The sequence below is a fragment of the Elephas maximus genome, chromosome 1 (assembly GCF_024166365.1).
Source record: "Elephas maximus indicus isolate mEleMax1 chromosome 1, mEleMax1 primary haplotype, whole genome shotgun sequence".
In the NCBI taxonomy this organism is placed as follows: Eukaryota; Metazoa; Chordata; class Mammalia; order Proboscidea; family Elephantidae; genus Elephas; species Elephas maximus.
The window spans coordinates 150,729,843-150,874,021 of NC_064819.1; the positions used below are offsets into that span (position 1 = coordinate 150,729,843).

The following is a 144,179-nucleotide window of genomic DNA, read 5'->3' on the forward strand; positions in this document are numbered from 1 at the left end:
TGGTACCTGTGAATGTGACCTTGTTTGTAAACAGGGTCTTTAAAGATGTTATTAGTTAAATTAACATGAAATCATACTGGAGTAGGGTGACCCCTAACCCAAGACAACTGATGTTGCGAAAAGAGAAGAGACCCAGACAGACAAAGAGGGAAGATGGCCACGTGAAGACAGAGACTGCAGAGGTGCATCTACAAGCCAAAGAACCTTAAAGATTTCCAGGAACCACCAGAACCTAGAAAACATCAAGGAAGTATCTTCCCTGGGAGCCTCCAGAGAGAGCAATTCGCTGCTGACACCATGATTTCTAGCCACCAGAAAGTCGCTTATGAATGTAGAGTAGCTAAAACAAAAGGAAGAAATAATGAAATAAAAGAGCTGAACAGAAAATTTCAAAGTGTGGCTCGAGAACACAAAATAAAGTATTATAATGAAATGTGCAAAGACCTATAGATAGAAAACCAAAAGGGAAGAACACGCTTGGGATTTCTCAAACTGAAAGGACTGAAGAAAAAAATCAAGTCTCGAATTGCAATATGGAAGGATTCTACGGGAAAATATTAAACAACGCAAGAAGCATCAAAAGAAGATGGAAAGAATACACAGTCACTGTACCAAAAAGAATTGGCCTGTGTTCAACCATTTTAGGGGGTAGCATATGATCAAGAACCTAGGGTAATGAAGGAAGAGGCCCAAGCTGCACTGAAGGCATTGTTGAAAAGCAAGTCTCCAGGAACTGATAGAATACCAATTGAGATGGTTCAACAAATGGATGCAGTGCTGAAAGTGCTCAATTGTCTATGCCAGGAAATTTGGAAGACAGCTACCTGGCCAACCAACTAGAAAAGATCCATATTTGTACCCATTCCAAAAAAAAGGTGATCCAACAGAATGCAGAAACTATTGAACAGTATCATTAATATCATACAAATAAAATTTTGCTGAAGATCATTCAAAAGCAGTTGCTGCAGTACATAGACAGGGAACTAACAGAAATTCAAGCCAGATTCAGAAGAGGATGTGGAACAAGGGATTGATGTCAGATGGATCCTGGCTGAAAGCAGAGAATACCAGGAAGGTGTTTACCTATGTTTTGTTGACTATACAAAGGCTTTCAACCGTGTGGATCATAACAAATTATGGATAACATTGCGAAGAATGGGAGTTCCAGAACACTTACCTGTGCTCATGAAGAACCTGTGAATAGATCAAGAGGCAGTTGTTCGAACAGAACAAAGGGATACTGTATGATTTAAAGTCAAGAAAGGTGTGTGTCAGGGTTGTATCTTTTTACCATACTTATTCAATCTGTACGCTGAACAAATAATCAGAGAAGCTGGGCTATATGAAGAAGAACATGCATCAGGATTGGAGGAAGACTCATTTAACAACTTTTTATATGCAGATGACACAATCTTGCTTGCTGAATGTGAAGAGAACTTGAAGCACTTAAACTGATGAAGATCAAAGACCGTAGCCTTCGGTATGGATTACACCTCAACATGAAGAAAACAAAAATCCTCACAACTAGACCAATAAGCAACATCATGATAAACAGAGAAAAGATTGAAGTTGTCAAGGATTTTGTTTTACTTGGATCCACAATTAACACTCATGGAAACAGCAGTCAAGAAATCAAAAGACGAATTGCGTTGAGCAAATCTACTGCAAAAGACCACTTTAAAGTGTTAAAAAGCAAATATGTCACTTTAAGGCCTAAGGTGCACCTAACCAAAGCCATGGTGTTTTCAATTGCCTCATATGCATGTGAAAGCTGGACAATGCCTAAGGAAGACCAAAGAAGAGTAGATGCCTTTGAATTATGGTGTTGGTGAAGAATACTGAATATACTATTGACTGCCAGAAGAATGAACCAATCTGTTTCAGAAGAAATACAGCCAGAATGCTCCTTGGAAACAAGGATGGTAAGACTTTGTCTCACATACTTTGGACATGTTATCAGGAGGGACCATTCCCTGGAGAAGGGCCTCATGCTTTTTACAGTAGAGGATCACTAAAAAGAGGAAGACCCTTGACGAGATGGATTGACACAGTGGCTGCAACAATTGGCTCAAGCATAACAAGGATGGTGAGACTGGAGCAGGACCAGGCAGTGTTTCGTTCTGTCGTACATAGAGTCTCTACGAGTAGAAACTGACTTGATGGTACCTAAGAACAACAACAACCACTGAAACTGTTAGGTAATAAATTTCTGTTGTTTTAAGCCACCCAGTTTGTAGTACTTTGTTACGGCAGCCCTAGGAAACTAACACAATTTGTTATAGTATAACAAGTGAGGATATGCCCTTTCTTCTTTTGATTCTGTTATAACTTTTGATTAAAGATGATTTCATTGATAAAATATAAGCAGTATCATTCTCCACCAAGTTGCTTCTGACTCATGGCGGCCCTATGAACTGTGTTCCATAGGATTTTCAATGGCTGATTTTTCTGAATTAAATCAGTAGGCTTTTCTTCCAAGGCACCTCTGGGTAGGCTCGAACATCCAGTCTTTCAGTTAGCAGCTGAACGTATTAACTGTTTGCAACACCCAGAGAGTCCATTGATAAAATATCGATCTAAAATATTTTAAAGACTGCTATAAATAAGCTTCTAAAGTTTGGAGAGCATCTGATTTCTCTGTAGAGACTAAGATACTTTAAATGATAATGAGGATAAGTATAATCAGCATCTATGACTGCCAAATATAAACTGATTTGAATTTAATTCAATGTGCATTTATTGATCACCTGTCTATTATTACCTTGCAATATACCGAAGAGTATTAGAGAAGGGAGGCTGGATATAAGACACAGCCTCTACCCACAAAGGGTTTACAAGCTCAGGAGTGAGGCACATCTATAGAATAAGTATAAGGTAAAATGACAGAGTCCAAATCAAAATTTAGGAAGTAGTGCATCAAAGCTATAGCAGCTTTGGAAAGTGGTATTTCTGTATGGAGAAGAGGTTAAGGGAAAAGAGAACAGATAAGCCAAATCTACTCTGGGGACAGATGTTGCACCCAAATTTCACTCCATTCAAGCAGACCAGGAAAGTCTTCACAAAGGACCCCCTCCTGGAAGGAACTCAAGAGGATGAGGACTGGGAAGAGGAACAGCAAGAGCACGCTTCTGTGAAGGTGTGATAGAGGTTAAATACTAAAAGAGAAATTTTGCCCACTGTACGAAATGCTCAAATTGATATTGATTGAATTATTATTTTGATTGTTGCTGCTATGTTGAAGAATATATCCTTCAGATAAGGATATTACAACTTTAAAAAAGTTGATGCTCTAAAACAGGAAGAGGGATCTGTTCATTTCCAAGCTTATCACACCCTAACAGTCCTATTTTTAAAAATTCAAATTCTACTAAAAGTGATGCTGCCTGATTTTTAACTAACATTGGATTTCCAATAAGAGAGAAGGTAGGGGTGGTTAAAACATTAAATATATATATATATATATATATATAAAGAAGAAGAAGAAGAAAAAGAAAGGAAAGCTATTTTCTATGTTTCTGTCTTTGCTTCTTTGGAAAGATGTTATAAACCAGCTCATGGATTCTTGATAGAGACAGTGTATACCACATTATTCTTAAAAGTTTTTATTTTGCTTTTACTTCACAATTATTTTCACCTTGGCTGATTTAGAACTGTGGATAATTAAAGTTCTATTAAAGCATTTTTCTTAAAATGTTATTACTTTCTTATTTGCATTTGGTTTTTCCTCTTTAAAGAAAAAACATTTTCTATGATCTAAATTGGCAATAAAAATGTTCCTCTTCCTTTAATTATCTGTTCGTTTAAATGTATTTATATTATCTTCTTTCTCGGAAGAACTCAAGGACTAAAATTAATCCTCTTAGAATGTGAATACAATGTTTCCAATCCTCTTGGCATCATTTCAGTATGTGGTACAGCACCTGACTTATCTTTTAAACATTTTATTTGACTCCCTTTGCTGCTCTTCTCGAGGAAAATGTCTTCCTTGGAAAAATGTGGTGTGTTTTTAACCGATTCCAACAGCTGCATCCCATGCTCTCTTCGCATCTATGGGCAGCGCACTGGTTTTGAGATTCGGGGTACGTTTTACTGACCCATTGCCCAGACGGATTTGGCTTCCACCTCTGAGAGCCAGGAGACTGTCTGGGGCCGGGTCGCTCAGCCCTTCGAAGTGGAGCGGGGCGAGCCTGCCCGAGACCTGGCAGCAGTGCCGGCGTAGCGGCCTCCGCAGCACAGGCTCAAGCAACCCCGCACGATCGGTTTCCGGGGCCCCGCGCCCCACCGCATCCGGGAGAGACTCCAGCATCTCTTGAGCTGGAGGCCCCGGGCGGCCTCCGCTCCGGGCCAGCAGCCATAGCCCCTGGGTCGGCTTGATCCGCAGCGTTGGGTGGGAAAGCGGCTGCAGCAAATGCCCGGGCTGCGGCCGCTGGACGCCGGCAAGGCTGGCGCGCGAGCGGCGGCCGCAGCCCTGGGCCCGACGCGAACACTGGTGCGGCTACCGAGCTAGAGAGCGCCAAGGCGCGGCCGGGAGAGCTGAGCCCGGCCTCGGCAGGGTGGGGACGCGCAGAGAGGGTTGGCGGAGGAGAGCCGCGCGAGCTGGTGCCCGCCCCGGCCTCAGCCCAGCCGACCTCCTCGGTCCGCAAGTCGCCTGGGGCGGGGGGTGGGGGGGGAGGCAGGGAAGGAGCAAACAGCGCCCCAAGGGCGAGGCGCGCTATCCACCACCCCCGGCCTGGCGCTTCCTCCCCGCGTGCTGGGGCTAGGGCCCGGTTGCAGCATTTCTCTGGGTCTGGGGTCGAAGGACCTGCCCGGCCTCAGCTCTCTTTAGTTTTCAAAAGCCTCGCTCGCTGGATCCCTGGCGCGGCCTTGGCTCTGCGCCGCCTGCTTTTTCGCATGTACAAAACAGCTCCCTTCCAGTCCCGAGGCCCTGCTCTTTCAAGATCCTGGAAAAAGAGTGCACCAGCGTGGTGCCGGCCGGGGCAGAAGGCGCACCCCGGGTGCGGACGCATCTGTCCCCTCCCCCAAATGTCTCCCCAGCTTTGTAGATCGCGCGGATGGGAGTGGTCCTAGTTTCCTCGCCGAGATTTACTCTGAAGCCAAGTCTCTTGGGAGTGAGGGTCCATATTATTATACCCAGGCCATAGCGACTGCACAGTGTCCAAAAAGGGGACGGGTAATCGCAGTGCAGGTACTGAGTTCCCCAGGGAAGCGGAGTCTTTTCGCCCAAGGGCTTATTCTTGGTTTCTCGATGCACCAGGCTTCCGAATTCCCCCAAGAACGTCTCAGTAAGTAGGAGTGTGTGTGTGTGTGTGTGTGTGTGCGCGCGCGTGTGTGTGCGTGTGTGTAATGGTTCTATGAGCTGCAGTTTGGTATTCAAAGAATAGATTTAAGTGCATTAATCATGTGTACTCGTTGATACACGCTTTCTATATAGAAGAACGAGATTATCAAATGCAAAATTAGATATCTCCAAGACAAGGTCGACCTGTCATGGAATAGTATTTCCATCCTTTGTCATGAAATTAAAAAATAAAAACCTGCACTTCTGTTGATTCTGCAGACGTTCTAGTTAGCATACTCATTTTCACAATACAACATTGTCATATTTATTGAATATATTGCAATTGCATGTAACTCTTCCACAAGACTTTAAGCTTTCCCAAGGCAGGGATAGTTTTTATTCACCTCTGTTATCTCCAAATCAAGCACAGTACCTGCTGCATATTAAGTGCACAGTAAATGATTACTAAATAATTTCACCACCACCCCCCTTTCCAGTCCTTAGGAGGCCTGATCCAGCCTCTTTCCCAGAGAAAGATGTGACAGCCTACTTCCGTGTAGATTTACAGACTTAGAAACCCTGTTGGGCAGTTCTACTCTGTTCTATAGGGTCGCTCTGAGTTGGAATGGACTTGGTGCCAAAGAGCTTCGTTTTTGGGTTCCAGTCCTTACATTTCCAGTCAGCTCTAAAAATTACTTTATGTATGTAAGAGGGAAGTTATGGAGAAATGGGGAGATAGGGCTCAAAGATACCAAATAAAAGTGAAGGGCGTGGGCGTCCATCCTAATGGATTTTTGCAAAGCAGTAATAGTGCACAGAATCAGTTCATTAATCAAGTCTCCTGAGTGTAAGCCATCAGACCTGAAGTGAAATTGGCTTTGTTAATCTTTGGTACCTTCTCTGGCTCTGAATTTACTGATACATTTGCTAATCTCACATTTATGTTTTATATTTTTCACTGGTATCTTAAGATAAAATAATTTGCAGGTATCTAAAACACTTGAGAAAGTGAGTTGCAAGTATCAAATTTTATTTGCTGCATTAATTCCTGATCTTTCAGCTCTCAGTAATACTATTATATTCTCTTTCCCTAGCCTTTGAATGTATTCTCCAGCTTCTTCTGTGAGTAAACATTTGAAAACCCTGCATTGTTAATCTGTAACATTAGTACCTGTATGTTGTACTAATATTTTAGCTGATACTGTTTTTCATAAGGGGTTCAATTGCACTTTAAAAACATTACCATCACTGATATATTACAAAGCATTCATTCTGCACAATGTATCTAGAACATTTTCTACTAAGACTGGAAAATTCTAAAAGAGGGTGCTGTACACAATGAAATTTCTTTTCATTTTAGATGTTTGTATTAGAAAAACATACATCATTTGAAATATGGTAGTGAAAACACTAGGTGCTGTATCAATACAGTTGTTTCTCAATTTCTGCAGACCATTCAGTTATAAGAAAGATAAACCTTCTTGTTCCCTTATACTCTACTACTAGCAAAATAATACTTTTATTCTGAGCTTTAGGGTTAAGCTCCTGGATTTCTGCAGTACCTATTCTACTCTTTTGTACAAGTACAAAGTATTCATTCCTTCCAGGTTGTAAATAAAATGCAGTTCAGAATGTCATCTCCATTGGAAGCACCAGGAAAAATGCTGTTGATATTTGTAGTAATACTCGACAACCTCCATTTATTTCAGCATCAGTTTCCTCTCCTCCGTCGTGATTTTTCAGGGAGTACTTATTGCTCCCCCCCCCCCGCCCTTGACCTACTTTTTTTCCCCAAGAGCTTTCATGTATATCCTGTTTTCAGTGATGGTAACTTCTGCACTGTGTAGAAGTTTTAAATCACAGAGAAACTGATTAGTTGGCTCGCACTTATTCTAGAAATGTTTTTGTGGTTTAAAAACCATTTGGTTACAACGCCCTCAATTTTATAGTGTGTTTGAATTCTCTTAATCTATGCGTTTCCTAAACAGTCTCTCCGTTTTCCAGAATAAGGATTTGAACCTCATTCTGCTCTGACCCAACTGCTATTTTTCTTTGTTGCCTCCATTGCCCCCAAATTGTGTTTCCAAGGGAGAGGCGTTCTCGGGGCTGAAGAGGAGGAGAGTCTAGCGGGAGGAGATCTGGTACCTCACGCACTAGATCCCTCCTCCCCCGCCTGGTGAGAAGTCAGAGACAATTTTGACAGTTCATAGTCTCGCTTTGGCTCTCATAGTTGCGGTCCATGGGTGGGTTTTACTTTCTCCCTCTTCCCCTGCCTCTGGCCTGCCTAGAGGCCAACGGCAAATGCATCGTTCTCCCAGCCCACCCGGAACTGTCCCTCTCCCCTCCTCTTGGGGGACTGGGGCCTACGTCCGTAGACTTCGGGGACTGAGGAAAGCCAGACCAGGCTGGGGACGCTGGAGAGGGCAGCCCTGCCCTAGGACTGTCCCCGTCGGGGCGCCCACGTGACCAAGAGCAGGCCACCACCGGCCCACCCCTTTCGGCCGCGGCTGCCCACTTCCCGCTCCGGGTAAGTAAACGGGATTCTCTGCACCGCCCCAACCCCGCCCTCCTCCTTTCCCATTCCCTTCACCTCCCTCCGGCTCTGGCGCGCCACTCTCCTGGCCTCCCCACCGAACCCTTTGTACGTGCTCGGCGGCGTGCGAGCGCACTCAGCACGTGACCCCTCCGAACGTGGCATTGTGTTATCACGTGACCCAGGTGCGTACGCGACGGAGCGGGGTGTGAAGATGGCGGACGAAGAGGCCGAGCAGGAGAGGTTGAGCCGCGGCGGAGGCGGCTGCGTAGCGGAGCTGCAGCGCCTGGGAGAGCGGCTCCAGGAGCTGGAGCGACAGCTGCGGGAGAGCCGGGTACCGGCCGTGGAGGCGGCCACGGAGTACTGTCAGCAGCTGTGCCAGGTGAGGGCGCCTGGGGTCCCCTCCCCCTTCCCCCGGTTAGAGAGGGAAGAGGGCGAGCGAGCGCCAGGCGGAGGAGCGGTGGTGGTCGCTGCCTTGGCATCGTCTGCGCCGTTGCCGGGGCGGAGCGGGGAGTGCCAGGAAGGCGCCTTTGTGTGTCTGCCGTTGTAGCGGTTGTTGTCGCCGGCTCCTGGCTGGGGGAAGGGAGTTGTGGTCAGGGCGGAAAATACTCCCTCCCCTTTCCTTCCCCGAACTCGGAACTGTGCGGTGCCCGCGGCCGAGGAGATGTAAGCGGCGAGGACTGGAGCTCTCTCCGTTGCAGGGAGAGGGTAAGGTGGGGAATGGAGGCCAGGTCTTCTTTCTCCTCCTCCTCTTATTGTGCCCTGGGGCGTACCGCGCCCCCGCCTCTGCACCTCTATTTCCCACTCCAACGGACCTCCTCCCCCAGGGGTTTGATTCCTTTGCCTTCCCGTTGCTTTCATCCGTCCCGCCCCGGGCCCGTCCTCGCAGTCTCTGGGCCTTTGTTGTTCGAGTTTCGCCTTAGGACTGAAGGGGCCTTTGTTGATGTTCGGAGGAGCAGTCCCAGCCGACCTCTTTTAGCTGGGAGAGACGTTGTGGCGAGGCGGCGAGGTTGTCTCGGTTTGCCTTTGCATGCTTGGCATACCGTTACCTGGGTATAGGTTGCTCTCCTCGGGGGAGACGAGCTGCCCCTTTGCATGCATTCTAGGGTCGAATGTCCCTTTGGAGTGGTTTAGCCAAAGTCTGCTTCTTAACCTGATTTACCCTTCGAAGAGTACGATTTCCTCGTTCCGCTCATCGCTCTGATTTCTCTGGCCTCCTTGTGAAGCGGGAGAGAGGACTAAGGTTTATGTTGACCAGGGATCTGGTCAGTCTCAGACCTTTCTTTCCTTTTTACGCCCAAGGACACTGCCTTGCAGTAACTGCTTTCTAAAGCAGGAATGGGAACGTTAATACACTGTCTGCCTATGATAGAAATCTGGAGAGTTTGGGTCTACGTTTGGACTAAATTTCAAACCCTCCAGTTGTATTTGAAATTTCGAGGTGCTGCTGCTGAAGATTGTGAAGATTTTGGTTAGATTGTCTTAATGCGAGAAGAAAGGAAAAAAGAAAATCACATTTAATACGAGTCACATTTAGAGTGAACTCGTGAATGGACCATTATAGAAAATTTGTTTGGGAGAAATTTTGAACTTGAGGCTGAACAATGATAGGCCGTTTTAGCATTTCAGGGTAGATTTCATTTTCACTTATTTATTTTTTCCCTCCAAGGTCTGAAATATTTCCTTTATGAGACTAGGGATGCTGGATCACATACAAAAAAAAATCTCCATTGCTTTTCTGAACTTTATTGTCACAAATTATTTTGTGATCAGTCATTATCTTTTTTTAAAAAAACTGAGATCAACTTGTGACTTGTATAGGACTATATGCAATGTGAAACTTCCTCACTTAAGGTAACTGATAATTACTTGTGACAAAATTACAGATTCTGTCATTCCTTTAAATCCTAGTTTTAAAGAATTGTTGAAATTTATTAAGTTCACTACACTGCCAGTGCCCGCTTGTTCTTAGTTGGTCTTTTAGATATAAAGATTTATTCTATAAAGTAGTATTTCAGTAAGATATCCATGATAGGCAGTCTTTTGTTAGTTTTTTAATCAGTAAAAAGTATTAAAATCTAGCTTTAGTGAAAGGTATTTTTCACCTAATAGTGTCCACTGATGTGTTTAAAACTAATTACTGTAAATACTTTTGGTCAGCAGTATTTATAAGCAGGATTAATGATTCTGGGAAAAAGGAGTCTCATGCTGGACTTTTTTGAAGGTGTTATTTGTAGTTATCACTTGGAAAATATTTTTTTAATGGATGAAACAGCATTTTTTTAAATCAGTATGAAAGTAATTTCCTGTATTAGTTTTACCTGATTAGTTTTTTACCACATGTAAATTGTATTTATTGAGTGCTGCCGCTGACAGAAACCATCAAACAGTAGTGAACCAAATACTGAGTTTGTGAATTCAAAATAGTAAATATTTCTTTTACTACAACCCCGCAATTATTTAAATGATTTTAAAATGGTCTCCATTATTTAATAGATACAGAGTATATGTGATGCTTAATTCCCTCTAGAACATTTCTAGATTGTTTCAAAAAATAAGTATCCTATTTAATGATTCTGTCAAATGGAGGGTAACTTGAAACAATTGTTTCCTCAAAATTGTATCCTAGCCATTATTACCTAGCATTTTGGTATGAGGTTGAGCAAAGCAGTGGTTAACATTTACAGAGTTTATTGGAGCAATATAAATACAATGTTAGAAATACTAGGAGCTAGAAATTATGTCTTGGCTTCCAGCCTTAAGATTATTACTTAGCTTTTTATGTAAGTTTTTCCTGTAAAAGTAGGCTATTCACATGCTTTAAGAAGGTGCTGATGAATAAATGTCAGGGTTAGTGGGCTTCAGACTTAATATTTGTTCATCATCAGTGTTGATGATAAAGCATTAAGGTGCTTGTGTAATCTTCCTTGTTGCATGTATGAAAATATGCATTAGTTTATATGCTGAAAATTTAGTACAGCAAAAGGTGAAGCTGAGAGAATGTAGTGAAACCCACAAAAGTAGAAATTGCTTACAATCCTTAGTTTACAGATTTTCTTTCTTTTTGCACGAGATAGGAAAGTAACAAATATTTGGAGTTCTTAGAAAAAGAATGGAAATGAAAGTCATTAAACAAGTTTTCCTTATTATTAACAGTATTGTTTTATCTTTTATATTAGGTTGCTCCCTGGAAGCATGCCCTATATTTGCTTATTTAAATGAGTTTTTGCTTAAAGGTTAAGTGGGAGGAGTGAAGGGGAAGGAAGTAGAGGATGGACATACAGAAGTGCCTGTCATAAATCTTAAATATTCTTGTATCTTTTAAAAGTTAACTTCAATTGAATTTTTTTTAAATCAACTTAAAGTAGGAATAGAGGATAACTGGAAATAATTCTTGCATCTGTTTGTTTCAGGATCATTACTGTATGTAAGCATTGGTCACGGTTGGAACCTCCTGGCCTAGTTATTGTATTAGACTAGACTAGTATTCAGTCACTGAGCATTTTTATTGAAAACTACTATGGGCCAGGCAACCATGATATGGTCCCTGGCTTCAAGGAGCTTGCAGACTCTGGAGGAAGGTAGCAAATAATTGTTGTGAACTATGATTTATATCTTTTTATCTCTGATACGAGCGAAGCACAATGGGATACTATTTACTGTTTGTTTGGGAGTTTAAACCCAGAGGCATCCCAACAGAGGAGTTGCTCTAAAAGGATTTAAAAATAATCTCCATTTAAAAAAATCCATTGTAGTAGTTGAAGAATGATTTCTTGGGGCAGAACGTGTGCTGACAGCATCTATACTAGGCCAGATGAGACTGGCTGATAATACATGAGTTGTGACTGTTAGGCGCAGTGGTTAAGTGCTCAGCTGATAACCAAAAGGTTGGCGGTTCAAATCCACCAGCCACTCCACAGGAGAAAGATGTGACAGTCTGTTCCCACAAAGATTACAGCCTTGCAAACCCTATGGGGCAATTTACTCTTCCTATACGGTCGCTGTGAGTCAGAATGACTGGACTCAACAGCAGTGGTTTTTTGTTGTTGTTGTTGTTTATTTATCTTCTGGTGGCTGAAAACTGTTTTAAAGGGTTGAATTGCAGTTGTGGGGGAAATTTTTGTTTCGTTCCATAGTTCCTGTGAGCAATGCTTCTTGACTAGGCATAGTTACTTTTTCTTCCTGCAGTTTTCTCTTCAGTGGCATTTGAAAATATGTGGGATCAGTTTTTTGATTGTCTCAGTGACTGGGGATGTGATACTGGCATTTAGTGCCCATGGGCCAAGAATGCTGAATTCTCTGAAGTGATCAGGATAGACCTAACCAACCAAACCAACCCATTGTCGTTGAGTGTATCACCTCACAGCAACCATATACTGTATTGTGGAAATTTATCTCCCCTGCCCAGATACTTATTGAATAGAAAAAGAATATATTAAGATTATTTTTTTAAGTCATTATGCTCTTTTCATATTAAGATATCCAAGTTTTGAAACATAGTTTATCTGGAAAAGGTCAGGGTAAATGATCTTCAACCACATTTAAATATAATTCACACTGAACATGAGAGATCAAGAAAATTTTTCCTTCACAGAAATTATAAGCAATTAATTATTAAAACAATTCAGTTTTACTAGGTTAAAGAAGATAGCAAATTCAGCATACATAATCGTCCTGATTAAAGCAGAGATTTGACCTTTCGATATAATTGGAATTCTTTACTTTTAAAGAAAGTATATGTAAGGACAAGATTTAGATGGTATAAAACCAAACCAGAACAAACCCACTGCCGTGGAGTTAAGTGACCCCATAGAGTTGCCAAGGCCGTAAATCTCTGCGGAAGCAGACGGCCACATCTTTCTCCCATGGACTTGTTGGTGGGTTTGCGTTGCTGACCTTTCAGTTAGCAGTCGATTGCTTTAACCACTGCCCCACTAGGGCTCTTTAGATGCTATAAGGGATACAATAAGATACCTGAGAGTCTAGTAGGATAACAACTTAAGATAAGATTTAAATATCACTTCAAGATGACAATCGAAGAAATGTCAAGAGAGTATATCATTAAAAAATAAGTTTTGTTTTATTTTTTAATTTTTATTGTGCTTTAAGTGAAAGTTTACAAATCAAGTCAGTCTCTCGTACAAAAATTTATATACACCTTGATCTTTTTTTTTTTTATATATACTCCTAGTTGTTCTCTCTTTAATGAGACAGCACACTCCTTCCCTCCATACTCTATTTTCGTGTCCATTTGACCAGCTTCTGACCCCCTTTGCCCTCTCATCTCCTTTCCAGGCAGGAGCTGCCCACATAGTCTCATGTGTCTACTTGATCGAAGAAGCTCACTCCTCACCAGTATCATTTTCTATCCCATAGTCCACTCCAATGCCTGTCTGAAGAGTTGGCTTTGGGAATGGTTCCTCTCTTAGGCTAACAGAAGGTCTGGAGACCGTGACCTCCAAGGTCCTTCCAGTCTTAGTTAGACCATTAAGTCCGGTCTTTTTATGAGGATTTGAGGTGTGCATCCCACTGCTCTCCTGCTTCCTCAGGGATTCTCTCTTTTGTTCCCTGTCAGGGCAGTCATCAGTTCTAGCCCAGCACCATCTTGTTCTTCTCGTCTCAGGGTGATGGAGTCTCTGGTTTATGTGGGCTTTTCTATCTCTTGGGCTCAAAATTACGTTGTGTCTTTGATGTTCTTCATTCATCTTTGTTCCAGGTGGGTTGAGACCCATTGATGCATCTTAGATGGCTGCCTGCTAGTATTTAAGACATCAGAAGCCACTCTCCAAAGTGGGATGCAGAATGTTTTCTTAATAGATTTTATTATGCCAATTGACTTAGATGTGCCCTGAAACCATGGTCCCCAAACCCCCGCCCCTGCTACACGGCCTTTGAAGCGTTCAGTTTATCAGGAAGGTTCTTTGCTTTTGGTTTAGTCCAGTTGTGCTGACCTCTCTTGTATCGTGTGTTGTCTTTCCCTTCACCTAAAATAGTTCTTACCTAGTATCTAATTAGTGAAAAACCCCTCCCTCCCTCCCTCCCTCCCTCCCTCCCTCCCTCCCTCCCTCCCTCCCTCCCTCCCTCCCTCCCTCCACTCTTAACCATCAAAGAATATTTTCTTCTCTGTTTAAACTATTTTTCAAGTTCTTGTAATGGTGGTCTCATACAATATTTGTCCTTTTGCAACTGACGAGTTTCACTCAGCATAATGCTTTTCCAGATTCCTCTGCGTTATGAAATGTTTCACAGATCCTTCATTGTTCTTTATTGATGTATAATATTCTGTTGTGTGAATATACCATAATTTATCCATTCAACCCTTGATAGACACGTTGGTTGCTTCCATCTTTTTGCTATTGTAAACAGTGCTGTAATGAACAGTGTGCATATATCTGTTCATATAAAGGCTCTTATTTCTCTATGATATATTCTAAGGAGTGGGATTGCTGGATCATATGGTACTTCTATTTCTAGTTTTTTAAGGAAGTGCCAAATTGATTTCCAAGGTGGTGGTACCGTTTTAGATTCCCACCAGCAGTGTATAAATGTTCCAGTCTCTCCACAGCTTCTCCAGCATTTATTGTTTTGTGTTTTTTGGATTAATGCCAGCCTTGTTGGAGTGAAATGGAATCTCATTGTAGTTTTGATTGCATTTCCTTAATGGCTAATCATTGTGAGCATTTTCTCATGTATCTGTTAGCTACCTGAATGTCTTGTTTAGTGAAGTGCCTGTTCATATCCTTTGCCCATTTTTTAATTGGATTGTCTTTTTGTAGTTGAGTTTTTGCAGTATCATGTAGATTTTAGAGATCAGACGCTGATTGGAAATGTCATAGCTAAAAACTTTTTCTAGTTTTGTTTTATTTTGAGTTCTCTAAATTTTTATTAAAATTTAGATTTTAAGCATTTTATTAAATTTAAGATTTTAAACATTAAAGTGATTAAAAAATCCAAACACTGAGAAAGGGCATATAACAAAGAGTTAGTTGATCACCTTCCCACCACAGACGTCCAGTCACCTTCCACAGAAGCAATCACCTAATAGGTTTTTATGCATCTCTCCTGAAATAGTTTTGGCTTTTTTTAAAAAAAAGTTACAGATGAAAACATACTATATACATCTTGCTTTTTTTTTTTAATGTACAAGAGTATGTTCAAAATCATACCACAGCTCTATATGTAGATGTATGGCTGTTTTACAACTGTATAATCATTCCAGACTATGGCTGTATGTAATTAATCAGTTAATTATTGGTAGGTGTTTACGGGGTGACTTAATTTTATGGATATAATTTCAGTAAAGAGTTCAGAATAGGCAGTAATAAGATCATCAGGCTTGGGTTTCAGGAAAGGCCGTACTGAAGTGGTAGGGTTTGAGCTAGACCTTAGTACCTTAATTGACCATTGTCAATGCCTTACTGGTATAAGAAATAAAAATCAAGTGAAAACTGTTAGGAGAGCTACTCAGTATTCGAATTGTGTATTTAAAATGATTGATTGTGCATTTCTGTTCGATCAGTTTGTTACAAGTTGATTGTTCTTTAAGTACTTGTTTTGCTTAGCTTTAACTATAGTGACTAAAAGCTCTGAGAATGCTTAATCATTTTCCTTAAAAAACTAGAATTTTTTTTTACTATTATGAGCTATTGTAAATTAATTTGTAGGACATGTCTTCAGATCAGAAGGAAGGATGGTTTGCTTGTTAAATAGTGATAATTACTTTAGGTATTGAGGGAGTAATAAGTCATTTAAATTTTAAAAGTTAAGATAATGCTCATGGGAAATAATTTTTTAAATGTTCGTAATTAGTATTATTACATGCTGGAGATAATAAATTCCACTTTCCAGCATATCCTTAAACCAGTTTTAGCAAAGGGGAAAACTGTATTAAGCTCTGCTTACCTCCTTCTTGACGCTTCTTGGCCCTAAATTAACATGGGGGAAGAAAAGATACATTCTACAGTTGCTTTTCATAAGATTTTATATCACTAACCTGTAAAACCAAAGATTTTAACTATGAAACTGCTGCTGTGCTTATTTTATACCTTGAAATTTCTGTCAAAGATGAAAGGTTTCTTTATTTTCCCAACTCACACAGATAAATCCAGTTTATGAAATTAACCATTCTTGAATTGAAGTATGTTAGTAGCCTCTTCTATTTATAAAAGGAAAGGTTTACTTTTCATCGATGTGTTTGTCACATACCCCATGCAGCTTGTAACTTTGCGCTGCTTTCTAGGAGAGCCATTTGAGTCACTGTTTTTTATATGGCATTGAGAGTTGCAAATCTGTTACATTTCCACCTTAACTTTACGTTAGAAACAAGCAAACAAAAACTAATGGTTAGTCTCTAAGTACACATGTTTAACCAAGTTTACTTGTTAAAATTCAGAAACCCTGGTGTCGTAGAGGTGAAGAGTTCGGCTGCTAACCAAAAGGTTTGCAGTTCAAATCCACCAGGCCCTCCTTGGAATCCCTGTGGGGCAGTTCTGCTCTGTCTTACAGGTATGCTATAAGCCAGAATTGACTTGATGGCAACAGGTTTGATTTTTGTTTTTTTCCTAGTGGTACAGTTGTTAAGAGTTCGGCTGCTAATCAAAAGGTCAAATTTTAAATTCTCTTCAGTAGAGTGCTGCCAAGGAGCCCTGATGGTGCACTGGTTAAGCTCTTGGCTGCTAACCGAAAGGTCTGCGGTTCACAACAGTGGGTCCACAGAAGAAAAGATCTGGCAACCTGCTCCAGTAAAGATGACAGCTTAGGAAGCCCTATGGGGCAGTTCTACTCTGTCCTATAGAGTCACTATGAGCCGGAATCAACTCAACAGCAATGGGTTTGGTTTTTTCATTTTTAATAAGTCATAAACAACAATTTGAAAAACAGTGCTTTGAGAGATAACTGGAATCCAATTCAATAGTAAACACATAGGCAGACAGGATAGACCTGGAGTTAAAAGGTGGCCTTCTAGTGTAGTTGATCCAGAACATTCTTACATTTTATTTAAAAGAATCAAAATTAAAATACAGTTTTAAATTTTATATAGGGAATGTAAGGAACCCAGCATATGCCCACAGAACCCAATTTGATAAATACTGGTTATAAAAATGGTGTGGCAGGGGCGTCCGACCCCCTCTAACTTCACAAGCGGGGAGGAGAATCAAGATGAACGGTCCAAGGCTGATTCCTATGAGGTAGAGGTCAGATGTATCTCATCCCTCCAACTTTTTTTTTTTTTTTTAAGCCAATTTTGGCACCAGCCATCCCTCCCACAGTACTCTACTTCTCTACTGGGTTCAATAATTTGATAATTCATTGCACTGGCCATACAGAACTCATAGTCCCTACTCAAAGTTAACGGGGTTTATTAAAATTTTTTTTTTTATTGGGGAAGTAACAGGCTACAATTCAGGATCAGGGATGACTCAGGATATAGTTCTACAGTCAGGACAGGTTCTCTGCCATGCCCACAGGCAGGCCTCTTTCTGGCTCTCAGCCCTAAGCGCCTCGGGCCTCTTGGGCCAGCCTGGCCTCTGTTCTGCTTGGACAAGTGTTACAGAGTTCTTTAGTTCCAGCAATATGTGCCCATGGGGACCCCACTCTGCCGGTAAGCCTTAGCCAGAAAGTGCTCAGGTCTTTTAGCTCCATGGGTCTGCAAGCCATGCCAGGAGGCACCCCACCCCACCAGAAAGCCTGGTGCCCAAAGACATGCAGCTGTCTCACTCTGTGGGTCAGCACGACCACTGTAACCACCTTACTCTGTGGGCCAGGAAACCCACTGCGCCAGTTTCCTGGTCCTGCTGCCACCGCTTCTCTCTGTTTTGTGCCATCTCCGGTGTTACAGCTTTCTCTCTCTCTCTGTCTCGTGGGACTAGGATGTTCTCAGTGCAGGGACCCACGTCCAAAGGACACGCTCTGTGCCTGTCTTTTCTTGGTGGTAATGAGGTCCCACCCCCCTCCCCTTTCTGCCTCCAGGATGGCTCATTTTAAGCCTAGTGGGATAGCAAAACTGACGAGTTCCCTTGCCAGGGTTCCATGTACCTTATTTGCATGGTCCCACCCCCACAAGGGTGCCACGCAACTTATTTGTGTTATTAACAAGCTGTCCAGTCCCCCTGGTGGGCCACAAACACATTATTTGCAGAGCACTGCTCAATCTTTTGGTGGGAATTACAAGACTGTGGTTAGAAAGACCATATAAAAGCGATCCATTGCACCACTCTGGTACATAGGATAAAGTCTAAATGTAAGCGTGATCCCAGTGCTCTCCCTCTATTTTTTGTTTACTTTTTTCAACCTTACTTTTGATTGCTCTCTTACAGTAACTTTCTGCTCCATCTAAGTTGTTTTGTTTATTCTTCACATATATAGCTGTTCATTTTACTACCTTTGTGACTGCATAGAGGAGCTACGTTACATAGTGGAAAGTCAGACAGCTTTGAGTTCAAACACGAGCTCCCCTACAATCTTCCTATATAATATTTAGCTCTGTAAGTCATGCTTGCCTTGTCTGAAAAAGTAAGGCTAGAGGGGAGGGGAATGATAATACTTAAATCATACAGAGTGGTTGTGGAGATAGTGATGAAAACACCTAGCACAATATCTGGCACAAGGAAGATACTATAAACAAGTGAAATGGTTCTTGAGTTATTTTTAGTTCTGCTTGTACCTTACAGCCCTACATTTCATATTTTCTGGTCTGCACGTGCCCATTGAGGTAGTCCTGACTTCTTTCAGTGATCCTTTAAGTGACCTGTGTTATATTGCTTGTGTATCATGGATTTTTCAGTACAACTTAATTTAATTTGAGTTAGTTTCAATCTATTTAAAAATCGATTTGCCAGTGTTGTCAATTTTTGATGAGGAAAATGTGTAAATATGGGTTACCATCTGCATCTGTTGCCTTACTTCTGTATTGCCTCGTACTCATATAGTTTAACTTGACATCTCTTTATGCTCTGTGTCCCCAAGTAGTTTGGGTTCTCTCATTGCAGCTATATTGCCTTGAATGTAGTACATTCTCCATATTTGTTTTGAGTTTTTCCTTCAAAACTTTATTAGCCCTTAACTAGTTTGAACAATGTGAATTTTGATTTGTCCAAGATCTCGGAGATATTACATGGTTTGAATCCAGGTCCAGATTCAGTATACTTTGCTGTCTGCTCTCCAACATTCTATGGTTGTTAAAGAGTTACTTGACTCTTTTCCTGAAATATAGATTATGCTACTCTATGTCTTTTTTTTTTTTTTTTTTCAAACTAGGAAGTGAACTGAGGAGGCAGGAAAAATCAACTTTTGTTATTTATTCCATTAACACTTACTGGGTGCTTAATTTGTGTCAGACACTGTACTGTTTACATAGGAAAAAATAATTGGTAATTCAGTGAAGGATTTGTAAAAGTTAAATTTCTGAAGGCAATCCTGAATCTTTAATTTTTCTTTTCTAAGTACAAGTTCTTCGCTTAAAGTAAAACTGACTCTTAAATCTTCTTTGTTTTAATGGCATCCTTGCTAGAACGTTAGTACATTCAGTTTTTCTGTAGCAGTCGTGAGGTTAGGTAGAACCATGTTTGTCAAATATGTTTTGCCACTTTTTATGCAGTGAAGGAGGTAATGTGCACTGAGATTGGGTAGGAATTCTTTGCTGATCCAGATAGGGTGTATTTGATTAGTAAAATGGAAATCACTTAGTAGACTTTTATTTCATATAAAAAAAACCTAAACCTAGTGCCGTCGTGTCGTTTATTTCATATAGGGAAAAAAAAAATTTGGTTGAAATCTTCAGTATAGAAATACTCCACTAACTGGCATTTAGAATTAAAGCAGACGTGAATATTCATAGTGCAAACCCTCTCTTTACCCATAAAAGCAGAACAAAAAGAGCACTCCTTAAAGCTCTTCTACATTGTCTCTGGCTGAAGGCTCTCTTGCCCATACTCAGACTATTGCTAAAATCAGTAATGTTATTTTACATGTAATCATAAGAAATTTAGCTAGTTGCCACAATCTGCAAATGGGGTGAAGCGGGTAGTTAGAGGTAGGACTTAGCAGATCAAAGAAGAGAATTAATGTTCAAAACAGGTACTGTTAGATGTTTTACTCAAAATAAATAGTTTAATTTGAAGAACTATGAAATCATAGGCATGAAGAGCCATTTAGTCTGTTTAAACATCTCATTTTACCCAAATTGCCTCCTGAGATTTCATCATTAGTATATAATAACTTAAATAATACGACCTTGATTCACTATAAAATGTTAAACATTTATTACCCATTGTTTAAGAAGACTGAGGTATATCGTTAAATGACTAAAACTAAGCAATGCTTTAAAAACATGAATCTCAGGTATCAGGTACTCATGTGGAACATCTGGCACCCTTATTGGTGCCTGAGATGGTAGGTGAATATTACATATGAGCTTCATACCTCCTAGATAGGGGTTTTATATTTAAAAAGAAGTAATCTAAATTTGGAAGCAGTATTCTTGGTTGATTTCATCCCCATCCTAGTCAGTTTTACAGGGATATCAGAAAGTTCTCATATATAAAATACTTAAATTAGGTGCAGTTGTTATTTTGGATTACCAAAGTTAATTGAAGCAGATATTTTTGTGACAGAGCAAATTATTTACAGTAAATAGAAATGATTTTTGTACTTCTTTTAGATAAGCCATTATCATCAAAACTAGGCATTTAGAATTTTTACTTACTCAAAATTAATAGTATCTTCTGTATTTTTCTATATAAAAATGTACAGTCATTTTTGGCAAAACAAGCACATGTTCTTGAAGTTTCTCTAATTTCTGCAAACAGGGTAAATCTCTGTCAACATGAAAAACTTTAGAAACTTCATTATGCATTTAACTCAGAAGCTTTAACATCTTGTCAATTTATGTTCTGAAATATTTAAATTATGATTTTTAATTTTCTAAACGAAACTTTTATAAGAGCTTATTCAAAAGAATGAAACAGATTAATAAAATACTTATTAAAAGATTGATACTTCAATAATTTGAATCTGGTAACTTCCTTTACTTAACAAATCCATATTTGGATAACTTTATTGCAAACCTGTTACGGGGGAAAAATTTTGAACATTTTACCTGTCTAAAATAGGATATTGTGTATCATATGACATAACATTGTGCATAAAATTGATACCTTCAAACAAATTGACCATGAAGTTCATCATCAGTGTGAAGGTATTTTACAGGAAACATTTCCGAATACTTGTATCATAACTACTGCTTCTTTAGTAATTAAGAATTAGCCCTGGTATGTAGAATTGATTATGTTGGCAAGAAGTGAGTCAGACTTAGTATATTCAGTAATGTGACCTACTTATAAAATATTTCTGAAAAGGTGACCTGATGTTGCAAATGCTGCCTAAATTATTTTTAATACCAAAAGATCTTTGGTCATTTATCTATCTTGAAAGAATACATTTGTGATGTGGAATTTATTTTCCCCTCCAAAAGCATCATGTCTAAGTCTTTTACCTGAGAAAAAATTACATTATCACTCTAGATTCTGTCTTGCATATACACTTTGCTTGACAACACGTTGTTGTTGTCTGTCGTTAGGTGCTGTCCAGTCAGTTTCAACTCATAGTGACCCTATGCACAACAGGACGAAACACTGCCTGGTCCTGCGCCATCCTTACAGTCGTTACGCTTGAGCTCATTGTTGCAGCCACTGTGTCAGTCCACCTTGTTGAGGGTCTTCCTCTTTTCCGCTGACCCCGTACTCTGCCAAGCATGATGTCCTTCTCCAGGGACTGATCCCTTCTGACAACATGTCCAAAGTATGCAAGGTGCAGTCTCACCATCCTTGCCTCTAAGAAGCATTCTGGCCACACTACTTCCAAGATAGATTTGTTCGTTCTTTTGGCAGTCCATGGTATATTCAATATTCTTCACCAGCACCACAATTCAAAGGCGTCAACTCTTCTTTGGTCTTCCTTATTCATTGTCCAGCTTTCACATGCATACGATGTGATTGAAAATACCATAGCTTGATCAGGTATACCTTAGTCTTCAGGGTGACATCCTTGCTCTTCAAAACTTTGAAGAGGTCCTTTGCAGCCGATTTGCCCAATGCAATGCATCTTTTGATTTCTTGACTGCTGCTTCCATGGCTGTTGTGGATCCAAGTAAAATGAAATCCTTGACAAGTTCAATCTTTTCTCTGTTTATCATGATGCTGCTCATTGGTCCAGTCGTGAGGATTTTTGTTTTCTTTATGTTGAGGTGTAATCCATACTGAAGGCTGTGGTCTTTGATCTTCGTTAGTGCTTCAAGTCCTCTTCACTTTCAGCAAGCAAGATTGTGTCATCTGCATAACACAGTTTGTTAATGAGTCTTCCTCCAATCCTGATGCCCCGTTGTTCTTCATATAGTCCAGCTTCTTGTATTATTTGTTCAGCATACAGATTAAATAGGTATGGTGAAAGAATACAACCCTGATGCACACCTTTCCTGCCTTTAAACCAATCAGTATTCCCTTGTTCTGTCTGAACAACTGCATCTTGGTCCATGTAAAGGTTCTTCATGAGCACAGTTAAGTGTTCTGGAATTCCCATTCTTCGCAGTGTTATCCATAGTGTGTTATGATCCACACAGTCGAATGCCTTTGCATAGTCAATAAAACACAGGTAAACATCCTTCTGGTATTCTCTGCTTTCAGCCAGGATCCATCTGACATCAGCAATGATATCCCTGTTTCCACGTCCTCTTCTGAAACCAGCCTGAATTTCTGGCAGTTCCCTGTCGATATACTGCTGCAGCTGTTTTTGAATGATCTTCAGCAAAACTTTACTTGCGTGTGATATTAATGATATTGTTCTATAATTTCCACATTTGGTTGGATCACCTTTCTTGGGAATAGGCATAAATATGGATCTCTTCCAGTCAGTTGGCCAGGAAGCTGTCTTTCATATTTCTTGGCATAGACAAGTGAGCACCTCCACCACTGCATCTGTTTGTTGAAACATCTGGATTGATACTCCATCAATTCCTGGAGCCTTGTTTTTCACCAATGCCTTCAGAGGAGCTTGGACTTCTTCCTTCAGTACCATCGGTTCTTGATCATATGCCACCTCTTGAAATGGTTGAATATCGACTAATTCTCTTTGTTATAATGACTCTGTGTATTCCTTCCATCTTCTTTTGATGCTTCCTGTGTCGTTTAATATTTTCCCCATGGAATCCTTCACTATTGCATCTCAAGGCTTGAATTTTTTCTTCAGTTCTTTCAGCTTGAGAAACGCCGAGCTGCAGTCTGAAATTGATCGAACATGCAGTCAAAAAGCATTGGTAATTACTGGTGATTGGAATGCGAAAGTTGGAAACAGAGAAGGAGGATCAGTAGCTGGAAAATATGGCCTTGGTCATAGAAACGGTGCCGGAGATCGAATGATAGAATTTTGCAAGACCAATGACTTCGTCATTGCAAATACCTTTTTTCACCATCATAAACGGCGGCTGTACACATGGACCTCTCCAGATGGAACGCACAGAAATCAAATTGACTACATCTGTGGAAAGACGATGGAAAGGCTCAGTATCATCAGTCAGAACAAGGCCAGGGGCCAACTTGCTCATTTGCAAGTTCAAGCTGAAACTGAAGAAAATCACAGCAAGTCCACGAGACCCAAAATATGACCTTGAGTATATCCCACCTGAATTTAGAGACCATCTGAAGAATAGATTTGACTCATTGAACACTAGTGACCGCAGACCAGACGAGTTGTGGAATGACATCAAGGACATCATCCATGAAGAAAGCAAGAGGTCACTGAAAAGACAGGAAAGAAAGATGGATGTCAGAGGAGACTTTGAAACTTGCTCTTGAGCATCAAGCAGCTAAAGCAAAAGGAGGAATTGATGAAGTAAAAGAACTGAACAGAAGATTTCAAAGGGCCTCTCGAGAAGACAAAGTAAAGCATTATAATGACCTGTGCAAAGAGCTGGAAATGGACAACACGTTAGATGTTGTGAATTAAAATCTTAGAATTCTGAGGGCATTGGTTCTAATTTTCACATGATTGTTTATTGTGACCCTTGGCATCCTACTTACAATTCTTTGTTTCTTTATTTTTAAAATGGAGAAAATAAAGACCTATTTTTTTGTTAAGGTGAGAATTCATCAAAGGCATAAATATTTGTTTAAAATGATGGTAGAATAAAGTAATATTTTCATTTTCACTTAAACCATTTGAAAACAGCTTTGATATTTTATGTATGATGCTAGCCTAGCATAGTTTTTAAAACATTAATAGTTGTATTATTTTCAAGTCATTTATTATCACTTTGAAAAATAACATTAAATTACTGATTTATCAACTTGTTTGAAGCCTACATTTTAGAGGAGACAGGATTAGATTTCATAGTAATTTATGAAAGATGCTTTTGTCTTTGGAATGGGGGGGATGAGTTGATGTGTGTGCCCTGTGTGCCAGGAGAATATTGGCTTTACAGTTGAAACCTTTTCTTTATCTAGAATTTTAAATTGAGGATTTCAAAGGCTAGGGATGAAAGAGAATCTAGAATTACATAGTAACTGAAAGTACAGATTTTAGACTACGATTTGAATTTCAACTTTGTTACTTCCTGTGGGACTTAAGGCTTGTTTCTTTGTGTCTTCATGTATAGACTGTATATATACAGTTTATAATAGTATCTGTCTTAAAGGTATTGTGATTGTTAAGATACAATGTTGAGTGGTTTCATTATTATGATGTTGGAAATATACAGTAAATTTTAGCTTATATTGATTTAAGAGGACTAATCAGAAACTTTATAAAAGTACATTAATCTTAGTGTTAATAAATACTGTTTAGTTTGTCATCTATGTAGAGGTTTTACTTTGTAAAAAGTAAATAGTGGAAATCACATTCTCCTCCAGAGTCTTACCTAATAAGCTGCCGTAAGTGAAGTGGCACCTCTGCAGAACAGCTAGGTAAGTAATAGTCTACAATATAATAGCACCATTGCCAAAGATTGTGAAGGGAGTTCAAGTATAATTATCTTTTGACATTATTTTCTTCTAAAAGAAGTGTCTTTGCTAATTGTTCATCATTCCATTGGTTTCTTCTCTTTATCTCCCAAACACAGTGTTTTTGTCCTATTGTAGTTATTAGGTGCCAGTGAGTTGGTTCCAAATCATACTGCCCATTTCTCTGCCACCCTCACAATCCTTGCTACGTTTGAGTCCACTGTAGCACCACTATGTCAGTCTGCATTGTCGAGGGCCCTCCTCTTTTTCACTGACCCTCTACCCTTACCAACCATGATGTCCTTCTTCAGGGACTGTTCTCTTCTGATAACATGTCCAAAGGACATGAGACGAAGTTTTGCTGTCCTTGCTTCCAAGGAGCACTCTGGCTGTATTTCTTCCAAGACAGACTTGTTCGTTCTTTTGTCAGTCCACAGTATATTCACTATTCTTCACCAACACCGTAATTCAAAGACATCAGTTCTTCAGTCTTTGCATCTATGTGAGGCAATTGAAAATACCATGGCTTGCGTCAGGTGCACCTTAGTCCTCAAAGTGACATCTTTGCTTTTGAAAACCTTCAAGAGGTCTTTTGCAACAGATTTGCCCAGTGCAGTACTTCATTTGATTTCTTCACTGCTTTTTCTGTGGGCGTTAATTGTGGATCCAAGTAAAATGCAATCCTTGACAACTTCAGTCTTTTCTCTGTTTATTATGATGTTGCTTATTGGTCCAGTTGTGAGGATTTTTGTTTTCCTTATATTGGGGTATAATCCATACTGAAGGCTGTAGTCTTTGATCTTCTTCAGTAAGTGGTTCAAGTCATTTTCCCTTTCAGCAAGCAAGATTGTGCCATGTGCGTATTATAGGTTGGTAACAAACCTTCCACCAATCCTCATGCCCTGTTCTTCATATAGTCCAGCTTCTTGGATTATCTGCTTAGCATACAGATTGACTACGTCTGATGAAAGGATATAATCCTGATGCACACCTTTCCTGACTTTAAACCATGCAGTATCCCTTTGTTCTGTTGGAATGACTGCCTCGATCTTTGTACAGGTACCTCATGAGCACAATTAAGTGTTCTAGATTCCCATTCTTTGCAGTGTTATCCATAATTTGTTATGATCCACATAGTCAAATGCCTTTGCATAGTCAATACAACACAGGTAAACACCTACCTGGTGGTCTCTGCTTTCATCCAAGATCCATCTGATGTTAGCATGTCCTCTTCTGAATCTGACTTGAATTTCTCGAAATTTCCTGTTGAGGAAGTGCAACTGCAACTGCTTTTTACTTATATTCAGCAAAATTTTACTTGTGTGTAATATTAATGATATTGTTTGATAATTTTCGCATTCTGTTGGATCACCTTTCTTTGGAATGGGTACAAATATGGATCTCTTCCAGTTGATTGGACAGGTAGCTGTCTTCCAAATTTCTTAGCATAGACGAGTGAGTACTTCCAGGGCTGCATCCATTTGTTGCAACATCTCAATTGGTATTCCCTCAGTTTCTCAAGCCTTGTTTTTCACCAGTGCTTTCACTGCAGCTTGGACTTCTTCCTTCAGTACACATGGGCTCTTGATCATATGCTACCTCCTGAAATGGTTGAACATTGACCAGTTCTTTTTGGTACAGTGACTGCGTATATTCCTTCCATCTTCTTTTGATGCTTTTGATGCTTTCTGCATTGTTCAATATTTTGTCCATAAATCCTTCAGAATTGCAGCTCGAGGCTTGAATTTTTTCTTCAGATCTTTCAGCTTGAGAAATGCTGTGTCCTTCCCCTTTGATGTTCTTTCTTTTTTTAAGTTGTGCTTTAGGTGAAAGTTCACAGCTCAAGTTAATTTCTCATACAAAAATTTACACATCTTGTTATGTGAGCCTAGTTACAGACAGTCCCTATAATGTGACAGCACATTTCCCCTTTCCACCTCGGGTTTCCCATGTCCATTCAACCAGCTCCTATCCCTTTGTGCCTTCTCATGCCGCCTCTGGTCAGGAACTGCCCATTTAGTCTCATGTATCTACTTGAACTAAGAAGTACACTCTTCACGAGTATTATTTTATGTTTTATAGTTCAGACTAATCTTTGTCTGAAGAGTTGGCTTTGGGAATGGTTCTGGGTTAACAGAGCCTGGGGGTCATGTCTTTGGGGGTTCCTCTAGTCTCAGTCAGACCATTAAGTCTGGTCTTTGTATGTTAATTTGAGCTCTGCTTCATACTTTTCTCTTGCTCTGTCAGGGACAGTCTGTTGTATTCCCTGTCAGGGCAGTCTTTGGTGGTAGCCAGGAACTACCTACTTCTGGTCTCAGGCGGGTGGAGTCTCTGTTTTATGTGGGCCTTTTGTTCTTGGGTAATGTTTTCCTTGTTTCTTTGGTGTTCTTAATTCACCTTTGCTCCAGGTGGGTTGGGACCAATTGATGCACCCTAGATGGCCACTCTCAAGCTTTTAAGACCCCAAATGGCCCTCACCAAAGTGAGATGAAGAACATTTTCTTAATAAGTGTTGTTACGCCAGTTGACTCAGATGTTCCCTGAATCCATGGTCCCCAGACCCCCCTTTCGATTTTCTAACTCCAGGTCTTTGCACATTTTGTTATGATACTTGTCTTCTCAAACTGCCCTTTGAAACCTTCTGTTTAGCTCTTTTACTTCATGATTTCGTCCATTCATTTTAGCTACTCTGCATTCAAGAGCATGTTTCAGAGTCTCTTTTGAAATCCATTTTGGTCTCTTCTTTCTTCGCTATCTTTTTAATGACCTTTTTCTTTCTTCATGTATGATGTCCTTGATATTCCACAACTCCTCTGATCTTTGGTCATAGTGGTTTTTCTGGACTTGTTTTAATTTTCTTCAGTTTCAGCTGAAACTTGCATATGAGCAATGGATGGTCTGTTCCACAGTCAGCCCCTTGTCTTGTTCTGACTGATGATCTTGAGCTTTTCTATCTTCTCTTTCCACAGAATTGATTCCTATGTTTTCCATCCGGTGAGGTCCATGCGTATAGTCACCGTTCATAGTGTTAAGAAAAAGGTATTTATTTGCAAGGAGTAAGTTGTTGGTCTTGCAGAATTCTATCATGGACTCTCTGGCATTGTTTCTTTCACCAAGGCAGTATTTTCTAGCTACATATCCTTCTTTGTTTCCAACTTTTGGATTGCAATCACCGATAATTATCAGTGCATCTTGATTGCATGTTTGATCAATTTCATACTGCAGAAGTTGATAAAAATCTTCAATTTCCTCATTTTTGGCATTAGTGTTTGGTGTGTAAATTTGAATAATTTGAAAGTTGTATTAACTGGCCTTCCTTGTAGGTATATGCGTATTATCCTATCATGACAATGTTGTACGTCAGGATAGATCTTGAAATATTATTTTTGATGATGAATGCGACACCATTCCTCTTAAATATGTCATTCCTGGCATAGTAGATCATGTGATTGTCTGATTCACAATGGCCAGTAAAAGTCCATTTCAGCTCACTAATGCCTAAAGTATTGATGTTTATGTGCTCCATTTCATTTTTGACGACTTCCAGTTTTCCTAGATTCATACTTCATACATTCTGCTTTCCAATTATTAATGGATGTTTGCAGCTGTTTCTTCTCATTTCGAGCCGTGCCATATTAGCAAATGATGGTCCTGAAAGCTTTGCTCCATCCACGTCATTGATTGACTGCTTTGATGAGGCAGTTCTTCTTCAGTTGTATTCTGAGTGTCTTCCAACCTGAGAGGCTCATCTTCCAGCACTATATCAGTCAGTGTTCTGCTGCTATTCATAAGGTTTTCACTGGCCACTTTTTTCAGAAGTAGACTGCCAGGTTCTTCTTTGTAGTCTGTCTCTCGGCCTGGAAGCTCAGCTGAAACCTGTCCACCATAGGTGGCTGTGCCAGTATTTGAAATACCATTGGCATGGCTTCCAGCATCACAGCAACACAAGTCACGACAGTACTACAAACTGACGGGCATGGGGTGGGTTTTTAGAGACGTAATGAAGCTAAAAGTCTTTTTAAAAGTAGATAAATAATGTGGAAGTTTTCAGTGATGGCTTTATGATGTTTTTGTCTTAGTGACATTAGTCCTGTGATCTGGTTCTTTCTCTGATTTTTGGGTTTCCTTCTCTTTTTTTTTGTTCCAGATGAATAGAGACCAATAGTTGTATCTTAGATGCCCACTCATAAGCTTTTAGGACCCCAGACACTACTCAGTATACTGAGAGGTAGAACTTAAACTTTAAGAATGTAGTTTGTTATTATACTGTGGTTTATGTATCCTCCCTCACCTGTTTAAACTTTCTTCCTTAGTGTTTCTTTTATCAATCCCATTTCTGTACATCTCCTCCCCATAATCTGTGATAAAATTGTTAGCTGCCTTTGAGTCAGTGCCTGACTCATGGCAGCCCTATGTACAATGGGATGAGACCTTTGTGATCCATAGAGATTTCATTGGCTGATTTTTTGGGGGGGGTGGCAGCAGTAGATCACCAGGCCATTCTTCCTAGTTTGTTAGTCTGGAAGCTCTACTGAAACCTGTTCAGCATCACACAAGCCTTCACTAACAGACGGGTGGTGGCGGTGCTTGAGGTGCATTGGCCAGGAATAGAGCCTGGGTCTCCCACAAGGAAGGCGAAAATTCTACTACTTAACCAGTAATAAGAGTAGGCATTTTCAAATCCTGTGTATTTTTCATGAGACGTTCGTATACTTTTAAATGGATTCAATAACTTACTCTTTTTATTGAACTTTGTATGTTTTTTTGGTTTTTATCACAGTCTCTCTGTACTAAGATTGTGTTTGTCTCTCTCCCCAGCTGCCATATTGAAGCTCTTTAAAAGCAGGGACCATGCCCTTATTTTGTTCCTTAGTCAGTAATTGAATCTTGTTAAATGATTATCTCTTCTGCACTCCTTGAAAAGGTGGTCTTAATTTGGGGGAAGGGAGTGGATTTTGTGCCTTTGAGAAACCATTCCTTACTGAAATTAGATTTTTCTGACCGTTCTTATTCCACCTCAGTTCTGACGTTGGATATCTATGTTCAGGACAAAGATTCACTTTGATAAAGGGCTTATAGCTTTTATAAAGCAAACTCGACTGTATGATTGTTATTGTTAGTTGCCGTCAAATGTGACTCATGGGGACTGTATGATTAATAGTCCACTTAATAGCTTACATTTACTACATGCTTACTATGTACCAGGAATTACTTAAGTTTGTGTGTGTGTGTGTGAGAGAGAGAGAGAAATTAACTCATGTAATCCTCAACAACCTCTAGAATTTTTACTATCCCTGTTTATATAGAGACTACTATTGATTTGTCCAACTCAAGTAACTAGAATTTAATTAAAAAAAAAAAAGACAGAAAAAGCAAAACCCAAACTAAGTAAAACTGTTTCTTTTTTTTTTTTTTGGAGGGAGTGGTATAGATGTTGATTGTTGAAATTTGTTTTAGGGTACAAAGGGAATTCACAATAGTAACGCTTGATCATTTTAAAAGTAAACTTCAGAAAAGCAGAAACATGAATGTAGCATTTTGTTTAGTGCTATTTGAGGTTAATATACGAAACCCCAATATAGGTATGTGTAATAATAAATCATACGCATATATACATACATATATACACATGTACTATTTCAGAGTATATAATTAAGTCCTGTGTTGGTTAGTGTTATGTGTCAACTTGGCTAGGCCATGATTCTCAATATTATGTAATTATCCCCCATTTTGGGATCTGTTGTAAGGGGAGTTTCCCTTGGGATGTGCCTTTCATCCAGTATATATGAATGTTCTGGCAAAACTCGCTTGCTCTGAATCCTGCATCCAACTCGTCATCCTCTGACCTCCAGTTCCTGGGATATGAGCCAGCAGCTGCCACCTCACTTGGAATTTTGGGTTCGTCAGTTCCTGCAACCAAATGAGCCAGGAGAAGCCTCCAGCCTGATGCCTGACCAACGGATTTGGGAATTCCCAGCCATTGCGTGAGCCATTTCCTTGAAATAAATCTTGCTATCTGTATATATTCTGCAGAACAGTTGGTCCCAGTTATGTAGTTTATAACTTCTGGAAGGAGTTTTCCCTTTTCCATGTCTCTTAACCTCTCTTACATTTTCCATCTCTTGGGGTAGCATTCTAGGTAATTTTCTTGTATCTGTGGAGCTCTGGTGGCATAGTGGTTAAAGAGCTTGGCTGCTAACTAAAAGATCGGCAGCTCAAATCTACCAGCCACTCCTTGGAAACCCTGTGGGGCAGTTTTACACTGTCTTACAGGGTCACTGTGAGTTGGAACGGCTGAACCGCAACGGAGTTTTTTTTTTGTTTTTGGTTATACTAATTTATACACACACACACTCTCTCTACTAGTTTTGTTCCTTTAGAGAACTCAGGCTAAGACAAGTCTCTTTATTAAATAATAAAGGTTTTTTTAACATAAATTTAATAGAAATAGAAGTTTTATTTATTTTTACCATTCTTCAGTTTTACACTCCTGTTTGGAGACCACTGGTTTATAGTGCTACAAGTAGCTGAAGTTTCTGAGATATATTATTTACTAGTATCCTTTTACTTACCTACCCTATTTTCAGAGCGTATTGGAGAAATGACAGTAACGGCAATCAATCAGATGTTTTTCATACTCTTAGTGAAATTTAATTTAATGTGTTTCCAGTTCATTGTTTCATCATGCTTTATTCTTTATGAGACCCCTGAGTATTGGGTGTGCCAGTTATCAGATACTTATTCCCTCTCAGCTGTAAATCATCCTTTTGTTGTTTGCTCTTCGATATTGGAGCTTGACCTTTTATTTCTCCTTTGCAATAAACACGATGTTAAGCTTTGTCCGTAGAGAATGTTGAAGGGACTTCACACAAGGAACCAAACTCATTGCCATCGAATCTATTCCAACTCATAGCGACCCTACAGGACAGAGTAGAACTGCCCCATAGGGTTTTCTAGGCTGTAATGGAAGCAGACTGCCACACCTTTCTTCCGTGGAGCAACTTGTGTGTTTGAACCACCAACTTTCACTTGGCAGCTGAACGCTTGACCGTTGCTTTAACAGGGCTCTTTGGCACAAGGTAGTGGCTTCTGTTTTTCTTTGTTTTTGCTCCTAGCAGCACAGGTATGGGAACAGATCCCAGAGTGCAAAGACCTTGATGGGCTCACAGCTCCAGCCTTGACCCAGTGACTACCTCAGTGCAGTTTTCCTGATGCAGACACTGTACACCCCAGACCTTTTGCTGGAGAAGTCCCAAAACCGTGACTTCCCCTGCATACCCCAGAGAGTTATTTCCCATGGCCCTCCTGATGCAGGCAGTGTTGGCAGTCAGGCTCCCCATTCCTCACTCAGTTCCCTTTGCTGTTCATCTGCCAGCCTCTTAGGTCTTGAAATCCAGCAGACTTCTTTGTTATCTAATGGGCTGTAACCAGGGACAGACAGGTTACCCAATAAGCAAGGTAAACTCATGCTTAGGGCATTGATACAACAGTGGTACCAGTTGTCAAAAGCAAAGACCCATAAATGCCAAGCAGACAGGGCACAAGGAAAAGCCAGCATCGTAGTGGAAGGGAACTGGCAGGCAATTAAATGAAATGGATACCAGCTCCAGTACATGAGAATATGCTGGCCAGAAATAAGTTTACGCAGGGTCATGTGGGCGCCCACATGCAAGGTTGTTTAAGCTATGAGGCCCCTATCACTTCAACACCTTCATTGACATCTGTGTCCTAAGGTCCCGACCTGTACAGTTGAAACTCCTTATCTTGATGGGCCTCTTGGGAGTATACTACTTACAATAAATAAGAGGTGGGGTGGGCTGTCGAGTCTAAGTCTTGCCGTATTCACTCACCAAAAATTTAAAATCCAATTAATCTCATTCTGTTAAAATCATATGCCACTTCAGCTTTCAATCACTAATATTAAAGTCCCATTTAAAAAGTTATATCATGAATAGCTAAGACGCACACATTCACATATAAAAATCACACATCACGTTTAAATGTGTGAGTAATCAGAGATGGGGGCACCAGAGATTATCAATGCTTAGGGCCCTCACATGCCTTAATCCAGCCGTGGCTGCACCCAGCCTTCTCAATAAGATCTGAGTCCTAGCCTTAAGGAAGGCCCCCTCTTCCAAGTTTGTTCCTTCCTTGGGTATTCTCACTAAGCCGTAGGGTATTCTTTAGAGTTCATTTTACATACTTATAGTTACTTCTCTGTTATAGTTAATAATTCTTTATATGAAACTCTCCCTCTTTCAGTGTCTGTGTGGTATCTGTTTGTTAATTGGACCCTGTGTTAGGGTTCTCCAGGGGAACAGAACCAATAAGATAGTGTGCGTGCACACACACACACAGAGATTGATCAATCAATTGACTTTAAGGAATTGGCTGATATGATTGTGGGGGCTCGTAAGTCCAAAATCCATAGGTTAGGTAATAGGCTGGACACTCTGGCAGTTTTTGTGTCTGAAATTGGTAGACCAGGCAGTGGGCTAGGAACTCTGGCAGAATATCTATGTTATCGTTTTGGGCATAACTCCTTCTCCCTTGGGAAACCTTTGTTTTTGCTCTTCAGGCTTTTAACTGATTGGATTAGGCCTACCCACATTATGGAGGGTAATCTGCTTTATTTAGAGTCAGCTGATTGTAAATGTTAATTAAATGTAAATACATTCATAACAACATCTAGACTAGTGTTTGACCAAATGATTGGGCAACATAGCCTAGCCTAGTTGACACAAAATGAACCATCACAGACCTTATCTGGTACATTGGGTTAAAACGAGTTAAACTATATATTATCTTCTTAAATGAAAAGTGTAGGTTTGTACCAGTGCATCCTCCCCCACCCCATGGCATGTTTCTTTTATTTGCTACCATGGAAACTAGTTTTGGTATTAAAAAATTAAAATACTGTGGTTGCAAATGCAGTTATACATTCTAGTGGGATAACTGTGCAGGAGTAGCACTTAGAAGTCATTGATCCCTTTTCCTGTATGGAGCAAAACAGAATGAAGGAAACCAAAGACTTGAAGAAGAAACTAGTCCACGGGACTAATAGCCCACATGAACCATAGCCTCTTCTAGCCTGTGACCAGAAGAACTAGATGGTGCCTTGCCACCACTACTGAGTGTTCTGACCGGGGATACAATAGAAGATCCTGGATTGAATGGGAGAAAAATGTAGAACAAAACTCAAATTCCTGAAAAAGACCAGACTTACTGGACTGGTAGAGACTAGAGGAACCCCTGAGACTATTGGCCTAAGATACTCTTTTAACTTGTAACTGAAACCATTCTTGGAGGTCTCCTTTAAGCCAAATAATAGATTGGCTTATAAAATAAACTATATCACCAGTGAGGATTGTGCTTCTTTAAACAATCTACTGTACGAGACCAAATAGTCAACATTTACCCAAAAGCAAAGATGAGAAGGCAAGAAGGGTCAGGGAAGCTAGGTAAAAGGAAACAGAACAAACAATGGAAATAATGAGAGCGCTGACACATTGTGAAAATTGTAACCAGTGTTACAGAACAATTTGTGCAAAAATTCTTAAATGGGAATGTAATTTGCTTTGTAAACTTTCGTCTGAAACACAATAAAATACTCAAAAAATTAAAAATGCTGCTTTTATGGGGAGGGGGGGAGTCATCGTTAGTCCCCAGAATGGTTGCGATGAGGAAATGGAAGAATTGTGTTTTTATAGGTAAATATCTGTTATACTTTAATATAAACAATTGGGAAACATGAAATGAGAACTTTTCAATACCATTAAGTTATTAGTTTATTTAGAGGCTCAGAAACTTTCCATCTGGTCATTTCTTTTTTAATAAATTGGAAAATGACAGTTATGTGAATTATCTTTTTAAAATTTCCCCAAGTAGGAGGTTGGGTTAAAAGAAAAGAACACCCACAATCCCAGAGGATATAGGATTTGTAAAGCAGGGGAAGACAAAAGAAATGTTGAAAATTTAAAATATTATTTAAATTGTGTTGTCGTTAGTTGCTGTCCAGCTGGTTCTAGCTCACAGCGACCCTACGTATAACAGAATTAAGTACTTTCTGGTCCTACGCCATCCTCATAATGGTTGCTTTGTTTGAGCACATTGTTGTAGCCACTGTGTCAATCCATTTTTTGAGGGTCTGCCTCTCTTTCAATGACCTGCTTTACCAAGCATTATGTTCTTTGAGGACTGGTCCCTCTTGATAACATGTCCAAAGTACATGAGACAGAATCTCACCATCCTTGCTTCTAATGAGCGTTCTGGCTGTACTTCTTCCAAGACAGATTTGTTTGCTAATCTGGAGTCCATGGTATGTTCAGTATCCTTTGCTAACACCATAATTCAGAGGGATCTGTTCTTCTTTGGTCTTCGTTATTCATTGTCTAGCTTTTGCATATGAGGCGATTGAAAATACTATGGCTTGGGTCAGGTGCACCTTAGTTCTCAAAGTGACATCTTTGCTTTTTAATACTTTAGAGAGCACTTTTGCAGCAGATTTGCCCAGTGCAATATGTCATTTGATCTCTTGACTGCCGCTTCCATGGGTGTTGATTGTGGATCCAAGTAAAATGAAATTCTTGGCAACTTCAGTATTTTCTCTGTTTATCATGATGTTGCTTTTTGATCCAGTTGTGAGGATTCTTGTTTTCTTTATGTTGAGGTGTAATCCATACTGAAGTCTGTAGTCTTTGATCTTTATCAGTAAGTACTTCAAGTCCTCCTTTGTGTTCAGCAAGCAAGCTTGTGTCATGTGCATATCATAGGTAGTTTGTTAATGAATCTTAAATTCTGAAGCCGTGTTCTTCATATAATCAGTCCAGTTTCTTGGATTATTTGCTCAACATATAGACTGAATAAGTATGGTGAAATGGTACAGCCCTGATGCACACCTCTCCTGATTTTAAACCATATAGTATCCCGTTGCTCTGTTGGAACAACTGCCTCCTGGTCTATGTACAGGTTCTGCATAAGCACAATTAAGTGTTCTGGAATTCCCATTCTTTGCAATGTTACCCATAATTTGTTGTGATTCACATAGTCAAATGCCTTTGCATAGTCAATAAAACACACTCAAACTTATTTAAATTAAAAATATAAAGTGTCAGAAATGTTTCCAGAAGTTGAAGGAAGAAAAAAGTATAAGTAAATTAACCAACAGATTATTGTTTAACAAGATTTGTTAAATTTGCTATATCTAATACCCAGAATACTCCTTAGAAGCAGGGATGGTGAGACTTTGTCCCACATACTTTGGACTTGTTATCAGGAGGGACAGGCCCCTGGAGAAGGACATCATGCTTGACAAAATAGAGGATCAAGAGGAAGACCCTCAATGAGATGGATTGACACAGTGGCTGCAACAATGGGCTTAAGCATAACAATGATCATGAGGATGCCACAGGACCAGGCTGTGTTTTCGTCTGCTGTACATACAGTCACTATGAGTCGGAACTGACACAACAGCACCTAACAACAATAGCCTTTACTTTAGTACAGAAGTGATGAATCTGCATATTGTAGTGAATAAATAATATTATTTTTAAGCAATCGGTGAAACAACAAGACACTAGCATCTTGTTTGAGCTGTTTACTACCTCCTTCTCCTACTGCTTTAGCTTTCCTATTTGTGATGATTTGGGGTAGTTATATTACTGAAGATAGTATTTATGGCCTTGGCCTTGTAGATAATGATCTTTCCAATGGAACATTCATCCATTTAGTATTTTAAGTAAATTTTCAAATGTAAATGCTGTTTTCTGTGGAGCAACCAATTGTTTTTTAAGTTTAGATTATAGTTACTATGTATGCAGTGAAGAAAAAAAGTGCTCTTCAGTAAATTTACAAATAGGGATATTTTCCCCCCCCTGCAGTTGAAAGAATGGTGCTTTATTCAAGTCTTTAATTGACATGGGAGGCTCACTTAAGATTTGATACGCTAGAGAAAGTGTATAATTACATGGAAATGAACCTAATCTTCTTAAGCTAAAGTTCTTAGCAAAGGTAAAATAATGAAGGAAAGTATTTTATGATCTATATTACTATCAAATACATTTTTTTAAGTTTCATGAATTGACTAAGACTGTCTTCTGCAAGAAAGTATAACATGTAATTCAAACATATTGTATCTTACTAAAAAAAAATTTTTTTTAAAGCCCCTTCATTTGACACAGTGTGGCTCTAATAATTTTATTTTTGTTGGTGTACTATTTGTATTCTTTTAGGACTGAAAGTATGCTTACCAAACCAAAACCCACTACTCTCAAGTCAATTGGAGGTAAAATTTCCAGGCTATTTACAAAAGTTTTTTTTTTTTTTTTTTTAATTCACACTGTATTATACTTTAGTATTTGAATTCTGAGCACAGGATACAATTCAGGACAGAAGTATTTCCTACCATTTTTCTGAGTGTTAGGCCAGCTCAGTATCCAGTGTAGAAATAATAGCTTTTATTGAGGGGGGCCATGTCTTAATCACAAGGAGCCCTCGTGGCATAGTGGTTAAGCACTTAACTGGTAACCAAAATACTGATGATTTGAGCCCCTCAGATGCTCCACAGGAGAAAGATGTGACAGTCTGTTGCCATAAAAAAAAAAATTTTTTTTTTCCATAAACGTTACTGTATTTTTACACAAATAACGTGCAGCTTTTGCATTTGTTTGCTGGTTGCACCTTCTCCCCTCAAGGTACCCTCACAAGCGCTGCCATGCCAGTCCTCTTCCACATGTTGCTATAAAAAAAATAAGTATAGCGTGTTTACAAAAATAACTTACAGAGGGAGAGCATGGCTGGCAAACAAACACAGAAGACATTATTTGCTTAAAAATAAGGTACAACTTTGGAAACCCTACGGAGCAACACTACTACTCTGTCTTATACAGTTGCTATGCCTTGGAATAGACTTAATGGCGATTTTTTTTTTTTCTTAATCACCTCATTTTTCATTCCCTCTCCCTTTCCCTGCCGTCTTTCCCAAATACCCAGTGTTCTCATATTTCCTTGTGACTCCCCCACTTTGCATCCTCATTCAAATATTCTGTTCCATTGGTATAGGGGAATTCAACTAGCTCTTTAAGGAAAATAACTAAACCAATGTATGTTAATATGTAAACATGTCTTAAGTAGATATAATTTCAAGCAGATAATAATAGTGGGAAAATACGGGTAATTTGGGGAAAGATAATTTGGAATAGAAGGGTCTCCAAAGAGACAAGCTGCCCTGCTGCTACTAAGTCTAGTCTTTTGTTTATAGTTATTCCTTTACTCCTGAAGTTACATTCTCTGAAAACTTGAACTCAGATTTTTTTCTGACTACACCCATTGCATTGGGAGGAAGAATTTATGGGGTGAATGAATAGTGTAAGACTGGAGCCTTTGGTATGTATGGTTTTGTAAATTCGACATTCCAGTTATGCCATTACTTTAGTCTTTTCCAGTCATTATGTGAACTGATAACTTATTTTGCTTAAGCTAATTGCGCTGAATTTCTAATTGTAATACTGGTAATACAAATTTTTAGGGAAAACATTTACTAAATATAGCAAGTTGTCAGTTCTCTCTTACATGTCTAAGAAATACTATTAATTATGGGCTCAGATCGATCATGTTAAATATTGGAGAACTTTTTTTTTTAATCCTGTTATCCCAGAACTCACATGACAGAATCTCTGTATTCCACAGCCTGGCTACTTAATGCTTGAAAATATGCATATCCGTAGCCAGGTCTTAAGCCGGAGAGCTGTTAGATGAACCTATTCTGTGTCAAATGGTTGGCATTTATTGATGATTTAATGTAGTTCGATGCTTCTGGGTTAAGAGCTGTTTTCACTACTTAGCCGGTTGCCTATACTAGCAGTTGCAACATTAAATGCCTACAGAAGCCAGGACCTAGAGTAAATGAATGACTTGGGTAGGGAAGTATCAGGAAGAATCCAGACAGCGCCCACCCTGATTCTCCCTGATTCCTGCCTACCTGCTTATTTCTGCCATGTAGAACTGTTGGGCCACTGTTGCTAGATCTTCTGTTTTTTGTTTTGTTTTATTGTACTTTAGATGAAGGTTTACAGAGCAAATTAGTTTCTCGTTAAACAATTAATACACATTGTTTTGTGACATTGGGTGCCAAGCCTACAACATGTCAACACTGTCCCCTTTTTGACCTTGGGTTTCCCATTACCAGCTTTCCTGTCACCTCCTGCCTTCTTGTCCTTGCCCCTGAGCTGGTGGGTCCATTTAGTCTTGTTTTGTTTTATGGGCCTGTCTAATCTTTGGCTGAAGGGTGAACCTCAGGAGTGACTTCATTACTGAGCTAAAAGGGTGTCCGGGAGCCATACTCTCGGGGTTTCTTCAGCATATGTCAGACCAGTAAGTCTGGTCCTTTTTTATGAGTTAGAATTTTGTTCTACATTTTTCACCATATCTGTCTGGTACCTTGTATTGTGACCCTGTCAGGGCAGTCAGTGGTGGTAGCCAGGTGCTGGACTCAGTCTGGTGAAGACAGTGGTAGTTGTGGTCCATTAGTCCTTTGGACTAACCTTTTTTTTCTTCTTTCCCTTGTGTCTTTGGTTTTCTTCATTCTCCCTTGCTCCAGATGGGGTGGGACCTGTGCAGTATCTTAGATGGCCACTCACAAGCTTTTAAGACCCCAGACGCCACTCACCAAAGTAGGATGTAGAACAGTTTCTTTACAAACTGTGTTATGCCAGTTGAGCTAGATGTCCCCCGAGACCATGGTCCCCAGCCCTCAGCCCAGTAATTTGGTCAGACATTCGGGTTTTTCAAGAAAAGCTAGAAATCAGATTTTTATGTGTGATATCCCAATTTTGAAATATTGGCACCTAATTCAAACTGTCTAAGGGAGACAACCCAAAACATTGTGTGAGTCAAACAAAACATGTCTGGGGAATTTATTCCTGGGTATTTTGAGCATTGTGTAGTTTGCCAGGAATAGTATGTGAAAAACAACTTTTCCCCTAGAGTGAGTTTTGGTTCTTTATGTTTTCACCACTGTGTGTGTCCTTCCATTTGCATGCCCAGAAATTGTAGTTTCCTTAATGCAAATGGAAAGAAGGATGCACATGCAGCCAGTGTGGTGGGCGTACAAATGGCCAGTATGGTTAAGAGGAGAGGGAAACAATTCAGGCTTTTTTGGCACTTCTGTAGAATAGAGGTTGAAGGTATCTAACTGACAGGTGGAAATTTCTTACCACCTTCCTAGCCCTTTCTTTCAGGTTGCTTTGTTTAATTTATAATGAGGCCTGACAAATTTGAACTAGTTCTCAATTTCCGGGATTATTTTAATGTTGTATATAGCTTTTTTTTTTTTATAGCCAAGGGTGATTTTATGAGTATTTCATTAGAAGGGTAGAAGAGAGCGAACGGATAACACTAGCTTGCAGCCATGTTAACTTGACAGTTGGTTGTTTTATTTAAAACTTTGAAAATATATTTACATTAAAATTAATTTTTAGAATGTCAGTATTTCAGCTGTATTCATTTGTTGATTAATTTTACAATGTTTAGTGCACTGTTGTCTTTCAGGTAAAAATCACCCAATATCACTTTTGAAAATGAACATCTAAAGAATTGGTATCTGAGAGGGATTGGTTCCAGGACCCCTGCGGATACCAAAATCCGAGGAGGCTCATGTCTCTTCTATAAAATGGCATCATATTTGCATAAAACCTGGGCACATCCTCCGTGCATGCTTTGGATTACTTATGATACCTGATACAGTGTAATTGCTATGTACATAGTTGTTTCATCGCAACTAACGACTAGTTCTAGAAGGTAGCCCTTCTCTTCTACAAGTTTCTCGAATTCTTGCGGAAACTCTGATACTGCCTCTGATGCTGATTCTCCCTTGATCTTGAAGTTCTTCAGGCTGTAGCCCTTTACATAGCTAGCCAGCCATCCCTTACTAGCCTGAAACTTCTTCCACTCGCTCTTCTCAGCCCCCTCACACTTAGCCTTTGAGGGACTGCCTTGACCGCTTTGCTTTTTAGGAGCCATGAAAACAAAGGGTGCACACAAGTAGCGAATGAACGAGCTGAGGATCTGTGAAATGGCAGGAGGCTACAGCAGGGTATGCTCGCATATCACTTAATTCAAGTGGATTCAGCGTAGTGCACGGCATGTGGCAAATTCAAGTTTTGCTTTTTGGAACTTTTTTTTTCCCCCTGAATGTTTTTGGTCTGCTGCAGTTGGTTGAATCCACGGATGCGGAACCCGCGGACATGGAGGGCCAACTCTAATGACTTAAAAAAATACTGTAAGTCTTTTTAAAATAAACTTTTTATTACAATAGTTTTAGATTTATAAAGGCATTGCAGAGATATGATTACTTCCCATATACCCCACAGCCAGCTTCCTTTATTATTCACATCTTTTTTTTTATATTAGTATGATACATTTGTCACAATTAATGAGCCAATATTAATACTTTATTAAAGTTAATGTTTATTCGGATTTCCTTTGTTGTTTTTTTATGAATAGTTTTATTAATGTGCTAATATTTCAGCAAAGCTTACTGCAAAAAAAAATTTAAAAGGCAGACAGACACACTACTACAGGCTATAAAGTAATAAAGGGGTTTTGTACAATTAAAATATTACACAGACCTATGGGATTTATTGACTAACTAGCAAATCCATAAAAAGTTAAATCTGAAAGATTAAATCTAGCACCTACAATAATAGCCTTGAAAGTAAAACTTTTAACTGTTTCATCCTCTCTTAGTATATTTCTTAACTTTCTTCCAAATACAGTGCTCTAAAATCCCAAAGATGAACTAAAACATAAGCCTTGATACTGAAAATGTACAGTGAAAGTAAAAACTAGAAATATTGAATTAGACTTGAATTTTACTTGGAAATAACTTTACTTGAACCAGTCAATAACTGCATATGGGAAGGTCTGCAATTTAGGGATAGTTAAAAATTAGTAATATGCATTATTATTCCTATCAGATTTTTTTATAACAAAACTATAATTAAGACATTTATTGTACTTATTACACATTCAAGGGCACCACAGGGACATTATGTGTCTGATGGTTTAGCGTCCACTTTATTGTGCTAACTTACGTTTGTAATGAACAAGCAGTGTGTACCACATCTTCCCAACATTCAGGGTAAAGCAGTAATAACATAAAATTCTCCAAGAAAATAACTGGAAATGGCATTAAATACTGGTTCAATTAGAAATAGTTGCTATAATAAAACATACATTACACGTTATTTTTCCAGCATGCTTTGGTTTTAGTAACTCAGCAGCAGAAATAGATGATCTTAAGATCTGAATCCTGGCAAAACTGGTAATTCCTTGAAATCTGGGATAGGTATTAGCAAAAACATGGATACAGCCTGCTTCTCACCAAAATCCTGGAGAAAATAATTTTATTAGTTTGGGGTCATAAGACTGAACACTGGGTAAGATATGACTTGTTGGAGTCTAAGTCCATATAGGCAGTTGGGCCAAGAAATGAAGAGAACCAGTGGTATTGGCGGCAGATAAGAAATAAACTTTGCATTGGACTGACTAACAGCATATTTTATTAAATGAATTTGAATAAAAAAGTGAAATGCTTCATTGTGTTTTCTTAGAAACTAAACATTATAGAGCACTACACAATTTAGAGACACAAAACGGATGTTGAATGACTAGAAGTCACTTTAGGTGCGGAATTTTAGAACCTCTGTTTTCTGGGATAAATGGTACCAAGGCTCTGGTAGCAGATCCAAAGGAATGATGCTCTGGAGAGGAGGTAGGAGCCCCTCTGTGATTGGCCAGTGGATAGATTAGGGTCTCACCTTGAGCAGAAATTTTTAATTTGATGAATTTTATGATTTATCTTCTGCTGCTAATTCATGTCTTCATAAATGGTAATGTCAATAATTTGAAGTCCTCTTAGTGGGATCTTTCAGGAAGAGGCCTTGGGGAGTTCTTATTTTACTATTAACTATATTTGGAGGCTTTCTTCAGAACCTTCTTATAATGTGCTATTAATATTAAACAAGCCAAAAACCATCAATGATTGGCCCCCAAGCATCTCTACTTCTGCAGAAAGGTTATTTAGAGTTCAAACTTTTTCTATTATCAATCTGGTTCTCCAGGTTCATAGGAATTTGGTGTAGAACTGGCAGCATTTGCCACTGATGTAGTATTGCTGAACGAAGACTTTTCCCAGCATCGGCTCCTGCTTTGGCCTCATGGCATGGACAGGACAGGTCTCACCATGCTGTCATGGTGGGCCTTTGCTACTTCCTGACCCAGGCTCTGTTTACTCCCTACCCACCCAGCCCTATTTGGCCTGGGAAGCATAAACCCTCCTCTTCTGTCCTCTAGCTACTGTTGTGCCCACATTTCCTTAGTTTTTATCTACTGTTCTTATATCTTTTCTGTTCCAGCATTCCATTCAGGATGTCATAATACATTTAGTCACCATGCTTTCTTAGCTTCCTCTGGGCTATGATGATTACTCAGATTTTTCTTGTTTTTTGATGACATTGACAGTTTTAAGGAGTACTGATCAGATCTTTAGTAGAATGTTCCTCAATTGGGAGTTTTCTGCTATTTTTCTAATGATTAGACTGGAGTTACAGATTTTTGGGAGGAAGACCCCAGAGGTAAAGTGCCATTCTTAACACATCATATCAAGGGTACATTCTATTAACATGACTTACCACTGTTGATGTTAACCTTGATCACCTGGCTGAGAGAGTGTTTGTCAGACTTCTCCACTGTAAAGTTACTCCTTTTCCCCCTTGCCATACTGTGCTTTTAGGAAGGCAGTCAGTATGTATAGCCCACACTTAAGAATGAGGAATGAGGCTCCACCTCCTTCAAAGTGGAAATCTAAATTATTTGGAAATCTTGTACACAGGAGATTTCTTTCTTCATCCCCATTCATTCATTAATCTATTTCTTTATACCAGTGTGGACTCATGGATATTTATTTTATACTTGGGTTATAATCCAGTATTACTTTATTTTTGTGTTGCTCAAATTGTTCCAGTTTTGCATTGGGGGTTCTTTCCGTGAACTCCTGTGTCTCTTTGACATACTTCCCATCGTCGTAGGTTTTTTTTTTTTTTTTTTTTTTTGAGCACAGTAAGTTTCACATGCAGACAGTGGTTCTGCTTTTATACCCTTGCTAGCAACAAAAAAAAACTGTTGCTGTCAAGTCAGTTCAGACTCATAGCAAGAGAGTAGAACTGCCCCATAGGGTTTCCAAGGAATGGCTGGTTAGATTTGAACTGCTGACCTTTTGGTTAGCAGCTGAACTCTTAACCACTGCGCCACCAGGGCTTCCTTGCTAATAATAATAACCCTTAATAACTAACAAATTTCCACTATTATGTTTATATCCTACTCTCAGCATTCTTCAAGTACTTTCAGAGGCATTTGTGAACATTGACTTGGAAGTGAACATTGTTAAGACAGAAGACCCTAGAAGATCCTGTTTGAAGGTCTTGAACAATGAGAGAATGTCCATGCTTGCTACAGGGACATTTACCAGGAAATGGAATTCTTAAGCCAAACAATGCACGTGTATTTTTAAGAAGACTGAAGAAAAATTTCTCCAAAGAAACGTTCAGATCTTTCTTTTAAAATAGCTAATAAACATCTTTGAAGCATATGTTTGTTTCACCTTTGATCAATTTAAATATATATATTTTTTTATATAAAGCACAATTCCTGAAGTTGGACTCTAAAAAAAAAAAAAATGTATATAATATTGTGCCTATAAGGGTTTGATTTACTGGGAGACAGTGATGTCATAGGTTGGGGTGGTATATTAGTTTCCTAGGGCTGCTGTAACAAATTATCATAAAGTGAGTAGCTTAAAACAACACAAACTTGTTCTGTCACAGTTTTGGAGACTAGAAATCCAAAATCAAGGTGTTCATAGGGTCATGCTGTCCTTCTGAAGGCTCGAGGAGGAGGAGGAGCTTTCCTTGCTACCTCCTACCTTCTGGTAATTGCTGAGAGTCCTTGGCATTCCTTGGCTGGCATTACTCCAGTATTTTGCCTCCATCTTCACACGGCCATCTTCCCTCAGTGTTCTCTGTGTCTTCACTTGTCTTCCTTCTGTCTGGGTCTGTCTTTCCTCTTCCCCTTCTTATAAAGGCACCAATCATCTTAGATTTAGAGCCTACCCTAATCCAGAGTGATTTTAACTAATTACATCTGCAAATATCCTATTTCCAAGCAAAGTCACTGTCATGGATTGGATTGTGTCCCCCCCCCCCAAAGAAAATCTGTCAACTTGGCTAGGTCAAAATTCCCAGTATTGTATAATTGTTTACCATTTTGTCATCTGATGTTATTTCCCCCCCCACCAAAAAAAACATTTATTTCCCTATGTGTTGTAAATCCTTTCACTATGGTGCAATGAGGTGGATTAGTGGCAGTTGTATTGATGAGATCTACAAGATTAGATAGTGTCTTAAGCCAGTCTTCTTTTGTGATATAAAAGAGAGAAGCAAGCAGAAAAATGGGGGGACCTCATACCACCAAGAAGGCAGCGCTGGGAGCAGAACGCATCCTTTGGACCTGAGGTTCCTGTGCTGAGAAGCTCCTACTTCAGGGGAAGATTGATGAAAAGGACCTTCCTCCAGAGCTGACAGAGAAAGCTGTCCCCTGGAGCTGATGTCCTGAAGTTGGGCTTGTAGCCTACTAGACTGTGAGAGTAAATTTCTCTTTGTTAAAGCCATCCACTTGTGGTATTTCTGTTACAGTGGCACTAGATGACTAAGATGTCACAATCTATGGTTCTTGGTGGACATGAATTTTGGAGTGATGCTATTCTATCTAGTGTAGATGAGCTCACTGGTGTTAATATATCCAAAGAAATATAATTTAATCATTACCATTTTTGAAAGTCAGTTCTAACAGTTTTCTAGATAGATGAAGTATCCTTTAAGTGAGATAAATATGTAACTTTTATATGATTAGTTTTTTTAACTCTCCGATAAAAAAAAAATTTTTTTTTTTAGTTCCTTTCCATTTTTTTGTCTCTCTAAGTTACAAAAATAACATTCCCTAATAGCCAATGAATATAAAGGTATTATTGGCCTTTCCATCCTGTTCCACTCGTATTACTTATTAAAAACTGAGTTATCTTTCTAGATATTTTTTAGTGTAGGCACAAATATAATTCACATATATATGTTTCTACTGAAATAGTGGGATCCTATAGTACATATGGAAACCCTGGTGGCATAGTGGTTAAGTGCTATGGCTGCTACCCTAAAGGTCGGCAGTTCAAATCTGCCAGTTGCTCCTTGGAAACTCTGTGGGGCAGTTCTACCCTGTCCTGAAGGGTTGCTATGAGTCAGAATCGACTCGATGGCAATGGGGTTTTTTTGGTATAGTACATATTGTCTGTGACATGTAATTCTTTTTTACCTAATACATCCTGTACATCATATATATCCTGTACACATATACAATGTGTCAGTATATTCAGAGCTACTTTGCTCCCCCCCCCCCCAGGAACTGGTATTTATTATCAAAGTCATATTTGATGTCAACAAGATGCCACAACTACAAAAAAAATTGTGCACATTGCAGTCTCAATGCAAACAGTCAAATGGAACCCCAGTCATTAAAAAAGTTAATTCAAATTACCCCAAAAAGCGACCGAATTTTTTAAACATCTTTATACATCCAGCCAACAAATTAAAATGGTTACCAAAAAATACAAATTTCAGAGGTCTGGTCTCGATGTTTAAAAAAGGCAAATGCTTAAGCATTTCTATCGATTCGAACATCAGTCTCTCAGCCACTCGGCTTCATCCCATTCATCCTCCCGCAGGCCTGCTCAGCCACCTCGGGTGACTCAAACTTGACCACACCCCACACCTTAGACTTCCCATTCTCCATCTTGATGTCGGCTTACAGCACATAGCCACATTCGTTGAATTTGTCTTTTAGCATTTTCCATGTAAAATCAAATGGGAGCTTTCTCACAAATAACCTGACAAGCCTTCCTGGCCACTCCAGGGGCGTGGCCTCCGGCTCCACCAAAGGAATCTGCAAAGCTTCCTCCAAAGTTGCCACGTTCCATCTCAATGGCACGGTCAAAGCTGGTGCCACCACCACCACGCGTGGCTAAGCCCATGCGCTCGGTGCCAGCGCCCAAGGCTGGGCCTGTGGCAGGGCCCGTGCCTCCAGGTTGTTGGCACCCAGGTGCTCCAGGACCATGCACTCTAGGCCAGTGGCTGTGCGATCCATCACGGGGCCCATGCGTTCCAGGCCAGCCCCTATGCCTGCGGGCACCATGTGCTTCATGCTCAGGCCTATGCGCTCCACACCAGAACCCATTCGCTCAATAGTCTGGCCCACGTGGTCAATGGGCGTGGCCATGTGCTCGAGGCCAAAGCCTATGCTGGCACCCATGCGCTCCACACCAGAGCCAATGGCTCCATGCTCTGGCCCAGGCACTTGATGCTGGAGGCCATGTAGTTGAGGCCCAGTGGGGCCATGTGCTCCACAGAGCCCATGCAGTTGATCTCGGAGTCCATGTGATCCATGCCGTGGCCCAGGCCTGCGCCCATGCGCTCCATGCCGGCACCCCCCGATGCAGTCGATGCCGGGGCCCATCCTCTCGATCCCAGGGACGCTGTCTCCACCTCCACCTCCTCCCTGCTTTGCCATGATAACTCCTCTCTTCAATGCATTACTTCGGATTTCGTTTATTCTGCCCATATTCATCCCGGATCCGAATTGGCCCATGTTTTCCATGCCACTACCAAAGGGTCCCTCCATGCCTCCCGTTTTATTTATTCCAAATCCTATGCCTTCCATTCCCATTCCTGCAGGTCCTGTGTTTCCCATTGCGATGCCTTTGTTCAGGTGATTGGCAGCGATAGGCTGCCCTCCTGGTCATAACCCCATGCCAATACCACCAAGTCTATGGGGCAGCTGCTGAGGACGCTCAGGAGGGAAAAAGTCTCCCTTTGGTAAGGCCCTCTCATCCATTTTCACATGCATTGGTCTATCAAACAGCAGCTAGCCTAAACATAGATATAGCTTGCACAGCCTCGATGGACTGTTCAAAAGTAACAGTGCGTATTCCACGACTTTTTCCATCTTTATCCTCAAGAATGCTTGGACCACCACACCAGCCTTACTAAATCCTTCAGGCTCTTCCAAACAACTTTATAATCCAGATTTGCTACAAATGCTGTGCTTCCGAGTCTTCCGGCCTTTTGCATTGCTCTCTCGGCATGTTCGCCATCGGGATCTTCTTTGACTTTCAGTGGTCTTCCACTCAGACTATGACTGTTAAGAACTTCGGCAGCTTTTTTCATGCTCTCTTCCATCTTGAATTCGACAACAGCACACTCCCTCGACTTCAGCGTCGCTTAGGAGCTCCCAGTATGTTATCTCACCAACTTTTTCTTTAACCATGTCTTTAAGGTACTGCCGTTTCACATCATACGGTATGTTTGTAATGAAGGCTCTGTATCTTTTAGTTGTGTTGGAATATGGCTCAAAGCGATTGCCCTCTTTTCATGCTTTTCTCCTTCCTCGTCTTATTCTGAGTAGGCTGTTCTCGGTTGCCCTTGGGGCCCGGAGCCTGGGCATGCCGGTCGCACAGTTCTCCTCTTCCATTTTGGGCTCCGTCGCCGCCACCTCGGCCACCGCTTCAACCCCTGCCGCTATTTTCTTCGCGTCTTTGCTTATTATTTTGCTGTTTTTAAGTATAACATCCCATAATTTGACTCATAGTGACATACTATAATTTATTAACCAATTGTCTATTCCTGACATTTAGCTTGTTTTCAGTATTTTGGTTTACAAATAGTGTTAGAATATCCCCATATCCATATCTTTGTGTGGATGTGGCCATTTGGTTAGGATTAATTTCCAGAACTGAAATTTTTGGTTCGAAGAATATGGTCATTTAAATTGTTGATGTTCCTATATTGACCTCTGAAAGGCTTTACTGATAAATATGCCATTTTGCAAGGTGAAATTATATCTCCTTGTTGCTTTAAATGTTTATGTTCCTGATTACTGGAAAGGCTTTGAGAATTTCTTTTTCATAGACGTGCTTTGTTTTGTGGGATTTACTTTGTATGGCCTCTGCCTACTTTTTCTATTAAAAATTTAAAGTTGTTGAATCTGTTTATATTTTTCGGATATTCTTTGTCCAACAGAGGTGAAACCCTCAAGTCCTACTCAAAAATACTTTCCAGATGGATTATAAATCTAAATGTAAAAAGCAAAGCTAAAGAAATATTAGAGGAAAATGTGGGAGAATATTTTTATAATCTCAGGATGAAGGCTTTCTAAGCAAAATACAGAACACTGACATTTCACTACAAAGACATTTATAATATCTTTATGGTAGGAAACGTCATTAAAATGCACACAACAGACTGGGAGAAAATCTTTGCAACATAGCACTTTTGTGGTTTAGGGACATCGTTTATCACAGCAATGAGCCACAATTTCTTGTTTACTTGTTTATAAGCGAAGAATCTGAGAACTTTTGATACATGAAAAGATTCAGTAAGATGATCCCAAAAGTTCTTCTAAGTCTAACGCAATGATTCTGTGAGCTTTTAAAAAAGTAGATATAAATTCAAATGCTTTTTTGAGGGTTTTTTTGTTTGTTTGTTTATTTGTTTTTACGGTAATGAAAATAACTTTTTCTGGTAAGTTACTGAAGTTTCCACCACTAACGAGTAGATAATGGTGACCGCTTTGACGCATGTTGTTATGCATTCCAATATGCAGTATGTAGTTATGCATAAGAAAGAACCATCTTTATCAGGAAACCCTGGTGGCGTAGTGGTCAAGTGCTATGGCTGCTAACCAAGAGGTTGGCAGTTCAAATGCGCCAGGCACTCCTTGGAAACTCTATGGGGCAGTTCTACTCTGTCCTGTAGGGTTGCTGTGAGTCGGAACCGACTCGACGGCAGTGGGTTTGGTTTTGGGTGGGTTTTTCTTTATCATGGCCACTTCTCCATATACCCCACTCCTCTAGGAAATCCATATTAATTTAACTTTGTGTTTTTCTATAATTTTTTCTATGGTCCTATAACCCTGTCTTGCGCGCACGCGCGCACACACACACACACACAGCTGCCTTTATCAGTTCTGGCTTTTCAAGAATGGAGTTTTCAATGAACAATGACCCATGTGACTTTTCCCAATGGCCTGTGTAATATTCCAGAGAGTAGCAGTATCAGAGTGCATTCCTCAGGTCTCTACAGATAGATGTTTATTATGTTGTCAGTTCTTGGCCACTGTGAATAGTGTTTTAATATAGATTCCTGCCCTGTAATATAAACCCATATGTATTGGTACTTTTATTTTAGTGCACTAATTTCCCAGGGAGCCTATGGATAAGGAATTAATTTTACTAGGAATGAACTCTATGACTGCTGTGTAAGTACTCTCAAAGCAGAGGCATAAATATGAGGATATTAAAAAAAAAAAAAAAAAAATTTTTTTTTTTTAATTTATCTTAGCAAAATCTTGAAGCCGATGTGAGGAGGTAAAGGAGAAAGACAAAACGTTCCAAAGACCCAGTAGGGAAGGGGGACAATAAGGGGGAAATATAAGTATTCTTAACTCTGGAATCTGTTGTTTTCTTCTGTGAGCAGTGGAGGGATCAAAAACCAAACCCGTTGTTTTGAGTCAATTTTGACTCATAGCAACCCTACGGAACAGAGTAGAACTGCCCCATGAGGTTTCCAAGGAGCAGCTGGTGGATTCGAACTGCCAACTTTTTGGTTAGCAGCTGTCTTAGCCATCTAGTGCTGCTATAACAGAAATACCACAAGTGGATGGCTTTAACAAAGAGAAATTTATTTCTTCACAGTAAAGTGGGCTAAAAGTCCAAACTCAGAGCGTCACTTCCAGGGTGAAGGCTTTCTCTGTCGGCCTTCTGATCAATCTTCCCCTGGACTAAGAGCTTCTCTGCACAGGGACCCCGGGTCCAAAGGACACGCTGTACTCCTGGCACTGCTTTCTTGGTGGTATGAGGTCTCCCTGTCTCTCTGCTTGCTTCTTTTATATCTCAGAAGATTGCCTCAAGACACAATCCAATCTTGTAGATTGAGTCCTGCCTCACTAACACAACTGCCGCCCATCCTCCCTCATCAACATTGTAGAGGTTAGGATTTAGGAAAGTCACACAACACGGGGAATCATGGCCCAGCCATATTGATACACATATTTTCGGAGGACATAATTCAGTCAATGACAACAGCCAAGCTCTTAATCACTGCATCACTAGGACTCCTTATCATGATACACCCTTTGTTTAAAAAAAAAAAAAAAGAAATGGCTGTATCGTTGATGAAGGAGTAAAAGTTACTATTTTTATTGTATTGAATCTTGAGTTAATATTCTGTGTCCCAAAGTGGAAGTATGCATAAAGCAGTTATGCTGCACACTGAAATATGACCGTTGTCTCCAGGAAAAGCGCTTGTTTAAGTTGTGAGCTGAACTAGACGCTTTTATAGAACACCATTTTTACTTGAGAAAATGACTGACAAACTATGATTATTCAGAGTTCAGTGTTTGACAGACATTTTGTTGAAAATAAGTGAAATGGCCTGTCTCTTCAAGGAAAACAACTGACAGTATTGGTAGCCTATGATAAAAGTTGAACTTTCAAGTGAAAATTAGAATTTTGGAAAATTTGTGCCTACCACCATAAACTTGACAACTTCATATTACTTAAAAATGTTGTTTAGATCTGTGATGATATTAACAAATATTGTTGTTAGGTGCCATCAAGTCAGTTCCAACTCACAGTGATCCTACATACAACAAAACAAAACACTGCCTGGTCCCTTGCCAACCTTTTGGTTAGCAGCCAAGCTATATGCGTGTGCATGCGCACACACACATACATATATAGGGCTATGAAATGTGGAAACATTTGGAAGATCCCCATAACTCAGAAAAACCTATATTCTCTAAATGACAAATGCATGATGTTATAAAATTACACATGGGTAAAAAAAAAAGATCCACTCAAAGTGCAAGATAGATTAATGGGCTTTAATATAACAGAGTATACCTCTCCTCACTTACTGACCTGATTAGGTTCCAAAGACCAAGTCATTATGCACAATTGGTGTTAGGTGAAAGTGGAGGATGACTGCATCATTAACTGCCAATTGCATTATTACATAACTGTCAAATCACTGAGAATCATGGCCAAGTCAGGTTGACATATAACCTTAAGCATCACAGCCAGTGTTATTCTCACCTTGCACCCCAGTGTTCGTTGCTGCCAGTACGTTGTTAACGTGCAAAATAGTCGGGTAGTAGAGTTTTTACTATTGTTGTAAATGTAAAATGTTAGATAATGAAATCATCAATAGGGGAAGGTTTATAAAAAGTTCATTGATATGGCTTACTATTTCCCATTGCAAATAATCTTAAAAAAAAAAAACACTTTTTAAAGTTTCATTTTAGTATAAAAGAAAAATTCACTGTAGTCTTTTGCAAAGGCTTATAAAATTCTCCTTTTTCCCAACTACATATTTGTAGGAGACTGAATTTCCTTCACATATTTCAGCCAAAACAACATACCATGAAAGATTGAATGCAGAAGCAGATATTAAAATCCAGCTGTCATCAGTTAAGTCAGACATTGAAAAATTTTGCAGGAACAAAAAACATTGCCATCTTACTAATTTTTCTTGAAAGCTGTTTTTTCATAAATATTTTAACAAGTTTATTTTTAAATGAATTTATGGTTTTTTAAAATTCTGTTTTAATTTCTAATTGCTGACTATAGATGTTTTTAATCAAAAAAGTTCTTTGTAAATCAGTAAGTATAATGTAAGTGGCTAAGGAAAATACTGTTTTTGTTGAATTTTATTACTGTCTGTGAAAATCACTACAGATAACAAAAATGAAGAGAATTGAGCACTTTTTAAGCTGGGCTTTCTGCCATTGTATTTAATGTTCTAAAGTAGGGATGTCATGTATGTGGCAGTTGGCCCTTCCGAGACTCATGATAGACGTACGTAGTGGGTAGTGACACCCTGTCTGACAGAGCTCTCTCTGTCGGCTCTGGAGGAAGGTCCTTGTCTTCAATCTTTCCCTGGCTGAGGAGCTCCTCAGGCGCCGGGACCCCGTGTCCAAAGGACGCGCTTTGCTCCTGGTGCTGCTTTCTTGGTGAGGTCCCCAACTCTTTGCTTGCTTCCCTTTCCTTTTATCTTTTGTAAACTGTAAGGTGGTGCAGGCCACACCCCAGGGAAACTCCCTTTCTCCCTTTTCTTTGGATCAGGGATGTGACCTGGGTAAAGGTGGTGTTACAATTCCACCCTAATCCTCTTTAACATAAAATTATAATCACAAAATGGAGGACAGCCACAGAATACTGGGTATCATGGCTTAACCAAGTTGACACATGTATTTGGGGGGACACAATTCAACCTGTGACAGATATTTACACCAAGAAACTGATTCGGTTACTCCTGTAAGCCTTGCTTGTTGCAAAGGATGTCTCTACAAGAAACTAGAGGAATTACTGGTCCACATCATGTCAGGGTAGAAAATAGGAGATTTGGGGGGTTGTGATCGGTTTATGCCAATAAACCAAAATATTGTAAAGAAAATAGGCCTTAGAGACTGAGAAATTCTGAAGATTAATAAGTGTCAATTACATTCATACTGTGGATTATTTAGGGATTCCAAGCTATCAGAATCTCAGTTTCTATGAATTATCTCAAGCCCTAGAGTGAGTATATAGGAGTGTGAATTATGATTGGGGATCATATATAAAATTCATAATTTATTTTCTTGATGTAAAAATGGCAGGGGGGCAGTGCCTGACCCCCTGTAACTTCGCAATGGGAGAAGGAGACTTAAGATCAGCAGCCCAAGGCTGATTCTTCTGAGGTGGGGGTGGGACATGCCTCCTCTCACAGACATTTGTACGAATTCTGACACCAAATGTCCCTCCCATGGCACTTTCTACTTCTCTGCTGGGTTCGATAATTCTTTGCAATGGCCACACAGAACTCAATAGACCATACACATGATTATGGGGTTTATTAGGGAAGTAACAGGTTACAATTCAGGCTTAGGAACAGGCAAGTATAACCGTTCTTTCATCAGGACAGCCTCTTCTTAGCCATGCTCACAGTCACGTCTCTCCTTGGCCATAAGCCTCTGCCCAAAGGCACTTAGCTTTTTTCTCCCTGGGTGGGAAGCCCACTATGCTGTCTTCTGCTGCTGGGTCTCTCCTGCCACCGTTTCTCAGCTTCTCTCTCTGTCGCTTGCTTCCAGGAGCTTCTCAGTGCAGGGATCCTGGGTCCAAAGAATGAGCTGGCTCTTGGCTGTTCTTCCTTGGTGGTGGTGGTATCTTTTTTCTCCCATGTCTGGGATGGCTCATTTCAAGCCCAGCAGGGTCGCAAAACTGATGAATCCATTTGGTGGGCCACAATTACCCTGTCACACAATTCTGCTCAATCACTTGGGTGGGAGTTACAAGACCATAGCTAGATAGGCCACACAAAAGCAATCTGTGCTACTACACTTGAAGATGCCAAAGTGCTAGTGAAATAACTACTGCATTGGCTATTTGCCAGGGACAGTGGATTGAGGTGTGGAGAAACAGGTAAGATTATTAAATAAGTAAGATTCTGTAAATAAAAGAATAATGGATGAAGAATTGATTCTACTAGGAATGAGTTCTGTGACTGCTATTGAAGATTATTAAATAATCTTGCATTTCCTCACAACTAAGAAACTCCCCTGAATTCTCACTGTTTTGGAAAACGATGATATAAAGGCAGCATTCCAAGAAGAGAATATGGAAATGGACAAACTCAAACCTGAGATGCCAAGGCAAACTTGGGAGTTGGAAGTGTTACAGGTGAACATCAGCTCTTTGAAGTCAAATCTCTGACAAGCTAGATAGTTGGAGATAGCCACTTTCTGCAGTTCTAGTCAGGGAAACCTTCTGTCTCAGGGTAAACCTAGAATTTTAGTTGGTCAAAGAATTTTACCTCTGCTAGATTAGTCATTTATCCAGTTGTTTCTGTCCTTTGTCCATTTTTCTATTGAGTTGTTTTTCTTTTACTCGTTTGGAAGAGTTATTTTCATATTATCAATTTTATATTATATATTTTTATGTTATTTATATTATGTTAATATGTATTCTTTGGAAACACAGGTTGCAAATATTTCTTCCCAGTCTATAACTTCTTATTTGATTTTATATGGGCTTTTGGTGCACAGAAGTTTTTAATTTTAATGTAGCTGCGTTAATCATTTTTCTGTTGTGGTTGTGTGTTTTGTGTCTTGTTTAAGAAATCTTTCTCTGCCCCAAGGTCTTGAGATATTGCCATATGTTTTCTTCCTAAAGTATTGCTTGTCATGTTTAGGCATTTAATCCATGTGGAGTTTTATTGTATGCTCAGAATAGTTGTGATTTTTTTTTTTTTCCCTCTATGACCAGTTGTTACAGCACTACTTACGGAATAGTCTGTGCTTTCCGCATTAATTTCTAATAGCACGTTTGTTTTTTGCCAAGTTCCCATATATACATAGCTCTGTTTTTAAGTTGTCTATATACCAATATGACAGTCTTAATTTCTATACAGTTTGCATCCTTGTACTAACCAAAAGGTTGGCAATATGAACCCACTCAGCAGCACCACGGAAGAAAGGCCCGACAGTTTACTTCTGTAAAGATTACAGCCAAGAAAATGCTATGGAGCTCAGTTCTGCTCCATAGCACTTGGAGTCGCTGTGAGTTGGAATCACCTCAATGGCAGCAGCTTTGGTTTGGTTTATAAGTCTTCCCATCTGGTTAGGGCAAGTACTCTCACTTTATGCTTCAAAATTGGTTTCACCTTTGGTGTGACTTTCGGAATCAGCTTGTCAAGTTCTGTGAAAAACGGTATGTGGAATTTCACTGGTGTTGCTTTGAATTTTTATATTAAATTTGGGTTATATTACTTTAAATTTTATCCTCAAACACCCATGAATATGGCTTTTCTACTTATGCAAGTCTTTTAAATGAAGTTTTGTAATTTTTTCTGAAAAGACCTTATAAATATTTTGTTGGAGTTATTCCTAGGTACTTATGGGTTTTGGTATTGTAAATGGCGTCTTTATAAGAATTAGTTTCTAATTGCTTGCTTGTGAATATAATTGCAGTTGAATTTTGCGTATTTATCTGATACCAAGCAACTATAGTGAATTCTCTTGGACTTCTTATGTATACATTATCTGCAATAAGAACATTTTTATCTTTTCTTCCCAGCCCTTATCACTTTCACTTCTTTTTCAGATTGCACTGAGCCTTGATAAGCAAGCATCTGTGTTTTGTTTGTGACTTTAAAGGGGAATGCTTCTAACATTTCACCCTTTTAAGTATGATGTTTGCTGCGAATTTTTATTGAATACTTTCCATCGAGTTAAGAAATTTAATTCTGTCCCTTGTTACAAAAAGATGTTGCTTTTTCTTTGCAGTGAATGGGTTGAATTTTTATTATGTAATTTTTTTGCACCTATTGAAATGATCATATACTTTCCCCCTTTGAATCTGTTATTGTGGTAAATTACATTTACAGATTTCCTAATTTTAAACTATCCTCATGGCCCTGGTGGGACAGTGGTTAAGAGATTGGCTGTTAACCAAAAAGGTCAGCAGTCCAAATCCACCAGCTGCTCCTTGTAAATCCTGTGGAACAGTTCTGCTCTGTCCTAGAGGGCCACTCTGAGTCAGAATCAACTCGATGGCAGCAGGTTCATATTCCTCTGATCAATCCTATTGGACCCAAAATGCATTTTAAAAATTTAGTGCAGTCCTTCCTCTTCCCTTCTAAATAATTCAGTCCTAAAGCCCTTAAAAAAAAAAAAAAAAAAAAATTTTTTTTTTTTTTTTAAAGCCCTAGTGGCACAGTGGTTAAGCGTTCAGCTGCTGACCAAAAGTTCAGCAATTCAAATCCACCAGGTGCTCCTTGGAAAACCCAATGGAGCAGTTCTACTCTGTCCTGTAGAGTCACTATGAGTTGGAATTGACTCAACACCAACAGGTTTGTTTTTGATTTAAAGCTATTAGATACAAAGAAGCAAGGTAGGCATGTGCTGTGGGGTGCCTCAGCTGCTAAGAGTATCCCAGGCCTAAATAGGGTGATGAGGGCACCTACACGGAGGAGCAGCCTGATGATGGAGGGGGCAGGGTCAGCATCCAATCAGAGTGGGGAGGGGTTGATAGGGAAGTGGCTATGTGTGGTGACCCAGAGTTCAACTGGGATGAATTAGGGCATTCATGGGCTAGAGGAGGAGTCAGAGCAGGATGAGGAGTGCATCTCTGTCTGCAGAGGGATAGCTTGGCATAGGATGTCATAGTCCAAGCAGGGCAAGAAGGGGTTTGGGGCTACCTGAAGAGATGGCCAGTTCCAGCATAGTGAATCAGAGTCCAAAGTCAGTGAAGAGGACAGACACTACCATCATCACGTAACCAAAATGAACATCATTCATAATCGGACAAACTGAAATTGTGTACCGCTTGATAGGATGCAATAAGAAGAAATCATCACTTCTGTGTTATTCTTGCCAAAAATGGATAACGTATCAAATCATAGGAAAATGCCAGACTAACCTGAATTGAGGGACATGCTACAAAATAACGGGCCTATAATCTTCAAAGGGTTGTTGTTGTTCGGTCCCGCAGAGTCAGGTCCAACTCATAGCGGCAACCCTATGTACAATAGAATGAAACACTTCCGGGTCCTGCGCCATCCTCACAATCATTGTTATGCTTAAGCCCCTTGTTACAGCCACTGTGTCAGTCCATTTCATTGAGGGTCTTTCTCTTTTTCTCTGACTGTCCACTTTACCCAAGCATGATGCCCTTCTCCAGGGAATGAACCCTCATGACAGCATGACCAAAGTATGTGAGATGTAGTCTTGCCATCTGTGCTTCTAAGGAGCATTCTGGTTGTACTTCTTTGAAGACATACTTCTTCGTTCTTTTGGCAGTCCATGGTATATTCAGTATTCTTCAACATCGCAATTCAAAACCATGTCAATTCTTCTTCGGTCTTCCTTGTTCATCGTCCCACTTTCATATGCATGTAAGGTGATTGAAAACACCATGGCTTGGGTCAGGCACACCTTAGTCTTCAAGGTGACATCTTTGCTTTTCAGCACTTTAAACGGGTCTTTTGCAAAAGATTAGCCCAATGCAGCGCGTATTTTGATTTCTTGACTGCTGCTCTTGTAGGTGTTGACTGTGGAGCCAAGTAAAATGAAATCCTTAACGACTTCAGTCTTTTCCCTGTATTTCATGATGTTCTTCATTGGTCCAGTTGTGAGGATTTTTGTTTTATGTTGAGGTGTAATCCATACTGAAGGCTGTGGTCTTTGATCGTCATCAGCAAGTGCTTCAAGTCCTCTTCGCTTTCAGCAAGCAGGGCTGTGTCATCTGCATAATGCAGGTCTTGATGTCCTGTTCTTCATATACTCCAGCATCTCAGATTATTTGCTCAACACGCATTAAATAGGTGTGGTGAAAGAATAGCCCTGCCACACGCTTTTCCTGTCTTTAAACCACTCAGTATCCACTTGTTCTGTTTGAACGACTGCCTCTTGATCTATGCACAGTTTCCTCATGAGCATAATGAAGTGTTCAGGAATTCCCAGTTTTCACAGTGTATCCATAATTTGTTATGATCCACACAGTTGAATGCCTTAGTCAATAAAACATAAATGCATAGTCAATAAAACACAGGTAAACAGCTTTCTGATATTTTCTGCTTTCAGCCGGGATCCATCTGACATCAGCAATAATATATCCCTGGTTCCACATTCTCTTCTGAATCCAGCCTGAATTTCTGGCAGTTTCCTGTTGATGTACTGCTGCAGCCGCTCTGAATGATCTTCAGAATTTTTCTTGCATATGATATTAATGATATTGTTTGGTAATTTCCACATTTGGTGGGATCACCTTTCTTGGGAACAGGCGTAAATATAGATCTCTTCAGTCAGTTTGCCAGGTTGCTGAATTCCACATTTCTTGGCATTGATGAGTGAGTACTTCTAGCACTGCATCCGTTTGTTGAAACATCTCAATTAGTATTCCATCAATTCGTGGAACATTTTTTTTTTTTGCTATTGCCTTCAGTGCAGCGTGGACTTCTTCCTTCAGTACCATTGGTTCCTGCTCACATGGTACCTCCTGAAATGGTTGAATGTCATCCAATTCTTTTTGTTATAGTGACTCTGTCTATCTTGTTTTGATGCCCCCTGCATTGTTTAATATTTTCCCTGTAAAATCCTTCTGTACTGTAACTTGAGGCTTGAATTTTTTCTTCAGTTCTTTCAGCTTGAAAAATGCAGAGCACATTCTTCCCTTTTGGCTCTCCATCTCCAGGTCTTTGCACGTGTCATTATAATACTTTGTCTTCTTGAACTACCCTTTGAAATCTTCTGTTCAACTCTTTTACTTCATCATTTCTTTCTTTCACTTTAGCTACTCAGTGTTCAAAAGCAAGTTTCAGTCTCTTTTGACATCCATTTTGTTCTTTTCTTTCTTTCCTACATTTTAATGACCCCTCTTGCTTTCTTCATGTATGATGTCATTCCACAACTCATCTGGTCTTTGGTCATTAGTGTTCAACACATCAAATCTGTCCTTCAGATGGTCTCTAAATTTAGGTGGGATATACTTTGGCTCTGGTCGACTTGTTTTAATTTTCTCCAGTTTCAACTTGAACTTGCATATGAGCAATTGTTGGCCTGTCCCACAGTCTGCCCCTGGCCTTGTTCTGACTGATGATATTGAACTTTTCTGTTGTCTCTTCCCACAGATGTGATTGATTTGATTCCTGTGTATTCCGTCTGGCGAGGTCTGCATGTATAGTCACTGTTTATGTTGGTGAAAAAAGGTATTTGCAATGAAAAAGTTATTAGTCTTGCAAAATACTATCATGAGATCTCTGGCATTGTTTCTGTCACCAAGGCCATATTTTCCAACTACTCATTCTTCTTCATTTCCAACTTACACATTCCAGTCTCCAGTAATTATCAATGCATCCTGATTGCATGTTTGATCAATTTCAGACTACAGAAGTTGGTAAAAATCTTCAGTTTCGTCATCTTTGGCCTTAGTGGTTGGTGCATAAATTTGAGTAATAGTCATATTAACTGGTTTTCTTTGTAGGTGTACGGATATTATCCTATCACTGACAGAATTGTACTTTAGGGTAGATCTTGAAATATTCTTTTTGACTATGAATGGAATGCCAGTCCTCTTCAAGTTGTCATTCCAGGCATAGTAGAACATATGATTGTCTGATACAGAATGGCCGATACCAGACCATTTCAGCTCACTGATGCTTGGGATGTCAATGTTTATGCGTTCCATTTCATTTTTGATGACTTTTCCAGTTTTCCTAGATTCATACTTTCTACATTCCATTTTCCAATTATAAATGGATGTTTGCAGCTGTTTCTTCTCATTTTGAGTCATGCCATATCAGGAAATGAAGGTCCCAAAAGCTTAACTCCATCCAGGTCATTAAGGTCGATTCTACTTTGAGGAGATAGCTCTTCCCCAGTCGTCTTTTGAGTGCCTTCCAACATGAGAGGTTCATCTTCCAGCACTATTATCAGATAGTGTTCCACTGCTATTTATAAGGTTTTCACTGGCTAAATCTGTCAGAAGTAGACTGCCAGGTCCTTATTCCTAGTCTTAGTCTGGTAACACAGCTGAAATCTGTCTGCCATGGGTGACCCTGCTGGTATTTTAATGCAGGGGGTTAGCTTCCAACATCACAGCAACAGGTAAACCCCCACAGTACGACAAACTGACAGACATGTTGGGGTTAGAGTCCTAAATTGAGTCTTTCTGTCTCATTTAGGACTTAACAGAGAATGAAGAAATGTTACAAATAAATGCATTGTGTGTTTCTGAACTGCATTCTTTTCTATAAAAGGTATCTTTGGCACACTTGAATTGGTGTCTGAGAATTAAATACAGTAGTAGTGATGTAGCAATATTTATTTCCTGATTCTGATTATATAGAAGAATGTCCTTGTTTATAGCAAATGTACATTAAAATATTTGGGGGTAAAGGGACATCATGTTGGCAACTAACTCCAGAATGGTTCAGAAAAAAAGATTTCTCTACTGTATTTTCAACTTTTCTGTAAATTTGTGATTATTCCCTAGTGTTTTCAATACTTAGAGTCTGGATTTGGTTTGGTAATATTATATTTAGGATTTTGAAATCTGTGTTCATAAGTGAGATTGGCCTGTGACTTTGTTTTCATACTGCACATGCCATGGAAGATTTGCCCTCAAATTGATAGTAGCCTCAAAAAAAAAAAAAAAAAAATGAGTAGCTTTTCCTATCCCCATTTTCTCCCTTCCTTTGTTTCAGAAGTTTATATAATAAAGAGAGGGTTATTTCCTAAGGGTTTGTTTGGTAGAGTTTTCCTGTAAAAACAATCTGATTTTTTTTTTAACTACATTCTGTTGCATTATTGGACAAAGGGCTATTAATTTCTTTAAATAATATTTTTATTGTGTTTTAAGTTTACACAGCAAATTAGATTACCATTTTACACTTTTTATCCAAGCTGCTCCATGACATTGGTTACATTTTTCACAATGTGTCAGCATTCTCATTATTTCCCTTCTGTTTGTTCCATTTCCATTTAACCTAGCTTCTCTGCCCCGCCTTGCCTTCTCATCTTTGCTTTACAGCAGAAGGGCTGTTAATTTTTTCTATTTCTACTGATAACCAAAGACCAGACGAGTTGTGAAATGACATCAAGGATATCATCCATGAAGAAAGCAAAAGGTTATTAAAAAGACAAAAGAGAAAGAAAGGACCAAAATGGATGTCAAAAGAGACTCCAAAACTTGCTTTTGAACGTCGAGTAGCTAAAGTGAAAGGAAGAAATGATGAAGTAAAAGAACTGAACAGAAAATTTCAAAGGGCAGCTTGAGAAGACAAGGTATTATAATGACATGTGCAAAGAGCTGGAGATGGAAAACGAAAACAGAAGAACACGCTTGGTGTTTCTCAAGCTGAAAGAAGAAAACATTCAAGCTTCAAGTTGCAATAGTGAAGGATTCTATGGGGAAAATATTAAACAATGCAGGAAGCATCAAAAGAAGGCGGAAGGAATACACAGAGTCATCATACCAAAAAGAATTGGTAGATGTTCAACCAGTTCAAGAGGTAACAAATGATCAGGAACCGATGGTACTGAAGGAAGAAGTCCAAGCTGCACTGAAGGCATTGGAGAAAAGCAAGGCTCCAGGAATTGACGGAACATCAATTGAGATGTTTCAGCAAATGTATGCAGTGCTGGAAGCGCTCACTCATCTATGCCAAGAAATTTGGAAGACAGCTACCTGGCCAACTGACTGAAAGAGATCTATATTTATGCCTATTCCCAAGACAGGTGGCCCCACCAAATGTGGAAATTACCAAACAATATCATTAATATCACACACAAGAACAATTCTGCTGAAGATCATTCAAAAGTGGCTGCAGCAGTATATTGAAAGGGAAATGCCAGAAATTCAAGCCAGATTCAGAAGAGGACATGGAACCAGGGATATCATTGCTGATGTCAGATGGATCCTGGCTGAAAGCAGAGAATACCAGAAAGATGTTTACCTGTGTTTTATTGACTATGCAAAGGCATTCGACTTTGTGGATCATAACAAATTATGGATAACATTGCGAAGAACGGGAATTCCAGAACACTTAATTGTGCTCATGAGGAACCTGTAGATAGATCAAGAGTCTGGTGTTTGAACAGAACAGGGAGATACTGATTGGTTTAAAGTCAGGAAAGGTATGCGTCAGGGTTGTATCCTTTTACCATACCTGTTCAATCTGTATGCTGAGCAAATAATCCGAGAAGCTGGACTATATGAAGAAGAACGGGTCATCAGGATTGAAGGAAGACTCATTAACGGCGTGCGTTATGCAGATGACACAACTTTGCTTCCTGAAAGTGAAGAGGACTTGAAGAACTTGCTGATGAGATCAAAGACCACAACCATCAGTATGGATTACACCTCAACATAAAACAAAAATCCTTACAACTAGACTAGTAAGCAACGTCATGATAAATGGAGAAAAGATTGAAGTTGTCAAGGATTTCACTTTACTTGGATCCACAGTCAAGACCCATGGAAGCAGCAGCCAGGAAATCAAAAGACTCATTGCATTGGGCAAATCTGCTGCAAAAGACCTTTTTAAAGTGTTGAAAAGCAGAGATGTGACCTCGATAACTAAGGTGGGCCTGACCCAAGCCATGGTATTTTCAGTTGCATCATATGCATATGAAAGCTGGACAATGAATAAGGGATACAAAGAAGAATTGAAGCCTTTGAATTGTGGTGTTGGCAAGGAATGTTGAGTATACCATGGACTGCCAAAAGAACGAAGAAATCTGCCTTGGAAGAAGTACAACCACAATGCTCCTTAGAAGCAAGGATGGCAAGAGTATGTCTTACGTACTTTGATCATGTTATTAGGAGGGATCAGTCCCTGGAGAAGGACATCATGCTGTTAAAGTACAGGGTCAGTGAAGAAAAGAAGACCCTGAATGAGATGGAATGACATAGTGGCTGCAACAACGAGCTCAAGCATAACAATGGTCGTGAGCATGGCGCAGGAGCAGGCAGCGTTGCGTTCTATTGTGCATAGGGTTGCTATGAGTTGGAACCAACTTGACGGCACCTAACAACATTTCCTCTTGAGACAATTTCGGTAACCTTTTCTAGGACATTTCCCATTTCATTCAGATTTTTTAATTATTTCAAATAAGGAATAGGGATATTCAGGGTATTATCTTATGATTTTAAAAATTTGTACTGCTTGTATAGTTCCCTGTCTCATTTTTAATAGTTTTTTTTGTACTTTCTCTTTTTTCTTCATTGGTCGCCAAAGGATTTTATTTTTTTTTAGTGTTTTCCATTGACCTATTTTTGGTTTGGGTGATTCTGTGTTGTGTATCTATTTTCTGGAGCCTTGGTGTCGTGGTTAAGAGCTTGGCTGATAACCAAAAGGTTGACAGTTGGATCCACCAGCAGCTCCTTGGAAACCTATGGGGCAGTTCTACTGTGTCCTATGGGGCCACTACCTGTTTTTGGTTTGGTTGATTCTTGTCATTTCTTTATTTCCTGTTTCATTTCTTTCTGCTCTTTGTTATTTTTTTAATTTTGTATTTTCTTTGAGTGTGTTCTTTGTGGAACTTAAATTGGCTACTTAACTAGTTATTGTCACCAAATTGTGCATAACAGACAGCCACAAAAAGCTTAGTAGCATGTAACAATAAGCATTTATTGTTCACTTATCTGAGATAGGTGATGTTTCTAGCGAGTGCCTGGTAGATTTAAACAGCCAGCCTTTTGGTTAGCAGCCGTAGCACTTAACCACTATGTCACCAGGGTTTCCAGATCTGGGCTGGGATCATGCAAATATTTACTGTTGGCATACTGTCTACTAATATATGTTGTCCTCAACTGAAGCAACTAGGGCAACATCTCTCTGTCAAACAGGAGGCTAATCTGAGCTTATCTTCTCATTTTGACAGGAAAGGCATTAAAAAAAGCAAGATGCTGAGGCTCATAACTGGCCTACTATCTCTTCTGCCCCATTCTTTCAGCTAAAACAGGTCGCATGGGATAGGAAAATATTCTCTACCGTTAAAGGAAGCACTCCAAAGTTATATGACAAGGATAAAAGGAGAAGTGAAGAATTCAGTCTGTTGTACTTTCTCAATATTTTATTTTTTTAAGTTCTTATTACAGGAAAGTTACAAGAAGAGTACAGTGAATACATATATACTTTTCACTAAGACTCACTAGTTAACATTTTGCTGTATTTGCTTTATCTCATGTTTTAATTATTATTTCTGAATCCTTAAAGCAGTCAGTTCTGCTTTATTGCACTATATGCATCCGTAAAAATTGTGCAAGAAAAACCATAGGGCTTATGAGAAACAATGGGGTTAGAAGTATAACACAAAAGCTTGTCAGTGGCACACACATATACACATCTACATAAACAAAGGTAGGAGCCTAATGAAAGCGGTAACACAGTTTTATACTATGTAAGTAGCACAATAAATGTGGCACTTTATCTTGAAAAAGACCTTAAGTTTGCTTTGTGGAAGTGAGTGTCAGATGGGTTGCAGCTTTTGAGTTATTGTGAGATGGTGGAAGGGTGTTCTCTGAAACTTGGCAGTAAATTGTAACACCATATGTGATGTCATGGATTGAATTGTGTCCCCCCCAAAAAACCATGTGTCAACTTGGTTAGGCCATGATTCCCAGTCCCAGTGTCCCCCATTTTGTGATTGTAATTTTATGTTGCGAGGATTAGGTGGGATTGTAACACCTGCCTTACTCGAGTCACCTCCCTGATCCAAGGTAAAGGGTGTTTCCCTGAGGTGTGGTCTGCACCACCTTTTATCTCTTGAGAGATAAAAGGAAAGGGAAACGAGCAGAGAGTTGGGGACCTTGTAACACCAAGAAAGCAGCACCAGGAGCAGAGTGCGTCCTTTGGACACAGGGTCCCTGCTCCTGAGAAGCTCCTCAACCAGGGGAAGCCTTCCTCCAGAGCTGACAGAGAGAGAAAGCTTCCTCTGGAGCCAACACCCTGAATTTGGACTTGTAACCTACTAGACTGTAAGCAAATTAATTTCTTTTTGTTAAAGCCATCTACTTATGGTATTTCCGTTATGGCAGCAGTAGATAACTAAGATGTGGTAACACACATGGTGTACTGAGGTAGCCGTTACATGTTTGAGTTGTGTGCATGTGTGTGTTTTGAGTATTCCTACACAGCTCAGTTCAGCTGGATGCAGTTTTTTTGTGTTCACCTAATGTTTCTCATTGAAAAATTGCACATAAGCAAACAAGAAATTGTTGTTTTGCTGAAATTATTTCTAATGTATCGGTTGCATTGGAACAAATTAGTGCTTTCAAAAGGAAGCATTAGGGAGAACTGACAGTATAAACATTTGCATCTATAAATTTTTCTCTTAAGACTGCTTTAACTGAATCCTAAAATTTTTGATAGGTTGTGGTTTTGCTGTAGGTTAGGGCTCAGAATTCTTTGATTTCTCATGATTTCTTCTGTCATGACTTATTTAGAAGTTGTTGTTAGGTGTCGTTGAGTCAGTTCTGACTTATAGTGACCCCATGTACAACAGAAGGAAACACTGCCTGGTCCTGCGCCATCTTCACATTTGTTCCTGTGTTTGAGCCCATCGTTAGCCACTGTGTCATTCCATGTTGTTGAGGGCCTTCCTCTTTTTTCCTGACCCTCTACTTTACCAAGAATGATGTCCTTCTCCAGGGACTGGTCCCTCCTGATAACATGTCCAAAGTATGTGAGTTGTAGTCTTGCCATCCTTGCTTCTAAGCAACATTCTGCCCATACTTCTTCCAAGACAGATTGATTCATTCTTCTGGCACTCCATAGTATATTCAATGTTCTTCACCAACACCATAATTCAAAGGCATCAGTTTTTCTTTGCTCTTTCTTATTCGTTGTCCAGCTTTCACATGCATATGAGGTGATTGAAAATACCATGGCTTAGGTCAGACACACCTTAGTCCTCAAAGTACGACTTTGCTTTTTACCACATAAAAGAGTTCTTTTGCAGCATATTTGCTCAATGCAGTATGTCATTTGATTTCCTGACTGCTGCTTCCGTGGGTGTTGATTGTGGGTCCAAGTAAAAGGAAATCCTTGACATCTTCAACCTTTTCTCCGTTTATCATGATGTTGCTTATTAGTCCAGTTGTGAGAGTTTTTGTTTTCTTTATATTGAGGTGGTGGTGATATATAGAAGTACATTTAAAAATTTCCAAGTGTGTAGTTTTCTTTGTGGAGGTATTCTTTGATAATGGTTTCTAAATTTATTGCATTGTGCTAAAAAATGTGAAAAGTATAATATTGATTCTTTATTATTTCTTGTCACTGTCTTTGTGACTAGTTTGTTGAAATATTTGTAAATATTACTGTTTGCAGAGAATATTCTTTAAATTGTTGAATGCAGGTTTCTTCGGAGTTAAATTATCTTATTTTTTTCCTTAGCTTTATTGTCTATGTATACATTTCCTCCTAGCTCATTCAAGCTAGTTAGTCTATCAAGTTCATCTTGAGAAATTTCTCCTGAGCTATCTGACATCCAGTAGTTACTCTTCAGGCTCATTATGTAAATATCTTCTTGGGATCTTTCTTCATCACCTCTCTGTTTTGTTGGCGTCCTGACGGTGCAGTGGTTAAGAGCTACGGCTGCTAACCAAGAGGTCAGCAGTTTGAATCCACCAGGCAATCCTTGGAAACCCTATGGGGCAGTTCTACTCTGTCGTGTAGGGTCGCTGTGAGTCGGAATCAACTCAGTGGCAACGGGTTGTTTTGTTTTTCTTGCTTCTGGTAGATCCCCCTTTTCCTGGATATCGTATTTCTCTTTTTTTCTGGTTTATTCTCTCATTTTGGTAAAACTCCTTCAATAGCATCCTGAAAAAACGTGAAATTTTTGATAACTTGCATGTATGAAATAACTTTTCTATTTTCATGCTCGTGACAGTTCAGTTGCATAGAAATAATTCCCCTTTGGTTTTTAATGCAGTGTTTCATTTTCCTTTGGCTCCAGTGTTGCCATTAAGAACCTTTCCCCTCTTCAGCTTATTAGATCACCTCTTTGTCCTTGAGCGCTGAAATTCTGTGAAGAAGTTTCTTCGTATATGTGTTAGGCTGGGTCCTCTAGTGGAGCAAAACCAATGAAGCATATATATATATACATCCCATTGCCATTGAGTAGATTCCAACTCATAGTGACCCTATAGAACAGAGTAGAACTGCACCGTAGTTTCCAGGGAGTGGCTGGTAGATTCGAACTGCCAGCCTTTTGGTTAGCAGCCGAGCTCTTAATCACTGTTGCACCAGGACCCCATATATAGAGATTTATTTCAAGGAAATGGCTCACGTGGTTGTAGGCCGGCAAGTCCCAAATCTGTGGGTCAGGCTGGTGGCTTCCCCTGACTCACGTGGTTGCAGGGGCTGACAAACCCAAAGTCGGCAGGTCAGACAGCAGGCTGCTGGCTCATGTCCCAAGAACTGGAGGTTGGAGGATGATGAGTCGGATGCAGGATTGAGAGAGGAGCTTTTCCAGAAGATCCATGTATATCGTATGCCGCCTACAGCCTCTGGAAACTCCCCTTTCAACTGATTGGCTGCTTAAAACAGACCACATCACGGATGGTGATTGCATCCTATGTGCTGAACCAATGAGAATCATGGTTTAGCCAGGTTGACACATAACCTTAACAATCATAGCATAGATCTTCTTTCAGTCATTGTGTCGGGCACTAAGAGGGTCCTTTTGTTCTTGAAACTCATGTCCTGTTGGTTCTAGGAAATTATCTTGAAATAGTTCTTTGATTTCTTCCATTTCTCTCTTCTGATCCTGGAACTCCTGTTATTGATTATGGGACCTCTAATACTGTCTTTAGTTATCTTGTGCTACTATAACAGAAATACCACAGGTGGATGGCTTTAACAAAGAGAAATTTATTTTCTCACAGTGTAATAGGCTAGAAGTGCAAATTCAGATCATCAGTTCCAGGGGAAGGCTTTCTCTCTGCGTGATCTCTGGAGGAAGGTCCTTGTCATCAATCTTCCCTGGGCTAGGAGTTTCTCTGCACAGGAAGCCCGGGTCCAAAGGACGTGCTGTGCTACTGGCACTGCTTTCTTGGTGGGATGAGGTCCCCACTCTGTGCTTGCTTGTCGTTCTTTTTATCTCTTGTAAGATAAAAAAAGGTGGTGTAGACCACAGTCCAGGGAAACTCACTTCACATTGGATCAGGGATGTGACATTAGTAAAGGTGTTACAATCCTACCGTAATCCTCTTTAACATAAAATTGCAATCACATAATGGAGGACAGCCATACAATACTGGGAATCATGGCCTAACCAAATTGACACATACTTTTTGGGGACACAATTCAATCCACGACAAGTACAGTTCACCAAATTTTTGTTTGTTTCTGTCTTATCCCTAGGGAAATTCTCCCAATTTACTTTTCAACTCTTATATTGGGGTTTTCATTTCTACTGTCATATTTTAAATTTTCATTAGTCTTTTCTCTCTAAATATTCCTTTATAACATGATATTCTTGTTCATAGGTACAATACATTCTCTTACCTCTCTCAGGATACTAGTGATAGTGTTTTGAAAGTTTGTCTTCTCCCTGCATAGTCTCTGCTTACTCCAAATTGCTTTTTTTCTGTTTTAATCTCTCTCACATGTTCGATGTTTTCCTGAAGCACCTACTGATTCTTGGTTGTCCATAGTATGCTATTGAAAAACTGATGGAGAGCTCCAACTCATGAGCGGATTTGTTTGACCTTCACTAGAGGGTATCTGTCTAGCTGGTCTGTTTCCTTGGAGAAGGCCTGGTGTCAGAATCTTTGTGTCTTTTCTCTTGGGTTTCCAGAGAAGGACTCAGCTAAGGACCCTGGAGGTTTTAGCATTGAACGGAGAAAAGCACCTGAGAAGGGAGCTAGATCTGTAGTCAGTATGTAAAGTTGACTTAATTCTCTGTTAAAAGATACCACTCCTCAGTTGTGCCCAGATGCTTCTGGTTTAATCTACAGAAAAACTTACGCAGGGGATGGAGAGTAGTAGTCAGTCATCTAACTGAGGTCACCCAGCTGTGGTGAGGAAGAAACCAGGGAGGCTTAACTCCCTTAAGTAGACTTTTAACCAATCCTTCTTTTTTAGCCCCACCCTCATCCCCGTTTCCAAAGGTACCAGTGCTCCCAATTCCTCAGCCTTTTGGAGATTATTGTACACAATCCTCCTATGTAGGAGTCCTGGCAGTCTCATGTGTGTCAGAGTAGAACTGTGTTCCGTAGAATTTTCAGTGACTGATTTTTCCAAAGTAGATCACCAGGCGTTTCTTCCACAGTGCCCCTGGGTGGACTTGAACCTCCAACCTTTCAGTTAGCAGCTGAACACATTTACCATTTACACCACCCATAAAACAAAATGACACTAAAGGGGCACACCAGCCCAGGGGGAGGAACTAGGAGGCAGGAGGTAATAGGGAACCCTAGGTTGAAAAGGAAGAATGTTGACATGTTGTGGGGTTATTAACCAGTGTCATAGAAAAATGTGTGTACTGACTGTTTAATGAGAAACTAGTTTGTTTAAAAAAATAAATTAAGCATACATATACCTTAAAAAAGAAAAGCCAGAAATCCAACTTCTGATGTAAAACTTGGGGTTTTTAAATACCAGAAACTAATTGAAATATTTTTAAAGTGATATGAACACACCAATCAAAACATATCTGTGAGCCCACAGTTATGACTATTTTCCCCTTCTATTCAGGTAGTTTTTTTTCTGGACTGTGTCTCCAAAATAGTCTCCTTTACAGCATCCTCTAACTCACAATCTCAGTCTTCTTGGTCCTCTATGAATAACTTCTTACATAAAGAGATGGTCTTATCTTGTTTTCTGGTTATGATGAGTCTGGATATGCTATATGATATCAGATGCCGGGATTTGCTATACTCTTTTTTGAGACCTTGGTGGGTAGAGTTTGGGGTGGGGGGTGCACCTGAAAATAGCAGTGTAAAGAGAAAGCGAATCCTTGAAGACATTGTCGAGCTACTAAACAAACCAATCCTTGAACCTGCCCTTCCTCTTAATCTCCTGTTACAAGAGATAAACTTTCTTATTGTTTATGATGCTTTGAGTTGAATTTTCTTCCTTTCAGCTAAAAGTAAGCTTAACTGGTAAAAAAAAGTCAGGTTGTTTAATTCTGTTGTGCCCGGCAAATTGGATAAATAATACTTCATAGCGTTGCTGTGAGGAATAATTGAAATAATATAGATAAAAGATACTTTGTAATTATAAAGTAATTACACAGATTTTTAGGAGCCCTGGTGGAACAGTGGTCAAGCCCTCAGCTGCTAATCGAAAGGTCAGTGGCTTGCTCCAAGGAAGAAAGATGGGATAGCCTGCTTCCGTAAAGATTTACAGCCTTGGAAACCTCATGGGACAGTTCTGTTCTGTCCTGTAGGGTTGCTGTGAGTCAGACTTGACTCAACAGCACACCACCACTACCACAACACAGATTTATAGTCCTGTTACATTAGTACAAATAGCCTTTTTTCATATAGACAGAATGTTGCACAGAGGGTGAGGTTGCCTAACTTTGCTCATACCAATTGTATTAATACTGTGCATGTCACTGCTCCATGTAAGGACTAATCTGTAAAACAAATAGTCTTTAAATTGTCTTCTGATTTTGTGAAGTGAATATAAGCCTGATTATTCTGAGGTTTCTGCCTGAAAGCTCTAGTATAGATTAAGTTAAAAAACAAAAACAACCAGTTGCTATCAAGTCGATTGAGACCCATGGTGACCTCATGTGTGTCAAGAGTAGAAGTACACTTTATAGGGTTTTCTTTGGCTGTAATCTTATAGATCACCAGGCTTTTCTTCAGTGCTGCTGGGTGGATTCAAACCTCTAGCCTTTGAGTCAGTAGCTCAGCACAGATTGTTTGCACCACCCAGGGGCTGAGCATGGATTAGGGCAGTAGATACAAATAAATAAATGATACAAATAAATAACTTTTTTTTTTAATTGAAGATACATAATTTATTAACCAATCATGCTGGGGAATGCTCCTATTTCACAATGGTTCTACTGATTTTAGTGTCTTGAGCAATAAGGAAAACACTGCTGTAAATATACTTAAAGTTATGAGAGCTGAAATTCTTAGCAAGTAAATATATTTATGAAATATATTTACTTGCTAAGAATTTCAGCTCTCATAACTTTATATAGATTATAGATATTTGCTTTTTAACCCAACTTTTAAGCATGTTCTCTATCTAATCAGTCATGAGCATGTCATCAATTTTGTTTTTCATACCCTTTGTAATATTCTGCCATTATCTTTGTCTTCTGACATCTCCCTAGTTAATGTTATTCCCTGATTATTACAATGTGGTCACCTAAATGGACCCTGTGTACAATAGAATGAAACACTGCCCAATCCTGCACCATCGTCACAATCATTTTTATGTTTGAGCCCATTGTTGCAGCCACTGTGTCAGACCATCTCATTGAAGGTCTTCTTTTTCTCTGACCCTCTACTTTATCAAGCATGATATCCTTCTCCAAGGGCTGGTCCTTCCTGATAAAATAACATGTCCAAAATACGTGAGACAAAGTCTCACCATCCTTGCTTCTAAGGAGCATTCCGGCTGCTTCTTCCAAGACAGATTTGCTCATTCTTCTGGCAGTCCATGCTATATTCACTCTTCTTTGCCAACACCCTAGTTCAAAGGCATCAATTCTTCTTTAGTCTTCCTCATTCATTGTCCAGTTTTCACATGCATATGAGATTATTGAAAATGCTATGCCTTGGGTCAGGCACTTTAGTCCTCAAGGTGACACTTTTGCTTTTTAACAATTTAAAGAGTTCTTTTGCAGCAGGTTTGCCCAGTCACTTGATATCTTGACTTCTATTTCCATGGGCATTGATTGTGAATCCAAGTAAAATGAAATCCTTGACAACTTCGATATCAGCCTCAACTCTGATTTCTTATTGACTACTACAGTGTCATTCATTTATAATTACATTATACAGAAACAGTGTCTTTCCCCTCCCCCAGCACCCTCACCCTATCCTTAATTAAAGTTCAGGAAGATTCTAAAGCCCTTTGTACTTGTAGGAATTCACATTTGGAGGGAGCTAGGGAATTTATCCTTGATTCTTTTTTATCGCCGTATAGAATCTATTCTGCATTACGAAGGCCTTCTGAGATGGGGTGTTGTTAAAGTGTTGACCCGATACTGGTTTCAGGGCTCATATGGGAAATATTTGGATATTATTTTCCTGGATAACTTTTCCACTCCAACTTTACCTGGAATTTTTTGCTGTTGGGGTTGGTTTTAGACCTAGGGTAAATGCATTCCTCCTTCTCCTACTCACCTCTGCCACACATGTAGGTGTAAGTTTTCTGTCTTTTCTCTCTAGTTTTCCTGGCAATCAATAGCTGCCCTCACTTAGGGTAGATGTATGTAGGTGAAAGGAAAGTGTTGTTTTATTATGTTGTCCTTTAATTTATCGGCTTATCCTTTCTATTCTTCATTCTTTCTTTATTTTCTGTGATCACTTACTACATCTGCTAGTTAGAGGTTAGTAGAGAAGGCAAGTTGGAGCCCTGATGGTACAATGGGAAATCACTCACTTGCTAACTGAAAGGTTGGCAATTCGATCCCACCCAGTGGCTCCACAGGAGAAAGACTTGGTGATCTGCTCCCATAAAGATTACACCCTAGAAAACCCTACTCAGCAGTTCTACTCTGTCACACGGGGTTGCTTTGAGTCAAAATCAACTTAACAGCACCTAACAACAACAGAGAGAGCAAGGCAGTAATTGTTTTGAGTGTTTGATGTTGTCAGTTGCCATTGAATTAGCTCCAATTCATATAAGATTCATTCAAAACGTTGCCATCTTCATGATCATTGGTATGTTTGAGTTCATTGTTGTGGCTATTGTGTAGTGCCTTCCAACCTTGGGGGCTCATCTTCTAGCACTATATCGGACGATGTTGTGTTGTTATCCGTAAGGTTTTCATTGGCTAATTTTCAGAAGTAGTTTGCCACACCTCTCTTTCTACTCTATGTTAGTTTGTGAGGTCCACTGAAACCTTTTCTACCATGAGTGACCCTGCTGGTATTTGAAATGCTGTAGCATAGCTTCCAGCATCATAGCAACACAAGCCATCACACTATGACAAACTGACAGATGCGTGTTTGATTGAATAGAATTTCTAGCTATCTTCCTTTCTTCCAGTACATTTTATTTTAAAGATGCTTCTTTATGCCCACCATTTCAAGCCCTCATGGAGCTTTTTTCCTTCATGATACACTCTTTTCTAGGAAAGGACACATGCATTTCCATATGTGATGAAATGAGTCTTAGACCTTGAAGTGTGAAGAGGACCAACTGTAACAGCTTTCTTTATTACGAAAACATTTAGAATCCCACTTTATTTAAAATAGCCGTAGAGCCCTTTAGATAGTTTTTAGTAACTGAAGGTTCTAACAACTGCAGAGTCTAATGTGTGTGTGTATAACTGCTGTTACCAGTTTCTTTCATCTTTTTATTCTATTGAATAAACAGTATTTTGTTAGTGATTCTGATGAGATGAATTTGAAATATTTAATTCATTGAGGGATGGAGTGGGGAATTTTTTTAAATAAGCACTTTATTACAAAAATTATAAAACCTTATAACCGTTTTTTAATATATTTAATATTGATTTATATATGTTGAAGGTCTTTAAATGATAATTTATAAAACTTGTCATTAAAAACATTGATTCGTTACTTTTTTTTTATGGACTGAAAAATCGTGTAAATGCCAATCATATGCAATCCATTTGTAGTTAGGTGTTGAATCTTCTGCTTCTTATATATTTAAAAAAAAAAAGAAACAGATATTCTTTGAAATTCTTCAGTGCATGGTCAAGTATTGTCTAAATGTCTTCTTTTAAAAATAACTTTTAAATCTTAGAAATTATTGGATGAGAGGTTGCATTTTGACTAAGGAAGAGAAGATATAATGTACTGTTTGAAACCAGCCTTGATGAAATGCACGCTGGATGAGTTGACACTAATTTTTTCCTCTATAGAGAACTGCTAGAAATATGGGTGTGGTTTTATTTATTTATTTTAAATATTTTAATCAGCATAAGTTACTTTTTATAAATAAAACATTTTCTAAGATTTCTCAGGGTGGAAAGAAAAACACAGTTAATCAGTCAATGTATATTTTCATTTATATTGAATTTTTTTTTTTTCTTTCTAAACAGACACTCCTTGAATATGCAGAGAAATGGAAAACTTCAGATGACCCCTTACCTTTATTGGAGGTATACACAGTGGCTATCCAAAGTTATGTTAAAGCACGACCTTATCTTACCTCTGAATGTGAAAATGTAGCGTTGGTTCTGGAACGCTTGGCATTGTGAGTAGACCTTTGAATAAATAAAAAACTAGATTTAGCTTTTTAAAAAAAAATTTTATATCACAACTCTTATGACAGTTTAACTTTAAATACATTAGGTATGAGGAGTCTATTGATATTAGAATTACTGGGTTTTTTTTTTTTTTTTTTACTTTGAATTTTAATAATTATTTGTATCCTTACCAACATTTTGTTTTTTAGAAGCTGTGTTGAACTTTTATTGTGTCTGCGTGTTGAGTTATCAGATAAACAGTGGGAACAGTTTCAGGCACTGGTACAGGTGAGACTATTTACCTATTACATTTAATATAACTTGTGTCATTTTTCCTTACTCTGAAACAATTATTTGGTTAAACTTTAAAACATCTAAGTAATGACAAACATTAATGTGCCACTCTTATTAACTCTAGTTCTTGCATATAGTAGATGCTTAATAAATGTTTGGTAAATGAATATATCCAGTTAGGCAGTTTGATTGAATATTGCATAATTCTTTAAGATCAAATAATTAGGGCTTTGTCAGAGCAGTAAGGGAACACACACATAACAAAAAAAATCCATCATTTGCATTTAGAAGTAGTTTAAATGATGAAAATCTACCAGTATGCTTTAGAAGAATTTAACATATCTTATTTAATCCTTATGAAAAGTTTATGGGGATAGGTACATTTTCCCCATTTTAAAGGTGAGGAAACTGAGGCTCATACTGTAAAATGTTCATCTGCCCAGAGTTGTGCAGCTAATGTCATTGAGTAGTTACGTGAACCAAGATTCTTTACTCCAAGCCCATGCTTTTTCTCCTGTGTCTGAAAGCACATGCTTTGGTTTCTTACTTAGTTCTGGTATCTTTAGTTCTGATGGATATTGTACTGTACAAGTTAGCACTTAGTTGTTTTCGGGTATTTTCAGGAACGTTTAGTTCTATTTCAAACACTAGATTATGCTGAATATATTATAGCTTTAAGTAAAATTTGATAAATTGGTTAGCCAAAAAGAATGTTCCTGCTAGTTAGTTTTAAAAGATACAGTTCTTGCTCTCTGTTTCTCCAGCCAGAGTTCTTAAAATGTCTTTTGATCTTACTTTTTTCCATAGGATATTGTTAATGAGGGCTAGTCTTAAATTTTGGAAGCATGTGAAATAAGCTGTAGTTGGGCAGAGAAATAAACTTTGCTATTTTAACATTAAGCATTAAAATCTATGTTAAGTGGAAGGTCCTTGGAGGTAGGAATCATTATGTAATACCACAGGATTCCACTTAGTGCCTTACAAATAATAGATGCTTAATAGTGCCTTCCATGTAATAGATACTCAGTAACTGTTGGATTGAAGGTGTCTTGTCCTGTTTGTCCCATTGCTACTAACTTTTTGATCATGCAGTTTCCGCTTCAGCATATCAGTACGTTTCGTCTTAGGTTTTTTTCCACATTGTTTATTTTTAGGTAAATAATTATTTCAGAGTGTTTCATTGTTTGGCATTCAGAACACCATGCCACAGAATTAACTGAATAAATTTTTTACACACAAATATAATAGTTTTATGTTACTGATTTTGTTTGTCAGTGTAAGATTACTTTTAAAGTTTCTCTTTTGAAACACAAGTTGGTATTTTTTATATGGGTTAATGAGAAGGAACCAACTCTAAATCCCTCTAAGGTAGACTCCAGTTACTTCTCAAAGAAAATTTCTTAAAGCACTTTGTTGCAATGAGAACATTTTCATGGTATTGAGGAATAGATTTTTGTTTAAATATAGCTTTAAGAGTTTCCATGGTACTTTGCTCTCTTTTCAGAGCTCCCTGGGGGTTTGTTTATACCTGTTTGACAGCATTTGTTTTATTTTGCCTGTGTTTTAACTGTTTAAACATTTCTTTACCCAACTAGAGAATAAGTTCCATAAAGGAAGAGAACTAGTTGCAGTCTTCACCAGTGTTTTGCCCATAGAAATTCTCAATAAATACTTTTTAAATTGAATGAAAACTTTGGTCTTTTGTGGCCCGAGGGATATGCCAGCTGCATGAATACTTATAAACAGCTAGTGTAAGCAGGGTTCCGTGTCACCTTTAATATGAATTGCCAAAGATATGTAATGAATAAATGAAAAAGCATACATTTAGTTATTTTCTTTTCTTATGTCCTTTTTATCAGAATATTTGTAATGTGTCACTTAGGCTTTGATATAAGTCTGTCATTTATTAATGGTAGCAGGTTTTGGGGGAAAAATGTTTACCAACACATACGCTATACACTGCAATAAGGTCTTTTATGATGCTGGATATTTTGATAGCTTCCTTGAGAAATAAGTTTGTTCTTGGTTTAGATTTGGGGGGAAAAAAAAACTTAATAAAACTTATTTCTATAAATATATTACATTTATTTGAGGTTTATAACTGATTTATTTTTTATCCTGTAGATTCATCTTTAAAAAGCAGAAGCAAAGAAATTCAACGTTTTGTAATGTGACATGAAATTTTTTAAGATAAAAGTCTAATTTTTTCAAAAGTTTAGTGTTATATTTAAAACCTGATAAGCTTGCTTTTTGAAAAATCTGTTGTAATTCTTTGGATGTTTATTTAATATTTATAGGTAGCTCATGAAAAGCTGATGGAGAATGGCAGCTGTGAATTGAATTTTTTAGCTACTCTAGCTCAAGAGACTGGGGTGTGGAAAAACCCGGTACTGTGCACTATTCTTTCCCAGGAACCATTGGATAAGGATAAAGGTAAATTTTCTAGAGCGAGAGAGAGAGAGGAAAAAAAAAAAAAAAACATTAGGTTAGGAAAAAAAAAGAATTACTTAAAGTTGTTTTGATGAATTTATCTCAAAATACCCTGAAGAAGGACCATTTAATTTAATTTCGTCTGAGGTGCTTGATGCCCTTCACCTTTAATTATTTTATTTTGGGGAAGATGTATTCATAGGATTATAGAATCTTAGAGTAACAGAGAAGCTAAAATTTATTCCCAGCATCTTTCCACCGAGGAATTCCCTCTGTGATATCCCTGACATGTGGTAATGTAGACTTTATTTGTTAAGCTAACTTATATGACAGATGGAGGAACAGAAATAGAGTGGTGAAATGATTTTTCCCAAAGTAGAGTAAGAAATCAGTGCTAGGACTTGAAGTCTTCTGTCTCCAAGATCAGTACTGTTCTCAAACAGCGTGTTGCCCAACTCTTATTTTATTCTGCTATGTTGCTATTATGTTGCTATGAGTTGGAATCAACTTGACAGCACTGGGTTGATGTTGCTATTATATGAGTTCAGACAATAAAGATCGCAGTTAAACTGGCAGGTATTCTGTTGGAAGTGGATGGCTGTATGGCCAATATGCATAACACTTAATGTTCAGAGTTCAAAAATTATAAATACCATGAAGAAAGTACCTCTTCTAGGTACTTTTTTTGAGATTGTTTAGGAAAGTGCCCACATTTCACCTTTGACTTTTCCAAGGTATTTAACAGCTGGAGAAGGAAATAAAAAATTTGCTATGTATCTAATGGGAAAAAAGCACGTAACTACCACTATAAGCTTCTTCCATCTTTTATTGCTGCTTTTCTTGGTGCCTGATGATAGACTGTGAGGTATTTTGAGATTTATATGTGATAGCAAAAAGGATGTTTAAAAAAAAAAAGGCCATAAGAAGCCCATGGCTTGGTACTTACAAAAAGGCTTCCTAACCTATTTCCAAACTTCTTTTCAAACTGATTGCTCCTGTCTGACTCACCTTTCTACCATTTTCTCCTGGCATTCATGATAGTTCGAGTATTGTTATCTGTTCCTTCATTTTCACAGGAAATTTGTGAATATCCACAGATTAGCTACAGTGTTCTCAAGACCTTGACCTTATTATTATTTAAAATAATAACTAAAAAATTTTTTTTAAGTTGAAAGTTTTGATTTGTTTCTTTGCACGTTAGTTTTATTCCTAATAAAATGTATTGACACCAGTATGTTTTACTTCTAGTATCAAAATTACACTTTCTAATCTTCTTGGCTTTTAGAAATATTGGATATAATGTGTTATTAAGAATATTAAATTACATTATAGTTCCTGTCTGAAAAGTGCTTTTATATGCATGGTGCTATTTAACCTTCAGGATGATCCTGTGAAAAAGGGTCATTGTCCCTGTTTTTACAGATGAGAAAATGGAGGCGCAGAAGGTTTTGTTGTCTTTTCCTAGTTCACACTGCCAGTGGTAAGAGGCAGAACCAGGAATTGAAATCAAGTCTTCAACCTCTTTCCTTTTTACATTATGCCCTGCTGCACCTAGCCTAAATAAAAGATTCATTTCTTTTTCCATCACCAATTTCTAAATAGTTTTTGCCAAGCTCATTCAGTATGTTAAAGCAGGAGAACAAAGCCTCTACCTTAGCAGAGATTTAAACTTTATTTTAAAAGATAATTTGTTTGAATGTGCTTAGCATTGCATCTGTTCACAGATGTCTCTGCCCATCTCTGTGCTGCTTGATTGCTCGGTCTTCACTGCCATAGCCACTAGAATAATTAGGACTCTGCAGCCAGGAGGAGTTTCTACAATAGTGGGTGGATTCTAGATAGCCAGAATTTAATATAGTTCATAAAGCAACCAGATAGGTGTTATATGGTTCAGGGATTTTTTCTTTTTCTTTTTTTTTTTTAAGCCATAGTCTTTATTTGGCCATCTGTGACCCAGGATGTTTTTTTGATGGAAGCTATTGTATGGATAATACACATAAACCTGATGTATGTGACAAAGTTGAAGGAGTTAACTTTTTCATGTATGCTAATTAATTTATATTGTTAAGTTTGATGATGCAAGAATGGGAAACTTTTAGCTCTTACATCTTATATCCAGACCCTTGGTTTAACTTAATCTAGCCCACAGCAAGTTTTAAGAGAAGAGCCAGAGCACAGAGATTAACGAGCACACCTCCATTGGCTGTACTCATCTTATTTATAGTGAAGCCTTTGAAGATTTGGTGTAGTATTTGAGTAGTGGTAATCCATTTACCACTGAATTGTTTTAGGTGTTTTTTGTTGTTGTTGTTGTTTAATTAAATAATTTTGCACCTAGTAAAACAAACTAGACCAAAAGATGTACTTTGGTTTTGGGGAGTGAGGGCAAGTGGAACTCCAAATTAAGGATTCTGGTTTCACTTTAAAGTTTAAACATCCTAGAACTTTTACCTATGAGGTAGCTTTAATAACTAAACCAATATAAGTCATTTTAATGGCTTTTGAATATGCAGGGAGCTTTTAGACATACTCCTGTGTTACTTGTGCTTTTCTTTAGTCATAATCTCTGGGTTGGAAGGACACTTAATGGTCATGTATTTCAGTTACCCAGTGTTTTAACTCCTTTCTGTATCATCACTGATAAATAAAATCAGCCTTTGCTTGAACACTTCTAGAGAATGGCAGCTATGTAGTTCCATTCTTAGCCTGCTTTTAGAAAATCTTCATTATGAAAATTGCATTCTTAAAGTCTCCATCTTCTGAATCTAGCTCTATTCCTGGGTCAATACCAAAGTATAAATTCCTTTGTCACTCAGTAGCCATTGAGATTTTTACAGATAGCCATCAAAGATAGCTATTTGGCTTTTGTAGATTAAAAGCCTTCCTGGTGTTGGCATGGTTTTAAATCCACAGTCATGATTCCTGATCTCTGAGTTCATTCTGTTTGTTGTTGTTCCCTTTAATGTGTAATTCTCAGAACTGAATCTGTACACCAAATATGATCTGGCCAGTTTTGAGGTTAGCAGTACTCTCACCCCTTTATCCTAATGATTTATGCTTAACTTAATGTGACCTAAGGTGGCATTAACATATGGATGGCCATATCATTCTCACAACTCAGAGAGCTTACTAAAATCGTAAAATTGTCTTATGCTTTTTTAGTGTATTCTACTCTTTAATTATGTCTGCCCTCAATTTACATTTTGTGCATTGCCTTTTGGCACACAGTTTATTAGTTTTTACTCCCCCTTAAATTTCACTATGTTAGAGTCATCGTCTTCCCTGCTTTCAAGGTCCTTTTGAATCCTGATTCCCCACACCCTCCTCCTCACACTTTTGTCCTTCCCATTTTCCTTTCAGCAGATTTTACTAGCATATACACTGTTGGCATCCAGGTCCTTGATAATAACCACAAAAAGGGCATGCCGAAGAGCTAAGCCCCTGGGGATACTTATAGAAATATTCCTGCTTGCCTTCAGTCCTTTAATCAATATCCTTTGATTATGGTCGTTGTACCAAAAGCACCCATTTGCCCTTTTATCTAGCCTATGGTTGTCCTTTTTGTCTATAAGAATTTGCTGAAAGACTGTAACAAGTGTTTGGCTAGAGTTCTATTAAATAAGATTGTTCAAGATTATGGTTAATATTATTTTTTAAATAAGGTTTTTATTTTAGTATAGATCTAAATTTACAGAAAAATTGTGACGATGGTACAGAGTTCCCATATACCCCACATATAGTCTCCTCTAGTATTAACATCTTACTTTAGTATAGTACATTTGTCACAATTAATAAGCCAATATTGGTACTTTATTATTAACTAAAGTCTGTACTCTATTTCCTGTTACCTAATGTCATTTTTCTGTTCCAGGGTCCCATCCAGGATACCACATTACGTTTAGTCATCATGTCTCCTTAGGCTCCTCTTGGCTGTGACAGTTTTTCAGACTTCCCTTGTTTTTGATGACCTGAACAGTTGTGAGGAGTACTGGTATATTGTAGAATGTCCCTCAATTAGGATTAGTCTGATAATTTTCTCATGATTAGACTGGGATTATGAGTTTTGGGGAGGAAGATCACAGTGATAAAATGCCATTCTCACATCATATCCGGGAGACGTATTATCAACATGATATATCACTGTTGATGTTAACCTTGAGTGTTTGTCAGTTTTCTCCACTGATAAATTACTCTTTTCCCCCCCTTTCCCTACTTCTCTTTGAATAGAAGTCACTGTGTAACTCACACTTAAAGTATGGAGAGTTAGGCTCCATTTCCTTAAGGAAGTAGATTATTTGGAATTTTTCTGTATCGGAGATTGGTCTCATATCCACCGTTTATTTATTTATTCAGTCACTTATATCAGTATGGACTGGTGGATATATTGTTTTATTGGGTTATAATTCAGCACTACTTAAATTGTTGCTCAGATTGTTCCAGTTTTGTCAATTAGGAACTCTTTCAGTTTCTGTGTCCCTTTGACATACCCCAATCATTGTGGTGTTTTGTTTTTCGTTTAGAATACTTCCATGCTTTCTGGCAGTACAAGATTCTCCAGCCTAAACTTACATATTTACTGCCCCTGTCCTAAAATTGGAGCACTGGTGGTGCAGTGGTTAAGAGTTTGGCTGCTAACCAAAAGGTCAGCAGTTCAAATTCAGCAGCTAATCCTTGGAAACCCTATGGGGCAGTTCTACTCTGTCCTGAAGGGTCACTATGAGTCAGAATTGACTAGATGGCAGCGGGTTTGGTTTTGGTTTTGGTTTGTATCCTAGAATCATTTCTACCAGGAGTCCTGAATCCTTTTATTGAACAATGATATTAGAATCTAGTAGCTAGGTGTGCTCATTACTTCTAGGGTGTTGTTGCCTCTAGATTCTTTCAGCAAACCGAGCAAGGAGATATATGTGTGTAATCGATGGCACTGTTTTTTGTTTTTTTTTTTTTTTAATACTAACCTGTATTTATACACGCATTTATAGATACTTTTTTATGTAACTGGCTGTTTCTATATTAAACCAAGTATGAGTTGATACTGATGTCTCCAACTCTAATCCATTATCACATGGATCATTCTAGCCTCTTCCTCATGTTTTATGTTTTGTCTGTAACCTCCTACTTCAACAGAATGTCATGTAACTGGAATCATACAATATGTAGCCTTTTCAGACTGGTTTCTCCCATCAGTTGCCATCCATTTGCTTAATTTATCAATACCAGTATACATGTATAGTGGTTTCAGAATTGTTAACCCATATCCCTTTGGAAAACAACTTTATTAATTAGAGTACAGTACTTATGTACAGTTAATTTTCCTTTTATTTTTTTTTTCTGGGTTTCTTTAACTCATTTCTGAAGTTACTAAGGTTAGCACCTTATTCCCCTACTCCTTGAATCTTGTTTCAGTGTAGTTCTTCTACCTTTCAGTGAGGTTATTCCATACATTTGTAGGATAGTTATATTCTTTTTTTGTATTCTTCATTCCATCCTGGGCTCCCTTACCTTTTAGTTTACATACATTAAGATTCCCTCCTTGTGTTGTGAAGTTCTGTAGGTTTTGGCAAATGCATGGTGTCATGTATCCACCATTACAGTGTCATGCAAAATAGTTTTCCCACCCTAAGACAACCTTCACCTCTTCAACCCTCCCCTGTGCCCCTGAAAGCTACTGATCTATTTTGTGTCATACTAGTTTTGCCTTTCCAGAATGACATATTGTTGGACTCATACTAGCTTCTTTTGCTTAGCAATATACATTTAACATTCATCCTTGTCTTTGTGTGGTTTAATAGCTAATCTCTTTCTTTCACTAAATAAGATTTCATTGTATGGATGTACCACTGTTTGTGTATCCATTCACCTATTTAAGGATGTCTGCTTGCTTTCAATTTTTGGCAATAATGAATAAACATTTACATGCAGGTTTTGTGTTGAGTAAATACCTAGGAGTGATTGCTGGTAAGACTTACTTAGCTTTGTAAATACTGCCGGTCTTTCAAAGAAATTGTACTGTTTTGGGTTCTCATCAGCAGTGAGTGAGAGTTCCTGTTGCTGCACATCCTTAACAGCAATTTGTATTATCTGTTTCCGGGATTTTAGCCATTCTAATAGGTGGTAGTGATATCTCATTTCAATTTGCATTTTTATAATGACAAATGATATTGAGCATCTTTTCATCTACATATTTGCCTTCTGTAGATCTTCTTTGGTAAGTTAACTGTTCAGATCTTTTGCCCATTTTTTTAATCAGATTGTTATTGTTGAGCTTTAATAGTTCTTTGTATGTTTTGCATACACATTCTTTATCAGGTATATGTTTTGCTTGTCTTTTCATTCTCTTTAACAGTGTCTTTCACAGGTGGCGTAGTGATTAAGAGCTACAGCTACTAACCAAAAGTTCAGCAGTTCGAATCTGCCAGGCGCTTCTTGGAAACCCTATAGGGCAGTTCTACTCTGTCCTTTAGGGTCGCTTTGAGTCAGAATCGACTCGATGGCAATGGGTTTGGTTTTGGTTTTTTTTCCACAGAGCAGAAGTTTTAAATTTTGATGTAGTCCAACTTACCAGTTTTTTATTTCATGGATCATGCTTTTGGTGTTGTTTTTAAAAACTCATCACCAAACCCGAGGTCACAGATTTTTCTGTTTTCTTCTAGAGGTTTTTTAGTTTTACAGTTTACATATAGGTGTATGACCCATTTTGAGTTAATTTTTGAGAAAGGTGTAATCTAATTTATTTTTAGTGCATCTGCCTTGACTCTTGTTCTTTTTCTGAATAGTCACAAACCATCTTTTTAATGTAACTGATTTTTAGACTATTGTCTAAGATTACATCTAGTCCTCTAGTTTATAGTTTTGCAAAATGCACCTTCAGCCCCATTTTGAAAATTACATTTTCACATCTTTTTCCACTTAACTCCATTTTTTTTCCTACCATTTTCAATCTAAAGCTTATTATCAGAGCCATCATAGGAGGAGAGGAAATCTCCTTTTTTGTAATTCATAAATAATATATACTCAAACCCAAGCAGCAGGCTTTTCCCAAGGAATTATCCATCTCCCCCAATGTGATTGTCCTTATTATTGAAAGGAGCCCTGATGGCACAGTGGTTAAAGTACTCAGCTGCTAATTGAAAGGTCAGCATTCGAACCTACCAGCCATTTCGAGGCAGAAAGGTGTGGTGGTAGTCTGCTTCCATAAAGATTACAGCCTTGGAAACCCTGTGGTGCAGTTCTACTCTACTATAGGGCTGCTATGAGTTGGAATCGACTGAGTGGCAGTGGGTTTGGTTTTTTGGTTATCATCGGTAGGCTATGGGTCATCTTTGGTCTTAGGCTTACTAACATTTTGCATAGGTTAATACCAGGTGTCTGACGCTCACGGTGCATCATTGGTCCCCAGCCTGCTTTTCATTTTTCGTATATGTCATTTAAAAATCTAAACTCTGAGCGCATTCCCTTTTACAGTCACACTGAGGCCTTTAGACACCTTCCCCTCTATTTCTATATTGGGATAATTTGCAACCATATAAATTGAATTTTTATCAGTTTGCCAGCCCTTTCGTGAATCTTAAGCCCTGGAGTTGTCTCCCCCGTCTCCTGTCCCCCGTCCGCCCCCCAGAATTCCTTGGTTTTCAGAGGAAATTTCTAAAGCTTTTCCACGGTACTTATAATTCCTTCAGAGTTTTGTGGGAAAGTAAGTCTTTATTTAAGTAATAAACTTTGCATTTTGAAGTGAACATGGGAAATCTGCTGCCTAGTTTACTGAATGTTAGTATACGTAAGAAGTAATGATATTTCAAAGGGAGAGGGGAGGGGAAGAAAGAGCAAGTGATAACTAATTCTGTCCAGGTAAATAGGTTGAGGCCAGATATGATTGCATACAATAGTATTTGCTTTGCAATAGTAAATATCCTATTCTTTCACTATTAGATACTTCTGGTGTTTTTTTCTTTGTATATACGTCTTTATCTTTCTATCTAGAGAATACCAAAAAGGGTGACTCTGGGACCTAAACTCATATGTAGGTACAGTTCCTTTGTATTAGGACATTTGTTGTAGGACGTCACTTTTTAGAGCACCTTATAGACTATATTTGGTACTCTTAAGAAAGACATTTTCCTAACCTCTTTGTCTTCAGTTGTCCTTTTTCATTTTTTTTGGCCTTGTCTCCCTTAGCTGACCTTGTCTTGATATAAAAATCAGTAAATGGAGCATTTTGGATTTTATTATTAAAAATCACTTCTAAAGCAGGTTGCTTTTTGCTTGTTGTAACCCTCAGATCCTTGAGAATCGGTGACTCTGAATAGAAGTATGCTGATAAAACTTAGCTGCAATAAGTTTATAAAGGTATTTACCATTTCAGGCTCGTGACATAGTTTGTATTTTGTTAACATTAATTATACCCAACTATTAAGCACCAGTATTAAAAACCCACTGCAATCAAGTCAATTCCGCCTCATAGCAATCCTATAGGACACAGTAGAACTACCCCACAGGATTTCCAAGGAGTGACTGGTGGATTTGAACTGCCAATCTTTTGGTTGGCGGTCAAGCTCTTAACCACTGTGCCACCAGAGCTCCTAAATTTTTATTTTCAGTAAAAATGATTTTAAAAACACTCACTGCTTGAAACATCCTACAAAAGTACATTATTTCTATTTTACTGAGTGTATTTTATAATAATGCTACATGGATAAATTGTCAGAATTTAATTAAATGTCACAGTAATTGTATTTTCACACAAAAATTTTAGTGTAGCATACTAATTAGGCTCATCTATGACATGGAATATTTTTTAATCTTTAAACAGTCAAGAAATCAGTTAGATTTAATGAAAAACCAAGCAACATGATTTAAGCAATTCTGAAAACTTTCAGTGTAAGTTCTGTTTCTTGTAAATTCTCTTTCTTGTAAATCTTCTTCCCTTGGAGTAGGGCAAGAGGCAGAGTGAAGACTAAGTCTATACCTAACTGATAACTTGGGCCCTGAAATGTAGTCACCTAGTGCATGGTTCTCAACCCTGGCTGTACTTGAAATTACCTGGGGAGTTTTTCAGACATACCAGTGCTGGATCACTACCTCAGACCAATTAAATTAAAATCTCTGGGTGTGGGCCCCAAGCATTAGTGCTTTTCAGAAGTTCCAGATAATTATAATGTATAGTCAGGGTTAAGCTTGAAGTATTGTTTTTAAATTAAATTTCTAATTTTGATTTTTTTTGACCAGAAATGCTGAATTGTTTTTTAAGAGAAAATACAAATGTAAATTTTATATATATATATATATATTTTTTTTTTAAAGGAGTGAGTAATGCAGTTCCAAATAGGTCATGATGAAAAATTTGAAATGTGCCCTTTGAAGTTAAGGGGAAGCCATTGAAGGTTTTTTTTTTTTTTTTTTTAATAATTTTTACTGTGCTTTAAGTGAAAGTTTACAAATCAAGTCAGTCTGTTACATATAAGCTTATATACACCTTATTCCTAACTCCCACTTACTCTCCCCCTAATGAGTCAGCCCGCTCCCTCCTTCCAGTCTCTCCTTTCGTGACAATTTTGCCAGTTTCTAACCCTCTCTACCCTCCTATCTCCCCTCCAGACAGGAGATGCCAACACAGTCTCAAGTGTCCACCTGATACAAGTAGCTCACTCCTCATGAGCATCTCTCTCCAACCCATTGTCCAGTCCCTTCCATGTCTGATGAGTTGTCTTCGGGAATGGTTCCTGTCCTGGGCCAACAGAAAGTTTGGGGACCATGACTGCTGGGATTCCTCTAGTCTCAGTCAGACCATTAAGTCTGGTCTTTTTATGAGAATTTGGGGTCTGCATCCCACTGATCACCTGCTCCCTCAGGGGTTTCCCGTTGTGCTCCCTGTCAGGGCAGTCATCGGTTGTGGCCGGGCACCATCTAGTTCTTCTGGTCTCAGGATGATGTAAGTCTCTGGTTCATGTGGCCCTTTCTGTCTCTTGGGCTCATAGTTATCATGTGACCTTAGTGTTCTTCATTCTCCTTTGCTCCAGGTGGGTTGAGACCAATTGATGCATCTTAGATGGCCGCTTGTTAGCATTTAAGACCCCAGACGTCACACTTCAAAGTGGGATGCAGAATGTTATCATAATAGAGTTTATTATGCCAATTGACTTAGAAGTCCCCTTAAGCCATAGTCCCCAAACCCCCGCCCTTGCTCCGCTGACCTTTGAAGCATTCATTTTATCCCAGAAACTTCTTTGCTTTTGGTCCAGTCCAGTTGAGCTGACCTTCCGTGTATTGAGTATTGTCCTTCCCTTCAGCTAAAGTAGTTCTCATCTACTAACTAATCAGTAAATAACCCTCTCCCACCCTACCTCCCTCCCTCCCCCACTCGTAACCACAAAAGTATGTGTTCTTCTCAGTTTATACTGTTTCTCAAGATCTTATAATACTGGTCTTAAACAATATTTGTCCTTTTGCCTCTGACTAATTTCACTCAGCATAATGCCTTCCAGGTTCCTCCATGTTATGAAATGTTTCACAGATTCATCACTGTTCTTTATCGATGCATAGTATTCCATTGTGTGAATATACCATATTTTTTTTAACCATTCATCCATTGGTGGACACCTTGGTTGCTTCCAGTTTTTTCCTATTGTAAACAGAGCTGCAGTAAACATGGGTGTGCATATATCTGTTCGTGTAAAGGCTTTTATTTCTCTAGGGTATATTCCAAGGAGTGGGATTTCTGGGTTGTATGGTAGTTCTATTTCTAACTTTTTAAGAAAACGCCAGATAGATTTCCAAAGTGGTTGTACCATTTTACATTCCCACCAGCAGTGTATGAGAGTTCCAATCTCTCCGCAGCCTCTCCAACATTTATTATTTTGTGTTTTTTGGATTAATGGCAGCCTTGTTGGAGTGAGATGGAATCTCATCGTAGTTTTAATTTGCATTTCTCTAATGGCTAATGATCGAGAGCATTTTCTCATGTATCTGTTAGCTGCCTGAATATCTTTAGTGAAGTGCGTGTTCATATCCTTTGCCCACTTCTTGATTGGGTTGTTTTTTTGTGGTTGAGTTTTGACAGAATCATATAGATTTTAGAGATCAGGCGCTGGTCGGAGATGTCATAGCTGAAAATTTTTTCCCAATCTGTAGGTGGTCTTTTTACTCTTTTGGTGAAGTCTTTAGATGAGCACAGGTGTTTGATTTTTAGGAGCTCCCAGTTATCTGGTTTCTCTTCGTCATTTTTGGTAATGTTTTGTATTCTGTTTATGCCTTGTATTAGGGCTCCTAAGGTTGTCCCTATTTTTTCTTCCATGATCTTTATCGTTTTAGTCTTTATGTTTAGGTCTTTGATCCACTTGGAGTTAGTTTTTGTGCATGGTGTGAGGTATGGGTCCTGTTTCATTTTTTTGCAAATGAATATCCAGTTATGCCAGCACCATTTGTTAAAAAGACTATCTTTTCCCCAATTAACTGACACTGGGCCTTTGTCAAATATCAGCTGCTCATATGCTAATATGTGGATGGGTTTATATCTGGGTTCTCAATTCTGTTCCATTGGTCTGTGTGCCTGTTGTTGTACCAGTACCAGGCTGTTTTGACTACTGTGGCTGTACAATATGTTCTAAAATCAGGTAGAGTGAGGCCTCCCACTTTCTTCTTCTTTTTCAGTAATGCTTTACTTATCTGAGGCTTCTTTCCCTTCCATATGAAGTTGGTGATTTGTTTCTCCATCACATTAAAAAATGTCATTGGAATTTGGATCGGAAGTGCATTGTATGTGTAGATGGTTTTTGGTAGAATAGACATTTTTGCTATGTTAAGTCTCACTGAAGGGTTTTTAATAGGGGAAGACAACTGTGTGCTTCATGGAGAAATGTGATGAAGGAGGGGTGAGAGTGGATGTAGAAGGCTAGCAGATGGGTCCAAAGTATTCTAAGAGATTAATGATTTGGGTTGGGGAGGGATGGTGGTGGCAGTAGAAATTGAGAAAGGATAATGGAAATGAGAAATATTTAGACATTAGAACTACCAGAATTAGATGATAAATTGGACATATATATATGAGAAGGAGGCAGGAGAGGACATTTTTAAGGCTGACCCTTAGGTTTCTGGCTGGTGTATAAATGAGTGGATGGAAATCACATATAATGTGGCTGTAGAGATTTGCGTATGCTGAGTTTGAGATGCATGTGGAACTGCTAATTGGAGATGCTCTAAAGAAAATTAGGTACGAATCTGGGCATGGGGATATGTACCCAGTAGATAAGTGGACCCTGGTTTTGGGGTGGGGGGTGGCCCAGGACCTAGTATATATAAGTCTTGGTGCCGAGTACATGCTCAACTAATATTTGTATGTGATTTATCATAAAAATTCAACTTAAAGACTATAATACATTTTAAAGTTAATTATCTTTAATGTAAGACTGTTTTTTAATATTATGAAAGTGGCAGTTTATGGGAAGAATGCTATTTTATTTCTTAATTGAATGGCTGAATACCATTGATTTACATTGCCGTTTTATGTCATTGTGCTTTCTTGATAGGCTCAAATGCAGTAAAACCAGCTTTTCTGTTGAAGTCCATAAATACAGAGAAAATAGGCAAAAAGGCTATACATGAGTAAAAATCAAAGTATTTTATGCTTCAGTGGAATAGAAGTGGAAAAAGCAGGGTGGGGAGTCAAATTTGATGCAACTTAGCTGCTCAAGGATAAAAATCATAAAGTTTTTTCAGTAAGTCTGGAAAGCCCCAAAACAGTTAGTAGTCTTAACAGCTGTATTATAGCTCTGTAAGGAACAACATGTCCTGGAGAGGAAAGTAGAGAAAGATGCAGAGGCGGGGAGGAAAACGAAAGCAGTGAAAGAGAAATGGAGGGAGAGGAGGGAGATCAGCTTTTAGTAGTTTCTGAATTAAGAATTAGAATGTAATCTACCTTTGATCCATTTGAAATCATGAGCTTCAGAATACATAATTATTTTCTTTTAAAAGCTGATGTTACTTCACAGCTCTTTTACTGCTGTAAAGCACTATTCTCATTAGAAGTAGACACTGTAGTCAAACAGATTTTTTTTTTTTTTCCCATTGTACTCAACAGTATAAAGCTAGAGGTCAAAAGGCCCCTTTATTCTAGTCCTGGTTCTGTCATTAACTGGCTTTATAACCCTAGGAAGTCACTTGCTTCTGTGAGCCTCAGTTTACTCATCTCCCAAATGATGGGATTGGACTAGATGTCCTGTAAGGTCCCTTCTATTCTAAGAGTCTGTATTTCCTTGAAACCAGTATCGCACTGAGTGTAGCAGTGGTTCCTCATCTTTTTGTTTGTTTTTTAACTATGGTTTTTAAATTTATGGTATTAATATGTATTCACTTATAATTGATTTAACAGAAATTACTTTGCACAATTTATCATTCTAATTTACATGTTGCTATTTGAGATTGTAGGAACTATTTCAGCTTGATTTATTAAGATTACCATCGGGCTTGCTAGCTACTTGCCATCAGAGTTTGTCGATTATGAGTTTTTGTGGGAGTATTTGAAATAACTCCAGAGTTAGCTTTAGAGGTTCCTTTTGAGAGAATTGTATCAAGAAATGAAAGCTGTTTGGCTTTGTTTTGATTTTTTTTTTATTTTATTTATGACTTATTTATATCCCAGATAGCTTTAACTTAAAGCTCTCATTTAAAATCTTTACAGATTTTGTTTTGGCAGTGGACTGAACTGTGAAAAAATATTTGCAATATAGTGTTGTAATAAGATTATGTGATATTAAGAAATGTAATGCTCTACGTCTCAGTAAGGCAGGTAGTCATGGGCAACAGAAACTTATGCATTAATTTTATTTGTGTCCACTAATTAAACTTCTTGGTTTAGTCTACTGTAGAGAATAAAGGGTATCAGGTAGAAAGCCCTAGACTTTAAGTAGAAGGTGAAATTTAGGATCCCTGTGTTATATTGCTTATATAAATTATGTCATGGCTTTGATACTGAGGAACCATGATCACTGTACCTGATAGAAGAATCTTTTCATAGTGGAATGGAGTACTAGTGGTTAGCAAAAGTTACTTAAGGAGGGAAGAAATCTCTCATCCTCCATCTTCTAACTCACAAATTACTTGCTAGATGTATCTTCCAGTTTGTTTACAAGTAAAGAAAACGGGTCTTTTATTTACAGGACATTTTTGATTTTATTACTAAAAGCCTTCCAAGGTTTCAGGCTAACCATCTCCAAATAGAGTTTTAAACATGATTTTTATCCTGGTAAAGAAAATTTAGGGAAAATTTTAAATTTACACTTGTTAAAATTTAAATTCTCAGAACTTTACAAATACCAAACAAGTACCAGGAAATCCAAGGATTTGAACAGAAATTTATTATGTATAATAATTATGGGTCTTAAGCAGGTGTTGAGATTTACCAATTGATGCGTTAAAAATAACTACCCACAGAAATTTCATGGTATTTACCCTTCAGCTGACTTGCCCTTCCTCTTGTTTTTTGGTACATAGTTTAATTTATTCTAAAACAGTTATTAAAGAAAGATAGATGTCAGCTTTCTAAAAGGAAAAGTACATCGTCAATATGGAACAAAATAATAGTTGAATTTCATCTTCTAGAATTTCAAAATATCCTTTTGTGGTTACCCATATAACTGTGTAATACCTTAGCGTTATACATTTGTATGGGGTGTGAATCCCTGCTATTTAAGAATAACTACTATGGAAAAAAGAATTTAGTATAATTTTAATAACACTGACTATTGGAATTTAATGCTGAAATATTTTTATCATCCAGAAGTTAATCGAGCTCATTCTAAGTGGTACTTTTACAGGACAAAAATATTTAGTGCATCTTTAAAAGTTAGTAACATAATCTCGTGCTTTATAAGGTCAAGCATTTTTTTTTTTTTGTGTGATAGCTTTACTGGCAGTAATAGAAAAATCACCCCCCCCAAAAGAAATTAGTTCTTGCACATTTTTTGTTTTTTTTTTTAATATTCCGTATAAGTATTTGTATTGCAAATGAGTTATTACCGAATGTTAATAATCTATTATGTCTTGTTTTTTAAAGTGAATGAATTTTTAGCTTTTGAGGGCCCCATCTTGTTGGATATGAGAATTAAACATCTAATCAAAACAAATCAGTTAAGTCAAGCAACTGCTCTAGCAAAGCTGTGTTCTGACCATCCAGAGATTGGTACAAAAGGTAGTTTTAAGCAAACTTACCTTGTCTGTCTTTGTACATCATCACCAAATGAAAAGTTAATCGAAGAGGTGAGTATGTTTTCTTTTGTTAGTATTTTTTAAACTGAAGAAATTAATTTTTAAATTAGATTAGCATACCTTTGACTTCCCTTTTTTTAGATAGTGAGTAACCATTGTTGTCAATCTTAAAGTTTTATTATGATCCTGGGTAGTGATCACTTGATTCTAAGATGCTTTCAGAATTACATGTAAACTTATTTCACTTAGCTTCTATGTTAAATAATGTGGATCTTGTAAATGCTTTGGCTAAATTATGGGAAAGACAGAGGTGGCTTAACAGGTTAGTAGGATATTTATATTTGTCACCACTTGGCCCTTAAGTTGAGTTTCACTTGACTTCAAGATACTAACAGAACTTTTTAACTGGCTAATTTAAGTCAACTTTATAAAATTTATATGACCTTTTTCTAGGAAGACTTTTTTATATATATTATATATTTAAGATGAAATATTTTTATTGGCATGTTTAATGTAAAACTTTATTTTCTTTGTGAAACACATGATTCTGTTTTACTTCTACTTTGACATACAGCCTAGTATGCATGTATATGTGTTTTATGACTGCAGAATGAAAAGAGTAGACTTTGTGGTCAAAACAGGAATATTTGGAGGACACATAATTCCAAAATGAAGTTAGAATTAAAGGGGGATCAATCAAGAAATAGGGAATATGTATTTAAAGAATTTAGGTGAAGAAAAATATTAGATCATTGAAAAGTGTTTTGTGAGCGCTTAATGTGTGCAAGTGTTTGGTATCTCTAGTACCCTTCAATTCCGGAGTAATAAAAACTTCAATTCCAGAGTAATAGAAGACAACAAAGGGACTGTGAGACAGACTTAGGATATGCTGGGGGAAGGGTAGCAATACAAGTCATAGTGGAAAATTAGTACAGAATAATCCCTGAGTTAGACAGAGAGTATATAAACAGATTCCAGGAGGGTACCTTTACACAGAATGCTAGATGCCCACGTGAGGTTATAGGTTGTATGTGGAATGGTGATTGTGTGGTTTTTCTTGAGAATAGAAAGTAAGGAGGCAGATGGTAGGCTTTAACCAAGATAAGGAATAAGCCTGTTGAGTATGTAAAGAATATTGAGGATACTGGGAAGAGTGATGTCAGATACCTACCTTCTAGGCTGCATGGTACAAACCCATGGGCTCTAGCCGGCCTAGGACATTATACCCTTAGTTTGGTCACTAGCTAATCTGTAATTTTTTTTTTTCTTTACCATTTCTCCTTTACCACAGGTAATTAAGTGGGTTTTTAATTGCTATATTAGAGCAAAATAGATGAAAGAAGTTTTCTTACTAGTTTAAAATAACTACATAGACAAGTTAATTGGCAGATACATAAACTTTATTGAGATAGCCTTTGAAATTTGTGTGACATTATTTTTTAAATCTTTAAATAAATTATTGTGCTGCTACATCTCAATACCTATTGTACTGTCAGTTTGTCCTACTGTGGTGGCTTGCGGGTTGCTGTGATGCCGGAAGCTTTGCCATCAGTATTTCAAATACCAGTAGGGTCACCCTTGGTGGACAGATTTCACCAGAGATTCTAGACTAAGACAGACTGGGAAGAAGGACCCGGCTATCTACTTCTGAAAAATTTAGCCAGTGAATACCTTATGAGTGGTACATTGTGTGATGTAGTACCAAAAGATGAGCCCCTCAGGTTGGAAATCACTCAAAATATGACTGGGGAAAGCTGCCTCCTCAGTGTAGAGTTGACTTTAAGGATGTGGATGGAGTCAAGTTTTCGGTGCCTTCATTTGCTGATGTGGCAGTACTCAAAAAGAGAAGAAACTGCTGCAAACATCCATTTATAATCTGAACGTGGAATGTGCGAAGTATGAATCTAAGAAAATTGGAATTTGTCAGAAAAATGAAAAACAAGGCAAAAACATTGATGTCATCAGCATTTGTGAGCTGAAATGGACTGGTATTGGCCATTTTGAATCAATCATACAGTCTACTATCCCGGGAACGGCAACTTGAAGAGGAACACCATCGCTTTCATTGTCAGAGCATTTCAAGATCTATCCTAAAGTACAGTGCTGTTAGTGATAGAATAATATCCATATGCCTACAAGGAAGATGAGTTAATACAAATATTATTCAAATTTAAGCCCCAACCACTAAGGCCAAAGATGAAGAAATTGAAGATTTTTACCAACTTCTGCAGTCTGAAATTGATCAAACATGCATTCAAAATGCATTCATAATTATTGGCGATTGGAATGCAAAAGTTGGAAACAAAGAAGGATTGGTAGTTGGAAAATATGGCCTTGGTGCTAGAAATGACAGTGGAGATGATATAGAATTTTACAAGACTGAGTTCTTCATTGCAAATACGTTTTTTCAGTGACGTGAATTGTGGCTATAAACACGGACCTTGGCAGATGGGATACACAGGAATCAAATTGACTACATCTGTGGAAAAGAGATAATCATCAGTCAGAACAAAGCCTGGAGCCGACTGCAGACAGACCATCAATTGCTCGTGTGCAAGTTCAAGTTGAAGAAAATTAGAACAAATCTACGAGAGCCAAAGTATGACCTTGAGTATTTCCCACCTGAATTTAGAGACCATCTCAAGAATAGATTTGACACTAATGACCGAAGACCAGATGACTTGTGGAAGGACATCATACATGAAGAAAGCAAGAGGTCATTAAAAAGACAAGAAAGAAAGAAAAGACCGAAATGGGTGTCAGAAGAGACTCTGAAAGTTGCTTTTGAACACAGAGTAGCTAAAGTGAAAGGAAGAAATGATAAAGTAAAAGAGCTTGACAGAAGATTTCAAAGGGCCTCTCAAGAAGACAAAGTAAAGTATTATAATGACGTGTGCAAAGAGCTGGAGATAGAAAACCAAAAGGGAAGAACACACTCGGCTTTCCTCAAGCTGAAAGAACTGAAGAAAAATTTCAAGACTTGAATTACAATATTGAAAGATTCCGCAGGGAAAATATTAAATGACACAGGAAACATCCGAAGAAGATGGAAGGAATACACAGAGTCACTGTACCAAAAAGAATTGGTTGATGTTCAACCATTTCAGGAGGTAGCATATGATCAAGAACCAATGATACCGAAGGAAGAGGTCCAAGACGCACTGAAGGCATTGGCAAAAAACAAGGATCCAGGAATTGATGGAATACCAATTGAGATGTTTCAACAAATGAATACAGCTCTGGAAGTGCTCACTCCTCTATGCCAAGAAATTTGGAAGACAGCCACCTGGCCGTTCGACTGGAAAAGTTCCATATTTGTACCCATTCGAAAGAAATGTGATCAACAGTATACGGAAATTATTGAACAATATCATCAGTACCACACATGAGTAAAATTTTACTGAAGATCATTTAAAAGGAGTTGCAGCAGTATATCAACAGGAAACCACCAGAAATTCAAGCAAGATTCAGAAGAAGACGTGGAACAAGGGATATTATTGCTGATGTCAGATGGATCCTAGCTGAAAGCAGAGAATACCAGAAAGATGTTAGCCTGTGTTTTATTGATTATGTAAAGCCATTCAGCTGTATGGATCATAACAAGTTATGGATAACATTGAGAAAAATGGGAATTCCAGAGCATTTCATTGTGCTCATGTGGAACCTGTACATAGACCAGAGGCAGTCATTTGAACAGAACAATGGTATACCATGTGGTTTAAAGTCAAGAAAGGTGTGTGTCAGGGTTGTATCCTTTTACCATACTTATTCAGTCTGTATGCTGAGCAAGTAATCTGAGAAGCTGGACTATATGAAGAAGAATACAGCATCAGGATTGGGGAAAGACTCATTAACAACCTGCGATATACAGATGACACAGCCTTGCTTGCTGAAAGTGAAGAGTACTTGAAGCACTTATTGATAAAGATCAAAGACCACAGCCTTCAGTATGCCTCAACATAAAGGAAAAAAAACTCCTTGCAACTGGACCAATAAGCAACATCATGATAAATGGAGAGAAGATTGGAGTTGTCAAGGATTTCATTTTAGAATTTGCGCCCATGGAAGGAGAACAAATCAAATGACATGTTGCATTGGGATCATCTCAGACCTCTTTAAAGTGTTAAAAAGCAAGATGTCACTTTAAGGACTATGGTGAGCCTTACCCAAGCCATATGTTTTCAATTGGCTCATATGCATGGGAAAGCTAGACAATGAATAAGGAAGATCAAAGAAGAAGAATCGAAGCCTTTGAATTACAGCATTGGTGAAGAATATGGAATATAGCATGGACTGCCAGAAGAACTAACAAATCTGTTTTGTCAGAAGTATAGCCAGAACGCTTATTAGAAGCAAGGATGATGAGACTTCGTCTTAGATGCTTTGGATATGTTATCAGGAGGGACCAGTCTCTGGAGAATGGCATCATGCTTGGTAAAGTAAAAGGTCATAGAAAAAAACAAAGACCTTCAATGAGATGGATTGACACAGTGTCTGCAACAGGGGGCTCAAGCATAACAATAATTGTGAGGATGATGCAGGACTGGGCAGTGTTTTGTTCTGTTGTATACAGCATCTCTATGAGTCTGAACCAACTCAGTAACACCTAACAGTAACAACAACAACACATCTTGGACATTTTCTTCTCTACCAAAGTTTTTTTTTTTTTAATTCCATCTCTGCCCTTAAGCCTGTCCATCTTCCCTTCCTTCAGCAAATGTTTATTAAGTGAATGATGTGTGCCAAGTAGCCACTCTGTCCTGAGATTACACGCATAACAGAAATCCCAGGCCTACCCAAGACATGAGAGAAAGAAGAGAAAGAGGGTCCTCAAAATCATATTTGCATGTAAAGCCATTGCCTTTCTTGTGTCCTGTTTGAAATTTTTTAAAGAGAGCAATTTATTACAAAAATAATTTATGACAGCCCCACATGTCTGCAAGTTTGTTGTACTGTGGGGGCTTGCGTGTTGCTCTGATTCTGGAAGCTATGCCACCAGTACTGTTACTAGCAGGGTCACCCGTGGAGGACAGGTTTCAGCTGAGCTTCCAGACTAAGGTAGACTAGGAAGAAGGACTCGGCAGTCTGCTTCTAAAAACATTAGCCAGTGGAAACCTTATGAATAGCAGCGGAACATCGTCAGATATAGTGCTGGAAGATGAGCCCCCTAGGTTGGAAGGCACTCAAAAGACGACTGGGGAAGAGCTGCCTCCTCAAAGTAGAGTCAACCTTAATGAAGTGGGTGGACTAAATCCTTCAGGCCCTTCATTTGCTGATGTGGCATGACTCAAAATGAGAAGAAACAGCTGCAAACATCCATTAATAATCGGAACCTGGAATGTATGAAGTATGAATGTGGGAAAATTGGAAATCATGAAAAATGAAATGGAACGCATAAACATTGATATCCTAGGCATTAGTGAGCTGATATGGATTCGTATTAGCCATTTTGAATCAGATAGTCATATAATCTACTATGCTGAGGATGACAACTTGAAAAGGAATGGTGTTGCATTCATCCTCAAAAAGAACATTTCGAGATCTGTCCTCAAGTACAACGCTGTCAGTAATAGGATAATGTCCATAACCCCACAAGGAAGAGCAGTTAATATGACTATTACTCAAATTTATGCACCAGCTACTAAGGCCAAAGATGAAGAAATAGAAGACTTGTATCAGCTGTTGCAGTCTGAAATTAATCGAACATGCAATCCGGATGCATTGATAATCACTAGTGATTGGAATGCAAAAGTTGGAAACAACGAAGGAAGATCAGTAGTTGGAAAATATGGCCTTGATGATAGAAACAATGCTGGAGATCGAATGGTAGAATTTTGCAAGACCAATGACTTCTTCATTGCAAATACCTTCTTTCACCAACATAAACGGCGACTATACACATGAACCTCGCCAGATGGAACACACAGGAATCAAATTGACTACATCTGCGGAAAGAGAAGGTGGAAAAGTTCAATATCATCAGTCAGAACAAGGCCAGGGGCTGACTACAGAACAGACCATCAATTGCTCATATGCAAGTCCAAGCTGAAACTGAAGAAAATCAGAACAAGTCCACAAGAGCCAAAATGTGACCTTGAGCATACCCCACCTGAATTTAGAGACTATCTCAAGAATAAATTTGATGCACTGAACACTAGTGACCAAAGACCAGACAAGTTGTGGAATGACATCAAGAACATCATACATGAAGAAAGCAAGAGGTCATTGAAAAGACAGGAAGGAAAGAAAAGTCCAAGATGGATGTCAGAGGAGACTCTGAAACTTGCTCACGAACGTCAGGTAGCTAAAGCAAAAGGAGGAAATGATGAAGTAATAGAACTGAACAGAAGATTTCAAAGGGCAGCTCGAAAAGACAAAGTAAAGTATTATAATGACATTTCCAAAAAGCTGGAGATAGAAAACCAACAGGGAAGGAAGAACACACTCAGCTTTTCTCAAGCTGAAAGAACTGAAGAAAAAATTCAAGCCTCGAGCTGCAGTAGTGAAGGATTCTATGGGGAAACTATTAAATGTCGCAGGAAACATCAAGAGAAGATGGAAGGAATACACAGAGTCATTATACCAAAAAGAATTAGTCGATGTTCAACCATTTCAAGAGATGGCATATGATCAGGAACCGATGGTACTGAAGGAAGAAGTCTAAGCTGCTCTGAAGGCACTGGCAAAAAACAAGGGTTCGTGAATATCAATTGAGATGTTTCAACAAACGAATGTAGCGCTGGAAGTGCTCACTCATCTATGCCAAGAAATATGGAAGACAGCTTCCTGGCCAACTGACTGGAAGAGCTCCATGTTTATGCCTATCCCCAAGAAAGGTGATCCAACCTAATGTGGAAATTATAGAACGATATCATTAATATCACACGCAAGCAAAATTTTGCTGCAGATCATTCAGAAATGGCTGCAGCAGTATATCGACAGGGAACTGTCAGAAATTCAGGCCGGTTTCAGAAGAGGATGTGAAACCAGGGATATCATTGCTGATGTCAGGTGGATCCTGGCTGAAAGCAGAGAATACCAGAAGGATGTTTACCTGTGTTTTATTGACTATGCAAAGGCATTTGTCTGTGTGGATCATAACAAATTATGGATTACATTGCAAAGAATGGGAATTCCAGAACACTTAATTGTGCTCATGAGGAAGCTGTACATAGATCAAGAGGCAGTTGTTCGGACAAAACAAGGGGATACTGAATGCTTTAAAGTTAGGAAGGGTATGCGCCAGGGTTGTGTCCTTTCGCTATGCTTATTCAATCTGTATGCTGGGCAAATAATACGAGAAGCTGGACTGTATGGAGAACAGGGCATCAGGTTTGGAGGAAGACTCATTAACAACCTGTTTTATGCAGATGACACAACCTTGCTTGCTGAAAGTGAAGGGGACTTGAAACACTAACGAAGATCAAAGACCACAGCCTTCAGTATGGATTGCATCTCAACATAAAGAAAACAAAAATCCTCACAACTGGATTAATGAGCAACATCATGATAAATGGAGATAAGATTGAAGTTGTCAAGGATTTCATTTTACTTGGATCCACAATCAACAGCCATGGAAGCAGTAGCCAAGAAATCAAATGATGCATTGCTTTGTGTAAATCTGCTGCAAAGGACCTCTTTAAAGATGTCACCTTGAAGACTAAGGTGCACCTGACCCAAGCCATGGTATTTTCAATCGCATCATATGCATGTGAAAGCTGGACAATGAATAAGGAAGACCAAAGAAGGATTGATGCTTTTGAATTGTGGTGTTGGCGAAGAATGTTGAATATACCATGGACTGCCAAAAGAAGGAACAAATCTGTCTTGGAAGAAGTACAACCAGAATGTTCCTTAGAAGCCAGGATGGCGAGACTGTGCCTTACATACTTTGGACATGTTGTCAGGAGTAGTCAGTCCCTGGAGAAGGACATTATGCTTGGCAGAGTACAGGGTCAGTGGAAAAGAGTAAGACCATCAACAAGGTGGACTGACACAGTGGCTGCAACAGTGAGCTCAAGCATAACCACAATTGTTAGGATGGCGCAGGACCGGGGAGTGTTTCATTCTGTTGTGCACAGGGTCGTTATAATTCGGAACCGACTCGACGGCAACTAACAACAGAATTTATTACAAGTGAGATGCGGATGGAGGTTTTAGAACACTCCCTCTAGGAGGGAGAAGTGCATGCAATGAATGGTGGTAACAAAGCTTTTGAGAGCTTCTACTGCTTTCCTTAGATTTGAATCAATTTTATGTTTTCTGATATACTTGGGAACAAATGAGGCTAAACTTAAGCACAGCATAGGCCCTGCCCTAAAAAAGCATACCTCCTCATACCCTGTGTAAACATAGGGTTGTTGGGTTAGCTTTGAAGTGCCTTTTGAAGTTGAAGACTATGAATTTATTGTCTTGAGTAAAAATACATATTTTTTAGCTACTTTAAATATTCAGAAGATCTTGCAGTAACCCAAAACCTGCTGCTGTCAAGTCAATTCCGACTCACACAACCGTATAGGACAGAGTAGAACTGCCCCATAGAGTTTCCAAGGAGCGCCTAGCGGATTTGCACTGCCGACCTCAGGGTTAGCACGGTAACACTTAACCACTATGCCACGAAGGTTTCCTGATCTTGCAATACTAAATGCAAATTTCCTCTTGGTTTAATTATCCAAAGTTGAATAGTTAGCAGCCCAGCCTGCCCTGGAACATCCTCAGGAAAATTCTCTATGAGAACTCCAGGTGCCTCTAATGTCATATGAGAATTTTTTTCCTTCTCATATTAAACAGTTGAAAATAAGACTTTTCATGTTTTTAAGCAGCACTCATAAGGTCTCTGTATACCCCATTCCTGAAACAAGAATAGATCACATAGTGCAAAAAGGGACAGGGTTTGTGTAAATCTACTCATTCCTTGTTATTAAAAGTCCCCTTTTGCTTGGAGGTTATACTTGATACTGTTCTGTTAGAAATGCATTAAAAATTGTTCTTCAGTATTCTTGTGAACTAAGTGAGTTAAGATTGGCTGTCACCAAGACCATTTTATTTCTGCCCCAAGAGAAGAGATAGATCACTTTCCCCTTTGGAACAATCAGCCAAAGACATCGTATGCTGTCTCTCTCATATGGTCCACTTCATTTATTTTACCTGCCCAGTCCTTGTAAGCATTTGAGTTTTTCACCCTTGCCTAGGAGGATGGTGGGAAGTGGGCTTTGTTAGAAGGAGTCATTCATGGTCTGATGGTCCTCCTTCTGAGGAAATCATTCTCCAGATAAGCTAGTAGACAAGGGATGTACTGTTTCCCAGAATTTTCAATGTGATAGAGCAGCTAGCCCTGATAGATGGCCAGAGAATGCGGCTGGGAGAAATGACTGTTTTATCTGGATTCTCTGGAACAAATGAGCTTTGACCTGGATTTTTGGGACAACTAGTAAAAATAAAATTAGCGCTGTTCATTTTAGATCCAATAATACTATTGGTTTTGTTGTAAAAAAATAAATAAATAAAAATAAACAGAAGTTAAAAAAGTAAAATCCTCTATCTTGTCTCTCCCTAACCAGTATATTCCCATTTTCCACTCTTCTACCCATTGCTGTTCAGTGGATTCTGACTCATGGCAACCCTACAGGACAGAGTAGAACTGCCCCATAGGATTTCCAGGCTGTAAATATTTACAGAACCTGACTACCACATCTCTGTGTTTTGGTTAGCAGCTGAGTGCTTAACCACTGCCATACCAGGACTCCTTTCCACTCTACCAGGCTATTAAGTTTGGACATTTGTTATATAACCTTCCTGACACTTTTCTGTGGACATAATTTATTTTTATGTGCTCAAAATGTGTATATACTCTGGCTGCTAGTCTTTTTACAGATGGCTTTCCATATTATTACATATAGATCAACCTCATTTTGTCTCATGATTGCATAATTCTGTAGTATAGATTTGTATTATCTTTATCCAGATATTTAGCTTGTTGCGTTGTTGATCCATCCTTGCATCCTTGTTGGAAGTAGAGTAAATTTCTACAAGTGGAATTGCTGGATCAAATACTCTACAAATTTTTAAATTAACAAATAGGATCAAAACCAAACCAAAAACTATGTATGAAATTTCTTCTTTCCCCATGCTAACAATAAAGATTTTTAGTCTTAAATCTTTGCTAGCCTGAGGGTTTAAGATATAGTCGCTAATTGTTTGATTTTGCATTTTCTTTATGATTGAGGTTTAACATTTTAAGTTCTTTTCTAGATGGAAAAGAAGATTAAATTTGATAAGCATGGGATTATGCATGAAACATGATTAGAGGCAATACATTTTAAAAGTACCCTTGGTAAATACATATAAAATATTGATTAAATGTTTTATATTTTTTTAATACCTGGCATAAAGAGCTATATCTAAATATAAAAAGTTGTTATTTGTTTTATAAATGATTGTTTTTCTTTACAAAGAGACTTAGCATAGTATGTCTTTAATAAACAGATCTTTCTAATTGGTTTTAAATATTTCACTTGCAGTTCTATTTTCTAGCATTTAAAATTTTTGCTCATTTTTTAAAGCAGTGGAGAATAGATATGATATATGTGTAATCCTTATGTACATAATATATTGGTAATCCCTATGTTATGCTGCCTTGGTTTTTTAAAATAATTATTGTCCATTGATGGTTATATTTGACCTGTATTTAATTTTTCACAATTTTAATTCAGCCATTCATTAGTGTAAATACGGTATCATTGATCCTGCCATCCTTTTTAGTGTCATATTTTTCAAGACAGCCATCTAGTGGCACATCAGGAAAATGAAGGCAATCAAGTGAACTGTAAAAATTGTTTCATTAGTATGACTTTAAAAAGTGAGGTTTTTTATATTATTGTACCTAATGTTTTATTTGGTATGTTGTATGCATATGAATAAATGCATATAGGTGATTGTGCATGTGTACAAATAGATATTTTTTAAAATACTGAGTGTAAGCTAATGATGGTAATATGATTGGGAAAATAAATTTTTTTCTTATATGTAGTTATACATTTTGCACTATTTAACAGCACTGGCTGTTAAATAGATTTTAGAAAAACAACAAAAATAATCAGACCCAAAATAAATCAAACTTCCAAGAAATAAGGGTTTTTGTTAAACCTGAAACATGTAAAAATCAGTATTTGGCAATAAAGGGCTTCAGTATGCTTGTGCATATAGAATTCTGGAAAGAGCACAGACTTTGCAGTTAGACCTGGGTTGAAATGCCATTAGTTATGTGACTTTAAACAAGTAACTTAACCTCTCTGAGCCTTATCCCTGAAAAGAAATAGTAGTATCTACCAGGCAAGCTGTTGTGAGGACTAGCAATAGTATTCTGAAGAAGATGACACATAGTAAATAAATGGTAGCTATTATTTCTGTTATCATTAACATCATATGAAAAATTAAAGAGAGGGAAAAAAAAACTCATGGTTCAGCTTCCTAACATTTGTGTTAATGGGTGTGCTTAGGTAATTGTTTTAAGTTTAAATGCAGCTTTTAATAAAAGGTAATGGGAAGAAATGGAAAAAGCATGGGTCCTTGAAGTCAGTCAGACATTTTATTCGTGGCTCTACTGCTTAACCAACTGTTGTGACTTGGGCAAATATAGAAATTCTTTGTGTCCCAGTTCATTATGTATAAAATGTTACTGATAATACATACCTAGAAGAAAACGTATGTTTAAATAATAATATATATCAAGTGCCTGACATGTTTATATTGTAGATACTTGAGAAATACTTTAATATATTAAATATATATTTCTAAGTCCTTTTTTGTTTGTTTAAATGGGGTCACTTATACGTAAAGCTTTGTTAGAAAGAGGCAGGCAGAGGAGTATAATGGGAAAAGAGCACTGCACCAGGGAATATCAAGACTTAGGTTTTGGTCTTAAGTCTGCCACTAACTTCATGTATCCTTAAAGAAATCACTGCTGTTAAACACATAGATACAGAGTTTAGTCTTTTATTATCTTAGTGTTTTCTAATCCAATTTAATGTGTAGAATGTAACCTCTGAATGCTGCCATGCAGCCTTTTTCCTCATTATAAAAGATCTACCTCAGGATCACCCCCATCCTCATTTAGATACTTGTCCAAATCCTAAACACATTGTATTTCACACACACACTCACTCACACTGACTCTTTTCTCTTACTCAAAAATTGATGAGAAAAGATAGAAAATCAGCTAGGAGGGCCTTTGTCACCTCTCTGGTGTATTAGCACTAATGGTCTATATTTGGTCTCCGGTTCCTCTTTTTGCCATCTGTAAACTTTATCATGTTAAAATTAACCTTTTTATTCTGTGGAACACCTGTGATTTGTGATTGTATGCTGTTTGTCACATCCCATATGCTTGTAGAGAACAGAGGTAAAGTCTGTTTTATTTAGTATATCATGATAATGAGGTAATAAGTTTTAATTTTTTAAATAAGAATAAGCAATAGATGTGAATGCATAATTAATTAAATGAAGCAAGTTTTCTTTGTCTAGGTTATACTTACCCATGCATGTCTGTTGACAGGCTTTGAAATGGAGTAAATTTATATGAAAAGAAAAATAGTGGAGGTTTATAGAAAATTGAGGTGAGCTTAATTTAAAGGTGGTATAGTTGCATACAGTGTTTCATATTGTCTGTTTTATTCTTCAGATGAATAGACACTTAGTTTACCTAGTCTATGCACGGTAGACCTTTTTGTGTCTTTCGTTTCTAATGCTTTTTAAATCACTGGACCAAAAGGGAGGAAAATACAAGTACTACATCCATTCTTTTCAGTATCATAGATTTGTTTTAATGGGTGAGGGTGCTTATAATTAACATCAGTTCTTTACATGTAAATGAATACTTGTGAAGTTCTCAAAAATAGTTGATTGTACTGTGTTACCGAATATTCTTCCAGAATTTCTATATTAGACTTTTTTTTAACTGCAGCCCAGTCTCTGTCCCAGCAATGATCAGTTGTGAACTGATAATGTTAAGTGAATGAAGCTTTACTGATGAAAATGATCTGTAAATTTCTAATGCAAATTTTGTAGTATGTTATTACACATCCTTATGTAACACCATTCTGTGATGTATTTGTATATCCTTTTTCTTTAGATTTCAGAAGTTGATTGCAAAGATGCACTAGAAATGATCTGTAACTTAGAATCTGAGGGTGATGAAAAAAGTGCTCTTGTTTTATGTACTGCGTTTTTATCACGTCAGCTACAACAAGGAGATATGTACTGTGCTTGGTAAGTTAATTTTCTTTTTTTAAGAAAAATTTGTTAAATAAGAATACAGAAAGGTTATGAGAATTTAGGTAATTTAGGAACATTTTTTGAACATATTTTAAGGTCTTTGCAGAACAAAAAACTTATTTTTAGATACACTTTGTGCAAACTAATCAAGTATTTCAAAACTTTAAAACCTTTTTGTACTTTTAGCATTAAGGAACACACAATTCTTTAGCATACCAATAATGATCGTCCACGCAGGACATTTTTTAATGTTAGAAGGTGAAAGAAAGGTTTATTTTGTCTAATGCCATAACCAAAATTTTCAGATATGCAAACAACCTATAATTGAATGTGTGTATTTTTTCTTTTTTTACCCTCTGCATATTGAACCCTTTTAGCTATAGAACTAGCTGTTGGCCATCTATGTGTGGAAATATAGTTCACTTTCCACCTAGAAAAATAAGTATTGCTCACTAACTTCTTCAATATAAGTTCCTTTGTATTGTAAATTTCCAAGTGGCCAAAGCTTGGTATATGTAATCTTTTGTGAAGCTACAACTGGCAGAGACGTTGACTTCAGCTAACCAAGGAGCCTAAGATGATCAGCTGCCTTAAATTACTGTTAGCTAAAATCGCTAATTTATCTTGTCAACACTAATATTAGGTATGTTTATGGAAAACAAGTAGATTTTCTAGGTATAATATAGCATAAATATCTTTGATGACTAAGAAATTAATGTGTTAAATGGCAAAAAGACATCAGTATTTGATTTTATATAATAAGACAAAAGCAGTCTACTACAAGCTTTTGAGTAGAAGGTTAGCAAAATAGAGTTTATGTTTAAGAAGCTGTTTAATACAAACAGTTGGGAATTGATTGGGGACTGAATGAGGGCAAAGTTGGGGAAGGGAGTGGCAACAGAATTGAGACAAGAAAATCAGCTAGAAAGCCATTAAATAGTTCAGCTGGGAAGTTATGAAGGCTTCCTTTTGGTTGTGGGATCAGATGAAAAAAATATTGAAGAAGATAACATTCTTGAGGAAGGAAAAAGTAGAGAGGTAGTGTCAGTGAAAGAATGTTAATCTTTTTTCATACATTGTTTCAAGTTTCAGAAGGCATCAAAGCAGAGAAGTCTTTTAAAGAAGTAGAGAGGCGAAGGTGGTCAGGATTGGAGAGAGATTTCGAAGTCCTCGATATATAGGTTAAAATCAGTAAATGGGAATGTTATTCAGGTAGGCGGTGTAAAGGCCACAGTTCTAGGACTGGAAAATGAAAAATGTAGAAGCAAGAAAGTAGATTTTTATGGAATTTAATCATGGAGAACAGAAGAGAAATAATAGGTTAAAAGGAGGAAAACTCATCACCTCAGTAGGACTTCTTTCTATGAAAAATATTATTGCATTTGAAGTACGTTTTAAAGTTTATTTTTTTGATTTCTTATTTCACTGTTACAACAGATGAATTACTTTCTTTACATAGGTTCTATGTCATCATTGATTCTTAACATTTATCTAGTAACCTTATTAGTTAGCTTTAGATTTAAATTGGAAGTCGAGGTAAGAGGTAAATGTTTTTTGAAAACGATTAAGGCATTGATACTTTGTGCTTTTTATTACATTGTTGAAGATGAGATGTGGCTCAGAGTTACCATTTGTATAATTTGCTTAAATGTCAGGTGCTTTTCTGATTAAAAGTAGTGTTTCTCTGGGATTGAAAAATATTAATCAATAAAATGATAAATCATATTTTAATTTTATTTAATCTTTAGAAAAGTGGGAACTATTTCCTTATTTTAAACTTAATTCCACATGTAGAAATGGAATCTAAAACCAGTTTTTATTTCAAATGTAATGATGGGACTGATAAGGTCTATGCTTATTACATAACTGCGCCAACTTTTTTTTTTTTTTTTCCTAGGGAACTTACTCTCTTCTGGAGCAAATTACAGCAAAGAGTAGAACCATCCATACAAGTGTATCTAGAGAGGTGTCGTCAACTTTCTTTATTAACCAAGACGGTATATCACATTTTCTTCTTGATTAAAGTTATTAATTCAGAGGTAAGAATAATCATTAATTTCTTAATTTAAAAATATATAAATTATCTTTAATAAAAGACTTTAACTTTTATTATTTTGGCACATCTTTGAGTGTTTTTTACTTCATTTAGTGCTTTGAACATTTGTTTTCTTATTAGCCCTTTAGGACATTTGATATACAAACTTGAAATTGCAAATGAGAGCCAGGGGCTTGCTCTTGGTCTGAAGAAAAGCAGTATACATCACACCTACATTTTATCACTCTTCAGTTGTTGCTCCTTGATGTTATACTACTTTGATAACTTGGCTGTAATGGAACTTGGGAAGTTTAAAGAGGAATAGAGAGATATCTTCCTTTGCTAGCAGTATGGCAGATTAGATTATCTAAAAACCCTCCTACTGCAAAACATCCAGAAATACTTGATAAAATATAACAAACTTTTTTTTTTTTTAACGTTTAGCATCTGGGATTGCAAGAATATTAGGGAAATTTCTAGGGCCTCAAAGGAAGAAGAACCTAAAAACTGGAGTAGAAAGCTTGGGCTGATGCTGTACCTCTCCAGCCTGGTGGGGGTTGTGATGTATTACTACTTGCAATGACCAAGGAGTTTGAGTTTTCATATTCACACTGGGACAGGAGATAGCTATATGGGGATAAGAGATAAGGCTTTGGGCCCTCTCAAGGTAGAGAGTTAGAACTGAAGCCCTGTATATAAAGCTGACAACTGTGAAATACTATAATTTCATTGAAAAGGTAGACTAGAAAAAAAATACATTTTCTAACACGGATGATAGGGAAAATCGTGTATGCCCATCTGTCTTCTGGGTCAGGGGAAAATGTTTCATCTAAGAAGTTGTAACCATAGGTCTTCACTCACACAGATTTGAGGTCCAAATTTACCCTGTCTACATAGTACAGGAACTCCCATGCCAAGTAAGTAAGGTTTAAGGAAGTAGGGACGGAGCCCTTACATAGTACAGGAACTCCCATGCCAAGTAAGTAAGGTTTAAGGAAGTAGGGACGGAGCCCTGGGCTGGTAATACCCCTGTCATACCTAGCAGAAGCAAATATAGCACTGCTTTGAAGGAACATGTCATCAAAATAGTACAAAATAACTACACAAGTTTTGTGAAAGATCTTTAAAGATGCTAGAGACACCCATATGGGGCCATTTCTTCCCAGTTGTCCTTTCTTTCCTTTCACTTTCAAAATAGGTCTCTTTGTATTTTTTCTTCTTGCCCATTATCTTTTTGGTCTTTGTACTTTTGCTTTTCCTAGAATCAAGGCCCCTTTTTCAGTATCACAGCCTCCTTCCCTCGCTCTCCCTTTGGACCACAAATCTAAGCTTCTGTTCTAGTAAAAATTTATTTTCCTCTTGATCTGTGAAACTACAGGTCCTATTGCCTCTTTTGTCTTTCTTTCTTGCCTTTTGATCCTTTATTACGTATACCCCATTTCCATGGATGTGGCCAGATACCATGGCTGGCTGATTCCTCATATTTTCCTGTTCCCTTCTAACCTTTTAAAATGCATCTTCTTCTTTCCTCCTGTATGTTTCAAGTGACTCTTACCTTCATTACTGCTCTTTTCTCAAAATAATAGTTTCAGATGCTAATCTAAAAAAAGAAAAAGTTTATTGGGTTTTTGCCTCCTCCTGCTTAAGTTGGTCTAGCCATGAGGTAGGTGATTTGACATTCAGTTTTATGGTAGCAATAGATTCTCCATTATGAAGAATTGAATAACTTTTTCTGTTAGAAGTGAAATTCTTCTTTCATTACTAATAAGACAGGAAATAGGGAGATACTCTTGGTTTTGTAATTTGATTAAGAGTGTTTTGTTTCATAAGGATTGCAAATAAAAACTTAGGATATGAGATTTGTGATACAGGTAATGACTGCCTATAAATCACTTCCTATGTGTCAGACACTATACTAAACTATCGCAGAAACTTTAGAAACAATCTTTAATACACACAGCAATTTTATTAAGTTTTTTTTTTTTTAAGTGCTATTATGACCCCCTATTTAGTAAGTGGAATATGAAAGGTCAGAGAAGTTGAATAACTTCCAAGTTTGCCTAGCTATTAAGTCATTTCACATCCCAAGTCTTATCTCGTGGCTCCAGTGCTTTTTCTGCTATTCTGTACAGTTCATTATACACATATATACACACACGTAAGCACACGTGCACATGCACATCCGCCAGACTAAGCTGCAGTGCTTTTAGAAGGGGCATCTTTTCATATGCGGCTATTATGATAATAACATTTTCTATTTGCTTTTCACAGACTGAAGGGGCTGGACTTGCCACTTGTATAGAACTATGTGTAAAAGCTCTTCGCTTGGAATCTACAGAAAATACTGAAGTGAAAATATCTATTTGCAAGACCATTTCGTGCTTGTTGCCTGATGATCTGGAAGTTAAACGTGCCTGTCAACTGAGTGAATTTCTTATTGAGCCTACAGTAGATGCATATTATGCTGTGGAAATGTTGTATAACCAGCCGGACCAGAAATATGATGAAGAGAATCTTCCAATACCAAATTCTCTACGTTGTGAGCTCTTACTTGTATTGAAAACTCAATGGCCTTTTGATCCAGAATTCTGGGATTGGAAAACCTTGAAAAGACAATGTCTGGCATTAATGGGAGAAGAAGCATCCATTGTGTCTTCAATAGATGAACTAAATGACAGTGAAGTATATGAGAAGGTAGTAGACTACCAGGAAGAGATTAAAGAAACTTCTGTGAATGGACTTTCTGGTGGAGTTGGTGCTAATTCTGACCTTCTTAAAGGCATTTGTGATGATAAGCAGAAGAAGAAAGAGATAAAACAATTACGAGAGCGAGGATTTATATCTGCTAGGTTTAGGAATTGGCAAGCCTACATGCAGTATTGTGTGCTATGTGACAAAGAATTCCTTGGTCATAGAATAGTACGACATGCTCAGAAACATTACAAAGACGGGATTTACAGTTGCCCCATATGTGCAAAGAACTTTAATTCTAAAGAAACTTTTGTTCCTCATGTCACATTGCATGTTAAACAATCTAGTAAAGAGAGACTAGCAGCTATGAAACCATTAAGAAGATTGGGAAGGCCTCCTAAGGTCACAACTACCAATGAGAATCAGAAGACTAATAATGCTGTGACCAAGCAGGAACAAAGGCCTATAAAAAAGAATAGTCTCTATTCAACAGATTTCATAGTATTTAATGACAATGATGGTTCAGATGATGAAAATGATGACAAAGATAAATCTTATGAGCCAGAAGTGATCCCAGTCCAGAAACCAGTACCTATTAATGAATTTAATTGCCCTGTAACTTTTTGTAAAAAGGGCTTTAAGTACTTTAAAAATTTGATTGCTCATGTAAAGGGGCATAAGGATAATGAAGATGCCAAGCGCTTTCTTGAAATGCAAAGCAAAAAAGTTATTTGCCAGTACTGTAGACGGCATTTTGTAAGTGTTACTCATCTCAATGATCACTTGCAAATGCATTGTGGCAGTAAGCCATATATCTGTATACAGATGAAGTGTAAGGCCGGTTTTAACAGTTATGCAGAGCTCTTAACCCACAGAAAGGAGCATCAAGTGTTCAGAGCAAAATGTATGTTTCCTAAATGTGGCAGAATTTTTTCAGAAGCTTATTTGCTATATGATCATGAAGCACAGCATTATAATACCTATACTTGCAAGTTCACGGGTTGTGGTAAAGTTTATCGTTCTCAGAGTGAACTAGAAAAGCATCTGGATGATCACAGCACTCCTCCTGAAACAGTCTTGCCTCCCAAAGACCAACTTAATTCATCTGGAGATTCTCTTCAGCCTTCCAGAGTGAATCAGAACATAGAAGGAAACACTGCGAAAGAGAGCTCTATGCTTCCTTCAGAAAATAGCATTGAAAACAGCTTACGAGAAGATAGAAGTGATACTTGGGATAAAAGTAAGGCAGAATCAGCTATGACTGAACAAGACCAGGTTTCTGTCCCTGTACTGAAGGAAGCCGATGGACCATTGTCAAATGGTTTGGAAAACCCTGCTACCACACCTCTGCTTCAGGCCAGTGAAGTAGCAGTGTCCATCAAAGTGTCTCTTAATCATGGGGTTGAGGATAACTTTGGAAAGCAAGAAAACTCAACTATAGAAGGCTCTGGTGAATCACTGGTCACAAACTTACATACACCGGTTGAAGATACTTGCAATGATTTGTGTCATCCAGGTTTCCAAGAGAGAAAAGAACAGGATTGCTTTAATGAAGCTCAGATTACTGAGAATTCTTTAGTAAATTCAGAAACCCTCAAAATAGGTGACCTTACCCCACAGAACTTAGAAAGACAAGTGAACAACTTAATGACCTTTTCTGTGCAAAATCAGTCAGGATTTCAGAACAATTTGCCAACTTCCAAGCTTGACTGTGGAGGTAATGTTAAAACATCATCCGGCCTTTATAACTTACCTCTTAAGACATTAGAAAGTATCACATTTGTTCCACCACAGCCCAACCTAAATAGTTCTTTAGGAACTCCATCAGTGCCTGTAAAAGCTCCAGTTCAGAAATTCAGTTGCCAGGTTGAGGGATGTACTCGAACCTATAATTCTTCACAGAGTATTGGGAAACACATGAAGACAGCACACCCTGACCAGTATGCTGCATTTAAAATGCAGCGCAAAAGTAAAAGAGGTCAGAAATCTAACAACCTAAATACACCAAATAATGGAAAGTTTGTTTATTTTTTGCCACCACAGGTGAGCAGCTCCAGTAATGCATTTTTTGCAGCACAAACCAAAGCCAGTGGGAATCCTACTTGTTCAGCCCAGTTGCAGCATGTCTCACCTTCCATTTTTCCAGCTCATTTAACAAATGTGTCAACTCCACTGTTGCCCTCGATGGAAAGTGTCATAAATCCAAATATACCTTCTCAGGACAAAAATGAACAAGGTGGTATGTTATGTTCCCAACTGGAAAATTTATCTGGTACAACCTTGCCAGCACAAATGGAAGATCTAACCAAAACCGTTTTGCCCTTGAATATTGACAGTGGCTCAGATCCTTTCCTTCCTTTGCCTGCAGAAAGTAGTTCAATGTCTCTCTTCCCTTCACCACCAGATGGTGGGACTAATTCTGTTTTTTCCCAACTGGAAAATAATGCAAATCATTTTTCCTCTCAAACTGAAGGAAACACCAATTCCTCCTTCCTAAAGGGGGGTAATGGTGAAAATGCAGTTTTTCCTTCACAAGTAAATGTTGCAGATGACCTCAACAGCACCAGTGCCCAACAGTCTGCAACTGAAAAAGTTAATAAAGACCGTGGACGGGGTCCAAATGGGAAGGAAAGAAAACCCAAGCAAAACAAAAGGGCTAAATGGCCTGCAATTATCAGAGATGGAAAATTTATTTGTAGCAGGTGTTACAGGGCTTTTACTAATCCCAGATCACTGGGTGGACACTTGTCTAAGCGATCTTTCTGTAAGCCACTGGATGGAGCAGAAATTGCCCAAGAACTTTTACAGAGTAACGGACAGCCTTCTCTTCTTGCCAGCATGATTCTCTCTACAAATGCAGTAAATTTGCAGCAGCCACAACAGTCTGCTTTTAGTCCAGAAGCATGTTTTAAAGATCCATCATTTTTGCAGCTTCTTGCTGCTGAAACTCGCTCATCAACGTTTTTACCAAGTACATTTCCTCGTACTGGTGTGACTAACTTTAATACCGGTGTTAGCCAAGAAGGAAGTGAAATCATTAAACAGGCTTTGGAAACCGCTGGCATTCCCAGTACATTTGAGGGTTCAGAAATGCTTTCTCATGTTGTTCCCTCAGGTTGTATCTCAGAGACAGCACAAGTAAATGCAGTGGTGATGCCAAATCCAACTGTGCCACCCCTGTTGCAGACTGTATGCCACCCAAACACCCTGCTGACAAGCCAGGATAGGACACCAAACTCCAAAACTCCCTCCATTGATGAATGCAGCAGTTTGCCTGTCTTTCCAGCAAATGACTTACTACTGAAGACTGTTGAAAATGGTTTGTGCTCTAGTTCATTTCCTAATTCTGGTGGGCTTTCACAAAATTTTACCAGTACCAGTTCACGTGTTTCAGTTATAAGTGGTCCCCAGAATGCAAGGTCTAGTCATTTAAATAAAAAGGGAAACAGTGCTTCTAAGAGAAGAAAGAAAGCTGTTCCTCCACTGATTGCACCCAGTGCCTCCCAAAACTTGGTAACAAGTGACTTAACAGCAATGGGACTCATAGCAAAGAGTATTGAAATACCAACTACTAACCTTCATTCAAACGTAATTCCAAATTGTGAACCTCAGGGGTTGGTGGAAAATCTAACACAGAAACTAAATAATGTTGACAATCAGTTATTTATGACTGATGTAAAAGAAAACTTCAAAACCAATCTTGAGTCCCATACAGTGTTAGCGCCTTTAACATTAAAAACTGAAAATGGTGATTCCCAAATGATGGATTTGAATTCATGCACAACTTCAGTAAATTCCGATTTGCAGATTTCTGAAGACAATGTTATACAAAACTTTGAAAAGACTCTTGAAATTATTAAAACTGCAATGAATTCTCAAATACTTGAGGTAAAAAGTGGACCTCAGAGTGTTGGTGAAACATCACAGAACGTACCAGTGAGTTATAATATTCAGCTTCCTTCAGTAAACACTGCACAAAATAACAAATTACCTGATTCTTCTCAGTTTCCTTCCTTCATAGCAGTCATGCCGACAAAAAATAACATTCCTGAGTCTGACATATTGCATAAAGTGGATCAAATACAGGAAATCCTAGAAGGCTTACAGAAATTAAAATTAGAAAATGACCTCTCCTCTCCATTATCCCAGTGTGTACTAATCAATACATCAGTGACGCTGACTTCCACTCCTGTTACATCAACTCCAAATGCCTCAGTGGTTCAGCCAGTTTCTGAAATGGTAAATAACATTCAGTTTAGTGACAAGGTTAATAAACCCTTTGTGTGTCAAAACCAAGGCTGTAACTACAGTGCTATGACAAAGGATGCACTATTTAAGCACTATGGTAAAATTCATCAATACACTCCAGAAATGATTCTTGAAATTAAGAAGAACCAGTTGAAATTTGCTCCATTTAAATGTGTAGTACCTACATGTACAAAAACATTTACAAGAAACTCTAATCTCCGGGCACACTGTCAGTTGGTACATCATTTTACAACAGAAGAAATGGTAAAGTTAAAAATAAAAAGGCCTTACGGAAGAAAACCTCAGAATGAAAATTCGCCAGCTTCACGAATTACACAAGTCAAAAAACAACTAGCTATGACAGAGGAAAATCAAAAGGAATTCCAGCCTGCTTTAGAATTGGGAGCAAAGAAGGAAAATATCCTCAGTAATGTAGCAGTGGTCCCAGAAAATCAGCTTATAGAAAAAAAAAGTCCTGAAAATATAGAAAGTTCTGCGCAAGTGATTACAGTTACTTCCGAACAACATGATACAAATTCTCTCACAAACATACAAACCAAAGGACGGAAAACTAGGAGGCATAAAAAAGAAAAGGAGGAGAAAAAACGCAAGAAGCCAGTTTCCCAGTCCCTTGAGTTTCCAACAAGATATAGTTCCTACAGACCTTATCGATGTGTTCACCAGGGTTGCTTTGCTGCCTTTACGATTCAGCAAAACTTGATTCTTCATTACCAGGCTGTACACAAATCAGATCTACCTGCATTTTCTGCAGAGGTCGAAGAAGAAAGTGAGGCTGGTAAAGAAAGCGAAGAAATTGAAACTAAACAAACTGTGAAAGAATTTCGATGTCAGGTGAGTGACTGTTCTCGAATTTTCCAGGCAATCACTGGCCTAATACAACATTACATGAAACTTCATGAAATGACTCCTGAGGAAATTGAAAGTATGACCACAGCTGTGGATGTTGGGAAATTTCCATGTGATCAGTTAGAGTGTAAATCTTCATTTACAACTTACTTGAACTATGTTGTCCATCTCGAAGCAGACCATGGCATCGGGTTAAGGGCAAGTAAAACAGATGAAGATGGCATATATAAGTGTGATTGTGAAGGCTGTGATCGTATATATGCGACTCGGTCTAATCTCCTCCGACACATTTTTAACAAGCATAATGACAAACATAAAGCTCATTTGATTCGGCCAAGAAGATTAACACCAGGTCAGGAGAATATATCAAGCAAGGCAAATCAAGAAAAAACAAAGCCAAAATATCGAGGGACAAAACACAGCAGATCCGGAAAGGAAGGAATCAAAATGCCTAAAACCAAACGAAAGAAAAAAAATAATTTAGACAGCAAGAACACAAAGATTGTGCAGATTGAAGAAAATAAGCCTTATTCTCTGAAACGTGGAAAGCATGTATATTCTATAAAGGCTAGAAACGATGCCTTATCTGAATGTACAAGCAGATTTGTAACCCAGTATCCTTGTATGATAAAAGGGTGTACATCAGTTGTTACAAGTGAAAGCAATATAATTAGACATTATAAGTGCCATAAATTATCTAAAGCATTTACATCACAACACCGCAATCTTCTCATTGTCTTCAAACGGTGTTGTAACTCACAAGTTAAGGAAAAGTGTTCTGAGCAAGAAGTCGATAAAAGTGATGTAAAAGATTCTGACGTATGTGTATCGGAGAGCAATGATAACTCAGGAACAGCTTCGGTTCCACAGAAGGAAGTTGAAAAAAATGAAAAAGATGAAATGGATGAGCTAACAGAGTTATTTATTACCAAACTAATAAATGAAGACAGCACAAGTGTAGAGGCCCAAGCTAATACCTCTTCAAGTGTAAGTAATGATTTTCAGGAAAATAGCTCCTGCCAGTCAGAGAAACAAAAAGCAAGTAATTTGAAAAGACTTAATAAAGAAAAAAATGTCTCACAGAATAAAAAGAGGAAAATTGAAAAAACTGAAGCACCATTGGCAGTTGATTTAAATAGCATGCATAAAGAAGAAGAAACTGCTGTTGCAATTCAAACCACTGAGGACCATCCTGCATCTTTTGACTGGAGCTCATTTAAACCAATGGGATTTGAAGTATCATTTCTCAAGTTCCTTGAGGAGTCTGCAGTGAAGCAGAAGAAGAATACTGATAAAGATCATCCAAATAGTGGAACTAAAAGAGGAGCTCACTCAAATTCAAGAAGAAATACTGACAAGACTGCTGTGACTAATGGAAATCATGTATGTTCTTGTAAAGAAAGTGAAACTTTTGTACAGTTTGCTAATCCGTCACAGCTTCAGTGCAGTAATAATGTAAAAATTGTTTTAGACAAGACTCTTAAAGATTGCACTGAGCTCGTCTTAAAGCAGCTCCAGGAAATGAAACCTACCGTTAGTTTGAAAAAACTTGAAATACATCCAAAAGACACAGATGTGTGTGCTGTGAAAGACCTCAGTATAGGTAAAGCCACAGGGAGAGGGCAGTACTGAGAACTAATGTACTCTAAATACATCACTCACCATTTTATTTTAAGTAGGAAGCCATCAAGCATGCTAGAATTGTGAAACCTTTTCATTATTTTTGTTGTTATTGTTGTTGACATGAATTAACCTGGCCAACAAAAAAAAAAAGAAAAAAAAAAACATGACATCTGTCATGTAAAACTTTTTGTTTTTATCCCTATGGGACTTGAGGAACAGAATCAATACTTCAGTTTTGTAAATAGTTGAGCTAAACCTCAAATTTCTATCAACCAGTTACCCTTTCCATGAACTAAACTGACATTTCTGTGTGATTGGTATGTTTCACCAGGTCACTGCTCATGTATAACAGTCCTCTTTGTAGATACCTTTTTTGTATATATTTATTATTGTAAATCATTTGCTGCCACCAGCAGTCTGTGGTCTAAACTATTAAATGACACATTTATATTTGGAATTTTAATTTTTAACTAAGTGATCAAGTTTTTAACTAAGTGATCAAGTTGTTTTATTGTTTTAAATTAAGAACTTTTTCAACTAAAGCTAGAAACTCTGCCATAGTCCGTTGATTTTTACATGCATTTATTTACAAGACGGTTTCAAGATTACTTTTCACAGACTAGGCACATTATTATATTGACATCTTGCTCTGCTTTGTAAATTTACCATCCAAGATTTCTGGGTGGTATTCATATGAAATTAAGGCAGATTCTTTAGCAGTTTCCTATACCTACAGTTTTTTGTCCCCCCCCCAATTGGATATAGTTATTATGATCCATGAAATATAATGGAAATGTGAATAAAGATTTTACTACATTGAAGATTTTAAACATTTGGTATTTAAAAAAAAATCCTCTGTGATGTGATAGAAACTAGTAGTGTGGAGCAGTGTAAATATTGAGGTGGTGATTTGTGAAGTAGCCCAGTATTGCCTTAAATAAAATCACATTTCATTTCTTGTTTTATACATGTGATCTTATAAAGGTGGTTTTTTTGTTTTTGTTTTTTCCCCTCCATTTTCTGAAATTTATAGATTGGTGTATAGCTTTAAACTGTATAAACTTTTGTGGAAAGATTTTTTTAAACATTTTTTTATAAATCTTAATATTGATATCATCAAAGTGAGCCCATCTTGTGTTTATAAAATGCAAGAGTCCTTAACATTTATAATTACATAGGTAAAACACTTTCTATAAGGAAGTTGGATGTTTTGATTTTACTGTTTATAGAAGTTAGATTGACAGATTTGTCTGTATTTTCCCACCATATCTAATGATACTTTTTTCATTAGATTGGTCTGCAAGAGCAGTATTAGTTGTTATAATTGATTATTTTGGTTATTCAATATATAGTTAGCTCTTATAATTTAGCTATATTCACCATATTTATACTGTGGATTCACAGCCAGAAGTAGAGGTTCAGGAGAGCTTATGACCTTCATTTAAAGTCCAACCAAAATCAGTACTGGAAACAAAAGAAAACACCCTTTCAAGATCTACTTTTGTTACTGTTTGCCATAAATAGTAGTATTGATTTTTGACTTTGTGTTTGTTATAAAATTTGCGTTCACAATATTATTAGCCTGAGATATTGAAGATATTGTGATGATCTGAAAATGTGTATATTCCCTGTGCAACATCATATTTCAGGAAAAATGAAGCACTTAACATTAACTGAAATTGCTGGTACTCTGAATAAAGAAGCATGGTCAAGGAGTGAATTATTTTCTTTTGGAAAATATTTTTTAAAGTTTTATTATTATTACAGTTTTATTTTTAGGGCCTAATTGGTTATAACTCCTGATTTCACCTCCTTAAGGTTTATTACCAATATGCATAAAACTTGACATTAAAATTCCTACCCTTTGGTAAGCCCACTGTTATTTATTAAAATAAAAGTTGTTTTTATGGGTGGCTAATACATGTTTTTTTTCCCCACCCAAATTAACAATAAATAATACATGTTTTTTTCCCGCCCAAATTAACAATAAATAACTAAATGATATTAAATTTTTGTTAACAACAGAATGTTTTTGTACAATTTTCTTAGAAGTTGACCTAACCCCTAAAGGTAGGCATTCAGCAAAACTGCCTATGTAATATTGCAGTAGCAAGTAGGTTTTTTCCTGATAAATGTAGTGATGAGCCATCATTAAATGAAAATGCCAGTTTTGGCTTTTCTTTTGATTACTAGCTTAAGAAAACTGACCACTAGACATTTCTGTAATTGTTCTTCCACATAAGAAGGGGGAGAGCTTGCCAACATTGAGTTAAGTTTTTTATATTCCAGGTGCTTTATATTAAAAGTAATTATGGGAAAGCGGGCTTTTTAGCATGGAACAGGAAAACCAAATTATGGTGTAAAATAGATGAATTTATAGAACAGCATGTTGGTAAAATTTGATATGGAAGATAATGCCTGTTTACTAAAAAAGCAAGTATATTTTTCATGGTATATATTTCCTCAGTCTATTGAGATATTTTCTTCCTACAGCCTGAATTTGCTTAAGTTTTCATCAGTTTTTTTTTTTTAAATAGGTTTTTCCTCTTTTAAACCCAAAGAACTATAATATTACAGATCAGAACCATGTTATTCAAGATACGTCATTATCTTAAGTGAAATCTATCAATTCAGGAAATTTTTAGCAATGTTAAATTCAGCATAATTCATTGTTTTAAAGGCTAGATGGAGATAGATTTTTAACAAGGCAAATGTTGATCATCAGGTAAACACGATTATTACAGGTATCAAGATTGTTGTGTGCTGTCGAGTCCATCCTGACTCATAGTGACCCTATAGAGTAGAACTGGCACATAGGGTTTCCTAGGCTGTAATCTTTACGGGAGCAGATCACCAGGTCCTTTCTCCTGAGGAGCGGCTGGTGGGTTCGAACTGACGACCTTTCGGTTAGCAGCCTAGCAGCTGAGCTCTTAACCACTGTGCCACCAGGGCTTCTTAGGTATTAAGATAGAAGCATATAAAAATCACAGCTGGAGACATCAAAGAGAAAATGCCCTATTCTGGGAAAAGGGGAGCAGTTTAACGAAAGTCTTTGTAGAGAAGATGGATGAGTCTTGCAAGATGAACGAGTGTTTATCAGATGGTCAGGGGATAAAAGGTAATTCTAGGCTTGGAGGTATGAAGCAGCATAGTGCATTTTCTGTATTGCAAGTGGCATGTGTGGCAAAATAGGGAGGAGATTAAACCAAAGAGGTAAACAGGCCAGATCATGAAGTTTTTTGTATGCCATATTTAGTCTTTTTCTGTGTTAATTTAGAAATATAATTGGCACTCTGTAGAGGACAGATTGGATGAGTTGGCTATTAGAAGTAGGGAGACTTGAAATACTATGATGGAAGCCAGAAGAAAGAAAGTGTTAATGAAGATAGGCAACAGGCTCATGAATAGGAGCGATGTTAAAAGTAGGGTGGTCTAAGGCAGTCTATTTAAAATCTGTATTGCAGTGGATGCCAGGAGAGTGGAAGGTGTGTTCTGTGATTTAAAAAATTCTATAGCATGTTATAATTCCCTCTTATAAAGAATCCAGTGTACATTGGCATATTAAGGACTTAGAAGTCCTATTATAAAGAAACATGTTTACTGTTAGACTGAGGGCTTTCCAGATTTAATTGACCTTGAAGTTGTTTTTGTTTTTAATACTTAGGTATATCCCACAGAATTGGGAACACACTTTGGGCAACACTGATCTAAAATGGCATTTATTCAGCCAAGGCCAAATAGTCAAGGTGTACACCAGTGCGCCTGTACCAGCTGTTGACAATGGGTGATGATTCTGATTGGCCAATTCATCCACTGCAATTGATTGCTTCCCCAGCTGTATTGGTTGTTAATGTTTTGAATGTCACTGTGCGTTCAAAAAGTATTGAACATCAGCTCAGAGTGATTTAACTAAAATCCAATCTCCTTACTCAAAGCCCCTGCTGACCTCTCCAAACACTGGTACCCTACTTCTGTTTCTTGCTGTTTCCATTTCCTTGAACACATACTAAGCTTTTGTCCTCACCTTCGGGCCTTTACACTTGTCCTGTCTGTCTGAAATGCTTATTCTTTTACTACTTGTATTTAAAAAAAAAAAAAAAAGCCCTGTTGCCGTTGAGTTTATTCCAACTCATAGCGATCCTATAGGACAGAGTAGAACTACCCCCCCACCCCCCAAAGGGTTTCCAAAGAGCACCTGGTGGATTTGAATTGCTGACGTTGTGGTTAGCAGCCATAGGTCTTAGCCAGTACACAAACAGGGTTTGCACTACTTGTATGATTGACTCCTTATCTGTCTCACCTTAAATGTCACCTCATCAAAGAGACTTGCCCAGACCACTCTAATTGTTTCACAGGCCCTTTATTTATAACAACATTTTTATTTATTTTTGTTACTTGTTATTTGTGCCTCCCAACACTACCACTCCATGAAGAAAGTGGTAATAGCTTGTTTTAGTCCCCAATAGCCTTGCTTATTAAAAGTGCTCCTCATTTCAGTGATCTGTTCCTCCGAAAATGGGAGCCCTACACATTGTCATAATGAAAACCTGTATCACCTCCAGATCTTGAATTCAGATTCCTTCTCTGCAACCACCAACTTTTCCCTTCCAGCTCACCTTCTCAAAACACCTCCCCTAAAAGTTAATTCTGCCTCATTACAACTACTAACTAGTTAACCCTATCACTTGCTCCGTATTCAACTCCTATCCTGAACTTGGCCAGGTTAGAGAATAGACCCAATTGTTATACACAGTCCTTTGCAGATATCCTCAGATCTTGCCCCTCTCATACTCTTCCTCGAAAAATCCCCAAACCTGCCTACTCCTGAGCAGCTGAATGGAAGAAAAGTATTCCATCAGATGGGTTTATAATCTCAAAACTTAGGTAGACTCTCAACAATGCCTAGCAATTTTTCTGTACTTTTTGTAACTTGTTTCTCCAAGCTTATGACTTACATTTTTTCTCTCATATTTCCTACTCCCCTTACCTGATGATCTTTTTGTCATATTTCACTGAAAAACAGAAATTTGATAGGAACTCTGTTAACTTTCCATCACCAAATCCACACACCTGCTTGTATCTGCACCCTTTTCTACTACTTATTTAAAAACTAATCCTTCCTTGTACTCTCTGGATTCCATTCCTTCACCACCTCAAGAACTGTCAGTTAACTCCTCACTTCATCAATCTTTCTTTTACTAGATCCTTTCCAACAGCTTATAGATATGCACTAGTAGCTACTAATCTTGAAAGAAGTGGGGCGGGGGGGGCGAAGGAGGGGAATCCATTTGATGTCATTGAACTATAACCCATTTGGTCCCTATTAAAATAGGTAGTCCTGGTTGCATAATGGTTAAGTACTCGTCTGCTAACTGAAAGGTCGCTCGATCAAACCACCAGCAACTCCACAGGAGGAAGATGTGGCAGTCCGCATCTTTAAGGATTTGCAGCTTTGGAAACCCTATGGGGCAGTTCTCTGTCCTATAGGGTTGCTATGTGTCAGTATGACTCAAGAACAACGGGTTTGGTTTGGTTTTTGTTTTATAGAGTCACTGTGGGAAACCCTGGTGGCTCTGCAGCTGCTAACCAAAAGGTCAGCAGTTCGAATCACCAGGTGCTCCTTGGAAACCCTATGGGGCAGTTTTACTCTGTCCTATAGGGTCGCTATGACTCGGAATTGACTCGAAGGCAACAAGTTTGGTTTATAGAGTCACTATGAGTTCAAATCGACTCAGTGGCCATGGGTTTTTTTTTTTTTTTTTTTTATAGGATCGCTATGACTCGGAATTGACTCGAAGGCAACAAGTTTGGTTTATAGAGTCACTATGAGTTCAAATCGACTCAGTGGCCATGGGTTATTACAGCTAATAGGAGGCATTAGTGGTTCAGTGGCAAAATTCTTAACCTTCCATGCAGGAGACTCAGGTTAGACATCTAACAACAAAAAACATTTCTACAACTAATTTGAATCGTTTTTTATACAAATACACGGCATTCCCTCACGTCTCCTTCACTACCCCTTTGTATGTCTCTACAACTGTCCCGAAATTGCTCTTGTTAGGGTCACTAGTCTCTTTCATGTTTCAATATCTGTTGGATATTTTTCTGCTGCCTCAGAAACATTCCATAGTGTTGATGAGTCCCTCCTTGAAATCCTCTCCTGGTTTCTTTGGCAACATTTTCTCTTGGTGTTCTTAAACTCTGGCTGCTCCATCTCTAAATCCATTCCTAGTTCTCCTAGTATCTGACCTGTAGATCATGTATATCTTTCTACACTCTTTAAAAGATATAGTTGGCTCCATGGCATTTAGAATTAACAATACGCCTGTCAAACCCAAATTTACACCTCCAAAACCAAACTTTTCATAGCTCCAGACTAGTGTATTCAACTGCCTACCTCCTATATCCAAACAACTCTTATCTCCATACCGACCCCACCTTCAGTCTGTTCCCCTCCCAATATGTTTTATCTGGATAAATGTCACTACCTAATTTTCTCAAGGTAGGCTTTTTGGTATTACAGTAACCAGTTAATTTCCTTTCCCTATGTTCAGTCACAGTTGTCGTTTCTATGTCCTAAGTACAATAACCCCTCTACTCCACACCATGCCTTTTCACTACACTAATCCAAACCACTGTCATCTCTTGCCTAGACAACTATAATAGTCTCTCTACTGACTTCCAAAAAATTCCCCACCAAGCAGCTAGGAGGGTTTTTGTTTGTTTGTTTTTAGTAATCTACACTTTGAATAAAACATGGTTATTCTTCTTCCTGCCTATCTCCCTAACCAGATCTTGTTACTCTACTTTCATTTACTCATTGTGTTCTAGCCACACTGATTTCTTTTGAGTTTCTCAAACCAGCTAAGCTTTCACATCTCAAGGCCTTTGCACTGTCTGTTCCTTCAGGTCTCAGGCTTCTAGACCCATGACTGATTGTTCTCCATTATAGCAGTCTGTTCCCTTGATAGCATTTATCATAAATTGCAGTTGCTTTTTTTCTGCTTTATTTTCTGTGACCTTCTCCACCCTCCCACTATACTATGTTCTACACGAGATCAAAATTCTTTCTTGATCACCCACTGCTCTGTGCCCATTACAGTACCTTGCACATAGTACGTACTTTGCAGTAGTGAATATTCATGGAATGCATAAATGGATGATGAGAAAACCTGTGATTCTGACTCATGAAGTTCAGAGCCTAATTACACAATTGCAGTTGTGGTAAGTGCTATGAAGGAAAAGTACAGGGCTTTATGAGTATGTATAATAGGGTGAGAATATGGTACTATTAGTTTGCAGTGAGAGAAAGCAGTCAATAAAGACTTCCCTAAAGAAGGAGGGCTTGGGAGAGGGAAGGCAAGAAAATTCCAGGCTAAGGAAAAAGCTTGTATATAAGGCTCTGATAGGAATAACTAGAGGAAATGGTAGAAAGCTGGTACGGGTAGAGCTTAAAGTGAAGGTGGAGAGGTAATCAAGGGCCAGATCATGCAGTGTCTTAAAAAGACCTAATTATTGATCGTATACTTCATTCTAAGCGGTGAGTTAACATTTGAGTTTTAAGCAGAAGAATGAGATTCTTAGACTTAGCAGTTTTAAAAGTTCACTGTGTGGGCGTTACAGTGGGGGCTTCCAAAAGACCAGTTAAGAAGGCTGCTTGAGTCTTCTAGGGAAAAGGATACTGACATAGACTTGGGTGGTAGTGGCAGAGAGGAAGAAAAGTGGATAGAGTTCAGAGATTTAGAAGATTTGACAGGACTTGATCATTACTTATTGGGAGAAGGGAGATGTTGAGAAATTTCCTGGTTTTTGGTTTTAATAAGTGGTTAATTAGGAGTGCCATTTATTCAGGTAGGTAAGATTGGGAGAGGAACAGTTTTGTGAATGGATGATTACCTGGTGAGAGAGTGCATAGAAAATGTCCCGGAACCCTGAGGAATTCAATATTTAAACGTAGATTAGAAGGGAAATAGGAAAACCATGAGCCTACTGGAATAGAAGTATTTCAAGGTGAGGTATTTACAGTTCTGTCAGATTCAGCCAAGCTAAGTATAATTGTAACATCCGTTGGATTTAATGGTAAGGAAATAATTCGTGACCTTTGTAATTGCTTGGTTTTAGTTTGGAGCAGATTGAGACGTAATAGAAACCAATTGTAAACACCAATTTTTCAAAGTTTGGTTGTGATGAGTATAATAGAATGGTAGCTGGAGAATATCATGGAGTCTAGTCATAGTTTTTAAAATAATGGACAAATTAGAGCAAGTCCAAGTGCCAGTGATACGGATTCAGTAGAGAGAGGTTAAGATGTGAAAAGTACCATGTATTTTAAAATTCACAAGCTTCTGGTTTGAGTGACTGAATGGTGCTGGTGTTTACCAACATAAAAAATAGATAAGGAATCAGTTTGGGTGGAAAGGGTAATGGTGAGTTTGGGGTTCCTGTAGGTCATCAAGATAGAGAGGTATAGTGATTGGCTCTTTATAGGGGCCTGCAACTACAGTTCCAGGCTTTAAATCCCTTAAGGGCAAGCATCCTGGTTTGTTTTGTTTTGAGTCCGCAATATAGTAAGCACTTAACACATTTTGTTGAAATTGAAGGAGCAAACAAAATCAGCCTAAAGAGCTACAAGTACGTTTAGGGATTAGCAATTTTTAAAAGTAGTTTGAAGCATACGGGAGGATGAAATATCCAGAAAGCATATATGCACTTGTAAACCAAAACCAAACCAATTGCCATAGAGTCAATTCTGACTCGTAGCGACCCTATAGGACAGAGTAGAACTGCATTATAGGGTTTCCAAGGAACAGCTGGTGGATCCAAACTAATGACATTTTGGTTAGCAGCCAAACAATTAACCACTGTGCCATCAGGGCCCCTTTATATATATATATATATATATATATATATATATATATATATGTATGTATAGTAGGAAAAAAGAAGACAATGTAGGAGCCCTGGACATCAAAGGCAAAGTAAGAAAATGGACTGAGCAGGAAGGGGAGGGAGAGACAGCTCAGAAGTGGAGAAGAGTAGCTGGACTTGAATCACCAAGAACCCTCAGGCACCATTCCCAGGAGCGGCTGCAGCGGGCTGGCAGTAGCATTCCAGTCGCAGTTTTCTCAGGGAGACACAGCCAGCCACACAGCCTACTCACACCTCTGGAAACAAAAAACAGCACTCTCGGCAAAAGCTAAGTACTCGCGTATATTTTACCACGCCCCTAGCTCCCAAACCAGCTTCAGTGGCTGTCGATTTCCCTGGGCCTGAGATAGGTCCTGCTGTGCACCCTAAGCCATTTTCCTGGCCTTGGAGAAGGAATAAATTCACAATTCAAGAAAGAGAGAATCTGCCAGCTCCACTAACCTGGGGAACTCAGAACAGAAGCAGCTCCTGACCAGGCATAAACAGTCCGTGGACTTTGAATGCCTTTCCCACCTGCATAGACCTGTGTGGGCCTATTTCAGGAGATTAGGCCCTTGTTGGCAGACTGCACCTGTTTCAGCTGTGTGGTAGAGAGGTGGGTGTATGACGGTTGACAATGCTTTGCCTATTAAACTGGGTCCTCACCTACCCACATCAGGGGCCTAAGACCTGGTGGCTCCACTGAAGTCACCCAGCCACCCACAACAGAGGTTCAAGGATAACTGGTACCTCCCAGTCCTTAAAACCAAAACAACTGGGTGCCCATTGTCCATCTGCAGAACCCACCCACCTACGCGCTGTAGGGAACAGAGACACGCTTTCCTCATAGATACTCGGGGGATGATTGTCAGCCCCCTGCCTTGTTGAGAGCATGACCCCCTGCTGCAACCAGATACCTCTACATACAGCAATCATCCCTGCCCCTCTAAGACTGTAGGACAGTGCCTGTAGCACACATTTGATGACAAACTACCTGGACACCTGAGCTGAATCCATACAAGAAAAGTGAGTGCAGTTGTAGGATGTTATACTTGATAACAGCTTTAGCCATCTGCTGAAAGGACGTTAGTGCTTCAAAGGCAAAAATAAGCTAGCTCACTCAAGGCAACCTATTTGGACATACCAAAACAAAACAAAACAAGAAGCTAGGATACAGTAAGCAAGCATAAAATAAACTAATACGCTAACTTATAGGTGGCTTGGAGACAAAAGTCAATATCAAATCATAAAAAGAAACACCATAATTGCTTCAACAATCCCTCAAAACAATGAATCAAGGGATCTTCTGGATAAAGGTGCCTTCCTGCAATTACCAGATGGAAAATACAAAACATTAATATACAGAAGTCTTGAAGACATCAGGAGCGAGATCAGGCAATACACAGAAAAAGCCAAGGGACAAACAGATAAAGCAGTTGAAGAAATTAAAAAGGTTATTCAAGAACATAATGAAAAATTTAATAAGCTGTAAGAATCCATAGCAATCAGAAATTCAGAAGATTAAAATTACAGAATTTGGCAACTCAATAGAAAGAGGAGCAGAGTTATGGAAGTGGAAGGCAGCATCAGTGAGGTTGAAGATAAAACACTTGGTACCAATATAACTGAAGAAAAATCAGATAAAAGAAATGAAAAAAATGAGAAAAAAAAACCCTAAAAATCATGTGGGACTCTATCAAGAGAAATAACCTATGAGTGACTGGAGTACCAGAACAGGGAGGGACAACAGAAAATACAGAGAGAATTATTGAAGATTTATTGGCAGAAAACTTCCCTGATATCGTGAAAGATGAGAAGGTATCTATCCAAGATGCTCATTGAACTCCACATAAGGTAGATGTTAAAAGAAAGTCACCAAGACACAATCAAACTTGCCAAAACCAAAGATAAAGAGAGAATTTTAAGAGCAGCTAGGGATAAATGGAAAGTCACCTGCAAAGAAGAATCAGTAAGAATGAGCTTGGACTACTAGGCAGAAACCATGCAGGCAAGAAGGCAATGGGATGACTTATATAAAGCATTAATGGAAAAAAATTGCCAGCGAAGAATCATATATCCAGAAAAACTGTCTCTTAAATGTGAAGGCAAAATTGGGACATTTCCAGATAAACAGAAGTTTAGGGAATTTGTAAAAACCAAACCATAGCTATAGTAAATAATACTAAAAGGAGTTCTCTGGCTAGAAAAATAAATACTATCAGATATCAACCCAAGACTGGAACACTAGACAGAGCAATCAGATGTCAACCCAGATAGGAAAATCACAGACGTAAATTAAGGTAAAAAACGCTCAGAACAGGAAAACAATGATGTCATTATGTAAAAGAAGACAATATTAAAACAATAAAGAGGGACTAAGAAATATTTTTTAATATAGTCATAGATCTTTCATATGAAGAGGAAGACAAAGCAATATAAAGAAATAAAAGTTACGTTTAAACTTAGAAAAATAGGGGTAAATATTGAGGTAACCACAAATGAGACTAACAATCCGATTGATCACAGTAAAATACAAGAAAAAAAATAGACTCAGCAGAAACAAAATCAACTACAATAATTAAGAGGAAAAGAAAATATATAGACTACTGAGCAAAAAAGTGGGAAAAAGAAACTGTCAACAACACACACAAAAAAAAGACATCAAAATGACAGCACTTAACTCATACCTATTCATAATTACACTGAATGTAAATGGACTAAATGCACCAATAAAGAGACAGAGAGTGGCAGAATGGATTAAATAAAACAGGATCCATCTATGTGCTGCCTACAAGAGGCACACCCTAGAATTAGAGACACAAACAAAACCCAAAGGATGAAAAAATATATATCAAGCAAAAAACGATCAAGAAAGAGCAGGAGTGGTAATATTAATTTCTGGCAAAATAGACTTTAAAGTTAAACCCACTACCAAGAGGATATAACTGTATTAAATATTTGTGGACCCAATGATAGGGCTGCAAGATACATAAAACTAACTCTAACAGTATTGAAAAGTGGGATAGACAGCACCACAATTATAGTTGGAGAATTCAACACATCACTTCCAGTGAAGGACAGAGCATCCAGAAAGAAGCTCAACAAAGACACGGAAGATCTAAATGGCACAATCAACCAACTTGACCTCTTAGACATACACACAGCACTCCACCCAATAGCAGCCAAGTATGCTTCCTTCTCTGGTGCACATGGAACATTCTCTAGAATAGACAACATTTTAGGTCATAAAGCAAGCCTTAAGAGAATCCAAAACCTCAAAATATTACAAAGCATCTTCTTTAAAAGCAGAAATAACAGTAGAAGCAGGGAAAAGAAATCAAACACTTGGAAACTGAACAATACCCTGCTCAAAAACGACTGGGTTATAGAAGACATTAAGGATGGAACAAAGAAATTCCTAGACTCCAATGAGAATGAAAACACTCCCTATTAGGACTTTTGGGACACAGCGAAAGCAGTGCTCAGAGGTCAATTTATATCAATAAATGCACACATACAAAAAGAAGGAAGGGCCAAAATCAAAGAATTATTGCTACAACTTGAGCAAATAGCAAAAAAGAAACCCTCAGGCACTATAAGAAAGCAAATAATAACAATTAGAGTAGAATTAAACAAAATAGAGAACAGAAACATAATTGAAAAAGTTAACAGGACCAAAAGCTGATTCTTTGAAAAAATTAACAAAATTGATAAACCATTGGCCAAACTGACAAAAGAAAACCGGGAGAGAAAGCAAATAACCCAAATAAGAAATGAGATGGGCAATATTACAACAGACCCAACTGAAATTAAAAGAATCAGATTACTATGAAAAATTGTACTCATAACAAATTTGAAAACCTACAAGAAATGGATAAATTTCTAGAAACATACTACCTACTTAAACTAACACAAACTGAGGTAGAACAACTAAATAAACCCATAACAAAAGAAGAGAGTGCAAAGGTAATTAAAAAACTCTGAACAAAAAAAAGCCTGGCCCGGATGGCTTCACTGCAGAGTTCTACCAAACTTTCAGAGAAGAGATAACACCACTACTACTAAAGGTATTTTAGAGCATAGACAAGGACACAATAGTCTCAAAGTAATTCCATGAACCCAGCATATCCCTGATACCAAAACCAGGTAAAGACACCACAGAAAAAGAAAATTACAGACCTATATCACTCATGAACTTAGATGCAAAAATCATCAACAAAATTCTACCCAATAGAACTCAGCCACATATCAAAAAAATAATTCACTGTGACTAAGTGGGATCCATACCAGGTATGCAGGGATGGTTCAACATTAGAAACACAATTAAAGTAATTCATCATATAAAGAAAAGACAAGAATCACATGATCTTATCAATTAATGCAGAAAAAGAATTTGACAATGTCCTACACCCATTCATGATAAAAACTCTCAGCGAAATAGGAATAGAAGGAAAATCTCTCAACATAATAAAGGGCATTTATACAAAGCCAACAGCCAGCATCATCCTAAATGGAGATAGTATGAAAGCATTCCCCTTGAGACTGGGAACCAGACAAGGATGCCCTTTATCACCACTCTTATTCAACATTGTGCTGGAGGTCCTAGCCAGAGAAATTAGGCTAGATAAAGAAGTAATTTTTTTTTTTTAAAGAAGTAAAGCACATCCAGATTGGTCAGGAAGAAGTAAAAGTATCTCTATTTGCAGGTGACATGATCTTATACACAGAAAATCCTAAAGAATCCTCAAGAAAACTACTGAAACTAATAGAAGAGTTCAGCAGAGTATCAGGATACAAGATAAACATACAAAAATCAGTTGGATCCCTCTACTCCAACAGAAAGAACATCAAAGAGGAAATAACCAAATCAATACCATTTACAGAAGCCCCCAAGAAGATAAAATACTTAGGAATAAATCTTACCAGAAATGTAAAAGACATATACAAAGAAAACTACAAGACACTACTGCAAGAAACCAAAAGAGGCCTACATAAGTGGAAACACATACCTTCCTCATGGATAGGAAGACTTAACATTGTAAAAATGTCTATTCTACCCAAAGCTATCTATACATACAATGCAATTCCAGTCCATATTCCAATGACACTTTTTAATGAGGTGGAGAAACAAATCACCAACTTCATATGGAAGGGAAAGAGGTCCCAGATAAGTGAAGCATTACTGAAAAAGAAGAACAAAGTGGGAGGCCTCATTCTACCTGATTTTAGAACCTATTATACTGTTATAGTAGTCAAAACAGCCTGGTACTGGTACAACAACAGATACATAGACCAATGCAACAGAATTGAGAATCCAGACATAAATCCATCCACATATGAGGAGCTGATATTTGACAAAGGCCCAAAGTCCATTAAATGGGGAAAAGGCAGTCTGTTTAACAAATGATGCTGGCATAACTGGATATCCGTCTGCAAAAAAATGAAACAAGACCCACACCTCACACCATGCACAAAATGAATCAAAGACCTAAATATAAAATCTAAAACAGGGAGGCGGACCCAAGATGGCGGACTAGGCAGACGCTACCTCGGATCCCTCTTACAACAAAGACACGGAAAAACAAGTGACTCGATCACATACATAACAATCTGCGAACCCTGAACAACAAACACAGATTTAGAGACGGAGAACGAACTAATACGGGGAAGCAGCGATTGTTCTCAGAGCCTGGAGCCAGCATACCAGTCAGGTACGGCACAAGCACAGAGAGCTGCTCCACCCCCCTGAACTAACCCCGGGAGGGGGACCAGCCGGTTCCGCAGGCGGCATGGGACGCAGCCGGTAGAAGTCCCTGGGAGGCAGTGACTGGTCTTGAAACGGGGAGAACAGCATCCCAGCCAGGGAACCGTCCCGCCGGGGTTTGGACTGGACGCAGGTACGGCATAAACACGGAGAGCTGCTCCACCCCCCTGAACTAACCCCGGGAAGGGGCCCAGCCGGGTCGCGCGGGTGGAGTGGGACGCAGCCGGTAGGAGAAGTACCCGGGAGGCAGCGACTGGTATTGGAGCGGGGAGAACAGCGTCCCAGCCGGGACACTCAGTCACGGCACAAGCACGGGGAGCTGCTCCACCCATCTGAACTAATCCCGGGAGGGGGCCCAACTGGTTCGCGGAGGCGGCACGGCCACGCGGCTGGAGGGACGAGAAGTCCCCAGGAGGCAGCGACTGATTTTGGAGTCGAGAGTGCACCGTCCCAGTAGGGGAGACTTGACGCTGGGCGTGGGGCTGGAAGCGGAGGATCTGACCGTGACTCCAGCAGGCCAGACCCCCTGGGGGCAATCTCCACACAGCCAGCACACATAGGCGACGCGCCCCACAGGAATCTCAGATAAAATAGTCATTCCAAGCAAGACAAGCAACTCTGGCTATATTCTGAGGTGCTACTCTCCTATCTCTCTGTTCCCCCCACCACCCTCCCCAGGCGGCTTCATTAACATCCAAATAGCCTGAGCCAGAGGGAGAACTCTGATAGGGATCTGACTGCATTTTTTTTTTAGCGGATTTTCTGGAAAAACTAGTTTCCCAGTGATGGCTCGGAGACAACAATCCATATCAAACCACTTAAAGAAGCAGACCATGACAGCTTCTCCAACCACCCAAACAAAAGAATCAAAATCTTTCCCTAATGAAGATACAATCCTGGAATTATCAGATACAGAATATAAAAAACTAATTTACAGAATGCTTAAAGATATCACAAATGAAATTAGGATAACTGCAGAAAAAGCCAAGGAACACACCGATAAAACTGTTGAAGAACTCAAAAAGATTATTCAAGAACTTAGTGAAAAAATTAATAAGTTGCAAGAATCCATAGAGAGACAGCATGTAGAAATCCAAAAGATTAACAATAAAATTACAGAATTAGACAACGCAATAGGAAGTCAGAGAAGCAGACTCGAGCAATTAGAATGCAGACTGGGACATCTGGAGGACCAGGGAATCAACACCAACATAGCTGGAAAAAAATCAGATAAAAGAATTTAAAAAAATGAAGAAACCCTAAGAATCATGTGGGACTCTATCAAGAAGGATAACCTGTGGGTGATTGGAGTCCCAGAACAGGGAGGGGGGACAGAAAACACAGAGAAAATAGTTGAAGAACTCCTGACAGAAAACTTCCCTGACATCATGAAAGACGAAAGGATATCTATCCAAGATGCTCATCGAACCCCATTTAAGATTGATCCAAAAAGAAAAACACCAAGACATATTATCATCAAACTCACCAAAACCAAAGATAAACAGAAAATTTTAAAAGCAGCCAGGGAGAAAAGAAAGGTTTCCTTCAAGGGATAATCAATAAGAATAGGTTCAGACTACTCAGCAGAAACCATGCAGGCAAGAAGGGAATGGGACGACATATACAGAACACTGAAGGAGAAAAACTGCCAGCCAAGGATCATATATCCAGCAAAACTCTCTCTGAAATATGAAGGCGAAATTAAGATATTTACAGATAAACACAAGTTTAGAGAATTTGCAAAAACCAAACCAAAGCTACAAGAAATACTAAAGGATATTGTTTGGTCAGAGAACCAATAATATCAGATATCAGCAGAACACAAGGTCACAAAACAGAACGTCCTGATATCAACTCAAATAGGGAAATCACAAAAACAAACAAATTAAGATTAATTTAAAAAAATACACATAACAGGGAATCATGGAAGTCAATAGGTAAAAGATCACAATAATCAAAAAGAGGGACTAAATATAGGAGGCATTGAACTGCCATATGGAGAGTGATACAAGGCGATACAGAACAATACAAGTTAGGTTTTTACTTAGAAAAATAGGGGTAAATAATAAGGTAACCACAAAAAGGTATAACAACTCTATAACTCAAGATAAAAGCCAAGAAAAACGTAACGACTCAACAAACATAAAGTCAAGCACTATGAAAATGAGGATCTCACAATTTACTAAGAAAAACACCTCAGCACAAAAAAGTATGTGGAAAAATGAAATTGTCAACAACACACATAAAAAGGCATCAAAATGACAGCGCTAAAAACTTATTTATCTATAATTACGCTGAATGTAAATGGACTAAATGCACCAATAAAGAGACAGAGAGTCACAGACTGGATAAAGAAACACGATCCATCTATATGCTGCCTACAAGAGACACATCTTAGACTTAGAGACACAAACAAACTAAAACTCAAAGGATGGAAAAAAATATATCAAGCAAACAATAAGCAAAAAAGAAGAGGAGTAGCAATATTAATTTCTGACAAAATAGACTTTAGACTTAAATCCACCACAAAGGATAAAGAAGGACACTATATAATGATAAAAGGGACAATCGATCAGGAAGACATAACCATATTAAATATTTATGCACCCAATGACAGGGCTGCAAGATACATAAATCAAATTTTAACAGAATTGAAAAGTGAGATAGATACCTCCACAATTATAGTAGGCGACTTCAACACACCACTTTCAGAGAAGGACAGGACATCCAGTAAGAAGCTCAATAGAGACACGGAAGATCTAATTACAACAATCAACCAACTTGACCTCATTGACTTATACAGAACTCTCCACCCAACTGCTGCAAAGTATACTTTTTTTTCTAGTGCACATGGAACATTCTCTAGAATAGACCACATATTAGGTCATAAAACAAACCTTTGCAGAATCCAAAACATCGAAATATTACAAAGCATCTTCTCAGACCACAAGGCAATAAAACTAGAGATCAATAACAGAAAAACTAGGGAAAAGAAATCAAATACTTGGAAAATGAACAATACCCTCCTGAAAAAAGACTGGGTTATAGAAGACATCAAGGAGGGAATAAGGAAATTCATAGAATGCAACGAGAATGAAAATACTTCCTATCAAAACCTCTGGGACACAGCAAAAGCAGTGCTCAGAGGCCAATTTATATCGATAAAGGCACACATACATAAAGAAGAAAGAGCCAAAATCAGAGAACTGTCCCTACAACTTGAACAAATAGAAAGTGAGCAACAAAAGAATCCATCAGGCACCAGAAGAAAACAAATAATAAAAATTAGAGCTGAACTAAATGAATTAGAGAACAGAAAAACAATTGAAAGAATTAACAAAGCCAAAAGCTGGTTCTTTGAAAACATTAACAAAATTGATAAACCATTGGCTAGACTGACTAAAGAAATACAGGAAAGAAAACAAATAGCTCGAATAAGAAACGAAAAGGACCACATCACAACAGAACCAAATGAAATTAAAAGAATCATTTTAGATTATTATGAAAAATTGTACTCTAACAAATTTGAAAACCTAGAAGAAATGGATGAATTCCTGGAAAAACACTACCTACCTAAACTAACACATTCAGAAGTAGAACAACTAAATAGACCCATAACAAAAAAAAGAGATTGAAACGGTAATCAAAAAACTCCCAACAAAAAAAAGCCCTGGCCCGAACGGCTTCACTGCGGAGTTCTACCAAACTTTCAGAGAAGAGTTAACACCACTACTACTGAAGGTATTTCAAAGCATAGAAAATGACGGAATACTACCCAACTCATTCTATGAAGCCACCATCTCCCTGATACCAAAACCAGGTAAAGACATTACAAAAAAAGAAAATTACAGACCTATATCCCTCATGAACACAGATGCAAAAATCCTCAACAAAATTCTAGCCAATAGAATCCAACAACACATCAAAAAAATAATTCACCCTGATCAAGTGGGATTTATACCAGGTATGCAAGGCTGGTTTAATATCAGAAAAACCATTAATGTAATCCATCACATAAATAAAACAAAAGACAAAAACCACATGATCTTATCAATTGATGCAGAAAAGGCATTTGACAAAGTCCAACACCCATTTATGATAAAAACTCTTACCAAAATAGGAATTGAAGGAAAATTCCTCAACATAATAAAGGGCATCTATGCAAAGCCAACAGCCAATATCACTCTAAATGGAGAGAACCTGAAAGCATTTCCCTTGAGAACGGGAACCAGACAAGGATGCCCTTTATCACCGCTCCTATTCAACATCGTGCTGGAAGTCCTAGCCAGGGCAATTAGGCTAGACAAAGAAATAAAAGGTATCCGGACTGGCAAGGAAGAAGTAAAGTTATCACTATTTGCAGATGACATGATTATATACACAGAAAACCCTAAGGAATCCTCCAGAAAACTACTGAAACTAATAGAAGAGTTTGGCAGAGTCTCAGGTTATAAAATAAACATACAAAAATCACTTGGATTCCTCTACATCAACAAAAAGAACATCGAAGAGGAAATAACCAAATCAATACCATTCACAGTAGCCCCCAAGAAGATAAGATACTTAGGAATAAATCTTACCAAGGATGTAAAAGACCTATACAAAGAAAACTACAAAGCTCTACTACAAGAAATTCAAAAGGACATACTTAAGTGGAAAAACATACCTTGCTCATGGATAGGAAGACTTAACATAGTAAAAATGTCTATTCTACCAAAAGCCATCTATACATATAACGCACTTCCGATCCAAATTCCAATGTCATATTTTAAGGGGATAGAGAAACAAATCACCAATTTCATATGGAAGGGAAAGAAGCCCCGGATGAGCAAAGCACTACTGAAAAAGAAGAAGAAAGTGGGAGACCTCACTTTACCTGATTTCAGAACCTATTATACAGCCACAGTAGTCAAAACAGCCTGGTACTGGTACAACAACAGGCACATAGACCAATGGAACAGAATTGAGAACCCAGACATAGATCCATCCACGTATGAGCAGCTGATATTTGACAAAGGACCAGTGTCAATTAATTGGGGAAAAGGTAGCCTTTTTAACAAATGGTGCTGGCATAACTGGATATCCATTTGCAAAAAAATGAAACAGGACCCATACCTCACACCATGCACAAAAACTAACTCCAAGTGGATCAAAGACCTAAACATAAAGACTAAAACGATAAAGATCATGGAAGAAAAAATAGGGACAACCTTATGAGCCCTAATACAAGGCATAAACAGAATACAAAACATTACCAAAAATGATGAAGAGAAACCTGATAACTGGGAGCTCCTAAAAATCAAACACCTATGCTCATCTAAAGACTTCACCAAAAGAGTAAAAAGACCACCTACAGACTGGGAAAGAATTTTCAGCTATGACATCTCCGACCAGCGCCTGATCTCTAAAATCTACATGATTCTGTCAAAACTCAACCACAAAAAGACAAACAACCCAATCAAGAAGTGGGCAAAGGATATGAACACACATTTCACTAAAGAAGATATTCAGGCAGCCAACAGATACATGAGAAAATGCTCTCGATCATTAGCCATTAGAGAAATGCAAATTAAAACTACGATGAGATTCCATCTCACACCAGCAAGGCTGGCATTAATCCAAAAAACACAAAATAATAAATGTTGGAGAGGCTGCGGAGAGATTGGAACTCTTATCACTGCTGGTGGGAATGTAAAATGGTACAACCACTTTGGAAATCTATCTGGCGTTATCTTAAACAGTTAGAAATAGAACTACCATACAACCCAGAAATCCCACTCCTGGGAATGTACCCTAGAGATACAAGAGCCTTCATACAAACAGATATATGCACACCCATGTTTATTGCATCTCTGTTTACAATAGCAAAAAGCTGGAAGCAACCAAGGTGTCCATCAACGGATGAATGGGTAAATAAATTGTGGTATATTCACACAATGGAATACTACGCATCGATAAAGAACAGTGACGAATCTGTGAAACATTTCATAACATGGAGGAACCTGGAAGGCATTATGCTGAGCGAAATTAGTCAGAGGCAAAAGGACAAATATTGTATAAGACCACTATTATAAGATCTTGAGAAATAGTAAACCTGAGAAGAACACATACTTTTGTGGTTACGAGGGGGGGAGGGAGGGTGGGAGAGGGTTTTTTATTGATTAATCAGTAGATAAGAACTGCTTTAGGTGAAGGGAAAGACAACACTCAATACATGGAAGGTCAGCTCAATTGGACTGGACCAAAAGCAAAGAAGTTTCCGGGATAAAATGAATGCTTCAAAGGTCAGCAGAGCAAGGGCGGGGGTCTGGGGAACATGGTTTGCAGGGACTTCTAAGTCAATTGGCAAAATAATTCTATTATGAAATCATTCTGCATCCCACTTTGAAATGTGGCGTCTGGGGTCTTAAATGCTAACAAGCGGCCATCTAAGATGCATCAATTGGTCTCAACCCACCTGGAGCAAAGGAAAATGAAGAACACCAAGGCCACACGACAACTAAGAGCCCAAGAGACAGAAAGGGCCACATGAACCAAAGACCTACATCATCCTGAGACCAGAAGAACTAGTTGGTGCCCGGCCACAATCGATGACTGCCCTGACAGGGAGCACAGCAGAGGACCCCTGAGGGAGCAGGAGATCAGTGGAATACAGACCCCAAATTCTCATAAAAAGACCAAACTTAATGGTCTGACTGAGACTAGAGGAATCCCGGCGGCCATGGTCCCCAGACCTTCTGTTGGCCCAGGACAGGAACCATCCCCGAAGACAACTCATCAGACATGAAAGGGACTGGTCAGCGGGTGGGAGAGAGACGCTGATGAAGAGTGAGCTAATTATATCAGGTGGACACTTGAGATTGTGTTGGCAACTCTTGCCTGGAGGGGGGATGGGAGGATAGAGAGAGAGGGAAGCTTGCAAAATTGTCACGAAAGGAGATACTGAAAGGGCTGACTCAAGAGGGGGAGAGCAAGTGGGAGTAGGGAGTGAGATGTATGTAAACTTATATGTGACAGACTGATTGGATTTGTAAACGTTCACTTGAAGCTTAATAAAAGTTAATAAAAAAAAATCTAAAACAATAAAGATCATGGAAGAAAAAATAGGGACAATGCTAGGAGCCCTAATGCGTGGCATAAAGAGTATACAAAACATTACTAACAATGCACAAACACCAGAAGAGAAACTAGATGACTGGGACCTCCCAAAAATCAAACACATGTGCTCATCCAAAGACTTCACCAAAAGAGTAAAAAAATTACCTACAGAATGGGAAAAAGTTTTTAGCTATGACATTTCCGATCAGCGTCTGATCTCTAAAATCTATATGATACTGCAAAAACTCAACAACAGAAAGACAACCCAATTAAAAAATGGGCAAAGGATATGAACAGGCACTTCACTAAAGAAGACATTCATGTAGCTAACAGATACATGAAGGAATGTTCACGATCATTAGAGAAATGCAAATCAAAACTACAATGAGATTCCATCTCACTCCTTAAAAAAAAAAAACACAACCCCAGAGGTCACGGTCCTCAGACCTTCTGTTTGCCCAAGACAGGAACCATTCCCAAAGCCAACTCTTCGGACAGGGACTGGACTGGACTATGGGCTTGAAAATGATACTGGTGAGGAGTGACCTTCTTGGAACAAGTAGACACATGAGACTATGTGGGCAGCTCCTGTCTGGATAGGTGATGAGAGGGCAGAGGGGGTCAGAAATTGCCCAAATGGACATGAAAATAGAAAGTGGAAAGGAGTGTGCTGTCTCATTAGGGGGAGAGCAACTAGGAGTATATAGCAAGGTGTATATAAAATTTTGTTCGAGAGACTGACTTGATTTGTAAACTTTCACTTAAAGCACAATAAAAATTAAAAAAAAAGAAAAAAAACACAAGATAATAAATGTTGGAGAGGTTGTGGAGAGACTGGAACACTTACACACTGCTGGTGGGAATGTAAAATGGTACAACCACTTTGGAAATTGATTTGGCCCTTCCTTAAAAAGCTAGAAATAGAACTACCACAGGACCTAGCAATCCTACTCCTTGAAATATATCCTAGAGAAATACGAGCCTTTATTCGAACAGATACACACACCCATGTTCATTGCAGCACTGCTTACAACAGCAAAAAGATGGAAGCAACCAAGGTGCCCATCAACGGATGGATGGATAAATTATGATATATTCACACAGTGGAATACTATGTGTCGATAAAGAACAATGATGAATCCATGAAACATTTCATAACATGGAGGAATCTGGAAGCTATTCAACTGAATGAAATTAGTCAGTTGCAAAAGGACAAATATTGTATGAGACCACTATTGTAAGAAATAGTTCAAACAGAAGAAAATAGTCTTGGAAGGTTATGAGAGTGGGGAGGGTGGGAGGGAGAGGGGTATTCACTAACTAGACAGTAGACAAGAACTATTTTAGGCGAAGGGAAAGACAACACACAACACAGGTGAGGTCAGTACAACTGGACTAAACCAAAACCGAAGAAGTTTCCTGAATAAACCGAATGCTTCGAAGGCCAGCATGACAGGGGTTTGGGGACCATGGTTTCAGGAGACATCTAGGTCAATTGGCATAATAAAATCTATTAAGAAAACATTCTGCATCTCACTTTGGAGAGTGGCATCTGGGGTCTTAAACGCTAGCAAGTGCCCATCTAAGATGCATCAATTGGTCTCAACCCACCTGGAGCAAAAGAGAATGAAGAACACCAAAGACACCAAGAGACATAAAGGGCCACATAAACCAAAGACTACCTCAGCCTGAGACCAGAAGAACTAGATGGTGCTCGGCTACAACTGATGACTGCCCTGACAGGGAACACAATACAGAACCCCTGACGGAGCAGGAGAGCAGTGGGATGCAGACCCCAAATTCTCATAAGACCAAACTTAATGGTCTGACTGAGACTAGAACGACCCCAGTGGTCATTGTCCCCAGATCTTCTTTTAGCCCAAGACAGGAACCATACCCATGCCAACTCTTCAGACAGGGGTTGGACTGGACTATGAGATAGAAAATGATCCTGGTGAGGAGTAAGCTTCTTGGATCAAGTAGACACACAAAAGTATGTGGGCAGCTTCTGTCTGGAGGGGATATGAGAGGGCAGAGGGGGTCAGAAGCTTCCCAAATGGACACAAAAAAGGAGTGTGTTTTCTTATTGGGGCGAGAGCAACTAAGAGTATATAGTAAGGTGTATGTAAGTTTTTGTATGGGAGACTGACTTGATTTGTAAACTTTCACTGAAAGTGCAATAAAAATTTTTTTTAAAAAATCCTCCCCTGCAGGGCCAAGAGTGGTCATCCCCACTTCTCTAAATAAATAAATAAGTTTCTGAGCATCTTCAAGTGTCTTTAGGATAAGACTCAATGTATTAGTTCTTTCTTTTTTTCCCCCCCCCCTTTTACCTAAGATTCAAGTAAATCAATACAACTCTGCCTCCCACAACTGTGTCAGGCACATGTTTATTCACTCATACATTTATCAAACAATTACTCAATGCCTACTATATGCCAGGCACTTCACTAAGTGCAGGAGATATATTACTAACAAATACTTGGGTACGGTCTTGGGGGAATTGTGAAAACATATTATTTCCATATGCTGTTGACAAGCACGTAGTCTTAAGTGAGCAGAGGGAAGGAGAACCTGATCTAGCTAGGATTGGAGACAGATTTCCAGAAAGACAGGAATGGACAATGCCTCTGCTAACTGCTAAAGTTATGTTTATAGGCAGCATTTACATTTTGTAAAGACATTTTCCTTCAGGCTTTCAGCATACCAGAACACCTTCACATTGAACTAGAGTCCAATAGTGGTTCATTTCCAGCGTTTGCATGGGCCTTTGAAAAGCCTATGGAGCATAGTTCTGCTCTGAAACACATGATTTGCCATGAGTCGGAATCTACTCAACTGCAACAAGTTTGGTTTTTTGCTATTAATGAATAAAAACAGAAGTATCTGGGAGGGGGAGGAAGACTTTAGGAGTAATTCAGCTTGCAGAGTCTTAAAGCAGCCATAGAAGTGGGTTACTGAGGTAGAATGTAGGTGTAGCTGGTTGGAGTTGAGGAATTTAACGAACATTGAGTCCAGTTAATTGTATAGACTGTACACACAATATGCCCTTAATAGGAACCAATTTGAGTAAGAAGACTGAGCCAAGTGCTAAAACTTCTAAATTAACAGGTTTTTCAGGGACAGTGCTTCCAGGCTGTGTAGGTATTTACAAGGAGTTTGGGAAAACACCTCCACAGTATATCCTCTTGATCTAAGTAAGAGTCTTGGGAGATCCAGGTTCAGTTAAGATGAAGTTACAGAGTATAAATTAGTGAAGCAGCACAAAACAGTTCTGGAGGAAAGCCTTCCTAGGGAGCATAATAAACAGGATTGGAAGGCTTAAGCAGAGGAAGTCAGTGAAGGGGAATTAGAATAGTAGGAATAGTAGAAGTACACGTAATGGGAGAACATTTTCTTTAGTGGCCAAGAAGAAAGAGGAGCTTTATAATTGAATGTGCTGTCATCAAGTCCAAGGCTACTATCTAACAGGAATATGCTGTATCTGACCTTCCCAGGCCTAGGTCCCATAACATATTGATATCTGCTAGTGGTTAAGAGGGAAACCCTGGTGGCATAGTGGTTAAGTTCTATGGCTGCTAACCAAAAGGTCAGCAGTTCAAATCTACCAGGTGCTCCTTGGAAACTCTATAAGGCAGTTCTATTCTGTCCTATAGGGTCGCTATGAGTCGGAATCGACTCGAAGGCAGCAGGTTTGGTTTTTGGTTCAGTGGTTAAGAAGTTTGGCTGCTAACCAAAGCGTTGGCAGTTCAAATCCACCAGCTGCTCCTTGTAAACTCGGGCAGCTCTACTTTGTCCTACAGGGTCGCTATGAGTCAGGATTGACTCGACAGCCATGGGTTTGTTTTTTGTTTTTTTAATGATAACAACAGTTAACATTCATTGACTGCTGACTATGTGCTGTAGGCTCCGTGCTGTGAACTTTCTTTGTATTAACATTTATTCTCACACCAACTTTAGAGTTAGGCGCTCTTAACCCCATTTTACATTGAGAAAATTGAGTAAGATGAGAACAGGCTAGGTGTCAGGTCTAAGCGTTACACAGCTAGTATGTGACAGAGCTGAGATGTGAAGCCAGGCACTCTTAACTCCAAATCCCTTGATTTGGAGAACACCGGCAGTCAAATGAGCAGGTCGCTCAGTGTTTAGCTGTAATGATACTGTAAGAATTGTCCTGCTCTCTGAAGAGAATTCACCCCCCAGGTGATTAGGAAACAATATTAGGAGATAATTCGTGAGTTATATTCTTTTTTTAAAGGTCACATTTATGGTATATTTTTATGATTTAATTAATATTGGTTTAATCTGGGGTCGTGAAGAGGTGGCTGTGTTGATGCAGATAGGGAACACAGGAGGAACAAAGAGACTGGCTACAGGACATCTGCACTGAAAAAGCGAATGAGAAGCAATCATGCATGGGTTGAATGAATTCCAACCAGCTGTCTACTCTCTGTCTAGTCAGTGTGTATTGGGAGAGCTATGACTGAAATTTGTAGCCAGAGGTTTTGTTTGCTGTCAGCTACCATGTTCTTGTGTTACATAGCAACTTCCCCAAAATAGCTCTGGACATGGTGAAAGAATATTCATTATGCAAGTTACACTTATGCAGACTTCAGTGCTTCTACCCCTAGATCTCCTAGGTACCCCAATCTAGAGGTAGACTGGAGAAGAGGAATGGGGCATCAGGGTGATGCAATAGCCCTCAGGTGCCCAGGTCCCCCTGCAGCAGTGAGGTGTTCAAGAAGTCACCAGGCTTTTGAGGACACAGGGTGGTTTTCAAACTATTCGGGAGCAAATCACACCAGGAAATTCTTTATTGAAATCGGTTCTTGTAATCAGTATTACAAGTGTACTTGTAATCTTTTACATACTTCCGGTGCACTTTTATAGTCATTATAATCCAA

The 144,179-nt window shown here is 38.4% G+C and overlaps 1 protein-coding gene and 2 pseudogenes across 4 annotated transcripts; 1 reads left to right on the plus strand and 2 right to left on the minus strand.

Moving 5' to 3' along the window:
• The first annotated feature begins 4,690 nt into the window (after positions 1–4,690).
• On the plus strand, positions 4,691–119,447 carry ZNF292 (zinc finger protein 292). Of its 4 annotated transcripts, XM_049896840.1 has the most exons (11): positions 4,691–5,282; positions 6,373–6,400; positions 7,283–7,805; positions 7,997–8,193; positions 74,702–74,856; positions 75,058–75,136; positions 77,440–77,575; positions 92,619–92,821; positions 105,900–106,036; positions 107,940–108,081; positions 110,349–119,444. In XM_049896840.1, exons 4-11 carry the CDS (start codon positions 8,026–8,028, stop codon positions 117,513–117,515), a joined length of 8,187 nt encoding a protein of 2,728 aa, XP_049752797.1. In that variant the 5' UTR covers positions 4,691–5,282; positions 6,373–6,400; positions 7,283–7,805; positions 7,997–8,025; the 3' UTR covers positions 117,516–119,444. The 4 variants fall into 4 exon arrangements, with proteins under 4 accessions (XP_049752797.1, XP_049752807.1, XP_049752818.1 ...); XM_049896850.1 differs by lacking the exons at positions 4,691–5,282; positions 6,373–6,400 and having other exon boundaries at positions 7,210–7,454; positions 7,597–7,805; XM_049896871.1 differs by lacking the exons at positions 4,691–5,282; positions 6,373–6,400; positions 7,283–7,805 and adding an exon at positions 30,652–30,781 and having other exon boundaries at positions 8,110–8,193; positions 110,349–119,447.
• Positions 42,666–43,016, minus strand: LOC126057326 (golgin subfamily A member 7-like; annotated as a pseudogene).
• On the minus strand, positions 46,484–48,442 carry LOC126083301 (heterogeneous nuclear ribonucleoprotein M-like; annotated as a pseudogene).
• Positions 119,448–144,179: the final 24,732 nt, after the last annotated feature.

Coding starts and splice junctions, on each gene's coding strand:
- ZNF292 (XM_049896840.1), top strand. CDS start 8,026: ATGGCGGACGAAGAGGCCGAGCAGGAGAGGTTGAGCCGCGGCGGAGGC. Junction 77,576..92,618: donor ACCATTGGATAAGGATAAAG/GTAAATTTTCTA, acceptor TGTTTTTTAAAG/TGAATGAATTTTTAGCTTTT. Junction 106,037..107,939: donor GGAGATATGTACTGTGCTTG/GTAAGTTAATTT, acceptor TTTTTTTCCTAG/GGAACTTACTCTCTTCTGGA.